Source organism: Mauremys reevesii, linkage group 5, assembly GCF_016161935.1.
Source record: "Mauremys reevesii isolate NIE-2019 linkage group 5, ASM1616193v1, whole genome shotgun sequence".
NCBI classification, from domain to species: domain Eukaryota; kingdom Metazoa; phylum Chordata; order Testudines; family Geoemydidae; genus Mauremys; species Mauremys reevesii.
Window position 1 is genome coordinate 1,091,747 of NC_052627.1, and position 141,268 is coordinate 1,233,014.

Genomic DNA, 141,268 nt, shown 5'->3' on the forward strand with positions numbered 1-141,268 from the left:
GAAATAATTGATTAGTCAGCTAGGCAATGCAGACAGGGGTGATGTGTGATTGTTGAAAGTGGAGACGGTGGCAGGTGACCACCCTACTCGTCACTGCTGGATCTAACAGAGGTTTTCAAACTGTGGGCCAAGGCCTGATCTGACAACAAGATGAGGGCCAGCTGTGCTGTGCGTAACCCTTGTCTGTCTGCTGCCCATGCTGCTTGGGGAAGAGACAGAGTGCAGAAGAAGAACAGCCTCTGGGTGCCTGGTTCTGCAGGCCTGGCTGTCCTCATTGAAATGGACCCAAGCTCTTCCATCAGTGCAAGTTAATCCACCTCTGGGAGTGGCAGTAGCTCGGTTGACAGAAGAATTCTTCCATTGACCTAGCTGTGTCTACATCAGGGGTTAGATGAGGGGTCTCAAACATGGCCCGTGAAGTTATTTCCTGTGGCCCACCACAGGAGGCAAGCTTCCCTCTGATCACATAAGAAATAGTTACAGGTGTTTATATTTTATTAAAACCCCTCTTCACATTACAGTTTTTAAAAAGTTAAAAGGGATAGCTCAGTGGTTTGAGCATTGGCCTACTAAACCCAGGGGTGTGAGTTCAATCCTTGAGGGGGCTGCTTAGGGATCTGGGGCAAAAATTGGTCCTGCTAGTGAAGGCAGGGGGCTGGACTCAATAACCTTTCAAAGTCCCTTCCTGTTCTAGGAGATTGGTATATCTCCAATTATTACCTAATAGCATACTATATTACTCTTCATTGTTGACTATACTTTTGTATTGTTGTACTAGTCCTCATGTGACCCTCATGGTGATTTGAGTTTGAGATTCCTGGGTTAGATCAACCTCACTAAATATTTCACAGCTCTGTGTGAGGTAGCTAAGTCAACCTAAGTTTTAGGTGTAGGCCTCAGGAAGAATAAGGGTATGCCTACATTACAGCCACTACAGAAGCACAGGTTCAACTCTGTCACTGAAGTGCTGTACTGTAGATGCTTCCTACATTGACGGAAGTGGTTTTTCCATCACTCTAGTTAATCCCCCTTTCTGGGAGGTCACTGGCAGAATTCCATTGTCTACACTGGGGGTTAGATTGATCTAGCTGTGGCACGAACAAGCTACCCTGATTTGAACTCTGGGGGAGGGAGAATCTGATTACGAATGTTGTTGCACTGCATCAGCAGTACCCAGTGCATTCTGCTCTGTGCCCTTGTGACTGGGGCCTGGGGAGGGGGAAAGAAAACAATCAGGTGCTCTGAGGACGCTCAGTTCAGCGCAGTTATGACATGTCTGTTTTCCACTTGTTTTACATAATGCTTTATGGCAGCTCAGCTGCCGGAGCAAAATACTTTAATTCTTTATTGAGTCCCATATCAGATATTCCATCATCTTGCCTGGGATGGATGTCAGGCTGACGGCTTATAATTACCCACATCACACACCCCACCGTGTTCCAAGAGTTATTGAAAATCACCCCTGACAGCACAGTGAGCTCCTAAGCCTGATCTTTTAATACTCTTGATGCAAGTTAGCTTGACTTGCTGATTTAAAAAAAAATCTCTCTTTAGTAGATGTTTAACATCCCGCAGAAATCCTGAAAGCATTTCAGCAGCAGCATCTGCTATGACCACAATATCCAGCCATTTCCCAAATACAAAACAGAAATATTTATTGAAGACTTCAGCTTTTTCTGCATTACTCTTTACCATTCTACCATTTCCATCTAATAATGGAGCATAATCATTTTTAGAATTCCTTTTGTTCTTAATAGTCTTTCAAAACCCCTTAATAACTCCTCTGTATCATCCGTAACTCTGCTGGCCATAGAGTTCCCCTGGAGTTTCTGTCCTTCCCTTTTCACTTGTTTATAGTTCTTAGCTGCTGGGTTGTTTGTATAACTATCCGTTTTCCCGTTTTGCATTTGACAGATGGATGGATGGATTTTATCTAGCTGCCATCCCCTAAGTGTGTTTAAACCCGTGCGCCTTCCTGTGCACAACCACAGGTTTGGACATTTACTGATCTGTTCTTAAACAATGTCCAACTCCCATTCACCTTTTTCTATTTCTACTCTTCTGCCCAGCTGATCTGGCTCAAATTATTTCCAGCTCCATGTAACTGGCCCCTGAGAACGCCCCGGATAAAAGCCTCCCGCTCCCCGGCCCGGGCTCTGCCGGCGCAGCGCGGACGGGCTCAGGGCTGGGCTCACGGCACCGCCGAGGCCCAGCTCGGTGCCCGGCTCGGTCTCTCCCGGGCGGGACGCGGCGACGGTTACAAACCGCCCCGGGAGCAGCTCGCGCAGCCGCCGCCCCAGCCCGTCTCCCGCCGCAGGAGGCACCCGCGCCCCGCAGCTTGCACCGGGGCCCGGCTGCTCCCCGAGCCGCGCCCCGCCCGGAGCCCCCGGCCCCGCCGGCCTCCCGCTTGGTCCGCCTCGGGCCTGGGCCCCGCCCATCCCCTCGCGCCGCCTTGCGGCTGCTGCGGGGAGCGGGAGGGGCTGGCAAGTGAGGGCAGCGCGGGGGAGGCAGCGGCTTCAGCAGCGGTTACTGCGCATGCCCCGCCCCTACTAGCCGTTCGCGGGGAGCTCCCAGCTGCCGGGCTCGCTCGGGCTCCGCGGAGCCGGGGCTGGACTTCCGGGGCCACAGGCTGCCGCCCCGCCCCATTGGGACGCGAGCCCGGCCCGGCCCGGCCGAGCCTGCAGGTGAGGGGGCGGGGCCGGGCTGTGACTCTGCCCCCACGGCCCCTCCCTCCCGCCCCAGCTCCGCTCCCGGGGCTGAGCCCCAGAGCCCGCCCCCCCGGGGCTCTGCCCCCAGCGCCTGCAGGAGCCGGGCCGGGGCCCGAGTCCCCGCCCGAGGGGCAGAGTAAGGGGGTCCCGGCTCCTGCCCCCGGGCAGTGCCTGGCCTGGGGAGAAGGGGGGGGGCAGGGAGAGGAACCGCCGGGTCCTGCCTGGTGCCCGCGCCGCTGGGGGACGCGCAGCCCTGGGGACAGGCCACGGGATCCCCCAAAGAGGCATCTTTGACCCTGCTCTTCGGCTGCACAATTTTACCCTTTTCAGTTGTTTACAAAGTGCTGAAATGACTAGAGGGAGCTTGGGTCTGAGCTAGTCGGGCTGCGCCTTTGTTCATCTTCAGGGTAGAAAGTCTCTCTCCAGAATGGAAAAGTGTGATCAACTTTTCAACTAATTCAGTAGCAGAAGGATTTAGGCTGGTAACTTTATACATGAGACAGAGAGAATTCCTAGGTCAGACATGCTTATCTCTCCGCTCTAGTTAAAAATGACATAAGAAAATAAGATTGGTCAGACCAAAGGTCCATCCAGCCCAGTATCTGTCTACCGACAGTGGCCAATGCCAGGTGCCCCAGAGGGAGTGAACCTAACAGGTAATGATCAAGTGATCTCTCTCCTGCCATCCATCTCCATCCTCTGACAAACAGAGGATAGGGACACCATTCTTACCCATCCTGGCTAATAGCCATTTATGGACTTAGCCACCATGAATGTATCCAGTCCCCTTTTAAACATTGTTATAGTCTTAGCCTTCACAACCTCCTCAGGCAAGGAGTTCCACAGGTTGACACTGCGCTGTGTGAAGAAGAACTTTTTATTTATTTTAAACCTGCTGCCCATTAAATTCATTTGGTGACCCCTAGTTCTTATATTATGGGAACAAGTAAATAACTTTTCCTTATTCACTTTCTCCACATCACTCATGATTTTATACACCTCTATCATGCCCCCCTAAGTCTCCTCTTTTCCCAGCTGAAAAGTCCTAGCCTCTTTTATCTCTCCTCAGATGGGACCCGTTCCAAACCCCTAATCATTTTAGTTGCCCTTCTGTGATGTGTGTGTTTTCTGAGGGTTGAATAACTCTCCATTCTGCGCACACACTGATTTCTTCTTCCATTTAGTAAGTTTTGTTTATTAACTTAGGATCTGATTTTGCCAACACTTCCACACATGCTTGTCTTTAGCCATCTGAGCGGTCTCATTGACTCTTAAATCACTGTTTCTGGTCAGGTTTGAAAATGTCTCACAGATTTATTCCTGGTGGCAGAGACAGAGTCTGTGCTATAATCAAATGACCAAGACCTGGAACTTTAATTACGGGACCCTAAAAGTACATTTCCAAGTCCATATTCAGGCAGTGGAATAAGTGGCCTGGTATCAATAGCTCTGGACACTCAGAACCAAACCCCACTGTTGCAGGCTCAGCGTTTTTGAAACTCAGGCCACTTATTGAGATAACTGACTGGGCCCTAACTTGATGTTGCTCGTTTGTTTTCTTGACCCCAAGTAGAAGTTCCAGTTTCCAGACCTGACGTGATCTCCTGGCTGGAGTGAAAGGAGGAGCTGTGGGGCCCCAGTCTCCAGGGAGAGGAGGAAAGAGAGATACTGAGATGTGCCCACAGAGGTAAGGAATTGGCAAAAGTGGCTCAGAAACTGTTTTTTACACCCTCATGGGAAATGCCACTCCTGAGTTTTCACCAGTCCCGTGTGCCCATGTAGAAACAAACACTCTCCTCCATATTCAGATGGGAATGAGGTAGCAGAATTGTTCCCTTCTTTCTCTCCTTGGGGAAAGGATTTGGGGGCAGTTGTTCGGTTTGTTTCTCCTTTCCCACTCCCCTTTGTGATGTCCCCTTTTTTCTGCATCTCAGGGGTGACTCCAAACCGGATTATCTCTCTGTCCCAGCAGGTGATGGGACGGTGAGTGAGACCGAGGAGGAGAACCCTCAGCTAGGAGTTCGGAGCAGGTGGAACCACATAGGACAGTTTGGGAAGATCCAAGGTGACTATTTCCCAGTGATCGGGGATGGGAAAAACTTGTAAGACCCAGCCCAGGCCACAGGGGCAACAGGGAAAAGAGCCAGGGCAGAGACAGGGTGAATCAGCTCACCGGAGCAGAGGGGTTGGAAAAATCAAAGAAACTGCTCAGCTCACAATCCCCACTGGAGAGATACCCAATATGTTTGGTGACTCTGGGAAAAGCTTACCTGGGAGTTCAGCCCATATTACTCAGCAGGCAATTCACATGGGGAAAAAACCCTATAGATGTGCTGAGTGTGGGAAAAGCTTCTCTCAGAGTACTACGCTCATTAACCATCAGAGAATCCACACAGGAGAAACACCCTATACATGTTTGATCTGTGGGAAAAGCTTCCGATACAGTTCAGTCCTTGCTACACATCAGAGAAAACACACTGGAGAGCAACCTTATAAATGTCCTGAGTGTCAAAAAACATTCAGTGGCAGTGGAAACTTTAACAGGCATCAGAAGATGCACACAGGAGAGAAGCCCTTCAAATGCACTGAGTGTGGGAAAAGCTTCAGGGAGGGCTACCACCTTGTTTCACATCAGAGAATGCACACGGGAGAGAGACCCTATGGATGCCCTGACTGTGGGAAACACTTCTCTGACACTGCTGGGCTCATTATCCATCAGAGAATCCACACAGGAGAGAAGCCCTATATGTGCCCCAAGTGTGGGATCAGCTTTGTTCAGCCCTCACAACTTGTTAGACACCAGAGAATCCACACAGGAGAAAAGCCCTATAAATGCCTCACCTGTGGGAAAAGCTTCAGTGATAAATCACTTTTAAATCAACACCAGAGGATCCACACAGGAGAAAAACCCTATACATGTACGACCTGTGGGAAAAGCTTCCGATACAGTTCAGCTTTTACCACACATCAGAGAAAACACACTGGAGAGAAACCTTATAAATGCCCTGAGTGTGGGAAAAGCTTCAGTAGCATCACAACCTTTAACGGTCATCGGAAGATACACACAGGAGAGAAGCCCTTCAAATGCTGTGATTGTGGGAAAAGCTTCAGGAGGCGCCCAGACCTTAATGTACATCAGAGAACACACACAGGAGAGAAACCCTATAAATGCCTGACCTGTGGGAAAACATACCGATGTAGCTCACACCTTTCTAAACATCAGAGAAGCCACACAGGCAAGAAATCTTTAAAGTGCCCTGACTAGGGAAGGGCCAAATGAATAACGTCTCTGCCAATTCCTGTGAATCTCAGAGCATCAGGCCAGGCTGGAGTGGCTGTGTAATGGGGATATGCAATGGTTCTAAAGCAGAGAATAAAACCACATTCTGGGGACAGAGTCGTGTAGAACAAGAGGCTGGGATGGGATTGGTTTATGATCTTTCAAGAAGCTCTGAAGAGCTTCTAATCAACACCTACATTTAAGTTAATTCCCCACATTTGTCAGTTCAGGCCATAGTCAAGGAGCATGTTGGATTCCTCGTTGACACTAAACTCTCACATAGCAGCATCTGCAAGTAATGTTCTCTATCATCTCCCCTTGGCTAGGAGATGCTGTTACCTGCAGGCAGACAAAAATCCGGCCTCAGTTACTTACAGCTTTGTCACCTCTCAGCAGGGCTGCAGCAATGTGATCTGCCTGGCCATGTAACCATCAGTGCCGAGGGACCTTCAGCTAGTACAGAACGCTGCAGTGCATCTTCTCTGCAACACAAGCTCCTGTGAGCATATGCCTGTCCTCCACTCCCTACATGGCCTGCCCCAGAATATCAAATTATGTTCAAGATCTTGGTCCTTATCTTCAAGGTGCTGCATGGCCTGGGCCCGGGTTATTTAAAACACTTCCTAAAGCTCTGTGAAGAAGACCATAGACAGCAACTTTGCAACTCTGGCACATTGAAACTGTCCACAATAAGGGTAAAGTTTATTTATGTGGAGACAAAACTGCCTTGGTGGCCAGACTCAGACAGTGGAATGAACCCCCCCAGGAGCTAAAGACCATCACCAACCTGACCACCTTCTGCTCCAGATGTAAGCCACATTTCTTAGACTTTGCCTTCTGTAGTATAAATACATATCGACACATGTACTTGTCGCCACAAACAAAAGCTACCATAATAGAACTCTTCCCTGCACACGCTTCTCCCCCAGGAAATGATGAGAGAACAGACATGTGACAGAAGGTTGCTTGCAGCACCACTAAAAGGTGCTCACATACTGTGGGGATGAGCCTGGTGTAAGCATCAACACAGAATAGAATTCGGCTGCCGTGCAGCTACAGTCCGATTTTCTTACTCTTTGCAATTTAGCGTCACAGACTCATTGAGGATTAGGGTTGAAAAGACCTCAGGAAGTGTCTAGTCCAAGTTCCAGTGTCCCTCTAATTTTTCCCACTCGTGTGCGGAATGAATCTTATGTGACACCAACATGGAGGTGATGTGTGACAGATCACCTCCATATTGGGGTATATGTCAAAATTAGTGGGGTGGGGCTGAGGGGTTTGTTCAATGTGTGGGAGGCTAGGGCAGGCTAGGGCAGAGGGTTGGGGTGTGGGGCTGAGGGCTCTGGGGTGCGGCTGGGGATGAGGGATTCAGGGGGCAGGAGGAGGCTCAGGGCTGGTGCAGAGGATTAAAAGGGGCAGGGGCGAATGAGGGTGTTGACTGACGATAAAAATATATAAATACACCAACCACATTAGATTTACCAGAAATTATAAACTGTTCAGCCCGTTTCAGAATGTGTGTTAAATTGGCTTGCTTTCAGATCCTGTCTGTATAGAAATTCCATTAAAGCACAGATGTATAATTTTCAATTCATGTATGTTTTATATAGGATCAAAGAGACTGTTGTATTGGGACCACATGGCCTTTACCTCTCACTTTTCCAACTCTTCTCTATCCCTTGCAGTCTGTCTTTCACCTACTCTTTCTGCTCCAGTTGCTTTCAACAAAAGGCAAGAGTAATTTTCTCTTCTTAATTTGGTTGTCTTGAGTGTTGTCACTTTCTCCTTTGCCTTGTGTTTTCAAGCAACAGGTCTTGATTTTGTTTTGGTGTTTCTCCTACCTGCCCATATTTTCATCAGCACCCTTTGGGGGCTCCTCTGCTTAGGGTGGCTAAAAATCACAACTAAAATGTTTATTTAAATTATGACATTTAAATATAGTTTTGTTTTGTTTAAATCAAATGTCTTATTTACATATTGCTAGTTCTTTTGTTCCATTTTATGGTCTTAAATTGTCAAAGTGATGTTTTCTATTTGTTTGGTTTTTTAGTTTCCTAAGTGTTAATCACATCCCAACCTCCTGCCCTGAGCCCCCTCCCACATTCCAAACCCCTCATCCCCAGCCCTACTCCAGAGCCTGCACCCTCAGTCGGCACCCTCACCACCTTCTGCACCCACTCCCTTGCCTCAACCTGCAGCCCCCCTGACCCCCCTGCACTCCGAACCCTGCATTTTTCGCCACACCCTGGAGCCTAGGGGGTCCACAAAAGCTAATAGCTCTGGACCCCCAGAAGAGCTACTCTGGCCCTGGGTGGAGACAGGCTGCGCCGGGACTCAGGCCAGAGGACTCCACCAAGCTGTCTCCCCACCAGCAGCACGGTGCTCCAGGGGAAGGGGCCTCTCTCTCCCTGCTAGGCACTGGCAACATGGAGCTCTGAGGGAAGGGGTCTCTCTCCCCCCGCTGACAGCAGCGAGCTCCGGGGCTGGGAGAGAGGCCTGCAGCAGCCCTTCATGCCGCAACTGACTCCCCTCCCACCTACCTCTCCGCTCTCCAGGCCCTTGCTACATGGGCCCTTTATAGCTGCTGTGCAACTGCGCAGCTGAGAGAGAACTTAACCTCCAATCCCCTGCTTGAAGCAGGACCAACCCCAATTAAATCATCCCAGCCAGGGCTTTGTCAAGCTGGGCCTTAAAAACCTCTAAGGGAGTTTCCACCACCTCCCTAGGGATCCCATTCCAGCGCTTCACCATCCACCTAGTGAAATAGTGTTTCCTAATATCCAACCTAAACCTTCCCCACTGCAACTTGAGACCATTGCTCCTCGTTCTGTCATCTGCTGCCACTAAAAACAGCTGAGCTCCATCCTCTTCAGGTAGTTGAAGGCTGCTATCAAATCCTCCCTCATTCTTCTCCTCTGAAGACTAAATAAGCCCAGATCCCTCAGCCTCTCCTCATAAATCATGTGCCCCAGCTCCTTAATCATTTTCATTGCCCTCCGTTGGACTCTCTCCATTTTGTCCACATCCCTTCTGTAGTGGGGGGACCAAAACTGGACGCAATATTCCAGATGTGGCCTCACCAGTGCCGAATAGAGGGAATAATCGCTTCCCTTGATCTGCTGGCAATGCTCCTACTAATGAAGCCCAATATGTTATTAGCCTTCTTGGCAACAAGGGCGCACTGCTGACTCATATCCAGCTTCTCGTCCACTGTAACCCCTAGGTCCTTTTCTGCAGAACTGCTGCCCAGCCATTCGGTCCCTAGTCTGTAGCAGTGCATGGGATTCTTCCATCCTAAGTGCAGGACTCTTCACTTGTCCTTGTGGAACCTCATCCGATTTCTTTTGACTCAATCCTCCAATTTGTCTAGGTTGCTCTGGACCCTGTCCCTATCTTCCAGTACAGCGATAGGGTTCAACTTTTCTTTTCTACTTGATAGAACGTTATTTAATAAAATGGATACATTCAGGAGCAATAATGGTCTCCATGAGGTTGGAAATGCAATGTCTTGACCTTGGCCTTAGGATGACGATTTATTTGTGACTTTCCTGCTGTGCAGGAGGAGAAAAAACATGGGTCTGAGTTTCTCAGATTCATTCATCTGCAAAGGAGAAGAATGTGAGAATGGGCCTTCATGGGGTGAGATGTTCAGGAAAGTCTCTTGATGTGTTTCATTTAAATTACAGAGTCTAGCAGGGCTCTGCTGTTTATTCCCCAAAGTTACCATGAATTCATAGATCTAGAAGGTTTAGCTCATTGGTTCTGAACCCACGGCCCGTGGGCCACTTGCAGCCCAATCAGCATGAAGCTGTGGCTCATGTGACATCCCCAGGGGCATTCAGGTGGTACATATGTTGGGTGGATGCAGCCCACATAACACAGAGAGAGCTGCATTGTGGCCCACAACGGTAAATAGCTTGAGAACCACTGGTTTAGCTAGATGACTGAGTTGCTGAAGCAATGTTCCCTCTAGTTTTTTATATCCATATGCAGTATTGGGGCCCCTTTGCAGGCTTGAAGCCAGAGGTGCAGCAGGGCATGACAAATATTGGGGAAAGGAAGATTCCCAAGCATTTTAGATGTGTTGAAAAGGTTTCCAGATAGAGAAGGCCAATAGTGCTGACTAGAGACTGAGACTAAAAACTATTGACCAGGGCTGTCGATTAATTGCAGGTAAATCACATGACTGATTTTTTAAAAAAATCACTGTTAAATAGAATACCAATTGAAATGTTTTGAATGTTTGTTTTATACATTTTCACATATATTGTATTCTGTATTGTAACTGAAATCAAACTTTTTGGTTATAAATATTTGCACTGTTAAAATGATAAACAAAACAAATTGTATTTTTCAGTTCACCTCCTACAAGTACTGTAGTGCAATCATAGAAGATCAGGGTTGGAAGGGACCTCAGGAGGTCATTTAGTCCAACCCCCTGCTCAAAGCAGGACCAACACCAACTAAATCATCCCAGCCAGGGCTTTGTCAAGCCGGGCCTTAAAAACTCCTAAGGAAGGAGATTCCACCACCTCCCTAGGTAACCCATTCCAGTGCTTCACCGTTAATGAAGATGTTGAACAAAACTGGCCCCAGGACTGACCCCTGGGGCACTCAGCTTGATACCAGCTGCCAATTAGACATTGAGCCGTTGATCTCTACCCATTGAGCTCAACAATGTAGCCAGCTTTCTATCCACCTTATAGTCCATTCATCCAGCCCATACTACTTTTACTTGCTGATAAGAATACTGTGGGAGACCATATCAAAAGCTTTGCTAAAGTCAAGGTATATCATGTCCACTGCTTTCCCCATATTCACAGAGCCAGTTATTTCATCATAGAAGGCAATTAGGTTGGTCAGGCATAACTTGCCTTGGTGAATCCATGTTGACTGTTCTTGATCACCTTCCTCTCCTCCAACTGCCTCAAAATTGATTCCTTGAGGACCTGCTCCATGACTTTTCCAGGGACTGAGGTAAGACTGACTGGCCTGTAGTTCCCTGGATTCTCCTTCTTCCCTTTTTAAAGATGGGCACTATATTTGCCTTTTTCCAATTGTCCAGGACCTCCCCCGATCACCACAAACTTTCAGATAATGGCCAGTGGCTCTGCAATCACATCCGCTAACTCCTTTAGCACCCTCCAGCTTTTCTAAATAGTCCGTAACCTGTTCTTTCACTACTGAGGGCTGCTCACCTCCTCATACTGTGCTGTTCCGTGCAGCAGTCTGGGAGCTGACCTGGTCTGTGAAGACTAAGTTAAGAAAAGGATTGAGTACTTCAGCTTTTTCTACATCCTCTGTCACTAGTTGCCTCCCCCATTTAGTAAGGGTCCCACACTTTCCCTGACCACCTTAAGTTAGCAACAATACCTGTAGAAGCCCTTCTTGTTAATCTTCTCATCCCTTGCTAGCTGCAACTGCAACTGTGCTTTGGCCTTCCTGATTATGCCTCTGCATGGTCTAGCAGTATTGTTATATTCCTTCCTAGTCATCTGCCCAAGTTTCCACTTCTTGTAAGCTTCCTTTTTGTGTTTAAGCTCACCAAAGATTTCTCTGTTAAGCCAAGCTGGTCTCCTGCCATATTTGCTATTCATTCTGCACATCAGGATGGTTTGTTCCTGTGCCCTCAATAAGGCTTCTTTAAAATACAGCCAGCTCTCCTGGACTCCTTTCCCCCTCATGTTAGCCTCCCAGGGGATCCTGCCCATCAGTTCCCTGAGGGAGTCAAAGTCTGCTTTCCTGAAGTCCAGAGTCTGTATTCTGCTGCTCTCCTTTCTTCCTTGTGTCAGGATCCTGAACTCGACCATCTCATGGTCACTGCTGACCACATTGCCACCCACTTCTACTTCTCCTACCAATTTTTCCCTGTTTGTGAGCAGCAGGTCAAAAGAATGACCCCTGGTTGGTTCCTGCAGTAGTTGCACCAGGAAGTTGTTCCCAACGCTCTCCAAAAACTTCCTGGATTGTCAGTGAACTGCTGTATTGCTCTCCCAGGAGATGTCAGGGTGATTGGAGTCCCCCATGAGAATGGGGGCCTGTGATCTGGAAACTTCTGTTAGTTGCTGGAAGAAAGACTCATCCCCCTGGTCTGGTGGTCTATAGCAGACTCCCACCCTTGTTGAATCAACATCACCCTTGTTGCTCTCACTTCTCAGCTTAACCCATAGACTCTCAACAGATTTTTCTCCATTTGCATACCGGAGCTCTGAGCAGTCATACTGCTCCCTTACATACAATGCAACTGCGCCACCTTTCCTCCCCCACCTGTCCTTCCTGGACAGTTTATACCCATCCATGACAGTGCTCCAGTAATGTGAGTTACCCCACCAAGTCTCTGTTGTTCCAATCACATCATAGTTCCTTGATTGTGCCAGGACTTCCAATTCTTCCTGCTTGTTGCCCAGGCTTCTTGCGTTCAGCACCCAAGATAACTAGCCAATTGCCCTACTTTCTCAGTACGAATCAGGAGACCTCACCTGTTGCAATCTGTTTGTAGTGAAAGTGCATCTTCCAAATGTAACAAAAAAAATCTACATTACTGCACTCTAAAACAAAACAATGTAAAACTTCACAACCTACAAGTCCACTCAGTCCTACTTCTTGTTGAGCCAATCGCTAATACAAACAAGTTTGTTTACATTTACAGGAGATTATGCTGCCCTCTTCTTGTTTACCATGTCACCAGTAAATGAGAACAGGAATTTGCATGGCATTTTTGTAGCCAGCATTGCGGTATTTACGTGAAGATATGCTAAACATTCATTTGCCTCTTCATGCTTCGGCCACTCTTCCACAGGACATGCTTCCATGCTGATGACGCTCGTTAAATTAAATGTGTTAATTAAATTTGTGACTGAACTTCTTGGGGGAGAATTGCTCTGTTTTATCTGCATTTTGTCATATTTCATGCTATAGCAGTCTCGGATGATGAGCCAGCACATGTTCATTTTAAGAACACTTTCACTGCAGTTTTTGACAAAACGCAAAGAAGGTACCAATGTGAGATATCTAAAGATAGCTACAGTATTTGACCCAAGGCTTAAGAATCTGAAGTGCCTTCCAAAATCTGAGAGGGATGAGGTGTGGAGCAACACTCCAATGTGGAAACTACAGAACCCAACCCACCAAAAAAGAAAAGCAACCTTCTGCTGGTGGCATCTGACTCAGATGATGAAAATGAACATGCCTCGGTCTGCACTGCTTTGGATAGTTATCAAGCAGAACCCGTTGTCCGCATTGACGCATGTCCCTTGGAATGGTGATTGAAGCATGAAGGGACGTATGAATCTTTAGCACATCTGGCAAGTAAATATCCTGCTATGTCAGCTACAACAGTGCCATGAGAACGTCTGTCACTTTCAGGTGACATAAACAAGAAGCAGGCAGCATTGTCTCCTGCAAATGTAAACAGACTTCTTTGTCTGAGCAATTTGGCTGAACAAGAAGTAGGACTGTGTGGACTTGCAGGCTCTAACATTTTACATTGTATTAAAAATAAAAACAATCTTTTGTACATAATTTTAAATTAAAGTTTCACTATAGAGATTGCACTACAGTAGTTGTATTAGGTGAGTTGAAAAATACTATTTATTTACAGTGCAAATACTTTTAATAAAAAAATAAATATAAAGTGAGCACTTTACACTTTGTATTCTGTGCTCTAATTGAAATCAATATATTTGAAAATGTAGAAAACATCCAAAAATATTTGAACAAATGATTTTCTGTGGTTTAACAGTGCAATTTTTTTAATCACTTGGCAGCCCAACTATAGATGTTTTTTAAATTTTGTAGCATGGCTAGAACCCTATCGAGAAGCTCTGTGTCCAGCTCTATGGCTTTTAGAGCCATTGCTATCAAATCTGGTTTAATTTCTGTAGAGTCCTTTTGTGCATTTCCAGAAGGTTGGGTTCAAATGTCCATAGAAGGAAATGGCAAAATCAGAACCTTCCTCCAGATTTCCCCCTCCTACTGTCAGTAATGCTTCCTTTTCCACCCCCATAAAAAATTTTCTGAAGAGGTCCTATCATACCAAGATCATGAATCATTCTCTTCAGCTGTGCTTGTACATATACCATCCTAAATAGCCAGACAGATTGGATCCGGGATGTTGAGATTCAACTATATACAAACTGCTCTCACTCCCAGGTCCCTCAGCTCCCATTATTTATTCACCCAGTGCTGATTCATAGAATCCTAGATTATCAGGGTTGGAAGAGACCTCAGGAGGTATCTAGTCCAACCCCCTGCTCAAAGCAGGACCAATTCCCAACTAAATCATCTCATCCAGGGCTTTGTCAAGCCTGACCTTAAAAACCTCTAAGGGAGATTCCACCACCTCCCTAGGTAACCCATTCCACTGCTTCACCACCCTCCTAGTGAAAGTTTCTCTCCATCTACACCACAGGCAGATATTCACTCCCGCAGTCCTTATCTGTCAGCTGAAATTCATTTAGTGGTTAGTCAGTCACCCTAGTACCTCAGTAACAAAACTGGGATTTTTCAAGGTATCCTAAAGGAGTTAGGTGTCCAAATCTCATTGGAAGGAAGCCAATTGGAGTCAGGCAGCCAATGTGCAACTCCTTGGAAAATTCCAAGGGGATAATAGTAACCAGCTCTCTGTCAAGGTGCTGCAGTTGCCAGGAACGAACTGGGACTCATTGTCCCCTGACAGTGAAATGCCACACATCGCCCAACGCTCCTGAGGTGGGGCAAGTCTCTGACAGCCGCGTGCTCGGCCATTTGCCATTTCCAGAGTGCTCTGAACCACAGCTTTACCAGCTCGGTCTTTAATGTGCAGAGATGATTCTTGGGAGCACCCTTCAAGTGTTGTGTTCAGGACATCCTCGGATTGAGAAGCCCCTCGGAAGCTCTGCCAGTCACCACTGTTAGGTTACAAGTCAGCCAGAACCCTGATCAGTCAGAAATGTAGCTTAAGGAAGAGATGGGAAACTGAAGAGAGTGCAATACATTTGTAGCTATCTTCATGGCTGCCCAACTTACTGGGCCTTCAGTTCTGCGCTGATTACTAGCATCTGGCTTTCTCAGGTGCAAGCAGCCCATTGGCTTTTGGAAAACGACTCCTGGGTTCCATCAGTGCACAGCGACTGCAGTCAACGTCAGCGCAAAGCAGTTCTGATGTTCACAAGCCAGTGGGTTAGTTAATTTCCATCTCAAATGTCTGGCAACTGGAATTGTCAACTAGTTCTAGTCTTGTAGGACAAAAATAAGTGGTGTGATATTTATGCCTCCACACAATGCCATTGTATTGATACACAACAGTGCTGAGTTCTCACAGGTTGTCAGAATGTCATCCATCCATGGTGTTTATAGGGCTCTAATCACCTCACCAGCTATTAGCGCAGTCTCCCAATATCATGATGCATTGCACACCTGCTCTGCTTCATTTAATTGTCCTGGGACAGAGCCATGGAGATAGGCACTATGCTGTGAATGGCAGATTGGATTGTAACTCTCTGACCCCTCCATGCCTCATTTTCTGCTGTTTGCTTCCTGCCCCTGGCAATGCAAACACGATTGTTCAGTTTGGCTACATCTACACTACAGCCGGCTTGACGCTCTGGCAATTGATGCACTGGGTGGTCAATTTAGCAGGTCTAGTGAAGACCCACCAAATCAACCACAGATCGCTCTCCAGTCAACCGCAGTACTCCACCCTGAACGAGAACAGTAAGGTAAGTCAACGGGGGTGTCTCCTATCGACCCAGCGCAGTGTAGACACCGCAGTAAGTCCACGTAAGCTATGTTGACTCCAGCTCTGTTTGTATAGCTGGAGTCGTGTAACTTAGATTGACTTACTGTGGCAGTGTAGCCTTAGCTTTGAGGAGCTGCTCCTTAGAACTGAACTGAATTTCTTCCTATGGGCTAGCTAGATTGTGCCATAGAGACACACACTCCAAGCAGTCCCACTGCAGAAAACACGACTCCTTATAGCGTAAGATGCTGCTAAGTGGGAGTAAGTGGGGCAGAATCAGACTCTGTGTTTGCTACAAATACTGTTAAACCTGGAACAGTCTTACATACATGCCAAGGTGTTAGATGCCTTAGAAATATCTTTCAACATGGAAGAAGTTTGGAAAATCCAACCACTGGACCCATCATAGAACATTTGACTTACCCCACCCAAAACTAGCCATCTTTTGACCATCATAGGTGATGACTGGTGAACCCTAACAAAGGCCCCGAATTACAGGAAAAGAATTGATCCTGGCGGCATGGTCACCCAAAGGTATTTTCAGATGTCAAAGGGAAGAAAGAATCCTGCTGCGAGAATCCAGCATAGAACCTGTGGTAATAACACAAGCATTTAGACTAAGGGTAAAATGTTCACAGGCATCTGGGAGCCTAAGACCCACTGTTAAATGGGAACAAGCTTTGATAGCCCAACTACATCTAATTTAATTCCCCACTGTATTATCACAGACAGGCAGACTGGGGTGTGCTGGCAGGCTATACAATGATGGATGATTTAGTTGGGGATTGGTCCTGCTTAGAGCAGGGGGTTGGACTAGATACCTCCTGAGGTCCCTTCCAACCCTGATATTCTATGATTCTATGACAAGCACAGAAGCCTCATGCTGCACAGCACAAGCTAGGTGGGGCCATTTTTATACAAAACCCCACACCCTGTTCTGTCCTAACACTTAACAAGATGCCTATGGAAGTGGTGTGACATCATCCCACAGAGACTTGGGGCTCTTGCACAATAGCCACCTGTGCAGGTCATTCTTTGCTTGGATGTACCAAGGGGATTCTCTTGTGGCAGATCCAGAAAAGGGTTCTCTGTGTGTGGGGCATGTTGAAAGATGGCACAGCCCAGCTTAGCGATTGGCTCTGCAAATGACTGAAGGTGAAAGAAAGGTCAGTTCTTGCTATTGCTGAAGGGTCTTTGGAAATAGCTGGATGCTCCATGGCTAGTTTTATGGAAGGGCAGCAAAGAGTTCTGTGGCACCTTATAGACTAACAGACGTATTGGAGCATGAGCTTTCGTGGGTGAATACCCACTTCGTCAGATGCATGTAATGGAAATTTCCAGGGGCAGGTAGGTGAGGGGATGGGTGTGTGTGTGTGTGTGTATGCGTGTGTGTGTGTATATATATCAGGGGTCAGCAACCTTTCAGAAGTGGTGTGCCGTGTCTTCATTTATTTAAGGTTTCGCGTGCCGGTAATACATTTTAATGTTTTTAGAAGATCTCTTTCTATAAGTCTATAATATAGAACTAAACTATTGTTGTATGTAAAGTAAATAAGGTTTTTAAAATGTTTAAGCAGCTTCATTTAAAATTAAATTTAAAATGCAGAGCCCCCCCGGACTGATGGCCAGGACCCGGGCAGTGTGAGTACCACTGAAAATCAGCTCACGTGCCGCCTTCGGCACCCGTGCCATAGATTGCCTACCCCGGGGTGGGTGGCTGGGGGTGTGTGTGTGTGTGTCTGTGTGTATGCATGCACAAGCAAGAAGCAGGCTGGAGATAACGAGGTTAGTTCAATCAGGGAGGATGAGGCCCTCTTCTAGCAGTTGAGGTGTGAAAACCAAGGGAGGAGAAACTGCTTTTGTAGTTGGCCATTCACAGTCTTCGTTTAATCCTGAGCTGATGATGTCAAATTTGCAGATGAACTGAAGCTCAGCAGTTTCTCTTTGAAGTCTGGTTTTTTTGCTGCAGGATGGCTACATTTAAATCTGCTATTGTGTGTCCAGGGAGGTTGAAGTGTTCTCCTACAGGTTTTTGTATATTGCCATTCCTAATATTTGATTTGTGTCCATTTTCGTAGGGACTGTCCAGTTTGGCCGATGTACATAGCAGAGGGGCATTGCTGGCATATGGTGGCGTATATTACATTGGTGGACGTGCAGGTGAATGAACCGGTGGTGGTGTGGTTGATCTGGTTAGATCCTGTGATGGTGTCGCTGGTGTAGATATGTGGGCAGAGTTGGCATCGAGGTTTGTTGCATGGATTGGTTCCTGTGTTAGTTACTATGGTGCGGTGTGTAGTTACTGGTGAGAATATGCTTCAGGTTGGCAGGTTGTCTGTGGGCGAGGACTGGCCTGCCACCCAAGACCTGTGAAAGTGGGGGATCATTGTCCAGGATGGGTTGTAGATCCCTGATGATGCATGGGAGGGGTTTTAGCTGGGGACTGTATGTGATGGCCAGTGGAGTTCTGTTGGTTTCTTTCTTGGGTTTGTCTTGCAGTAGGAGGCTTCAGGGTACACGTCTGGCTCTGTTGATCTGTTTCCTTATTTTCTTGTGTGGGTATTGTAGTTTTGAGAATGCTTAGTGAAGATTTTGTAGGTGTTGGTCTCTGTCTGAGGGGTTGGAGCAGATGCAGTTGTACCTCAGTGCTTGGCTGTAGACAATGGATAGTGTGGTGTGCCCGGGATGGAAGCTGGAGGCATGAAGGTAGGCATAGCAGTTGGTAGGTTTTCGGTGAAGGGTGGCGTTAATGTGACCATCACTTATTTGCACCGTGGTGTCTAGGAAGTGGACCTCCCGTGTAGATAGGTCCAGGCTGAGGTTGATGGAGGGGTGGAAGCTGTTGAAATTGTGATGGAATTTTTCCAGAGTCTCCTTCCCATGGGTCCAGATGATGATGATGTCATCAATGTAGCGTAGGTAGAGAAGAGGCGTGAGTGGACGAGCGCTGAGGAAGCGTTGTTCCAGGTCAGCCATAAAAATGTTGGCATATTGTGGGGCCATGCAGGTGCCCATAGCGGTGCCACTGATCTGGAGATATATATTGTCATCAAATTTGAAATAGTTGTGTGTGAGGATAAAGGCACAGAGCTCAGCAACCAGTTGTGCTGTGGCATCATCAGGGATACTGTTCCTGACAGCTTGTATTCCATCTGTGTGGGGGATGTTTGTGTAGAGAGCCCCCACACCCATGATGGCTAGGATGGTGTTTTCTGGAAGGTCACCGACACATTGGTGGTTTTCTCAGGAAATCAGTGGTGTCACGGAGACAGCTGGTGGCAAAGGGTCTGAGTAGAGTCCACATATTCGGATAGTCTTTCAGTGAGAATGCCAATGCCCGAGATGATGGAGCATCCAGGATTTCTGAGTTTGTGGCTCTTGAATAGTAGATAGAGCCCCGACCAGGGTTATTCTAAGGGTATGTTGATTTGTTCCAGTGTTAGTGTAGGGAGTGTCCTGAGTAGATGGTGCAGTTTCTTAGTGTATTCCTCAGTAGGAATACTTTTATGGAAGGGTGGTCACTCAGGGCAATGGCGCTCGTGTGCACTCAAGACAAGGGGAAAGACTAGTCCATTCTATGCCAGCACTCTGGATACCGTGTGTCCCAGCCAGATCCCATGCCTTGTGATTTCCTTCAAGTGGAGCTTGTGTTGGGCTCACAGGTAGAGACATGATGCCCAGAGAAGGTGACTGTGAATGAATCAGTTCATGGCTCCTGGTGGTCATTGCTCCAGCAGAGGTACAGTAGCCAGGGAGAAGCTAGCCTGGCAAAGGGAGGGAGACCAGGTCACTCAGGCGGTTCAGTTCAGTGAGGATGGAGTGCATGCCCTCTCTGCATCCTGTTTATCATAGAATCCTAGAATATCAGGGTTGGAAGGGACCTCAGGAGGTCATCTAGTCCAACCCCCTGCTCAAAGCAGGACCAAACCCAACTAAATCATCCCAGCCAAGGCTTTGTCAAGCCTGACCTTAAAAACCTCTAAGGAAGGAGATTCCACCACCTCCTTAGGTAACCCATTCCAGTGCTTCACCACTCTACTAGTGAAAAAGTTTTTCCTAATATCCAACTTAAACCTCCCCCACTGCAACTTGAGACCATTACTCCTTGTTCTGTCATCAGGTACCACTGAGAACAGTCTAGATCCATCCTCTTTGGAACCCCCTTTCAGGTAGTTGAAAGCAGCTATCAAATCCCCCCTCATTCTTCTCTTCTGCAGACTAAACAATCCCAGTTCCCTCAGCCTCTCTTCATAAGTCATGTGCTCCAGCCCCCTAATCATTTTTGTTGCCCTCCGCTGGACTCTCTTCAATTTTTCCACATCCTTCTTGTAGTGTGAGGCCCAAAACTGGACACATACTCCAGATGAGGCCTCACCAATGTTGAATAGAGGGGAATGATCACCATTTGCTTGCAATGTCCCTACTTATACAGCCCAAAATGCTGTTAGCCTTCTTGGCAACAAGGGCACACTGTTGACTCATATCCAGCTTCTCGTCCACTGTAACCCCTAGGTCCTTTTCTGCAGTACTGCTGCCTAGCCACTCAGTCCCTAGTCTGTAACAGTGAATGGGATTCTTCTGTCCTAAGTGCAGGACTCTGCACTTGTCCTTGTTGACATGGTACCTCTGGTGTTAGCATATTCTATAGCCAGAATGTTCGGGCTGTTCAGAGCACCCGTTTGAGAGCTCTCTGATCACATGAACTAACATGTCAGTATCATAAAAAGAACCCAGAGTCTTTGAGTTTCTTGGAGGTGAGAGCAGTGATAGAATCATAGAATATCATGGTTGGAAGGGACCTCAGGAGGTATCTAGTCCAACTCCCTGCTCAAAGCAGGACCAATTCCCAACTAAATCATCCATCATTGTATAGCCTGCCAGCACACCCCAGTCTGCCCTTTGTTAGGGTTCACCAGTCATCACCTATGATGGTCAAAAGATGGCTAGTTTTACACCTTGGCATGTATGTAAGACTGTTCCAGGTTTAACAGTATTTGTAGCAAACACAGAGCCTGATTCTGCCCCACTTACTCCCAGGCTTGGGTCAGCTTCAGAGACTCCAGGTGGCTTCGGATAAGCACCCACAAATTTGCTTGTGTATTCAAACTTTTGGAGGGTATCCATCTGCCTGGAGTTTTATACAAGGTGATGGACACAGAATAGAACCCAACAAGTCTTGGTTCCATTACGAGGGCCAAAATAGGGAGGCTATTTGTTTACTAGAGAGAGTTAATGAAGCTAATGGACGGGATCCCCTTTAAACAACACAGTATTGTCAAGCGGCTGCATAGAGAAGTCTGGCTGTTCAGTCCTTTGGTCAGGGCATGTTCTTGCCCCTGATCTAAAGATAGGGCCAGGAGCTGCTGACAGTACATACAGTGACTGACCCAGGCCGCCTGCTTGGACAGACAAAGCGCATTCAGTAGGCGCAAGTGCTCTCCATGGCTCTTCCTCTTGCAGCACCATGAGTCATGTTGGCCACATGAGCAGAACTCAGTTACAACTGCGACGGCATCTTATTCACGCCACAGAGACCTCTTGCTGTCATTGGCACTTCCTTCATCTTCATTAGGAAGCCAAGGAATCCTTGGGGCTGGCACGTGACCGCATTGTAATCAGTCAACCAGCCTCTCGCTCAAGTCACCCATTCCAGTTCAGGCTCTCAGCGCACTGCCTTTCATGAGACATCTTTTTAAAGTGTGGGAAGAACCCCATTCAGTGTGTAATTCAATTGGTTTAGTGCTGTGGCTCTCAAACTTTTTTCCTGGTGAGCCCTTTCACACAGCAAGTCTCTGAATGTGACACCCCCCCCCTTTACACATTAAAAACACTTTTTTTATATATTTAACACCATTATAAATGCTGGAGGCAAAGCGGGGTTTGGAGTGGAGGTTGACCGCTCGCAACCTTCCATGTAATAACCTTGTGACCCCATGAGGGGTTCTGACTCCCAGTTTGAGAACCCCTGGTTTAATGCATTAACAACAAAGTAACATGGTCCTTCCCGAGCGAGGGCTACAGCAAGGGCTAAATGTGATCTGTACCCTGCCTACAGCAAATGGGCCCTGATCACAATGCTACTATGATACACCTCAAAAGGCGTCAGAGAGGAAAAGGCAAATCACAGCTGCAAGAAGGGATGGCCTGTTTTGGATCCAGAGTCAGTCCCCTTGCAGTTGTGAAAGTAGAATGAATTATATTACAAAAATAGATAGGATTAAAGAAATGCTGTCTGTACCTTTAAGGAAAATCGCTGGAATGCTGAAGTCCAGGTGTCAGGAAAACAGACATTAACATAAAACAATTGCACCGTTTAAGGGCAATTGGTGAAGCATTAGCCTTAGATCGATAGGAGTTAGTAAGGAAGTAGGATATGCATGCTATGCCCCAGGTGAATTTTGCTGTTTTACTCTTTTTTCCCTTTGTTTGATTTCCGCTCTTTTATCTGTATAAATAAGACTGTTTGGGCCTTGCATGGCCACTCACATTATCTGAGTGTTATTGGCGGAGCGCTGCGCTAATAAAAACACAGTGGTCTGACAAATTGTGAGTCTTGATTCTAACTTTGACAATTTGGAGGTTCCACCGAGATGGCAACCGTCTTCACTGGGGCTGTGTGATCCCTGACCGTTTTGTGGGACGACCGTGGCAGCCGACACCTGGGCATTTGGCCCAAGCGGTCCTCCTTCTGAATGGAAGGGTGCACAACCACAGTGAAGTCTACGCCATCGAACCTGTTGGTTCCCACTCTGTTCTGGTAGGGATCCCAGGATCTGGCATCAGGAATCTGGTCAGGTAATTATATCTGTGTTTTGTCCGGACTGAGGACTGTCCTGTCTCTGTGTCTATCCATCCTCTCTGTGGAGTGTTTGAGTCTGGGTGCCGTCTCCGTCCGGGGATTGGCCGACCAAGGGGTTCCTGTCCCCGCGGTCTGAGTGAGTGAAATCTGCACAATCGCAGCCGCACCGCACCTTGGGTAAAGCCCCTGGTGTGAAAGCAAGGGCGATTGAGGCAGTAGCCTGTGGGCTCCTTTTGTGTGTGGCACTGGGCATCGCTCTGACGAACCCGAATTTCCTTCTTGTGTGATTGGTGTGTAAAGTCCTCCTGTATGGGTAACCAGACGTCTAAGTCGGGGCAGTTCCCTAAAGGAACCCCGGCTCATTTTATGCATTTTAGGAAGGGTCCGGACTCCTGTAAATTTCTGGAAAAATGGTCTAGGCTAACTCAGGGAGATCCCAAAACTCAGTGGCCACTGTTAGGATCTTGGGACAAGGACCGAGTAGACGTCTTAAAAGACAAACTCGGCCAATCTAAAACTAAATTGGCAAAAGGAGATGTTGACTGTTTCATGCAATGGTGGGAAGAGGCAAATCGTAGATGGACAGAATCGAAACTCGCCTCTCTCAAAGATTCAAATGATAAGTTAAAAGCTTTATTGGAAACCTCCTCTCCCACCACTAGACCGAGCGCTCCCCTTTATCCTGTTCTCCGAGCAGACCCCCCTTCATACTCCTGTCTCCGGGTGGGAAAAGACGAAGAAAACCCCTTGCTAGATTCCGGGGACGATGATGAGGAAGACGCACTAATTGGCCTGGCAGCCTTGCGTCGGATCAATAGACAGCCACCCACGGCCCCAGCTCAGGAACAACCGTCACCAGATTTCTCAGCTCCTGAACAATTCCCAGAGATCTCCAGTTCAGACCTGTCTGGATCATCCAGTATGGCTGAGGCCCATTCCTCTGAACCCACTCTGCCCCGTAAAAGCTCGCGCTTGGGCCTTAAAAATGTCCAGGCTCCTCCGAATCCTGCATACTGGGGGCCGAGAAGGGGTCCCACTTGGAGCTATAAACCCTGGACTCGCACAGAGCTCCTTTCAATTGTAAAAGGCTTTCCAAAGCCCCGGGAAAATCCTACCAAATTTGCAGAGGAATTTTTGTTAGTATGTGACACCTATGAACCCTCTGAGGCAGACCTCCTGCAGCTGTGCAATCTACTTGTAGCAGCCCCAAGTGAGCATGATTGGCTCACTGCTGACCGCCACTCTACTTTACCAGACACTGGTCCTGATACTGATTACCGGAAAAAGTGTAAAGAGCGAGCTAAAAATCTATTTGAAGCCATCCCTCAGGTATGGACTCCTAAAACCAACTGGATGGTCATAAATGGCTGTAAGCAACGACAGGGAGAAAACCCGGGCGACTATCGCACTCGGCTAACTGACATTTTTCTGCAACATTCTGGTATACAACAGCCAGACAGAAATGGACAGGGCGCCTGGCTAGTGCGTTTGTTAATGGCCTCCTACCTGCTATTGGCAATATGCTAAGACGAATAAGTGTTGGGTGGGAGACTGAAACCATGGACAAATTGCAAACAGTGGCAGAGCATTGCCAACGTACTTTAAAGGGAAAGGAGGAACAATCAGCTCAACAGTTAATGGCCCTGCAAATACAGCATTATTCAGGGCAGGGCAAACAGTTCCGGGGAAGGGGAAAATACCAGGGACGGGGACGTGGTCGAGGGAGGGGCAAAGGAACTGGTTTTTCGGGTTATGGGGATGTTTGTAATTACTGTAAACAGCCCGGACATTGGAAGAACGAATGTCCCAGCCGGCCTGGTAATTCTGTAAATAACCAGCTAGACCCCCTGCCAGCACAGCCAGTCAGTCCCCAGCCTTACTTTGTCTCACAGCAATGATGGGATGCCGGGGAACCTCAGGAAATTTTAACTCCTTTACTACCACTCACTCCTACGGGTGAGTGTGTGTTAACTATCACTGATCTTTCTCTCCCTTTCCTTGTTGATACGGGAGCTTCACTCTCTGCAGTTCGTACTACTGATCTGCCTGCGGTTCCCCGCTCCGGAAAAACTGTGTCCGCTGTGGGCATTACGGAGTCCCAACCTCTTATCCCCTTTCAAAACCTCTACCAGTCCAGGTTGGTCCCCTTTCTGCGGATCATGCCTTCCTTCTCTCTGATTCCACTCCGTAAACCTTTGAGTCGGGATCTGTTATGTAAGCTTGGCTGCACCATATACTGTTCCTCGGATGGGGTCTATTTACAAATTCCCCAGTCCTCTCTGAGTGATTCTGTAGCCTCCTGCTGTCTGAAACTTCCCTTTCCACTCCAGTCCCTTGTTGCCCACTGGTCCCATCCCTTGAACACCTAATTTCGCAGGTCCCATCCTCTCTGTGGCCAACCCATCCCTCTGAGGTGGGCCGCTTAAACACTGACCCCGTCTGCATTACTGTGGACTCCTCCAAACCCCTGCCTCGCCTTTCTCAATACCCTTTAAACCCTGAGGCAGAGGCTGGCATTGCTCCAGTCATAACTGCCCTGCGGGAGCAAGGCATTATTGTTCCCTGCTCCAGTCCCTGTAACACCCCTATCCTCCCAGTCCGAAAAGCTGATGGCAAATCATGGCGATTTGTTCAGGACCTCCGAGCCATTAATCGTATTGTCATACCCGCCTTTCCTGTTGTCCCAAACCCAGCAACGATTCTGGCTTCTATCCCACCAGCTGCAACTCATTTTACTGTTGTTGATTTGTGCTCTGCTTTCTTTTCTGTTCCGGTTCACCCTGACTCCCAGTACCTCTTTGCCTTTTCTTACAAGGGACAGCAATATACATGGACCACGCTTCCCCAGGGGTATACGGAAAGCCCATCTTACTTTTCCCAGGCATTAGCCCGAGACCTCGCTGACCTTGTTTTCCCATCCGGGTCCACTCTAGTCCAATATGTGGATGATCTACTCCTCTGTTCCCCCTCGTTATCTGCCTCAAAAACTGATTCTTTAGTGCTCCTCACTGCCTTAGCAAACAAAGGTCACAAGGCTTCTCGCTCTAAACTACAGCTCTGTCAAGCCTCTGTCACATACCTTGGTTTTCTCCTCTCCCAGGGTTCCCGTATGCTCTCTCCCACCCGTGTCCAGGCTATCCTTAGCTTTCCCCGACCCTGCTCCCCACGCCAGGTCCGAAAATTTTTGGGCATGGCTGGATTTTGCAGGCAATGGATTCCCCAATATGCCTCCCTTGCAAAACCTCTCCAGGAACTCACTCGACTCTCTGTGCCTAATCCCATGCCATGGCCCCCTGAAGCAGACTCTGCCTTTGTTTCCCTCAAACAAGGTTTAGCTTCTGCCCCCGCTTTAGGGCTGCCAGACTATTCTAAGCCTTTTACCCTTTTCTGCCATGAACAATCTGGATGTGCACTTGGAGTTCTTACTCAGGTGCACGGAGAAAAGAACCGCCCAGTAGCTTATTTCTCTGCCACTTTGGACCCTGTGGCCCAAGGCCTACCCCCCTGCCTGCGTGCTGTGGCTGCCGCAGCGCGCCTAGTCGAAATGTCTGAATCCCTCGTCCTTCGCTCTCCCCTTACTCTCATGGTCCCTCACTCTGTGGAAACTCTGCTGTTACAGCATAACACAAGCCACCTCTCCTCCGCTCGCCTTACCAGGTACGAACTTCTACTGCTGTCGGCTTCGTATATCACCATAAAGCGTTGTTCTCAGTTAAATCCTGCCACTCTCCTTCCCTTGTCTAATGATGGTGATCCCCATGACTGTCTTGCAACTGTGTCTGCTGTCACTGTCCCGCGCCCTGACCTTTCCGATGTCCCTCTCCCTAACTCTGACCTTGTTTTGTTTACTGATGGTTCCTGTTTTCGAGACAGCCAAGGTCGTCTCCTTGCAGGATACGCTGTTGTGTCACTCTCTGAAACCCTTGAAGCTGCACCTTTACCTTCTGTGACCTCAGCACAAGTTGCTGAATTAGTCGCCTCACCCGTGCCTGCTTTTTGGCGGAGGGACGCTCTGCCACCATTTACACTGACTCCTGCTATGCTTTTGGGGTTGTACATGACTTTGGCACCCTGTGGCAAGCTCGGGGTTTCCTCACCTCCGCTGGTACCCCCATTAAAAACGGCCCCTACATTGCTGCTCTCCTGTATGCAGTTTTACTTCCTCTGCCCTAGCTATTGTTAAGTGCCCTGGCCACTGACGGCAGATACTGATGTTGCTAAGGGTAACGATTTGCTGATGCCTCTGCTAAACACGCTGCTGCCATAGAACCTTCCCCAGATGCATTTCTAGGTTCCCTTTCTGTTTCTATAGCACCGCCGTCCCTCACTGACCTCACCCTACTCCAGGATTCTGCCCCAGAAGCCGAAAAAGACTCCTGGGTTGCCCAGGGTTGCTCTTTGCATCCTGATTCCCTTTGGCGTCGCCTACTGGTGCCTTTGTGGCTCCTTTTCACTCTACCGTCTCTGGCCGCCCTGCTTCACGGTGTTTCGCATGTCGGAAAGGAGGGGATGGTCTCTGCTGTAACTAAGGTGGGATGGTGGGCCCCCCATTTCAGCTCTTTTGCAGCCCGCCACTGTGCCGCCTGTACCACTTGTCAACGCCACAATATTGGTAAACCTGTAAAAGTGGCTCAGGGATTCCGGGCCTGCCCAAGCACCCTTCTTGCATTGGCAACTTGATTTTGTACAAATGCCCAAGTGCCAACGATATGAATTCATTTTGGTTATGGTATGTTTATTTTCTGGTTGGATTGAAGCCTTTCCTTGTCACAAGGCTGATTCACTGTCTATTGCTAAATGTTTGTTAAATCATATTATGCCTGCCAAGGGAATTCCTGCCACTCTGTCCAGTGACCGGGGTACACATTTTACTGGACAAATTGTTCAACACTTGGATCGTATATTACATATCACACACCTGCTGCACTGTCCCTACCACCCACAAAGTGCAGGTGCTGTGGAAAGGCGAAATGGTGTACTTAAGAATAAGCTTGCTAAGATTTGTGACTCCACAGGGTTAAGCTGGCCAGCAGCTTTACCACTAGCCCTTATGGAAATGCGATCCACTCCATCCCAAAGGCATAAACTGAGTCCCTTTGAAATTGTTATGGGACGCCCTATGCGAGCTGTGGCTACCATTACTCCAGTCCCAGACTTGAACTTGACTCACAGCACGCTCCTTCAATACTGCAAGAGATTAATGCGAGCTGTAAGTCACTTCCATTCACAGGTTCAAGCTGCCTGGCCGACGGAACCCACCTCCGACGCTTGCCACAACCTCGAGCCAGGTGACTGGGTCTACGTATGGCACCATCATCGAAAACACGCCTTGGAACCCCGGTGGAAGGGTCCTCATCAGGTACTGCTTACTATCTGGCATCGCAGCGTGGATACATGCTTCGCAGTGTAAGAAGACACCCTCTCCGGCGAACCAATCATCACCTCAGGACTGCGCAGAGTCAATTTTGACTCCAGAAGAAGATGCAGAGGAACAGCCTGCAATACCTTACAATCTACGCTCTCGTAAGGGTTGCCAGAAGCAGACGACAACCTAAAGCAAGGCCCACCAAAAGAAGCAGTAGTGAGCCTAGCGCCTGCTGCCTGGTGGATGTAAAACCGTGACTGCGGTTCCCTCAGTTGAGGTTGTCAGAACCAGAAGGGCCTTGCCTCCAACATGCACCTCTGGTGGCGCCTGTTCCTCGGCTGCTGGTGTCTAAAGGTCTGGGGAGCCCACAATGACAATTCTTTTATCCAGCAGCAAGTGTGGATAGCTCAGACCCTTAATATTTCTAAATGCTGGGTCTGCAGCCACATCCCAGCCCATTCTCAAGCTGGTATTCCTGTCCTGGCTATCCCACTCAATTCCCCAGATCTCACTGGAGGACCTCGTCCGTTTAACAAAACATGGAACAGCAATGACACTTGGGAAGCAGTGGGAATAAATGTAACTAACTGGATAAGTGTGGTGGAGGGAAAGGGTCACTGGTGTTGGGTGTGTAATGGGACAGGGCTGGATCTGGGAAAAAGCCGTTGCCTTCAGCATATCGTGGCCAATGGTGTATGGGATTATTCAAACAAAACTAAAGAGTGGCGGGCCGGGTATGGGGATATGAATTTTTTCTCAACCTGGGATCAAACAGAAAAATCAATCTCATGTTTCCTTACAGTAATCTTAGTAAAATAATACAATCTTTCAATGCCATACAAACACTACCACTCCTCGTAAGGAGGATTACCCTGTTCCTTTGGAGGATATTACTCCTCATTTACAGACACCTATGTAATAAATGGATGCAATCGACCCTTCCCGGCCTTAATAGGCCATCATTGGGTTTGTGGAACCAAAGCTTATACTACATTACCAGCTAACTGGTCAGGTATCTGTTATCCCGCCCAACTCTTCCCACAATTCCGAGTGCTAGGTTCCTTCCCACGAGAACGCCTCCGTAATTTCAGGCGAAAAAGAAGGGACTTACCAGATGCCCAATGGTATATAAATAACATAAGCCCCTTAACCTGGGAAGATGCCATTGGCGGTTCCCTTATCCCACTTGGGGGAGTAATACACCATGCAAAAAGGCTCCTGAGGTTACAAGCAGTAGTTGAAATAATGGCAAATGAAATCGGAGAGAGTTTAAAAACTCTGGCCAAAGAAACAGAGGCGATCCGACAGGTGGCCCTTCAAAACCGTCAGGCATTGGACATAGTGCTGGCGGCCAAAGGAGGGACCTGTGCACTCATTGGAAAAGAATGTTGTGTGTATATACCTGACAATACCAATGAGGTAATAGATCGCGCTAGCCACTTAGAACAAATCGCATATCTTCCCCATGAAGAGCCGAGTTCTTTATGGAAGTGGCTAAGCAACCTGTTCAATTTCTCTGGCCTAGGAAACTGGTTGTTTCAGGGAGCCCTGACTATCCTGTTTGGAATCTTAGTGATTTTTGTATGTTTTCAGTTAATCTCCTGTTGTATCCAAAATTGTATAAAATATGACACCCAGGTGACTGCCCCAAAACAGAGTGCTAATATGATGATTTTAAATATTGCTGATGAACAAAAAGATAAAGAACGGTTAATATGTGGAACCCAGTCCATCGTTGGTCATGGCGAAGCGTGACCAAAAGGAGGGATTGTGAAAGTAGAATGAATTATATTACAAAAATAGATAGGATTAAAGAAATGCTGTCTGTACCTTTAAGGAAAATCGCTGGAATGCTGAAGTCCAGGTGTCAGGAAAACAGACATTAACATAAAACAATTGCACCGTTTAAGGGCAATTGGTGAAGCATTAGCCTTAGATCGATAGGAGTTAGTAAGGAAGTAGGATATGCATGCTATGCCCCAGGTGAATTTTGCTGTTTTACTCTTTTTTCCCTTTGTTTGATTTCCGACTGTTTGGGCCTTGCATGGCCACTCACATTATCTGAGTGTTATTGGCGGAGCGCTTTGCTAATAAAAACAGAGTGGTCTGACAAATTGTGAGTCTTGATTCTAACTTTGACACAGTTCAGAGCCCAGCTTGGGGTTTGCCCATTAGAAATTTCAGATTTGGGTCTGTGGTCAGCTTTTGGGATGCCTCCTCACTTGGGGCTCTTTGGATCTCTGGATCGGCTTGGCTCTTTGAATCTGGTTCATTGCTACCTGCAGACATGAGCCATCTGAAAAGGTGGGACGTCTGCAGGCTGTGGGGCCATTTGAGCCCTCACTGGTTACAGCCATACAGCCTCACTGTAGTCTAGCCATTGGAAGCTGAATGCTGCTACACGTTCCCGAATGCACACGCATTGTCTGCATTGACATCCCATAATGTTCTCTTCAGTGATTGCTTGGGGATTCTTCCCGAGTCATAGTGGCAGCTCTCTGCACTTGCCCTGCCCTATAAGGGTGCCGCCATCCCACCCACCAAGTTCTGCTGCATCGTTCTGAGCGTGGGCAGTCCTGTTCCCTTCATCCACAGAAGGGGGGCACCAAACGAGCAGAGCGGACAGGGAGCTGCAGACAGGGGAGTTTGAGAGGAAGAGCAAGAGATCCCGCTGCTGAACAGGCTACCAGGGGAGAGTACTAGCTGTTGGTGTGAGTGTGTGTGCTCGACTGTTTGAATTTTTAAAATTTTTTTAATTGTAATTGTAACTACTGTGGTGTGAGTGAAGGATCAGAACAACTCCCAGCTGAGCATTCCCAAAGGGGGTTGGGTTTGGCCTTGCACGTGGAGGGCACTCCTCTGAGGACCTGCTGTAATGCCAACAGACCCCAGTCATCGGTGAGCAGGATCAAACCGGGGACCTCTGGAGCTTAGTGCAGGAGCCAAAAGCCATCCGGCTGTTAGCTAAGGCTGTAGAACAGACTCATTTTACTCTCTGTAAGTGGTCTTGGGGCCACTTGATGGAATGTCTCATGTTCAGTTTGCAATGCCTGCACCAGGGTCAGTGTTCAGGCTTATAAGCATGGCACCTGCCTTGGTGCCAGCCAGAGAGCAGGGCACTACTGATTTTCATTATGAAAGGAAGAGCAACCCCACTCTCAGAAGCCACTGTGGAGCTGTTCCACCTCTGCCTCCTACTGCCAAGGGCTCGGGGGCCCCTGTGCTGCATGGAGGGCCCCGGGTGTCTCTCACTTCTGGCTCATGCCAGCCTCAGCCTGGAGAAGCAGCTGCTGGATTTGGACTCCCATCAGAAACATAACATCAATCAAGAGAGGCGAACCGGCGCGTCAGTAGGAGGATGCAAGTCAGCCCCTCTCCGCCATCCTCCTACCCTCCCTTCATGTACATGACACAGACGCTGGTAGTGTGGTAGGCAGCAGAGCCATGTGGCCGGGAGCCTCCATGCCCCCTTCTTTCAAAGCCCCCTCTTTAGATTTAAGAAAGTTTTTTCCTTGTTTGTGTTTGGTTTCCTGGTGATGCCTTTAATGACATGGAGGCATCGTCTCTGACCTCAGCCCTGCTGCATAACTGCTTGGGAGATAAAAAACCCACCATGTATGGCCAGCAACAGACGTTTGCTTTGTCGCTGCTGGACTGGCCAGCATTATTTCTCATGTCTGAGACATGGCATTTCTTCCCACTGGGCTCTTGTTTCTCTTGGGCCATGGCTACACTTGCAAATTTGCAGCGCTGCAGCAAGGGTGTGAAAACACACCCTCTCCAGCGCTGCAAATTGCGGCGCTGCAAAGCGCCAGTGTGGTCAAAGCCCCAGCGCTGGGAGCGCGGCTCCCAGCGCTGTACGTTATTCCCCACAGGGAGGTGGAGTACGGACAGCGCTGGGAGAGCTCTCTCCCAGCGCTGGCGCTTTGACTACACTTAGTGCTTCAAAGCGCTGCCGTGGCAGCGCTTTGAAATGCAAGTGTAGCCATAGCCTTGGTGTGGTGCAGTAAATAGCGTAAGCGCTTCTGAGATCTGACCTGCTTCACACTGTCTGTGAAGGATGCTGAATCCCCCACCGAGTTAACAAGGCTCCTGGCTTGATGAAAGGAAGAGCTGTAGCAGCCAGCAGCATTTCAGAGCTATGCACTTGAGAGTAGACCTTGCAGCAGGCAAGGAAGCAATGAGAAGAGACAAAAGGGTCTGGCCCAGGGGAGCTGGCAGTGATTATGTTCTCAGAGCTTCATTTTGGTTAGCTAAGGCACCTTGAGCCCTTACCCGGATCACACACTGACGGTGTGGGGGTTTCATCACTGAAGAAGAGTTTGATTTTTCTTTTCATGCTTTTCTATCTTTTTGTGCTTTCACAATATGTTAGGCAATTTTCCTCAGACAGTGAATCTCACCAGTCTTGAAAGCACAATGGAAAATGTTATCTTGAGAGCTGCTTGAAGTTTTTCATTTTCAATGGAAAAAAGGGCTTGTTCATAGAAACAAAAGTTTTTTCATGGAAAATCTCCATTTTTCTTTATCTTCTGGCTTTTTGTTCCTTATAGACTAACAGAAGTTTTTTGGAGCATGAGCTTTCGTGGGTGAATACCCACTTTGTCGGATACATGCATCCGACAAAGTGGGTATTCACCCACGAAAGCTCATGCTCCAATACGTCTGTTAGTCTACAAGGTGCCACAGGATTCTTTGCTGCTTTTACAGATCCAGACTAACACGGCTCCCCCTCTGATACTTGGCTTTTTGTTGAAAACTAAAAGCCCAAAAATGTTCAAGGGCAGTTTTTTGTGAGAAAATAATAGTCTTACAACCAGCGTTAGTTATTTTGTGTTAAACCAGTAAAGATGATCTGAACTTCAAAACAACCTGGAATTCAGCACATGGTCATGACTCACCATGTCCATTAATCACATTGAAAATGCCCTCAGTTACCTGAATTGTCAGCCAGATAGATAGTACAGTGCCCCCAAACAATGTCAGCATAGACAAATCAAGGAGTAAATAGATTTAATATAGAGATCGGGCCAGTCCTAATCTTTGGAGCCAAACACCTCTGAAGTTTGGGAAACTCTTTGTCTGGGTTTCTTAGCTCATGCCTTCTCTGAGTGGAAGAAAAGCCATGTACCATCTTTTTCTTATGTCCTGCTACTTCACAATGTTCATGTATGTGCTGCTAGCTGAAATGTCTTGTTACTCTAGTGGTCTGTCTATGCAAAGAAAGTATTCCCTCTTCCTGGGCTTTGATGTTTGACCCACTAAATATTGAAAAGTTTCTTGTCATTTTTAGAAGGAACGTGGGCCTTGGTATTGGGTGAATGCTGACCAAATATAATGATCAGATCCAAGGCTGACCAGGTCCAATTATAATGTAGGTTTGGAAATCTACATGCCCAGATGTGTTACATCAGATCCAGATGCCAGGATTCAGATTTAGAGCGGTTTCCCTGCTGGTTTAAAGAAACATCCAGAGGTTATAGGACATTTGGTGACTTGCAAATCTCCCCAACAACAATGTTGCTTTAAGGAACACACTGTTGTACACTTATTGTGCAGGTCTCCTTGTTCCACAGAAATGAATTGTAATTTGAATGTCAGGCTGTGGTTTCACCATTACACCATGAGGGGGCAGTGTTGCTTCTTGCATGCTCCTTCTTGATTGGGTATTTAGTATCCAAACCATTTCTGATGCTCAAGAGATTATCAGAGCATATGTGCAGCCTCCCCAACACTATTGCGTTGTAATACCGTACGCTCATCTTCCCATGAATGGGAATGCACAGCATGGTTTTTACTGGAGACTTTTCTTCTGTAATTCAGAAAGAAATGGTCTGTTGTTCCAAGGCATTGCCGCACCAAGCTGCAGTCGGATATAGGGACAGCAAACCAGAGCGGCGGGTCCCTGCCTTCCATACCTCAGAGAGCGAGACAGATTGCCGACTTCGCCCCTTCTTCAGCCCACCGGTAACAGCCCTGCAGGCTCTGTTCTCAGGCGGGCCTAGAAACACTTGCAGACCCCTGCCAGGGCTACAGGCCTCTTCAACCACCTGCCCTGTCTACCCAGAGTCTCACCTGGTACTTTACCCCGAGGGTGGAGGAAACTCAGAGGCCCAGCTGATCTCCTGGTCCCTCTAAGGCAGTGGTTCTCAAACTGTTTGTATTGGTGACCCCTTTTGAACACCAAGCCTCTGAGTGTGACCCCCGCCCCCTTAGAAATTAAAAACACATTTTTGATATTTAACACTGTTAAATACTAAATTTAAACTCTGTTGCCTAAAATGAATTTACCTTTTCTTGCTGCTTTTAAATTAAGACGAAAACACATTTTTATCAAATTACATATAAGTGGAAAAGTTATTTTTAAATAGAATTTTATTTTAATACTTGACAGCAATTAATGACCTGAAGCAAGTAATAACCCCCCACATGGTTGGGTTCTGCCTGACACTCCGAGTACAGGGGTCGGGGCTCACAGCATCCTGGATGCCCCAACTCAGGGCTCAGCCCCTCTCCTGGTTGGGGTCAGGACTCACAACCCCACGTGGCAGTCAGACTTGGGGATCACAGCCCCACTCCTGTACCGGAAAGAGGAGCAGCAGAACGGGGGGCTGCTGGGTGGCCCCACACTGGCAGCTCCTCTAGTGCAGCTGTACCACCCCCAGCCCTTCCACGCAGGGTCTCCTCCAGCTGGACAGTAGCCGTGCCAGAGGACAGGGCTGGGGGCAGTACAGCCATGCCAGAGGAGCTATGCCTGATGGCCCCACGTTCTGCTCCTTGCGCCGCTGTGGTTCTGAAGGCACAGTGGGAGGAGGACAGTCCTCCCCAGGTAAGGGAGGTGGATCATGGGGAAGGGATGGGAAGAGCGTGGGGGCCCCAGGCTGGGGGTGGGGTGTGGAGGGTCATGTGAGGAGGTCACATGCCGGTAAGAAGTGGATTCCACATGCACCACTGGGGCACGCTCAGGAGTGAGTCACCAAACACTAACAACAATACGTGTGAATATGAGCCCAAACAATGAGCCTCGTTCTCCTGTGCCTTAGGAGAACCAGAAATGACAGTTTCCCCACAGGGTGCAAAGAATGCAGATCCTCTCTCAAATCCCAGTGAATATTTGTTCTTTGGCATCTTATCCCCGATTATGTCATCAAGCAGACATGTAGGTCTTGTTGAGACAATAAAGTTGTGCCAATTGTACGTGTAGGGTGACACAGGGCAGAGTTCTATCAGAAAAACCCTTCATGTGGGCATTCTTAGTTTAGCACAAGGGCTTTGGGGTTTTTTGGTTTAGCTCTAACTTCGTCCATAAGCTGAAAAAATAGCGGGAGGGGGAAGGGGGGGAACCAGACTAAGCCTGTCGATACGGGGAGTTACACGGGTATAACTACAGTGCTAGACATTTATAAGACTCATTGATATAAGAAACAACTGCATCTATTGATCAAAACCACTGGGACAAAATTGTTGGTGTCACTAGGCATAAATCTAGGTAACTTGGGAGAATGGCTCTGGGCCTATGTGAACCAAAGTACCTCTATGTGAAGCGCTTTTGTTAGCCTTACTAAACTTTTGTAACCTCTTGAGCTATGTGCTGACTACTGGCAGCTGCAAGGCGGGTTGGTACTAGATACAGCCAATACTAGATAAGATAGGCAGAAAGCAGATGCTGTAATTAAAGTTATATGCATGAGAACGTAGCCCCCATACAGTGGGAAAAGCACAGATGAAAAACAAGGGGGGGTATAAATACTGGGACCCCGCCTGCGTGCGGTGTGCAGGATTTGAGATTGCTTTTTCTCCCTTGCACCTTATTTGGGCTCAAATAAACTTGGTTTGCTTCTCCACCCTGGTGTGTTAATTAGTGCGACGCACACCGGGCAACGAACCCTGCTGTTGCCCCTCCTCGGGCCCTTTGGGCCGGCAACAAAATCATTCCTATGCTAATCTATATTCCACTTGTAAGAACCAACTGCTTATAAGAATAAAAGGAGAGCACTGTATATTAATTTAAATTCAAACCCTGGGTTATCCCAAAAAAACATAGACAAAGCTTTGTGGTGTATTACAACTTGTAACGAGGCTGCAAAGAATGCTCACGATAAGCCAATAGCCTGCAATATTGGTTATCACTTAACTCTCACAAATATGGCTTTTCATTTTTAGGGCTAGACATACCTATAGAAAGAGCAGGGGTCCCAAACTGGTACAGTAGAAACTCCAAAAAAAATTGTTCAGTTTCAAGGGAACAGTGGGCACGTGCACTGTGTCACACTAGCAAACTCCCCTCTCCTGGCCACTTTCAGCCACAATGGCAGCTAATGCTCACCTACCATGCTGCCTTCGTAGCTGTATTGAGCACCTCCCCACCTCCCTGGAAGCTGCGGCAGAGCTGGAGCTCCCTCTGTCTCCCTGCCCTGCAGAGGCTGGGGGCATGGACCAGTGGGGAATTGCCTCCCATCTCTGCAGGGGAGGTGGGGTTGGGGGAGTCAGGTAGATCTGGTAGGTAAGAGCCTGGCTTGCCTACAGAACTAAGGAGAGCCGGCTGGCGGCAAGCCAAGCCTCTTCCCTGCAGGAGAGCTCCTGAGCAGACTGCCCAGCATTGCAGGTGTCTAGGGGTTCCTTTCCATCGATACAACACAGAACCAGCTCAAGCCCCCACCCAGTGACCTGGGAAAATTACACCCCACCCCTGGGCGCCTCTGAGAGGCGATACGTCCCCACTCGCAAGCAGAGAGTCTGATTCATAATCATAAAACTGTGAGCAGGACGCCCACTCCAGAGTGCATGGGGCAGAGCCTTCTGCCTCGTGTCCTTGAGTTCTACAACCACAGTTCCTTTTCTGTGCCCCTCTCTGCTCCCTCACCGTACCCCACCCTCAGTGGTTGTCCTTGGTCAAGTAGGACCCAGGGTTCAGAGGTGCATCTGTGTGAGTTCACCTCTCACCTGGGGAAGAAGGCACCTGGCTTGCTCTGCCATCTGAGCACTTGCTTTGGCGAGCTGCCCCACCAGCCGCTGTGCCTGGCCGCCCTGCCGGCCCCTGCTCTTCGCCACTGGCTGCCGCGCCGGCCCCTGCGCCTCACTGCCCGGCCGGCCCCTGCACTTTGCCACCCTGCCGGCACCTCCTCCTCGCCGGCCCCTGCGCCTCACTGCCCCGCCAGCCCATCGGCCCCTGCGCCTTGCCGCCCCGCTGGCCCCTTCGCCTTGCCACCCTGCCAGCCCCTCCCCTTTGCCGCTTCGCTGCCCAGCCGGCCCCTCTCCCTCACCACCTCTCTGCCCCACCGGCCCCTCCTACTCACCGCCCCACTGCCCTGCTGGCCCCTGCGCCTCGCCACCTGGCCACCCCACTGGCCCCTGAGCCTCACCGGGCCCCGCGCCTCGCCATCCCCTGCACCGGCAGCAGTTCCTCACTGCCTGCCAGCTGCTTGTTCTGTTCATTGCCTCACCAGCCACCAGCTGACTGTCCATCACCTTCTGCTGCCATCTGCCTCGCTGCTGTGACCTCTGCACATCCTCTCTTGGCAACACCTATCGCTTTGCAGGCTGGGCAGAGACACTGCCCCACCACACTGATTTCAGCACCGATTGAGCATTTAACATAACAAGGGGCTCCTAATGAAACCACTTTAGCTCCTTCTTTGAACAGTGAGGAGGAGGAACAGGTTAAACCAGACCAAGGAGGATCCTTGGGGAGAGCCCACATCTCCTGGCTAGGACACCTGTTCCCACCTCTCTCACTTTCACAGGGCTCTGGCATTGGAGCCACTGGCTTAACAAGGTCCTTACAGCTGAGGGTGACCCCCTCATTTGGGACAGGTTAAGCACAGTCCTGCTTCCCTGTATTCCTACAACAATGAGAACATTGGTAACAGCATTTCACTCCCCCTGCATTCAGTACTAAAGGGATTTGTAACCCAACACCAGCCAACTTTCATTACTTTGAGCAAGGCAGCTGTCTGCTGGATATCTGAGCAGAGCGGGCGCAAACTGTATTTACATGAACCCACCTAAAGTCTCTCCCCCTCCCAGCTAGCTGTCAGGGAAGGATTCATTCAGACCCTGCTTACACCTAGTTAAACCCTGACTGACAGCCAAGGTTTCCCCGCCCCTGTGAGCCCCTGGCCTTCACCCACACCTCCCTCTGCCACCAGAGTGCCCTGACCTTGCACACACCCAACAATGCCCTTTTACACACATCCCACTAGTACCCCCTTGTCTTACCACAATCAACTCGCACGTACCCCTGCCACCAGAGTCCTCATCCTCTTCCACACACGCACCCCATGTAAACACCCCATCCCCTTATACACACACACACACCACCTGAACCCCCTGCCCTCTTATACCCCCCACCTGAACCCCCCTCTTGTCTTATACACACCCTGCACCTGAATCCCCCTGTCCTCTTATACACACCCACCTGAACCCCCATCCTTTTATACACACACACCACCTGAACCCCTGTCCTATTATAAATCCCCCCACCTGAACTACCCCTGTCCTCTAATACACCCCCCCCCCACACCTGAACCCTAGTCCGCTTATACAGACCCATCCTGTCCTTTTATACACACACACACACCCAGTGATGAGCTGCCAAAATCTTAACAACCGGTTCCCTACCGGGTCTTTGGCGGCAGGTCCTTCATTCGCTCCGGGTCTTCAGCAGCACTTCGGCGGCGGGTCCTTCAGTGCCTTCGGCTGCACTTTGGCGGCGGGTCATTCACTCAGAGCGAGTGAATGACCCGCCGCCAAAGTGCAGCCGAAGACTTGAGTGAGTAAGCCCCATGTGTTTTTTTACGTGTTTTTTTTTTAAGTTCATCCCTGCCGGCTCCCTGTCAAAACTGTTCAAATCGGGCCCCACACTTCCTAAAGCTGGTCCCGCACATTGGGGTTGCAAAATTGTATCAGGGGCCAGGTAGGGAAGGCTGTGCCTCCCGAAACAGCCTGTCCCCCCATCCAACACCCCCCCACATCCTGCCCCTGACTGCCCCCCCCCAGAACCTGCAATCCATCAACCCCACCCCTGCTCCTTGTCCCCTGGCCACTGACTCCCAAGCCCCCACCCTAACTACCCCCCCAGGTCCCCACCCGCTACCCAACTCACCCGCTCCCTGTCCCCTGACTGCCCCGACCCCCTCCACACTCCTGCCCCCTGACAGCCGCCCCCCGAAACTCACAGTTGAATAATAGCTCACTGCATCTCCAAATATAATACGTATGTAGCCAATAAATCAGATTTAATAGTCTTTATTGGATTCTGATATTTATTGCAAAGTTGAACTAACTGCTTTGATGAAGCTGTTTTTACAAGCACTAGTATGAATTGAAGCTAGCAGTTACATTCATTTAATCTCTGTTCTGTGGATATGATGAAAAGCTTGGCAAGAATTTAGACAGTAGTCATGGCAAATGTTACAGAACACCATCGTGGGGTAAGGGATTATATAGCTACTGCCAGTGGCTGTAAACAAAAGAAATTATGTTTTAACAGTTAGCCAGTGAGAAACTATAGTATTTCCATTATTATACAAACAGGTCTTAAAGTCATTGCCTTTCTTCCTGATGTGTTAACAGCAATTACATTGGTTAATAAAATGCAAAGACAAGTTTTGTTTTTCCTAGTCACAAAGTGTAAAGGACACAGCCTCTTTAGAATGCTGGGTGATATAGTCTTACCATTATCTCTCTAGCTATTTTTCTATGTAAAACAAGTTACAGATTTAACCCTGTCTGAAACAAAGAGATTAACATGAATAGATAATATAGGCTTTAAAACAGAACTGTGGACTGGAAAAAATGAGGCAAAAATAGAAAGGAAATGTAGAGGAGAGGATTTTGCTAGGGGAACAGCTGCTATTATTTAGAACATACAGACAGGGAACTCACTGCCACCCTGGGATCCCATCCCTCTCCCCCGCCCAGCCTCGTCACCCCACAATTCCTCCCCCCACGAGCCTCGTCATCCCCCTCCCAGCCCCGCCACTCTCTGATTCCTCCCCTCTCCTTCTTACCTTGGGCTCTGCAGGCTGCCAGCGGCAGCTGCTGCTGGGAGACAAGACACCTCGGCTCTGTGCAGCTGAAGAGCCGAGAGTCCTTTGCTCGCTACCTTCTCCCAGTTTGCCCCGCAGCCCCCCGATTCCTCCCCCCGAGCCTCGTCACCCTCAATTCCTCTCCCCACCCGCGAGCCTCGTCACCCCCGGATTCCTCCCCTCCAAGTCTCTTCTTACCTTGGGCTCCCGCAGGCTGATTGAATCAGCTCAGGCAGGAGAGCTGCAGTTTGATTCAATCAGCCGGCCAGAGCCCAAGGTAAGAGGAGACTCGGAGGGCAGGAATCCAGGGGTGACGAGGTTCGGGGGGGTGCGGAGCAAACGGGGGAAGGTAGCGCTTGGGCAAAGGATGCTCTAGCTGCACAGAGCGAGGTGTCTTGTCTCCCAGCCGCAGCGGTGGCTGCTGGCTGTATGGTAACCCTAACAACCAGGGCCGGCTCCAGACCCCAGCGTGGCAAGCACGCGCGTGGGGCGGCCCTTTCCCGGTGGGGCGGCAGGCTGGGCAGGCGGACCTGCCGCAGTCATGCCTGCGGACGGTTCGCTGGTCCCGCGGCTCGGCTGGACCTCCCGCATTCATGCCTGCGGCAGCTCAAGCGGAGCCGCCGGACCTGCGAACCGTCCGCAGCTGCGGGAGGTCCAGCCGAGCCGTGCGACCGGAGGACCCTCTGCAGTCATGCCCGCGGGAGGTCCGCTGCTCCCGCGGCTCCGGGGCGCCTCCCGCGCATGACTGCTTGGGGCGGCCAAAAACGTAGAGCCGCCCCTGCTAACAACCAGTTCTAACCGGCTTCTAAATTTAGCAACCGGTTCCTGCAGACCGGTGCGAACCATCTCCAGCTCACCACTGCACACACCCCTGGAACCTCCAATCCTCTTTTACATCCGCCCACCTTAACCCCCTGTCCTCTTATACACCCCCCCACCTGAACCCCCCTCTCACCTTATACACACACCCCACCTGAACCCCCTGTCTTTTGTACACCCCCCACCTGAACCCCCCCAGTCCTCTTATACACACACTGCAACTGAGCCTCCCTGTCCTTTTATACTGCCCCCACCTGAACCCCCTGTCCTCTTATACACACACCCCCACCTGAACCCCCCTGTCCCCTTATACATCCCCCACCTGAACCCCCCTGTCCCCTTATACATCCCCCACCTGAACCCCCCAGTCCTTTTATACATGGGCACCCCACATGAACCCCTCTTCTCTTATACACCCCCACCTGAATCCCCCCGTTCTATTATACTCACACCCCACCTGAACCCCGCCATCCTGTTATACACCCCCCCTCCCCCTGAACCCCCCTGTCCCCTTATACATCCCCACCTGAACCCCCAGTCCTTTTATACATGGGCACCCCACATGAACCCCTCTTCTCTTATACACCCCCACCTGAATCCCCCCGTTCTATTATACTCACACCACACCTGAACCCCGCCATCCTGTTATACACCCCCTCCACCTGAACCCCCCTGTCCTTTTCCCCGCATGCCATCTTCTCTGTAATGGTCCCTTTTTTCATTTCTCCCAGAGCTACTCAAATGTTCTGTGTTTTTCTAAATTTCAGTTTTGGACAAAGGAGAGAAAGTGACTTGGACTCCCATTCAACATTCATTCAGATTCAAATTGGGAGGAACTCTGAACTTAAATTAGACACGTTAAACAGTCAAGCCATTGGCTGTAGATCAGCAGCACATATCAAAATATATCAAGATGTAATTTATGACATATTAAATTGCTTCTTGTAATTTGAGTAACTTGGAAGCCTGTAATAATGACAGATTCTTCACTGGGCTTCGTCTGATGCACTGTTTAAAGACATGCCAGGGTTAGACAGAACATTATAATCAACATTTTAGGCTTCCTTAGCCATTTCTTTTACTATATTGTTTGGAAATACTTAAGCCTATTAAGGCCTAAAATAAACATGCCCAAAAGGAGAAATTTGTATGTGATATTTCAAACACCATTTTTGAAAGAAGCTGGTATCTGAACCAATACATTTGGGAACCACTGATTATAGTACAAACATTTTAAATATGTACTAGACTGTGCTGTAGAAACACAAAACTGGTATTGACAGCTTTCTGCAATAATGCACACTCTAGATTCAATCTAAAATATAAATCCATCACTACCTGCGTTCTGGGTATTTTTTGTGTCCCACTATGATGTTAGGTGCAATGTGGCCAAGCTACAGTTGCTATGAGAACCACCATCCTGACTTCTCTGCATTTAAACATCTTACCCTTTGTGTGTTCTTATACCCTGGTAAGGAACATGGAATAACCTCCTAGATCGAGATGCTGGCGAGAATAGCTCAAATGTTGCTTTAACTGCATTTGTGTTTGTTTTGCACTGAAAGGCCTTTGAGAGCCGAGACTGATTTGGAGGGACTTGTTCTCAGCTTAGAGCAGAGAGCTGGCCTTTGGGAGCTGTGCCACTTGTACAGGTTGGTTATGGAGAAGAGCTTAAACTGGAGGGCTCAGGAGATACATCATGAGTTTGCTATAAGAACGGTGCCTGGTATAACAGCTATTGAGAAAGGTTATAGGCTAGAGGACAGGGACAAGATGTAAATGATGAGAGCTGGAAAGAATTACAGGAGCTACTAGCAGCTTTTTATTGCATCAGGGACACAGAATCAGTGTCTGGTTATTGTTTATTTGGTATTTTTTTAGTCTGGGGCTTTCCCAGAGGGGTAGAGAGGTTGGCTGGAAGTAGGTGAGGGATAGCTTGGTGGTTTGAGCATTGGCCTATGACCACCAGTGTTGCAAGCTCAATCCTTGAGGGGGCCATTTAGGGATCAGGGGCAAATATCTGTCAGGGACAGTACTTGGTCCTGCTGTGAAGCAGTAGAGTGAACTCACTGACCTTTCAAGGTCTCTTCCACTCCTATGAGATAGGTATATCTCCATATTACTGGCACTATTCCAGGGCTTCTCAGGACAAATTTTTTGGTGGTTTCAGAGTGCAGCCACCAACTCTTGCTGGTGGCTGCTCTCACACTTTTAAGAACATAAGAACATAAGAATGGCCATACTGGGTCAGACCAAAGGTCCATCTAGCCCAGTATCCTGTCTGCCAGCAGTGCCAATTGCCAGGTGCCCCAGAGGTAGTGAACCCAACAGGCTATGACCAAGTGATCTCTCTCCTGCCATCCATCTCCACCCTCTGACAAACAGAGGCTAGGGACACCATTCCTTACCCATTCTGGCTAATAGCCATTAATGTGCTTAACCTCCATGAATTTATCCAGTTCTCTTTTAAACACTGTTATAGTCCTAGCCTTCACAACATCCTCAGGCAAGAAGTTCCACAAGTTGACTGTGTGCTGTGTGAAGAACTTCCTTTTATTTGTTTTAAACCTGCTGCCCATTAATTTCATTTGGTGGCTCCTAGTTCTTGTATTATGGGAACAAGTAAATAACTTTTCCTTATTCACTTTCACCACATCACTCATGATTTCATATACCTCTATCATATCCCCCCTTAGCCTCCTCTTTTCCAAGCTGAAATGTCCTAGCTTCTTTAATCTCTCCTCATATGGGACCTGTTCCAAACCCCTAATCATTTTAGTTTCCCTTCTCTGAACCTTTTCCAGTGCCAGTATATCTTTTTTGAGATGAGGAGACCACATCTGTACACAGTATTCAAGATGTGGGCATACCAAGGATGTATACAAGGGCATAAAGATACTCTCCATCTTATTCTCTATCCCCTTTTTAATGATTCCTGACATCCTGTTTGCTTTTTTCACCGCCACTTCACACTGTGTGGACGTCTTCAGAGAACTGTCCATGATGACTCCAAGATCTTTTTCCTGATTCATTGTAGCTAAATTAATCCCAATCATATTGTATGTATAGTTGGGGTTATTTTTTCCAACGTGCATTACTTTACATTTATCCACATTAAATTTCATTTGCCATTTTGTTGCCCAATCACTTAGTTTTGTGAGATCTTTTTGAAGTTCTTCACAGTCTGTTTTGGTCTTAACTACCTTGAGCAGTTTAGTATCATCTGCAAACTTTGCCACCTCACTTTTTGCCCCTTTCTCCAGATCATTTATGAATAGATTGAATAGGATTGGTCCTAGGACTGATCCTTGGAAGACACCAATAGTTACCCCTCTCCATTCTGAGAATTTACCATTAATTCCTACCTTTTGTTCCCTGTCTTTTAACCAGTTCTCAATCCATGAAAGGACCTTCCCTCTTATCCCATGACAACTTAATTTACGTAAGAGCCTTTGGTGAGGGACCTTGTCAAAGGCTTTCTGGAAATCTAAGTACACTATGTCCACCGGATCCCCCTTGTCCACATGTTTGATGACCCCTTCAAAGAACTCTAATAGATTAGTAAGACACGATTTCCCTTTACAGAAACCATGTTGACTATTGCTCAACAATTCATGTTCTTCTATGTGTCTGGCAATTTTATTCTTTACTATTGTTTCAACTAATTTGCCCGGTACCGACATTAGACTTACCGGTCTGTAATTGCCGGGATCACCCCTAGAGCCCTTTTTAAATATTGGCGTTACATTAGCTAACTTCCAGTCATCGGGTACCAAAGCCGATTTAAAGGACAGGTTACAAACCTTAGTTAATAGTTCTGCAACTTCACATTTGAGTTCTTTCAGAACTCTTGGGTGAATGCCATCTGGTCCCGGTGACTTGTTAATGTTGAGTTTATCAATTAATTCCAAAACCTCCTCTAGTGACACTTCAATCTGTGACAGTTCCTCAGATTTGTCACCTACAAAAGCCAGCTCAGGTTTGGGAATCTCCCTAACATCCTCAGCCGTGAAGACTGAAGCAAAGAATCCATTTAGTTTCTCCGCAATGACTTTATCGTCATTAAGCGCTCCTTTTGTATTTTCATCGTCAAGGGGCCCCACTGGTTGTTTAGCAGGCTTCCTGCGTACTGGCTCTTGCCGTACGGTACCGGACCATGTGACGTTCACCTCTTGCTTTTTCTGATATAGGCTCTTATTACCCCCCCCCCCCCCTTGTCCTGATGTTTCACACTTGCTGTCTGATCACCCTCCCCCCTGCTCAGACTTTGGCTTCCCCTTCGCCAGCCTTGGCGGCCGGTTCTGCCCAGCGACCGGTGACGCGAGCGGGTCCGTGCGTCGCTATTGGTGGGCTGTTCCTCTCTCAGCCAATCCCCGCAGCGCAGAGGTTCCACGGCCGGTAGCGGGGACTCGGGCGCTGGCAGCGCGCAGCGAGGTTCCCGGGGCCGGGCCGGGACCTGCCGAGAGCGGGTCCATGGGCCGAGTCCTGCCGCGCTGCGGGGCGGCGCTGGGCCTGGCGCTGCTGCTGGGGGCTGTAGCCCTGCGGGGGGGCCACTCCCGTGAGTATCGGGGGGAGACCCCGGGCCGGGGGCGGGAGGAGCTGGGGCAGCCGGGGAGGGAGCTGGGTGTCAGGGGATCAGCCGGGCCGGGGTGCGGGGAGGGGAGCTGGGTGTCACGGGGGCAGCCGGGCCGGGGTGCAGGAGGGGAGCTGGGTGTCGGGGTGCGGGAGGGGGGCAGTTCTGGGTTCTGTGTTCAGAGGTGTCGGGATAACCGCACCGCGCCCCCCCCCCCCAGCAGTGGGCTGTCACTGACATCGAACAGCGACGTTGCTATAGTGGCTGGTGGGGGAAGGTCCTGGCCCCCTTGTGCCAGGTGCTTCCAGGGGTGCTGCTGGGACTGTGTGTGGGGGGGGGGGGGCTGAGAGCCACCGAACTGAACTGTAACCCGTTAATCTAATGCCAACTGCCCCCAGCCAGGGGGTGCGGCACCGTTAGGACCAGCACCCATGGGTGCTGCACACGCTGACAAGCCCCTCGCAGCCCCGTGAGGCTCCCAGGCTGCAGGGAAATCCCCGGTTCCAGGAACTGCCCAGGCTGTTTCATTCCCAGCGCCTCAGGGCAAGGTGGGGATTTCAGACACGATTCCTGTGTGCAGAGCTCAGGCTGATGGTTACTGAGAGGGAGTAAATTACGCCACACACACACCCCCTCCAGCCCCATAGACCAGGGTTAAATGAAAGGAAAAGGGTTCTTGGATCTCTGACCTTTAATGGCTCCCAGAAGGTTCTTCACGCTGGGTTTCAGCCCAGTGCCTGGAACTCCTGAGTGTGGCTTGTCTTTGGCTACGTACAGCTAAATTGTGTCAACACCAGTCTAGTTGCACCCACAGTCAGCAGTGGGTCACATCTGTAGTGGAAGCACATCTTTAGAGGTGTCATCCTAGGGAGGCGATGTGAACCCCCTCTCTGTCTCTGCGGTGTGTTGGTGCCCCAGGGGAAGGGGAGAGTGTGGAGCCCCCGGTTCTGTGCATTAATCAGGTCTTAGTTTGTGTGTGAGCTGCTGTTGCAGAGCCGCGTTTGTGCTGTGAGAATCTCCTGTACCTGCCGGATAAAGAGCTTTTGGATCCCAGTAGGGGGTGAGAAGAGGGGAAGGCACATCCTGCTTTTTCGGGCGTGGACTCGAATTTTCCTTGTTCTCGATGAGGCAGCAGCTCAGACCCTGGGCAGCTCAGCAGCCCATATTGAGCTGGGTGAGGCTCCGGGGTGGATCTGGAGTTTGTTTGAAGTGGTTTAAGGCACATTGGTCCACTTATGTCACTTCAATAACAGGCTTGGTTTGACGTAAACTGGGTTAGTCCTCAGTGCAGCCTGGATCTACAGGATCATAGAAGATTAGGATTGGCAGAGACCTCAGGAGATCATAGAATCTCAGGGTTGGAAGGGACCTCAGGAGGTCATCTAGTCCAACCCCCTGCTCAAAGCAGGACCAACCCCAACTAAATCATCCCAGCCAGGGCTTTGTCAAGCCTGACCTTAAAAACCTCTAAGGAAGGAGATTCTACCACCTCCCTAGGTAACCCATTCCAGGGTTTCACCACTCTCCGAGTGAAAAAGTTTTTCCTAATATCCAACCTAAACCTCCCCCACTGCAACTTGAGACCATTACTCCTTGTTCTGTCATCAGGTACCACAGAGAACAGTCTAGATCCATCCTCTTTGGAACCCCTTTTCAGGTAATTGAAAGCAGCTATCAAATCCCCCCTCATTCTTCTCTTCTGCAGACTAAACAATCCCAGTTCCCTCAGCCTCTCCTCATAAGTCATGTGCTCCAGCCCCTAATCATTTTTGTTGCCCTCCGCTGGACTCTTTCCAATTTTTCCACATCCTTCTTGTAGTGTGGGGCCCAAAACTGGACACAGTACTCCAGATGAGGCCTTTACCAATGTCGAATAGAGAGGAATGATCACATCCTTCAATCTGCTGGCAATGCCCCTACTTATACAGCCCAAAATGCCATTAGCCTTCTTGGCAACAAGGGCACACTGTTGACTCGGATCCAGCTTCTCGTCCACTGTAATCCCTAGGTCCTTTTCTGCAGAACTGCTGCCCAGCCACTCGGTCCCTAGTCTGTAGCAGTGAATGGGATTCTTCTGTCCTAAGTGCAGGACTCTGCACTTGTCCTTGTTGAGCCTCATCAGGTTTCTTTTGGCCCAGTCCTCTAATTTGTCTAGGTCCCTCTGTATCCTATCCCTACCCTCCAACGTATCTACCACTCCTCCCAGTTTAGTGTCATCTGCAAACTTGCTAAGGGTGCAGTCCACGCCATCCTCCAGATCATTAATGAAGATGTTGAACAAAACCGGCCCCAGGACGGACCCTTGGAGTACTCCACTTGAAACCGGCTGCCAACTAGACATGGAGCCATTGATCACTACCCGCTGAGCCCGACAATCTAGCCAGCTTTCTATTCATCTTATAGTCCAATCATCCAGCCCATACTTCTTTAACTTGCTAGCAAGAATACTGTGGGAGCCCGTATCAAAAGCTTTGCTGAAGTCAAGGAATAATACATCCACTGCTTTCCCCTCATCCTCAGACCCAGTTATCTCCTCATAGAAGGCAATTAGGTTAGTCAGGCGTGACTTGCCCTTGATGAATCCATGCTGACTGTTCCTGATCACTTTCTTCTCCTCTAAGTGCTTCAGAATTGATTCCTTGAGGACCTGCTCCATTATTTTTCCAGGGACTGAGGTGAGGCTGACTGGCCTGTAGTTCCCCAGATCCTCCTTCTTCCCTTTTTTAAAGATGTCCACTACAGTAGCCTTTTTACAGTCATCCGGGACCTCCCCTGATTGCCATGACTTTTCAAAGATAATGGCCAATGGATCTGCAATCACATCCGCCAGCTCCTTTAGCACCCTCGGATGCAGCGCATCTGGCCCCATGGACTTGTGCTCGTCCAGTTTTTCTAAATAGTCCCGAACCACTTCTTTCTCTTCAGAGGGCTGGTCACCTCCTCCCCATGCTGTGCTGCCCAGTGCAGCAGTCTGGGAGCTGACCTTGTCTGTGAAGACAGAGGCAAAAAAATCATTGAGTACACTAGCTTTTTCCACATCCTCTGTCACTAGATTGCCTCCCTCATTCAGCAAGGGGCCCACACTTTCCTTAACTTTCTTCTTGTTGCTAACATACGTGAAGAAACCCTTCTTCTTACTCTTAACATCTCTTGTTAGCTGCAACTCCAAGTGGGATTTGGCCTTCCTGATTTCACTCCTGCATGCCTGAGCAATATTTTTATACTCCTCCTTGGTCATTTGTCCAATCTTCCACTTGTAAGCTTCTTTTTTGCCTTTAAGGTCAGCAAGGATTTCACTGTTACACCAAGCTGGTCACCTGCCATATTTACTGTTCTTCCTACACATCGGGATGTTTTTTTCCTGCAACCTCAATAAGGATTATTTAAAATACAGCCAGCTCTCCTGGACTCCTTTCTCCCTCATGTTATTTTCCCTGGGGATCCTGCCCATCAGTTCCCTGAGGGAGTCAAAGTCTGCTTTTTTGTAGTTCATGGTCCATATTCTGCTGCTCTCCTTTTTTCCCTGTGTCAGGATCCTGAACTCGACCATCTCATGGTCACTGCCTCCCAGGTTCCCATCCACTTTTGCTTCCCCTACTAACTCTTCTCTGTTTGTGAGCAGCAGGTCAAGAAGAGCTCTGCCCCTAGTTGGTTCCTCCAGCACTTGCACCAGGAAATTGTCCTCTACTCTTTCCAAAAACTTCCTGGATTGTCTGTGCACTGCTGTATTGCTCTCCCAGCAGATATCAGGGTGATTAAAGTCACCCATGAGAACCAGGGCCTGCGATCTAGCAACTTCTGTTAGTTGCTGGAAGAAAGCCTCGTTCACCTCATCCCCCTGGTCTGGTGGTCCATAGCAGACTCCCACCACGACATCACCCTTGTTGCTCACACTTCTAAACTTAATCCAGGAGACTCTCAGGTTTTTGTGCAGTTTCATACCGGAGCTCTGAGCAGTCATACTGCTCTCTTACATACAATGCAACTCTCCCACCTTTTCTGCCCTGCCTGTCCTTCCTGAACAGTTTATATTCATCCATGACAGTACTCAGTCATGTGAGTTATCCCACCAAGTCTCTGTTATTCCAATCACATCATAGTTCCTTGACTGTGAACCTTCCAGTTCTCCCTGCTTGTTTCTCATGCTTCTTGCATTTGTGTACAGGCACTTAAGATAACTTAGTGATTGTCCTGCTTTCTCGGTCTGAGACAGGAGTCCTCCCCTCTTGCACTTTCCTTCTCGTGCTTCCTCCCGGTATCCCATTTCCGCACTTACCTCAGGGCTTTGGTCTCCTTCCCCCCAGTGAACTAGTCCAACTAGTCTAATCATCTAGTCCAACCCCCTGCTCAAAGCAGGACCAACCCCAACCATCCCAGCCTGGGTTTTGTCAAGCCCGACCTTAAAAACCTCTAAGGAAGGAGATTCCACCACCTCCCTAGGTAACCCATTCCAGTGCATCACCACCCTCTGAGTGACATCGTTATTCCTAATATCCAACGGGGGCCTCCCCCGATGCAACTTGAGACCATTGCTCCTTGTTTTGTCATCTGCCACAACTGAGAACAGTCTAGATCCATCCTCTTTGGAACCCCCTTTCAGGTAGTTGAAGGCCACTATCAAAACTGGCCACAGTACTCCAGATGTGGCCTCACCAGTGCTGAATAGAGGGGAATAATCTCTTCTCTTAATCTGCTAGCAATGCTCCTACTAATGCAATCCAATATGTCATTAGCCTTGTTGACAACAAGGGCACACTGTTGACTCATATCCAGCTTCTCATCCAATGTAACCCCTAGGTTCTTTTCTGCAGAACTGCTGCTTCGCCAGTCTGTCCCCAGCCTGTAACAGTGAATGGGATTCTTCCTTCCTAAGTGCAGGACTCTACACTTGTCCTTGTTGAACCTCATCAGATTTCTTTTGGCCCAATCCTCCAATTTTTCTAGGTCACTTTGGACCCTGTCCCCACCCTCCAGCATATCTACCTCTCCCCCTAGCTTAGTGTCATCCGCGAACTTTCTGAGGATGCAATCCATCCCATCATCCAGATCATTAATGAAGATGTTGAAGAAAACCAGCCCCAAGACCGATCCCTGGGACACTCTGCTTGATACCAGCTGCCAACTAGACATGGAAGCCATTGATGGCTACCCATTGAGCCTGACAATCTAGCCAGCTTTCTATCCACCTTGTAGTCCATTCATCCAATCCATATGTCTTTTACTTGCTGGCAAGAATACTTTGGAAGACTTTGCTAAAGTCAAGATATATCATGTCCACTGTTTCCCCCATATCCAGAGAGCCATCACAGAAGGTAATCTGGTTAGTCAGGCATAACTTGCCCTTGATGAATCCACGTTGACTGTCCCTGATCACTTTCCTCTCCTCCAAGTGCTTCAAAATGGATTCCTTGAGGATCTGGTCCATGATTTTTCCAGGGACCGAGGTGAGTCTGACTGGTCCGTAGTTCCCCGTATTCTCCTTCTACCCGTTTTTTAAAGATGGACACTATATTTACCTTTTATCAATCGTCCGGCACCACTCCCGATGGCCACAAGTTTTCAAAGATAATGGCCGATGACTCTAGAATCACATCAGCCAACTCTCTCAGCACCCTCAGATGCATTATGCACAATCCATGGAGCCGGATCTGTCAGTTTTTCTAAATAGTCCTTAACCTGTTCTTTCACCACTGAGAGCTGCTCATCTTCTCCTCATAGTGTGCTGCACAGTGCAGCCGTCTGGGAGCTGACCTTGTCTGTGAAGACTGAGGCAGAAAAAGCATTGAGTACTTCAGCTTTTTCCTCATCATCTATCACTAGGTTGTCTTCCCCATTCGGTAAGGATCCCACACTTTCCCTGACCACCTTCTTTCTTTTTGCTAACATACTTGTAGAAGCCCTTCTTGTTACCCTTCACATCTCTTGCTAGCTGCAACTAATTGTGCTTTGGCCTTCCTGATTACACCCCTGTATGCTTAAGCAGTATTGTTATACTCTTCCCTAGTCATCTCTCCAAGTTTCCACTTCTTGTAAGCTTCTTTTTTGTATTTAAGCTCATCAAAGATTTTCACTGTTAAGCCAAGCTGGTCACCTACCATATTTACTGTTCTTTCTACACATCGGAATGTTTTGTTCCTGTGCCCTCAATAAGTCGTCTTCAAAATACAGCCAGCTCTCCTGGACCCCTTTCCCCCTCATATTAGCCTCTCAGGGGATCCTGCCCATCAGTCAAAGTCTGCCCAGAGTCAAAGTCTGCTTTTCTGAAATCCTGTTTCCGTATTCTGCTGCTCTCCTTTCTTCCTTTTGTCAGGATCCTGAACTCGACCATCTCATGGTCACTGCTGCCCAGGTTGCCACCCACTTCTACTTCCCCTACCAATTCTTCCTTGTGAGCAGGTCAAGAGGGGCACGGCCCCAGTTGGTTCCTCCAGCACTTGTACCAGGAAGTTGTCCTCAACCCTCTCCAAAACTTGCTGGATTGTCTGTATTGCTCTCCCAGCACATGTTAGGGTGATTGAAGTCCCCCTGAGAACCAGAACCTGTGATCTGGAAACTTGTTAGTTGTCTGAAGAAAGCCTCATCCTCCTGGTCTGATGATCTATAGCAAACGCCCACCACGACATCACCCTTGTTGCTCTCTCCTCTAAACTTAGTCTAAAGACTCTCCACAGGCTTTCCATTAGAGAATGGAAAGTTACAGCAAAGTCTGTTTTGGTCTGTCCAGAACCCAGAACTTTCTCTTTTGTCCCAGTCCAGAAGCTGCTTCTCCTCCAACAGCCCACACTTAGCCCCAAGGGGCCCCTCTTTAGTCTTTTGTTCTTGTTCCTGCCAAACATTGTCACCTGGCCTCATCCTCAGCTCTTTGTTTTCCAGCTGGTCACCACTGGCTGGCTTCCTGCAGAGGATGGGTCGTTCATGGTCATTAGTTGCTAGGTGCCAAATGTCCGGGCAGTTGTCTTCTGGGACTCCCCATCAGCATGGGGGGGAGAGATAGCTCAGTGGCTTGAGCATTGGCCTGCTAAACCCAGGGTTGTGAGTTCAATCCTTGAGGGGGCCACTTAGGGATCTGGGGCAAAAATTGGTCCTGCTAGTGAAGGCAGGGGGCTGGACTCAATGACCTTTCAAGGTTCCTTCCAGTTCTAGGAGATTGGTATATCTCCAATTATTACCTTTTTTTTTTTTTTTTATTACCCTAGATAGTGAGGTGTCAGTCACACCTGGCCTTCTGCAGCGCAATTAATCTTTTTCCCCCACCTTGATAACCATACAGCATATAGGGGAAACTGAGGCACACGCACATTACAAATCGTGGGGAGAGGTGATGCTGAGAAAGACCAGGTGATGGTCGGAGAAGGGGAATCCGCACGGTAGAGCTCAGAGAGCAGGGCTTGGCTCTTTTGGAGAGTGAGGGAGCTGACCCAGGGTGGCCAGGTGAATGCAGAGGGGAGGGTGAGGAGATGGGAAGCGGAGGGTCAGTTAAGCCATCCCTTGGAAGCTGAAGTTACTGAGGGCGAGTGTGAGAAGCTCAGGAAAGGAAGGGAGAGCCAAGGTGGGGATCAGTGAGGGTGACTGAAGAGAGGAGCGGGGTCGATGGTAGATGACAGCAGCGTGGAGAGAAGAAAGGAGAGAAGTTAGGTGTAGGGCCCTGCAAAAGAAGAGATGGAGTGAGGAGAGGAGAATGGGGAGCTGAGGCTGCTGCAGGGCAGTGTCAGAGGGAGGGAGCCAGGTCTCTGAGAGACAGGAGCAGGATCAGACTGTGATCTATGGTGTCCTTTTTGCTTCCGTCACTGCAGTGTCTAAGGGCTAGAGCCATAAAGGGGAAAAGGTGCCTAAATCCCAGAATTAGGCCCCCCAGGGCTCACAGAGCCCCCCCCCCCCCTCGGCTGCTGCTGAGCCCTGTAGGTGCCTGAACTCACTTGGCACCTTTGTTTGTGCAGTAACAGGTCCCTCCGGATCTGTGTTCCTGCCTCTGGGCCTGCGCCCTGCAGTTTCCAGCCAGGTGCCCAGACACCTGAGCCCCAGAGCGATGCATGGACCGAGGGATGACAGGTGTCCTCCACCTAACTAGTCTGGGGACCCGATGTGGTGGGTGTGCTCAGGCCGCTTGCTGGATCAGACCCGCACACGAGCTCACACAACAGTGTGGGAGGAGCCGGGTGGTTTGGGCATCGCCGGGATGTGGAAGACTCCTGGATCCAGGCCCCCTCTGCCTGCGAGGGAGACTGGAATTGAGCAGGGCTCTGCCACCTCCCAGGGTGTCCTAGTCCCTGAGCTGTGGGGCACTCTGCTGTGGGGACCCCTGCATCACTCCTGTGGGAGCTGTTCCACTGGGGAGAACTAGAACTGGGCCAGAGAGCAGGGGCGCGAGAACGGCTCTGTAGCTGGGTGGTTGGAGCCTTCACCCGGGAGGCGGAGACCCCGGGTCCAGTCCCTCTGCTCCACTGACTCTTTAATTAGTTAGCTAGGGCTGAGCAGCATGAGCAGCGCTGCTCGCTGATCCGGCTGTCTGATTGTGACTGAAGGGGAGTGAAATGGACAGTGGCTGGTGCTGGCAGGAGGGACGCAGAGCGTTTGGCAGCCAGAGGAGCTGAGGGGAAGAAAAGGGGAGAGCTCTGCCCCCATGACATCTGTCTGTTCTTCAGCTCATACATAAGCCAGGGCAGCTCTGTGCCTGTCGTGTGTGTCCGGCACGGCGGGGAGCCTCTGGTCTGTAACTGGCCGTTAGGAACTATGGAACAAGGCCCCAATCCTGCAAACGCTGCATGTCACGTTACTGAGATAAGGGAAGGCTCCGGGGGCTGTGTGAGTGAGTAAGGGTCCACACTGCGAGTCTGCAGCGTCTGAGACTAAATAGTTCCTCAGTGTCTCGGGGGTTAACAGGACCAAATAAGCCACCAGTCTGCATCAGCCTGACTCTCCTTCCCCCCCCGGATGTGTATAACTCGCCTGAGCCGTGTCTGACGTTAGTGAGATGCTCACATGGGTGAAGGGATCAGGGGTTCAGTCTCTGCATCATCAGGCCCTTTGGGAGCTGTCGTCCTTCCCCATCCCCTTTGGCCCTGATCCTGCCTGTGGATCTGTGGGGACGGGGAATCAGCCTGTGAACTCTATGAGGTAGGGCCTGTGCAGTGACTGGCACAATGGGGCCTGATTCCTACAGGGGACCTGGGGTTGCAGCCACAGCATGAATAAGTTAAGTCCAGATCAGACTGTGAAGAGTTACAAAGGAGATTACAGTGGACAAGAAGCTGGATATGAGTCAGCAGTGTGCCCTTGTTGCCAAGAAGGCTAACGGCATATTGGGCTGTATTAGTAGGAGCATTGCCAGCAGATCGAGGGAAGTGATTATTCCCAGCTATTCGGGACAGTTGAGGCCACATCTGGAGTATTGTGTCCAGTTTTGGGCCCCTCACTACAGAAAGGATGTGGACAAATTGGAAAGACTCTGGTGGAGGGCAACGAAAATTATTAGGGGGCTGGAGCACATGACTTACGAGGAGAGGCTGAGGGAACTGCGCTTATTTAATGTGCAGAAGAGACAAGTGTGGGGATTTGATAGGCACCCCCAACTACCAGAAGGGAGATTCTACAGAGGATGGATCTCGGCTGTTCTGAGTGGTGGCAGATGACAGAACAAGGAGCAATGGTCTCAAGTTGCAGTGGGGGAGATCTAGGTTTGCTATTAGGAAACACTGTTTCATTAGGAGAGTGGTGGAGCACTGGAATGGGTTACCTGGGGGGCTGGTGGAATCTCCTTCCTTAGAGGTTTTTAAGGTCAGGCTTGACAAAGCCCTGGCTGGGATGATTGAGTTGGGGTTGATCCTTCTTTGAGCAGGGGGTTGGACTAGATACCTCCTGAGGTCTCTCCCAACCCTAATCTTCTATGATTCTATGATCTTACAAAACCGAGTGACTGGGCAACAAAATGGTAGGTGAAATTCAATGTTGATAAATGCAAAGTAGTGCACATGGGAAAACATCATCCCAACTATATATATAAAATGATGAGGTCTAAATTAGCTGTTACCACTCCAGAGAGATCTTGGAGTCATTGTGGATAGTTCTCTGAAAACATGCACTCAGTGTGCAGTTTCAGAGAGGTAGCCGTGTTAGTTTGTTTCAGCAAAAAGAACAAGGAGCCCTGTGGCACCTTAAAGACTAAGACATTTATTTGGGCATAAGCTTTCGTGGGCTGGAACCCACTTCGTCAGATGCATACACGAAAGCTTATGCTCAAATAAATGTGTTAGTCTTTAAGGAGCCACAGGACTCCTTGTTTTTTTCAATGCTCAGTAGCCATCAAACAAGCTAACAATGTTGGCAATCATTAGGAAAGGGATTGATAATAAGACAGAAAATACCATATTGTCTCTATATAAATCCATGGTACGCTCAAATCTTGATAACTGCGTGCAGCTGTAGTCATCCCGTCTGAAAAAAGATATATTGGAATTGGAATAGATACAGTAAAGGGCAACAAAAATGATATGGGGTATGGAATGGCTGCTACACGAGGAGAGGTTAATAAGATTGGAACTTTTCAGCTTGGAAAAGAGACGACTTAGGGGCATATGATGAAAGTCTATAAAATCAAGACTAAGGCTATGGTTTTTTTTTTCACAGAGGTCACAGACGTCACGGAATCTGTGACTTCCAGCAAACTCCCTGACTTCAGCCCGCGGTGGCTGGAAGCTGTGGGGTCCCCCTGCCACCTGCAGCAGCCAGGAGTGGTGGCGGGGCCTCTGGGCTGTGGGGGGGATCAACTGCTCCCAGTTGCCGTGGGCGGCAGGGGGACTGTGAAGCTCTGAGTGGCCCGCAGTTGCCTCGCTCCTGAAGGTGGTGTGTGGGTAACGCAGCTGAGTTCCCCATTTTGCCATGGATATTTTTAGTAAAAGTCACAGATAGGTCACAGGCTTCCATGAGCTTTTCTTTGTTGCCTGTGACCTGTCCAGGATTTTTACTAAAACTATCCATGATAAAATCATAGTCTTCATCATGACTGGTATGGAGAAAGTGAATACCAAAGTGTTATTTACCCTTTCACGTAACACAAGAACTAGGGGTCACCCAAGGAAATGAATAGGCAGCAGATCTAAAACAAACAAAAGGAAGTATTTCTTCACACACTGCACCGTCAACCAGTAGGACTCTTTGCCAGAGGATGTTGTGAAGGTCAAGACTATAACATGATTCAAAAAAGAACTAGCCAAGTTCATGGAGGATAGGTCCCTCAGTGGCTATTAGTCACAATGGGGCAGGGGTGGTGTATCTAGCCTCTGTTTGCCAGAAGCTGGGAATGGGCGACAGGGGATGGATCACTTGATTCCCTGTTCTGTTCATTCCCTTTGGGGCACCTGGCATTGGCCACTGTCGAAAGACCAGATACTGGGCTAGACGGACCCTTGGTCTGACCCAGTCTGGCCGTTCTTATGTACTGAAGAAATTATAGTAAATTGTGTGCACTGCCGGTGTCCTGGCTCCCACCTGTAGCTTGGACACATCCCTCTGCCCACCTTGCCTTCCCCAGATTCAGCTCCTGCATCTCCTATCCCCAGTCCTCCTGCCCCACCCTCTCCCAAAACACCCCCTTCCTTTTCCCCACACTGCACCTCCAGCCCTGCCCCTCCTCCTGGGCCCCCATTTCCTTCCTGACATACCCCTGTACCTCCAATATACTCTCCCCAGTATGCTTTCCTACTCCTCACACATGCTCCAGACCAACTGTATCTCCCCACCCTGTCCTCTTCTCACTCCCCCTCCAGCCCTGCCTCCCTTCCTCCTTCTACCCCACCATCTTTCTCCCCGGTCAGGCTGTTCTGTGAGCCCTTTCCCAGGTCTCGCTCCCACAGGAGCGCTCCTGAGGGCTGACACCATCTCTCGTGTATTGCCAGGGGCTCCCTGGCAGGGTCTGGTTGGATCTGACTCCCACCTCCCCCAATCTCTCACCTTCAGGCCTGCACTCCAGGCGCATATTGGACACGGTGGTGTCGGAGCCCGGCCCGGGGCTGCCCTGGTACAGACGTGTTGTGTATGTGGATGATCAGGTCACCTACTTCTACACCAGCGGGATGCAGATGGTGGAGCCCGGCCCAGTGTGGATGGCGCAGAACGAGGGCCCAGAGTTCTGGGACAAGATGACCTGGTACGCACGGCGCTGGCAAGCATGGTTCAGAGCAAGTCTGAACACCCTGGGTCAGCTCTACAACCAGAGCGAGGGTGAGTGAAGGACACGACCCGACCTAGGGACATTTTGGGGGGGGGGAGCGAGGGGGGAAGCGTGCTTTTGATGTAAACAGGGTGAAGGGGTGAAGGGACACGGATGCATGTTGGGGATGGAGGGGAAGGGACAGATCCGGCAGGGGCATTTTCTCGCTGGAGTCGGTGTGAATGTGGGGGACAGAGGGGCAGGGGGAGGGGCTGCAGGATGGAGGGTCCATGTGAAAGATATTTTTGACACCTCCAAAGTGGGACTCTCATACTCTCCCTTCCCCAAACACCCCAGATTTCTGTCACCAGTCTCACTTGCAACTGCCTCTGTTGCCCTTCGGAGACCCCCTGCCCCTTATGTTTGGTTATTTTCCAGGCAGAGTGATAGGGGTGCGAAAGCCAGAAGTTCCCATCAGACCCGGCTAGTCCAGCCTTCTGGTCACCCAGGCAAGAGAATTGCGCCCAGTGATTCCTGCACGGAGGGATTTGTTCTTGCTGGCTACGACAGTGATGTTCAGACCCTATAGCTAGAATAGGACTCTGAGAAGTCTTGTCTCAATTCCCAGACACCGAGTGATGGGGAGTCCCAATGTCGACAGCCCCAACTGTTCAGATATCACGAGTCAGGCCCCAAAAATCCTGAGTTTGGCTTAAATGTTGTGAGTATTTTGGGGATAATATTGAAGCTTATTTTATTTGCCCTTTAGTTTGAGCTTTTAGGGGACACATTTGTGGAGTTTTCCCTACTACTAGAAAGAGTAGATGTTAGTGCTGTAAGAGAGCTGAGACTCTCCCCTAATCCCATGAGTCCAGGAACTGGGGATTTAATAAAATCACCCGCTATCATGAGACACACAGTGAAGTCCCAAGAGCAGGCAGTGCTGCATTCACCCCAGCCCTGGGGAGAAGCTGCGCACCGGTGAGCCTCGTTCATTGTTCACTTTGTCTTATTTCCCAAGTGAGTTTATCTAAGGTCAGATTCCTCTTCACTCCGCAGAGCGAACATCTGACATTTGACTTGGGCTGGAGAGTTAGTGAGAGAATCAGCCCCTGTAATGTGCAGAGACTCCTGGGATTCCTTACTCCTAGCAGCAGAAACCCCAGTACGTGTCCCCCGGTTGGAACCCCTGGGGTCAGGCAGGTTCCCCTGCACACTATCGATAGATGTGTAAAAGCTGTTCTTCCTGCTCAGTCCCTGATGTGCGGAGCTGTAGTCACCTGGCCAGGCTTCTGATTGTTCTGTGTCCCCAGTCCTTTGTGGTACTCTTCTCCCCCATCTCCCCTTGAATCCCAGCAATGAGAACTAATTCCTGTCCTGCCCTGGACACCTGGGTTCCTGGTGGTGCTGCCCCAGGACTAAGCAACAGGGCCGAGGGTTGCCAGGTGTCTGCCCCCACAGCCTGCCCCCTCTGTGGCTAGTTTAACCCTCTCCTGACTAGTCTCACCCATTGGTCCCCTGCTGCTGAGCCTGTCCAGCCTGACCTGCTCACACGGACACCGGCCTCCCCAGTGCTGAGAGAGGGGCTCTGCTCACCCGCCCCTAAGCCTGCGCTGGGGAGCTGCTGTTCTGTCCCTGCTGCCCCCTCCCCAACCACTGTCCCGACTGCCCCCTCTCCCTCATTTACTCCATCCTTCTCGCAGTCCTGGGGCTGCCAGCTCACCAGAGACTGTCCTGAGTCCTGCATCTTGGCCACCAACAGTGTTCCCCTCGCTAGCTGCGTCTGTCCCCAACATGCACATGGAGGAATTCGGGGTCTGGTCCCTCTGAAACCCCATCGGTGCCCCCACCCTGCTCATCCCCATGGAGTGCAGCACAGAGGAGAAGAGGGATGGGTGAGGCTCCCTGACCCATCCCACTCCTCTCGGGCACCTGGCTGGGGATCTCTGCATGTTCTGTGACCAGCCGCCCTGCACCTCTCCAGATTCTCAGTGATTATCTCATTGTTACTCATCCCTTTTCCCCCTCACTTGTGTTCTCACTTTTTGACTTTAGTTGATTGGAATAAATAGTTAGTTCGACTCTCGTAGCAGAGTTTCCTCCACTCCTGGAACTGGGCATGCCTCGGTCTCCGGGATTCAAACCCGGTGCCTCCTGCGGCAAGCCCATGCCTTTGAGCGACCTGCACGCTAGCTGTCTGGAGTGCTTGGGTGAGACTCCTATTGTGGATTGCTGTCAGCTCTGCCACCAGTTCAGTCCACATATGTAAACGGGCAGGGTGGCCAGGCTGAAGTCCCTCCTGATGGAAGTGGCGCTCAGACCTTCTTCGGAGCCAAGCCAGTCAAACTTGGCACCGTGTACCTCAGTGTTGGTACAAAGAGCTGCTGCAGAGGGAGTCCATACGGGACTCCCAGCACTGTTCCCCATCACCAGTACCAGGAAAGAAACATAAGAAGCAGCTGTCTGAGAGGTTCCCCATCTCTAAGAATGGACAATCATGGGGAGCACAGGGGAGTGCGACCTGTGTCTGGCCACTCCTCTGCCCCTGCTCTGCAGGTGAAACCGACTCCGCCCTGTTCACAGGCTCTGAGTCTAGTGCATGACCAGCCACAGGCACCAGAGAGGCAGTGAGTCACCAGCAGGGTCATGGTACCATCCATCCCAGAGGCGTTTGTTGTGGCCAGGAACTTGTCGGCACTTCCAGTGGCACCATTGCCGGCAGTACAACACTCGGTGCCAGCAGTGTAGGCAATCAGAAGGGAGCTTGTTGCCCTGAGCTCCCATTTGGTACCAGGCCCTTTGCACTGTCTAGAGGGAAACCATCTCTGCTTATGTCGAAGCAGGCTTTCCTATCTTGTCACCGATCTCTGGATCCTCGGCACCATCTCTTGGAGCCAAGGGTACCAGACCACCATGGTCCCCACAAGATGACTCATCATCCAAGTTGGACGTTGAATCTTGTATCCAGCCAAGGGACTGGTACCAGTTCCCTCACCAGTCTGTCCTATGCGATGGTGGAGCCCAGAGTGGGGGTTCCTCCGAGTGCCTGCCCAGTGGGCAATGGCCCATGCAGATACAATGGCTTTTTTGGAACTCCTGGGGTTTTCCTCCGCTGCCTGGCCCCCCATCTACACACTCCTACTCAGTGGTGTCTGAGAGAAGGATTCCTCTGTCACACCCAACCTGGGCTACGATACTGAGCCAAGTATCGACTCTCAGAACCTGGAGCTACAGGATCTGGTTGGTGCAGAAGGAGAGGAGGAAGGTCCCATGCTGGTGCAGGCTACCTCCTCCCCCCCAGAAGAGGCCGGGGTTAGGTGTTTCCCCTCCCCAGGACACTTCAGGGCTCTCCTGGAGTTATGGAAGAAGGTGGCCTCAAACTGCAGGCTGGAAGTGAAGGTAGTTAAAAAATCCTCCAACAGCCTGGTCAACATCTGGGCTGCAGTGGCCCCATTGAAGGTAGCTCTGCCTCTCAATGAGGCCGTCATGGGTCCAGTTAAAACCCTGTGGCAGACCTCTTCCTCACTGCCCCCCACATCAAAGAAGGCAGATAGGAAGTACTACGTCTCCACCAAAGGGTAGGAGTACGTATGTTTCCATCCCTCCCGGATCCTTGGTGGACTTGGCAGCCAATGAGAGGGAAAGGCCAGGGTTGTGAGGCCCAAGTCAAAAGACTCAAAAAAGCAAGACCATTTTTGTAGGAAAATGTATTCTACCAGTGGTCTATGGCTCTACATCTGCAACCAACAGGCACTGCTGGGCAAGTATGACTTTCACTCCATGTTGAAGTGTAAGGACTCTCTTCCCCAAGAGTCCAGGCCGGAGATTGTTGCTCTGGTGGAAGGGGCGGTGGTGGCCAGGGCTTCCCTGCAAGCTGCGGATGTGGCAGCTGGAGCTATGGCGTCAGCAGTGGCCATGCAAAGGGGCTCCTGGCTTCAGTCCTCTGGCCTACAGACATAGGTCCAGCAGTCTCTTCAAGACCTTCTGTTTGAAGGGACTTCGCTCTTTTCAGAGCAGACAGACGCCAAATTGCACAGCCTAAAGGACTCCAGAGCCACCCTCAACTCCTTGAATCTCCGTGGCCTGGTGCCTTTGAGGAAACATTTCAAGCCACAACAGCCTGTCTGCTTCCCAGGCCTGCCACCTTGTCAGGACCTGTTCAAAAAGCAGAACAGAAGTTAGAGGCACAATCAGCTGCCCCCATCTGCCTCAGCCTCACGGATACACAGGGGGCTCCAAGCAGAACTTTTAATGGGGCACCTAAGAGCATTACACCAGTTCCCATACTGGATCCTGCCCTCCTTTTGTTTTTGAACCATCTCTCCTGCTTCAGCTGGGCAGGTCCCTTATCACCACAGACCATTGGGTGCTGAGTACGGTGGAGAAGGATTATACACTTCAGTTTGTTTCCACTCCTCCCTCCTATCCTCCATCTCCGTCCCTCTTCAGGGACCCTTCTCATGAGCAACTTTTAGCCCAGGAGGTACAAGCCCTTCTCCGGGTAGGAGCCGTGGAGGAAGTGCTTCGGCACTTAAGAGGGAAAGGGTTTCGCTCTTGTTATTTCCTAATCCTGAGTGCCTCAGGGGCAAGCTGCAGTCTGTATAGGGCCACGCTCCTCCATGGCCAGGTGCAGTGCAAGGGAGGAGGGGTGACCCAGGCCCACCCACTACTGTGGATCCCAACCCAGGGACCCTCTGGCGGCAGCCATATCCTGCCCTCCTTCTCTCCCCTCTACTGCTCACACTCCCTGGGCCATTTCCCCATGACTCGTGCACTCGGCCTGTATCTCAAAGCCTGCAGTCTGGCAGTGGTTAGCCGAGCTCTCCCTGCCCTGCTACCCTGCCCAGCACTGCTTTGTCTCGGGTGCGGCCCTCCTCTGAGAGCCTGTCCTCCTCCCTTCCTGGCCAGAGCGAGAGTGAGCTCACCTCAGCCCTGTAGCCTTTTATAGAGCCCAGCCTGGCCCTGATGGGATGACTTCTCCTTTCCTCTGATTGGCCAGGTTAGAGCAGGCTCCCTCCAGCCTGCTTTTAACCCTTTCCCTGCTGGAGTGGGGCCCCACTACCTGCTCCCTCTCTTTCTGTACCCGATCTCACAAGATCACGGCCAAATGCTCTGTCTGCCTGACTGCGTGGAAGCTCCATGGTTAAATCCTGCAGAACTGGCCTGTTCGGAGCAGGTCTGCTAGATCTTGCTAGGCAGTAGGAAACCTTCTAGCACAGCTCCTTACCTTGCCAAATGGAAGTGATTCTCCCTTTGGTCATCACAGCTAGGGGCACTGGAACTTCCCTACAAGTGGTGGAGCGCGCTGGTGCTTAAACTGTGGCTCTGCTTCTTCCCTCGAGGCACCACCCCCGCTCCACCTCTTTCCCTGAGGCTTCCCCTCCCCCCCCCACCCTTGCCTGCTGCTGAAGTGGCAGGGCCATGGATCCTTGGCCCCCCCTAGAATCACAGAATCTCAGGGTTGGAAGGGACCTCAGGAGGTATCTAGTCCAACCCCCTGCTCAAAGCAGGACCAACCCCAACTAAATCATCTCAGCCAGGGCTTTGTCAAGCCTGACCTTAAAAACCTCTAATGAAGGAGATTCCACCACCTCCCTAGGTAACCCATTCCAGAGCTTCACCACCCTACTAGTGAATAAGTTTTTTTCCAATATCCAACCTAAACCTCCCCCACTGCAACTTGAGACCACTGCTCCTTGTTCTGTCATCTGCTACCACTGAGAACAGTCTAGATCCATCCTCTTTGGAACCCCCATTCAGGTAGTTGAAAGCAACTATCAAATCCCCCCTCATTCTTCTCTTCTGCAGACTAAACAATCCCAGTTCCCTCAGCCTCTCCTCGTAAGTCATGTGCTCCAGCCCCCTAATCATTTTTGTTGCCCTCCGTTGGACTCTTTCGAATTTTTCCACATCCTTCTTGTAGTGTGGGGCCAAAAATTGGACAGAATACTCTAGATGAGGCCTCACCAATGTTGAATAGAGGGGAATGATCACATCCCTCGATCTGCTGGTAATGCCCCTACTTATACAGCCCAAAATGCCATTAGCCTTCTTGGTGACAAGGGCACACTGTCGACTCATATCCAGCTTCTTGTCCACTGTAACCCCTAGGTCCCCACCTGCACGCCTCGTGCCAAATGGGAGATGCCTCAGGTAAGCGCTCCACACCCCAACTTCCTTCCCCAACCCTGAGCCCTCTCCCTCACCCTAACTCCCTCCCAGACCCTGCACCCCCAGCCCTGAGCCCCCGCCTGGACCCTAAGTGGATCAATGGTTCCATGTCTAGTTGGTAGCCGGTATCAAGTGGAGTGCCCCAAGGGTCGGTGCTGGGGCCGGTTTTGTTCAATATCTTCATTAACGATCTGGAGGATGGTGTGGACTGCACCCTTAGCAAGTTTGCAGATGACACTAAACTGGGAGGAGTGGTTGATATGCTGGAGGGTAGGGATAGGATACAGAGGGACCTAGACAAATTAGAGGATTGGGCCAAAAGAAATATGATGAGGTTCAACAAGGACAAGTGCAGAGTCCTGCACTTAGGACGGAAGAATCCCATGCACTGCTACAGACTAGGGACCAAATGGCTGGGCAGCAGTTCTGCAGAAAAGGACCTAGGGGTTACGGTGGATGAAAAGCTGAATATGAGTCAACAGTGTGCCCTTGTTGCCAAGAAGGCTAATGGCATTTTGGGTTGTATAAGTAGGGGCATTTCCAGCAGATCGAGGGATGTGATCATTCCCCTCTATTCAGCACTGGTGAGGCCTCATTTGGAGTACTGTGTCCAGTTTTGGGCCCCACACTACAAGGAGGTATTTTGTATGGTCCATTCCACAGTCCCACAACACCTAGTGACAGATGCTGCTGCCAGGCACGGTGGGATACATGCCCACAGTGCATTGCTCCCATTGATGCATCGACAGACGGAGCAAGTGGAGACACGCTTTGGCGACTTTTCTTTTAGGTTTGGGTTCCCTTCTGAAAGGAGCTGGGTGGGTATAGTGCCCAATAGCATAAGTGGGGACCCTGTTTCTCAGTGGAGAGAAGGCCCAGTAACAAGGCGGTGACGCACTGGCCTCCCTGCAGTGGGGTCTTGGTGAGATTTTCCAGAGAGGCTGCTGCTGACCCTCATGTGCTGTGATCTTGACCCAGCCCCTGGGGTCCTGCCTGTGTGTTTCAGGGTTTCACATTATCCAGACGATATTTGGCTGTGATCTCCGGGAAGACAACGCCACTCAGGGGTTTTATCAGGATTCATATGACGGACGAGACTTTCTTACCTTCGATAAGGAGACCATGACTTGGGTAGCAGCAGATATTGGGGCTCAGATCACCAAGAGGAGATGGGATGCTGAAGTAGATGACAACCAGGGATGGAATCACTACTTCAAGGAGGATTGTATTTCCTGGCTAAGGAGCGCTCTAGAGTACGGGAAGGAGACTCTGCACAGGAAAGGTAAGGCAGAGGGACAAGCCCTACCCAGGGGACACTACTATTTACATCTTCCATTCCCCAGCTCGTTCCAAAATGGAGCCCTACTTGCAAAATGAACTGGGGGGGGGGGTGCTATTCATCTAACCTTGCACCAGGGATGGGTGGGGAAACAACCCCTTTTCCCCACCAGCTCTGCTGGAAAAAAGATAAGAAATTGAAAAATGTTAAAAGCAGCTCACTGTAGCGAAGCTGCATCTCCAGAGCCACTTGACCAAATGAGCCCAAATTCACACCACAAATTCTACCTCTTCCGCTGGTGTGACACAGTGTTATCAATGCAATCTGCCTGTGTGTGTGCGCATGTTAGAGCACTCTGAAAAATAGACTCTGTAGAGAAAGTGCCACTGAACTTTGGTCATGGAAGTGCCACCAGTTCTATGGACACCAGCTTCATTCACCATGTAATTCTTCCTCATTCACTGTCTGCACCATCGTATTTATAAGTGTTACCCACAGCACCTGTGTTCCCCCAATAATGGTAATTTTGTCCTTGTTGCTTCTTTGTCCAAACTTCTCCCACAGTCACCTATGTGCTTCCTTCCATGCCATCCCCTACATGTGGAATTGCCCTCCCCATGTAAATCTGGAAGAAGACTCCCCTTGTCATTAAAGTTTTCCCCCTCAAGGCCTACCTTTTCTGCAATGCTTTCTTACTTATTACTTGATTCTTTTATCAATAAGACATCAGAATCACAGTCACATTTATTAATCAAAGCTTATTAAGGATTAATCAGCAGAAATATGGACGGGAAGAGGTTAAATACTTTACCTCTCTGACTCAAGAGAGTTGCAGCATAGTTGGCTTCAAAATGTTAACTCACTATTACCTATGTATGTAACTTATATGTTACCATGGACACAAATTCCCCAAATTAGTTAGTACCATTACAAACCATAATCTTTCCCTTCCCAAACAGTTTACTCTCGCTGTTCAAGGTTACTTGAAATTTGTACATGGGTTTTTTTGCAACAATTATAGTAATTGCTTATTTCTCTCACAAACCTCAGCAGAACATTGTCTTGTCTGTGGCCCTCTTTACAAATGCCAAGAAGAAAAAGCCCTACACAGAAATGTAATGAGTATTTCAGTACCAAGAGGCTGAGAAACTGATTTTTCAACATAAGGGTAAATCCTTTTGAAATCCATAATATTGGGGTAAATAGATCTGGTAACAACCAATAAGAAATTAGCCAATTAATATTAGCTAGTTTGAGGGGCAATTTAGCTCTGTGTGTGTCACTTCGTTAAATGGCCCTTTCCATCTCTAATTGGTCAGTTTTTGTAGTTCATTTTTTTGCTCCCTGGCTAGGGCAAGATTTTCCCCTTTTTCCAATCCAGAGACGGATAGGAGATGAGCATAAACGTAGCATGTGATTAAGGAGTGACATTTGTGACACCTGAATCTGGAGTTTAGTGAAGCCTTTCAAGGTACTTGTCACTGTGGCTGGGAGCAGAGGCTTCTGGTTTCCACACTCATAGAATCTGGTCAGGGACCTGGATTCAGGATTCACTGTTGCTAAGAATTCGGCACAGGAATCCTCTAACATGGTGGTTCTCTCTCTCATCAGAGGGAGTCTGTCTCATGGACTCTCATCCTGTCCCATTGCCAGGATCTCAGAATTTCATGCTGCAAAGCTCCAGCAAAGGCTGCCTGGATTAGAGCTTGAAAACAGCTAACTTCAATTTCTTCTTTTTCCCAGTGCGCCCAACAGCTAGAGTGAGTGACAGGTCATCTCATGACGGCCTCACCACCCTCTCCTGTAAGGTCAGTGGGTTCTATCCCCGGGACATCACCGTGACCTGGCTGAGAGATGGGGAGAGCAGACAGCAGGAGACCTACTCTGAAGGCATCCTACCCAGTGGGGACGGGACCTACCAGACCTGGGTGACAATGGAGATTGATCCCAAGATCAAAGCCCATTATTCATGTCACGTGGAGCATGAAAGCCTGTTAGAGCCACTCTCCATCTCCTGGGGTAAGGAGTTTGTGTGTGTGTCTGTTTTCCAGTGGGAGAGGGTGAATCCATTAAACTCAACCCCTAAAAAATTCTCATTCGGATTTAGAGGCTGAATCTGGAATTTCCTCAGGGTCTGTGAGGCCCTGTCCCCTTTGGCTCTGTCCCTCTGCAGTCAAGTTCTCATGCTAGAGTTGGGGCCTGCAGTGCCTGGGGCTCATGCCTTGCTCTCCAGTTTGTTGCCTCTGGGGCTGTTGGATACATCTCAGCAATACAGTGTCTCTGAAGGGAGAAGATTAACAATGAGAGATTAAGGCCTGAAGAGACCATTCTGATCATCTGATCTGAGCTCAGGATGACATCTCAGTGGCTCCTGAGCCTGACTCTCTGCTCCTTCATGCGCAGCGCTCTCTGTTTGACCAGCAGCTGTCCCAACCTGACCTAGCCACTTTCACTGACAGCGAGCCTGGCATACAACAGCAGGCAGAGTTCTCCCCACCTGTCTCTCCTCCACCACCAGAACCATTTATACCTCCGAACATGGCTCACAAGCACCAGCCTCAGTTTCCCTACTTTGTTCCCCCGTGGGCAGGACCTCACTTCTTATCCCATGCCTTGGCCTCAGTGGTACCCTTGGCTGGCTCCTGCTGCCATTGTCCTCGTGACTCTTCCACCAGACCACAAGCTTGTTCTGCGTCTCTATCTCCAGCTCCGTCTACATCTAGAGCACCTGAACTCCCCTCTGAAGAGGTGGGCTATGAACCATACCCTGATTCACTGACTCCTAACTCTCCATTAGCTCCAGACGGAGCCCTCATGCCTCCACCTCCACAAAACATGGATGACTTTAAGCAATTCCAGGAACTTTTCAAGAGAGTGGCATTCAGCCAGGACATCCCTTTAGAGGAGGTCCAAGAGACGCAACATAGACTCCTCAAAATCCTCCAACCCTCTGCACCTTCAAAGATCACACTTCCCATAAATGAAGCCCTCCTGGAACTAGCTGACACCCTCTGGCAGACCCCAGCCTCTATCCCACCAACATGCAAAAAGGCTGAACGTAAATATTATGTTCCTGCTAAGGACGTAGATTTCTTATTTTCTCATCCACAACCGAATTCTCTTGTAGTGGATGCAGTGACACACAGCACGAAACAGCCACGCTACCAACCCACCCCGCAGGACAATGACCTCAAACTCTTTGCCCTTCTGGGCTGCAAGGTTTATACTTCCTCCACTTTGCAATTCAGAATTGCAAACTATTCCACCCTACTTGCTAACCACGACTTCGACAACTACAACAAGCTCTTTGATTTTTACCTCCCATATCCCGGAGGACAGGAGAACAGACTTTAAATCAGTCCTTGTTGAGGGCCAATGGGTGTCCAGGATGGCCCTACAAGCATCTCTGGACATGGCGGACACAGCAACCTGCTCTACGGCGACTACGGTGGTTATGTGCGGATCTTCTTGGCTGTCTGCATCTGGTATCCCCAAAGACCTGCAGACCTCCCCTTTGATTAAGCTTTTTTTTAAAAAAAAAAAATTTGACAGTCCTTCACACTATGAAAGGCTCTAGAGCCACCCTGCACACGCTTGGCATATACCCATCCCTCCCCAGGAGACAATGGTATCAACCTTATCAGAGGCCCTGCGCACAACAATATCACCGGCCCCAGCCCAGACTGCATGATATAGCCAGTAATCGTGCTAGACCTCCTAGGTGCAGACAAAACCAGGCGCAACCAGCTACATCCTACACATCAGGAAACAAACAACAATTTTGAAGCGTTGGTCGAGGAGCTGCACGATCACCCCTTGACTCCGCCACCTATTTGCCCATTTGGCCACCGCCTCCAGGTTTTCCACCATGCCTGGCAGCAGGTCACACAGAACCATTGGGTCCTGGAAATAGTTCAGTCTGATTATGCCATCCCTTTTATATCCTACCCTGCTACCCTTCCCCCTCCCCTGTTCCTCTTCAGGAACCTCTCACAAGCACCTACTTCATATAGAAGTGGCTTATCAGCTAGGTGCAGTGGAACTTGTACCAACGCAAAATCAACGGAAAAGGGTTCTACTCCCACTACCTGACCCAAAAGAGGAGTGGGGGATGGAGGCCTATACTAGACCTACGCTGACTGAACAAATTCGTATGGGTACAGAAATTCAAGATGGTCACATTGGGCACAATAATACCTGAGCTGGAACAAAGGGACAGGTTCAGAGCCCTCGACCTACAGGATGCTTATTTTCACATATCCATTCATCCAGCCCACAGATGCTTCCTGCTATTCACACTCGGACACGACCACTTTCAGTACAAGGCATTCCCTTTTCGGACTCTTCACAGCACCGAGAGGATTCTCCAAGACGCTAGCCGTAGTCGTGGCCCACCTCTGCAGACACAAGATAATACTTTTCCCCTACCTAGATGGTTGCCTTTTCAAAGGCAGTTCATACGACGAGGCATTACGAGCTACCCGTTTCACCATCTCCCTCTTCCAGCGTAGGTCTGCAAATAAACTTCCGAAAATTCACTCTGACACCCACACAGTGGATTGAGTTCATCTGAGATCACCTGGCCTCAATTCAAACCAGAGCCTTGCTCCCACACAACAGATTCCTCACTATTACACATCTTATACGCACGCTCTCCATTCGCCCAAGGATACAAGCAAGAACTTGCCTACAGCTTCTTGGCCATGTGGCAGCCACCACCTTCGTATGCCAGGTTGCACATGAGATGTCTTCAGGGTTGGCTCAACTCCAACTACAAACCTAGCAGACACAGCTTCTGCATGACGCTACTCCTCCAGTGAACGTATTAGCCTCCCTATAATGGTGGACAAAACCAGAGACCCTCTGCATGGGCGTTCCCTTCCAGCAACGCTCCCCAGCACTCATGCTTACCACGGGCACTTCCATGATTCATTGGGGAGCGCCTGGGAGGACACACAGCACAGGGCCGCTGGTCCCCGTCCGAGACGTGTCTGCACATAAATCTCCTAGAGCTCAGAGCAGTGAGACAAGCCTGCCTTCACTTTCTCTCCCTCATAAAGAACAAATCCATTCAGGTCCTGACGGACAATATAGTATGTATGTTTTACATCAGACTACGGGGAGCACGATCGCACTCCCTCTGCATGGAGGCCATCGGCTTATGGAATTGGTGCGTACAACGCCACATAGAAATTACCATTTCATACCTACCTGGATGTCACAACACTACCGCCGACACACTCAGCAGACACTTCTCTGAGGAACACAAATGGGAGTTACATTCCTCGATACTACGACAGCTCTTCTCCCACTGGGGCACCACGTCGATAGACCTCTTTGCCACAACCCAGAACCACAAATGCCATCTATTTTGCTCCAGAGCAGGACTGACGCGTTCCTCATCCTGTGGAACAACTCCCCGTCTACACTTTTCCACTGATCCCTCTGATACACAGGGTTCTACAAAAGATCAGAGGCGACGAGGTGTCGCGGAGTGTGGGGGAGTCAGGGCGCTGCAAACCCCTCTTCCTGTGATTCACTGTGACTCTCAGCCAGGAGAACAGAAGGTTTATAAGACAACAGGAACACAGTCCTAAGCAGGGCTTGTAGGTACAACCAGGACCCCTTAGCCAAGTCTCTCTGGGGGGCAAGGATCTTAGACACCAGACTTGGGGTTCCCTGCCGCTTCCCAGCCAGCCCAAAACTGAAAAAAACCCTCTCCAGCAGGCTCTCCTCCTTTGTCCAGCTTCTTGGGCAAAGCTGTCGACTTCCCCCACTCCCCGTCTTGGCTCAGGTTACTGGCTCAGGTCCTGTCCCTCACCTAAAGTCATCCCCTGCTCTCCCATCCCCCAGACAACAGTCTGTACTGCATCACACAAGGCCTGGGTCATACTTATTGCCCCGGCTTGGCCCAGACAGACATGGTATCCCTACCTGCTACACATGTCCATCCAAGGACTCTCCCCAACAGACCAGATCTGCTTTCTCAGGACGGCTTCTTCATCCGCAGCTCCAGAAACTCCATCTGATGGTGTGGTTCCTTCATGGTTCCAAACCCATGAACTAGCCTGTTCTGAGCAGATCCAGTATGTCCTCCTGCACAGTAGAAGAGACTCCACTCGTAAGACTTACCTGCAAAAGTAGAAACGCTTCTCCCTATGGTTCTCCCATAAATGCTTGACACCCCATACCGTGACCCTCCCTAACATCCTAGACTACCTTCTCAAACTAAAACAGGACGGGCTCTCGCTCAGCTCCATCAGAGTACATCTCACAGCCCTCACCACCTTCCATGATTTGCTGGACGGATATTCACTCTTTGCCCATCCCACAATAAAACGCTTCCTCATGAGCCTGCAAAATCTCTACCCTGAGATTCATCCACCAGCAGCCACCTGGAATCTCAGCCTAGTTCTCTGCGGTCTTATGAAACCTCCCTTCAAGCTTTTAGCTACCTCATCCCTTCTCCACATGTCTATGAAGGTAGCTTTCTTGGTTGCCATAATGTCAGCGAGAAGAGTAGGCGAAATAAACGCCCTGATGGCCTTTCCTCCCTACACAACCTTCTCTAAAGACAAGGTTACCTTGCAACCCCACCCTAAATTTCTCCCTAAGGTGGTGTCTACCTTCCATCTTAACCAGCCAATATACTTACCTGCATTCTATCCCAAACCTCATAAGACTTTGCAAGAAGTGGCACTACATACCCTCAACATCTGACGAGCAATCCCCTTTATCTAAACAGGACTAAACCATTTAGTAAATCCCCTCGGCTATTTGTTTCCACTACCAAGAGATCGAAGGGTCTGACTATCTCTAAGCAACAACTTTCCAAGTGGATCTCTGACTGCATCAGATCCTGTACCGAACCCAGAATGATCAACCACCTGAGGACATCAGAACCCATTCTACTCGAGCGATGTCAACATCTGTTGCCTTCCTCCATACTGTACCTATTACTGACATCTGCAAGGCGGCCACGTGGACATCTGACCACACATTTGCCAAATATTGTTATCACACAGGACACCACAGCAGACACCATAGGTCACACAGTACTGTCTACAGTTGTCACTTCCGCAACTCCAAAGTCCCACCAACCATAGTGGGTACTGCTTCACGTTCACCTGTAGTGGAGCACCCACAGGGACAGCACTCAAAGAAGAAGAGGTTGTTCACCTTGCAGTAACTGAGGTTCTTTGAGATGTGTGTCCCTGTGGGTGCTCTACTGCCTGCCCTCCTCCCCTCTACTTTGGAGTACTATTCTGACATCTCTACAGTAGAGAAGGAACTGATGGGAGATGTGGGATGCACACGCTCAGACAGACCCTAACGATGCTGCGAGACAGCAGCTGAGCATGTGTCCCCTGACCAGGCACTGCTACTGAAGATCTCAGATCAACAGCGCCAGGATGCACCGTTACCTGAAGTGAAGTACCCACAGGGGGACACATCTCAAAGAACCTCAGTAATTGCAAGGTGAGTAACCTTCTCTTTCTATCCTTGGTGCTAGAAGAGGAGTGGGGTCTCATAGGTTAGAGCAGGAAGTCTGGGAGCCAGGACTCCTGGGTTCTGTCTCTGGAAGGGGCGTGGGGGCTGGTGGGTTAGAGCAGGAGGGGCTGGAAGTCAAGATTCCTGGGGTCTGTTCCTGGCTCTTGCACTGACTCACTGTGTGATCTTCAGCAAGTCTCCCCCCTTTCCCCGTTAGGGACAATACTGACACCCCTGCTCTCCCATAATTAGGTTTATGAAGATTTATAACATTAGTCAAAGGCCTCTGTTTTAAGTGCTAAATATTTATTATGAATTGAAGTGGTAGAGGCTGGGTCTAGTGTCCAGGACTTTGCATGGTGGCTGCATTGGAAGGGGTGGAGGGTTGCAGGACTCAGCCCTTATCTGGGGAGCTGACTGATTAATGCCTGCATTGGGATGAAAGGGGGGGTTAGTGGGGAATTTTCCTCATTGATCATTCTGTTCATTCCATTTCAGAACCAAATAACAGTCTGATTCCCATTGTGGCTGGAGTTATCACTGCAGTTGTCCTGATTGGTGGTATAATTGGAGTAGTCATCTGGAAAAAGAAACTCAGGTAAAGAGCCTGGGATGGGGGGATTCCCTGGACTTCGTGGGCCCTGCAAATACCCCTAAGGACAACAGCAGGACAGGACCAGTGTCAGTACAGTGTAACTGCCCCAGTGCGAGAGTGAGCTAGTGACACCCAATGGGAGCTGCTGGAGGGCCAGACCCAGAAACTGGGTGTGGGTTACAGGTTATATGAGGCTAGGTTTTTCAAAGAGCTCAGTACCCAGTGCACTGAAGTCTGGGGAAACTGTCTCATTGTGTCTCTCTCTCCTGCCAATTGTGAACGCCCGGGACCTTGAGTCCATTACTGAGCGCCACGGGGCTGTGCTGGGCCAGGGGCCCTGTTTCTGAGCTGTGGACACAGATTGCAGTTGCTTCCTGCCTTGGGAGCTGCGTTCACTGAAATTTGCCTTTTCTCTGCAGGGAGGAAACGGGACGGCTACGCTGTAGCCCAGGGTAAGTGACAAGAGACCCATCACCTCTTTTCAAGTAGCTATGGCTTAACAGCCATCATTGCTTGTGGATTTTAGCCTGGAGCCACTGACAGGAGATCCTTGCTCCCACTCATAGGCCTTGTCTGCACTGAGGATTTTAGGGAAATCTCGAACTATTGCTCTAGTACCACAGAATCGTAGGACCAGAAGGGACCTTGAGAGGACACCCAGTCCAGTTCCCTGCACTCAGGGCAGGACTAGGTATTATCTAGACCATCCCTGACTCATTTCATTCATTCATGCCCGTCACCCCAACCGGGGTATGGGCCGCCAACCACAGATCTCCAGAGTCTTCTATCCTGGGCCATTCGCTCTAGCTGGTTCCAGGTATAGCCCATTTTTTTGCTATCAACCTGAGCCTTGGGGTTCCACCGCAGTGCCTGTCTGGTGATGTTGGTTGGCTGCTTATCCAGCCCCACCTTCTCCTTCTAATTTCTTCCTCTGCTGGGAGTTGACGGGTCCTCTCCAAGAGGTGGATGTTACTGATGGTGTCTGGCCAGCGGATCTGGAGAATCCTTCTGAGGCAGCTATTAATGAAGGTCTGGATCTTCCTGGTGGTTGTTTTGGTTGTCCTCCAGGTTTCAGCTCCATACAGTAGGACTGATTTCACGTTGGAGTTGAACAGTCGAATCTTTATTGCCAAAGACAGCTCTCTGGAGCTCCAGATGTTCTTGAGCTGTAGAAGGCTGCTCTTGCCTTACCAATCCTTACTTTGATGTCTATGATGCTACCTAGGTAGGTGAAGGACTGTACTTCTTCCAGGGGCATCCATTCAGTGTGACTGTGATGGAATTGATCCTAAGGATCTTGGTCTTGTCCTTGTGGATGTTGAGGCCAACCGGTCTTCTCTTGCATCTGCTGTTTACTGTGTGAAAGGAGTGCAAGGTAGGTCATCAAGCTGGGTGGATGTCTTCATAATCAGAAAGAGAAGTGGTGACAACAAGCATCCTTGTCTGACTCCGGTTCGCACCTGGAAGCTGTTTGTGAGCTGCCCTCCATGGATCACTCTACAGTGTATGCCATCGTATGAGTTCTTGATCAGGTTGACCACCTTTGCTGGGATGCCATAGTGCCGAAATCCCTGACTAACCTGCTCTTAAAAACCTCCAGTGATGGAGAGTCCACAACCTCCTTAGGCAATTTATTCCAGTGCCTAACCACCCTGACAGTTAGGAAGTTTTTCCTAATGTCCAACCTAAACCTCCCTTGCTGCAATTTAAGCCCATTGCTTCTTCTATCCTCAGAGGTTGATGAAAATAATTTTTCCCTCCTTCTTGTAACAACCTTTTATGTACTTGAAAACTGTTACCACATCTCCCCCTCAGTCTTCTCTTCTGTGACTAAACAAACCCAATTCTTTCATTCTTTCCTCACAGGTCATCTTTTCTAGATCTTTAATCATTCTTGTTGCTCTCCCGTGGACTTTCTCCAATTTGTCCACATCCTTCCTGGACACAATACTCCAGTTGAGGCCTAATCAGCACGGAATAGAGTGGAAGAATTACGTCTCATGTCTTGTTTATGACACTCCAGCTAATACATCCCAGAATTATGTTTGCTTTATTTGCAACAGTGTTACACTGCTGGCTTATATTTAGCTTGTGGTCCACTATGATCCCCAGATCCCTGTCCGGAGTACTCCTTCCTAGGCCATCATTTCCCAATTCTTTGTGTGCAACTGATTGATTGTTTCTTTCTAAGTGGGGTAATTTACATTTGTCTTTATTGAATTTAATCCTATTTACTTCAGACCATTTCTCCAGATCATTTTGAATTTTCATCCTATCCTCCAAATCACTTGTAACCCCTCCCACCTTAATATTGTCCACAAACTTTATGTGTACTCTCTCTGCCATTATCTAAACCATTGATGAAGATATTGAACAGAACTGATCCCTGATAGACCCCACTCATTATGCGCTTCCAACATGACTGTGAACTATTGATAACTGGTTGGAAAACCGTTCCCAGAGAGTAGTTATGCGCCCACCTTATAGTAGCACTATCTAGGCTGTATTTCACTAGTTTGTTAGTGAGAAGATCCTGTGAGACAGTATGAAAAACCTTACTAAAGTCAAGATATACCACGTCTACCACTTCCCCCCCCCCCACACACACACAAGGTTTGTTACCCTGTCAAAAAAAGCTATTAGGTTGAGTTGACACCATTTTGTTCTTGACAAATCCATGCTGACTGTTACTTATCACCTTATTATCTTCTAGGTGTTTGCAAATTGATTGCTTAATTATTTGCCCCATTATCTTTCTGGGTACTGAAGTTAAACGGGCTGGTCTGTAATTCCTCGGGTTGTCCCTAATCCTCTTTTTATAGATTGGCACTATATTTCCCCTCTTCCAGTCCTCTTTCCCATCTTCCATGACTTTTCAGAGATATTGGCTCAGATATCTCCTCTGTCATTTCCTTGAGTATTCTAGGATGCTTTTCATCAGGCCTTGGTGACCTGAAGACATCTGACTTATCTAAATAATTTTTAACTTGTTCTTTCCCTATTTTAGCCTCAGCTTCTACCTCAATTTCACTGGTGTTCACTATGTTAGACGTCCAAGCGTTATGAAACGTTTGGGTGAAAACTGAAATAAAAAAGTCATTTGGCCCTTTTCATTTTCACATGTTCTGTTATTGTCTTTCCTTCCTCATTGACTAATGGACCTTCCTTGTCCTTGGTCTTCCTCTTGCTTCTAATGTATTTGTAGAATGTTTTCTTGTTACCCTTGATGTCTCTAGCTAGTTTGATCTTGTTCCGCACCTTGGCCTTTCTAATTTTGCCCCTACATACTTGTTACTTGTTTACAGTTATCCTTTGTAATTTGACCTAGTTTCCACTTTGTGTAGGACTCTCTTTTGATTTTTAGATCATTGAAGGTCTCCTGGTTAAGCCAGCATCGCCTCTTGCCAGCCTTCATTTCTTTCCTGTGCAGTGGTTTAGTTTGCACTTGGGCTCTTGATGATATCTCTGAGAACTTTCTAACTCTCCTGAACTGTGTTTTCCTCTTAGACTTGCTTCCCATGGGATCTTTCTTACCAACTCCCTGAGTTTGCTAAAGTCTGCCTTCTTGAAATCCATTATTTTATTGTTTTCCCTCCTACCATTCTTTAGAATCATAAACTCTATCACTTTCACCCAAGCTGTCTTCCATTTTCAAATTCTCAACCAGTTCCTCCCTATTTGTCAAAGTCAAATCTAGAACAGCCTTTCCCCTAGCAGAACCATCAGAGTCCTGTGGCACCTTATAGACTAACAGACGTATTGGAGCATGAGCTTTCGTGGGTGAATACCCACGTCGTCAGATACTTGCATCCGATAAAGTGGGTATTCACCCATGAAAGCTCATGCTCCAATACGTCAGTTAATCTACAAGGTGCCACAGGACTTTGCTGCTTTTACAGATCCAGACTAACATGGCTACCCCTCTGATACTTGTCCCCTAGTAGCTTTCTCCACCTTCTGAAAGAAAAATTGTCTCCAATACATTCCAAGAATTTGTTGGATAATCTGTGCAGTGCTGTGCTATTTTCTCAACAGATGTCTTCTTCGGTAGTGTAGAGTGGCTGTAGACACATGTTCTATAACCTTGCTCAGAAGAAGTCTAGATGATAGTGGTTAAAAACACCTGAACCCCATCTCCTCAGTTGCTCCACCTTTGCTATCACTGGTGGAATTGCATTGCTTGCGGGTATGGGTCCCAATTTTGCTCATGTAGACAAGGCAATAGGAATGTATACGGTGGCTTGGGGCTGAATTATTATCCCCCTAGAGCTGTGCTGTGTATGTCTGAGTGTGACCCTGAAGGTGTCTGACCTGCTTTTAATGTTACACTTCTTTTGACTTACCTGAAAGTTGGTTTGGTGCTTGTGAAATCTGGGCCTGATCGAAAGCCCGTTGAAGCCAGTAGGAGTCTTTCCACTGACTTCAGATCAGCTGCACTCTGTCCCTCGATGACAAGTAGTTCAGATCCCCTCCTCAATTGTCTCCTGTAATTAACTTTAGGAACAGGACCAAGACTGAAACTATGGGAAATATTTACATAAATTTTTGACTGCATCTGAGGCCACCTAATGCCTGGCAGCAAGAGTTGGTATAAATTGCACAGATCTGCTGGGCCCTGCTAGGGTGTAGGAGTCCAGCTCTCTCTTTACCCTCTCAGGGGTGCCTCCAGCGGGTAATGGACAGGGTTTAAGAAGTGCCAACAAAACCTCCTTAGAGCACCACCCTTCCTCCTACAGTTGGCCCTCAGTCGTGCCTCCTTCTTTCCTCATTCAAGAACAACAGAAATTCACATGCAAGAACTTTGTTAATGTGGAGGTAGGGTTGCAGGTGCTCAACCCTGCCCTGGGCTCCCTGTGTCCTTTCAGAATGGGAGTGTTTAATTCCCAGAAGTCAAAGGTTGGCAAACCAGGATATGCAGAGGTATCATGGCCAAATTCACAGGCATAAAAAACGCATCACGGACCATGAAATCTGTACAGATTTCACAGGGGAGACCATTTCTCAAACTGGGGGTCCTGACCCAAAAGAAGGTTGGGGGGCATTACAAGGTTGTTGTAGGGGATCACAGCATTGCCACCCTTATTTCTGTGCTGCCTTCAGAGCTGGGTAGCCAGAGAACGGTGGCTGCTGGCCGGGCACCCAGCCCTGAAGGCAGCACCCCACCAGCAGCAGCGCAGAAGTAAGGGTGGCAATACCATGACCCATCTACAATAATCTTGCTGCCCCCACAGCCCCTTTTTGGGTCAGGACCGCTACAGGTACAACACAGAGACATTTCAGATTTAAATAGCTGAAATAATGACAACTACAATTCTTAAAATCCTATGACTGTGAAATTGTCCAAAACGGAGCATGAATTTGGTAAGGTCTTAATTATGATGCCTCCAACACAACTTGAACTCTGCCCCAGTGGGTCTGGGAATAGGAACAGGAAGTAGAACAGCACCAGGCGAAACCAAACTTGCCCTTGTCTGTTTGCCCAGCACCACCCCAAATCAGCATTCCTCTTCATGGGGTAGGTACAGATGCTACAATAGGGAAAGAACAAGTTAAAAGTTACTTGGACAAGTTAGATGTCTTCACATCACCAGGGCCTGATGAAGTGTATCCTGGAATACTCAAGGAGCTGACTGAGGAGATATCTGAGCCATTAGCTATTATCTTTGAAATCATGGAAGACAGGGGAGATTCCAGAAGACTGGAAAAGGGCACATATAGTGCCTGTCTATACAAAGGGAAACATGGGCAATCCAGGCAATTACTGACCAGTCAGCTGAACTTCTGTACCAGGTAAGATAATGGAGCAAATAATTAAGGAATCAGTTTGCAAACATCTAGAAGATAATAAGGTGATAAGTGATAGTCAGCATGGATTTGTCAAGAATAAATCATGTCAACCCAACCTGATAGCTTTCTGTGACAGGGTAACAAGCCTTGTGGATAGGGGGGGAAGCAGTAGATGTGATATATCTAGACTTTAGTAAGGTTTTTGATACAGTCTCTCATGACCTTCTCATTAAGAAACTAGGGAAATACAACCTAGATGTAGCTACTATAAGGTGGGTGCATAACCGGTTGGAAAACTGTTCCCAGAGAATAGTTATCAGTGGCTCACAGTAAGGCTGGAAGGGCAGAACGAGTGGGGTTCTGCGGGGATCAGTTCTGGGTCTGATTCTTTTCGGTGTCTTCATCAGTGATTTAGATCATGGCATAGAAAGTAGATATAAAGTTTGCGGATGATACCAAGCTGGGAGGGGTTGCAAGTGCTTTGGAGGATAGAATAAAAATTCAGAATGATCTGGACAAACTGGAGAAATGCCCTGAGGTAAATAGGATGAAATTCAATAAGGACAAATACAATGTTCCTTCCTAAATGGAGTACTATCAGATGCACACATACAGAATGGGAAATGACTGTCTAGGAAGGAGTACGGCAGAAAGGGATCTAGAGGAGTCAACAGTGTAACACTGTTACAAAAAAGCAAACATCATTATGGGATCTATTAGTAGGAGTGTCGTAAGCAAGACATGAGAATCATAGAATATCACGGTTGGAAGGGATCTCGGGAGGTGATCTAGTCTAACCCCCTGCTCTCAAAGCAGGACCAACCCCCAACTAAATCATCCCAGCCAGGGCTTTGTCAAGCCTGCAAGTATTGGCCTGCTAAACCCAGGGTTGTGAGTTCAATCCTTGAAGGGGCCACTTAAGGATCTGGGGCAAAATCAGTTCTTGGTCCTGCTAGTGAAGGCAGGAGGCTGGACTCAATGACCTTTCAAGGTCCCTTCCAGCTCTAGGAGATAGGTGTAGCTCCAATTAATTATTATTATAATAAAAACCTCTAAGGAAGGAGATTCCACCACCTCCCTAAGTAACCCATTCCAGTGCTTCACGACCCTCCTAGTGAAAAAGTTTTTCCTAATATCCAACCTAAACCTCCCCCACTGCAACTTGAGACCATTACTCCTTGTTCTGTCATCAGGTACCACTGAGAACAGTCTAGATCCATCCTCTTTGGAACCCCCTTTCAGGTAGTTGAAAGCAGCTATCAAATCCTCCCTCATTCTTCTCTTCTACAGACTAAACAATCCCAGTTCCCTCAGCCTCTCCTCATAAGTCATGTGCCCCAGACCCCTAATCATTTTTGTTGCCCTCCGCTGGACTCTTTCCAGTTTTTCCACATCCTTCTTATAGCGTGGAGCCCAAAACTGGACACAGTACTCCAGATGAGGCCTCACCAATGTCGAATAGAGGGGAATGATCACATTCCTTGATCTGCTGGCAGTGCTCCTACTTATACAGCCCAAAATGCCATTAGCCTGCTTGGTAACAAGGGCACACTGACTCATATCCAGCTTCTCATCCACTGTAACCCCCAGGTCCTTTTCTGCAGAACTGCTGCCTAGACACTCAGTCCCTAGTCAGTAGCAGTGAATGGGATTCTTCCGTCCTAAGTGCAGGACTCTGCACTTGTCCTTGTTGAGCCTCATCAGGCTTCTTTTGGCCCAGTCCTCTACTTTGTCTAGGTCCCTCTGTATCCTAGCCCTACCCTCCAGCATATCAACCACTCCTCCCAGTTTAGTGTCATCGGCAAACTTGCTGAGGGTGCAGTCCATGCCATCCTCCAGATCATTAATGAAGATATTGAACAAAACTGGCCCCAGGACCGACCCTTGGGGCACTTCGCTTGATACCAGCTGCCAACTAGACATGGAGCTGTTGATCACTACCTGTTAAGCCTGACGATCTAGCCAGCTTTCTATCCTCCTTACCGTCCATTCATCCAGCCCAGACTTCTTTAACTTGCTGGCAAGAATACTGTGGGAGACCATATCAAAAGCTTTGCTAAAGTCAAGGAATAATACGTCCACTGCTTTCCCCTCATCCACAGAGCCAGTTATCTTGTCATAGAAGGCAATTAGGTTAGTAAGGAATGACTTCATGCTGACTGTTCCTGATCACTTTCCTCTAAGTGCTTCAAAATTGATGCCTTGAGGACCTGCTCCATGATTTTTCCAGGGACTGAGGTGAGGCTGACTGGCCTGTAGTTCCCCGGATCCTCCTCCTTCTCTTTTTTAAAGATGGGCACTACATTAGCTTTTTTCCAGTCATCTGGGACCTCCCCCGATCGCCATGAGTTTTCAAAGATAATGGCCAATGGCTCTGCAATCTCATCGGCCAACTCCTTTAGCACCCTTGGATGCAGTGCATCCAGCCCCATGGACTTGTGCTCATCCAGCTTTTCTAAATAGTCTGGGTCTTTGTTACAAATAGTGTGAGCTGCTGGGCCCAGGGATGCATGACTGAGTCCATATTTGGGTGTAGGGGACTCTTCACAAGTGTGAATGACAGGACTTGCCATCTCGTCTTTCTCAACCAGAGAAGACAGAGGCAAAAAAAGCATTGAGTACACTAGCTTTCTCCACATCCTCTGTCACTAGGTTCCCTCCCTCATTCAGCAAGGGGCCCACACTTTCCTTGACTTTCTTCCTGTTGCTAACATACCTAAAGAAACCCTTCTTGTTACTCCTAACATCTCTGGCTAGCTGCAACTCCAAGTGTGATTTGGCCTTCCTGATTTCACTCCTGCATGCCTGAGCAATATTTTTATACTCCTCCCTGGTCATTTGTCCAATCTTCCACTTTTTGTAAAGAAGAGAAGTAGAAAAGTAAAAGTAATTCTTCCATTCTACTCCACGCTCATTAGGCCATCACTGGAGTATTGTGTCCAGTTCTGGGCACCACATTTCAGGAAAGATATGGACAAATTGGGGGGAGTCCAGAGAAGAGCAACAAGGGTGATTATGGGTCTAGAAAATATGACCTATGAGGGAAGATTGAAAGAACTGGGTTTGCTTACGCTGGAAAAGAGAAGGTGGAGAGGGGACATAACAGTTTTCAAGTACTTAAAAGGTTATTACAAGGAGAAAAATTGTTTTCCTTAACCTCTGATGATAGGACAAGAAGCAATGGACTTAAATTGCAGCAAGGGAGGTTTAGGTTGGACATTAGGAAAAAATTCCTAACTGTCAGGGTGGTTAAGCACTGGAATAAATTGCCTGAGGAGGTTGTGTAATCTCAGTTATTGGAGATTTTTAAGAGCAGGTTGGACAGACACCTGTCAGGGATGTTATAGATGGTTCTGGTCCTGCCATGAGTGCAGGGGACTGGACTTGTTGTCATCTCGAGGTCCCTTCCAGTTCTGTGATTCTAAACCGTCCACACTGTTCTGTGCAGCGCTATTGATTTAAGGCGGGAATTGCTGTTGATAGGCAGGGGGTGAAATCTGTGGTCTGCTTGAGGGACCCATCTGGGCACTGATGGAAGGGGACAGAGTTGAGGTTGTTTGGCAGGAGTATCCTTAACCCAGCATCTCCTACTTCGCTAGCCATTGAATGTTGAGTATTCAGTGCTCCCATTCTGAAGAGGTATGAAGAGCACAGAGCAGTGCTGACCCCCTACAATGATAAAAAAAATTTTTGCATGTGATTAATGGAAATCCATGGAAGAGTCAGGTGATGACTGTTCCCTTGGGATAGGAGTCCCCGTATCTACTAACTACGCTGAAACCTGCCTTGTGAGAGATGCTAATATACTCTCTCTTCTCCTCCTCCTCTGCACAGCAAATGACCAAGGATCTAGTGACTCTGATGTATCTGCCAGGGGTAAGTGACAGGGGCTCTAGCCTAGGGGTTCACTGTTCTGACTGAGTTCTCTGGAGAGGGACACCTCGTCCAAGTCATTGGACCCTGAGTCTCACTGGCCCGTCCCCTCTAGCAAACCAGCCTCTAAGAAGCAGAATAGGGAAGTTCTGGATCTCTTATTTCCCTTTTATTCACATGGGAGGGGCAGGAACAGGTTTGCAGCCAAATCCCCCTTGTTTTCTCTGAGATTAATTTAGGTGTGAAAGACTCTAGTGAGAGGGATTTCGCTGTGGCTGCTGAGACAGCCTGGGCTGAGATCAGCTTTTGTAATGATAAATCCAGCTGCTTCAGAGAACAGTCGGCAGTTTCACTGCAGGGAGGAAGCAGGAGGGACAGAGCCCAGCACCTGAGGCTCCAGGAACACAGGGTCTCTGACGCCTGAGCTAAGAGCTTTGTCAGCAGTGTTAGAGATTCTGTCCGATGAACATTGCAGCTGCTAAGGTGACTGTCCCATAGCAGTGTGAACTATCATTCCCTTTAATAGACATTGCCTGTGTTTAATTTCTGCAGCTTAACAGAGCCTGTTGGAGTCTGTGCCACAACCTGAGGGGATCCCAGAGAGGAAGATTGATGAGCTCTGCTCTGTCTCTGTAGAAGAACCAATCAACCTCTCCCTAGCTTTTCTCTGGCACTTGGAGCATCCCGTGTGGGATTTCTGGCCTCATCTGTCTGCTCACTGGACCACTTTTTGCTTTTCAGATGCAATAGTAATGTTTTATTTGCAGAAAATAATTTTTAAAATTTTAATGGATAAAAACTTTTAGTAAGATTTTAGTATTTTCTCCATCTACTCAGTGCTCTGTGCAGTGCTCTTTGCACACCCTGTACGGTACGCTAGATATGTGAGCAGTAACTGCTTGTGTGTATATGGTGGGGGATGGTTTTTTTTCTGTAGAATTTCATGTTTATAACATGGTAAATGGCCTGATCTACTCGCAGCTGGTAGCGTTGTTGCCATCATCAGCTGAGGACGTCTGTTGGACAGGAAGAAGTGTCTGCATTTAGTTTATAAGTGCCTCTAATGTCCTTTTCACCATTCATAGAGCCATAGACATGCTGGGCTAGAAGGGACCTCAAGAAGTCATCAAGTCCAGACCCTGATTTCAGGCAGCACCAAGTAAACCTAGGCCAGTCCTGACAGGTGTTTGTCCAACCTGTTCTTAAAAACCACCAATGATGGGGATTCTACATTCTCTCTAAGCAACCTGTGTGACGAAGTGGGGAATTTTCCTAACGTTGCATATGTATCCTGTGTGTGCCTCAGTTTCCCCCATGTGCTGCATGTCTAACCAAGGTGGGAGGGGACCAGTGTACCAATGTTGCAGAGGACCAGGTGTGACCCAGTCTAGCAGCCTGGACCCCAGACCATGGCCTGGACACTTCGTAACTTAGCGACTAATGAGCTGAAGGCCCATCCCAACTTGGAGCCAGCCAGTTATGGGCAGCAGAGAGACCAAAGAGCTGAAGAGAGGGTCACCTGGAGATTGGTTTGCCCGGGAAAGAAGACAAAGGATGGAGGAGGGGCCTTGGAGGTGACACAGGGTGGGGGCCGCAGAAAGGAAGAGTCACTTCTGGGCTGGGAACAAAGAGGGGCCTGAGGTCACCTGGACGGGGACAGACCCAGATGGACGCCCCAGAGAACGTCTTGTGCTCCAGACGTACGATAAACACTTCTGTGTTGCGCTGGCTGAGAATCACTGCAGGCTAGAGAGAGGCCCGCGTGCTGGAGGCTCAGAGGTGTGGTACTGGGAGGCGGAGGAGAAGCCTACAGCTTAAACCCCCAGCAAAGAGTGTGACCTTACGTAGGGTCAGTACTCTGAAGGGTGGTTCCTCCTAGGGGCCATACGGAGCCAAGAGAGCACTGGCCTGTCAGTCTGTGACAACCTGTTCCACGGTGAACTGTCCTTATAGCTAGCAAGTTTTTCCTAATGTCTAACCAAAATTCTCCCTTCTCCTACTATCAGTGCACCTGGAGACCAATTGATCACCGTCCTCTTCATAGCAGCCCTTAATTCAGGGGTAGTTTATTATTTTTTTTTCAAGGTCCAAATTTCTTGGTCAAGCTATAGTCTCAGTCCAGACTCAAGAGAAACATTTTTCACACCACAAGTGCCCCTGTTCAGTGAACACATACATCGCTGTGAAATATACCCAGGGCCTATATTGTTTATATTCTTAGTGCATTAAATGAAAAATAAGATCAAACCACTGTATAGCCTAAAATAACCTCCAAGAAAGATGTAGTTTATCTGAAACTTTGAGAAAGTATAGAAAAAGTCAAATAAATGCAAATATTAGCATTAAAAATACTTTCAGGCAACAGTTTTAAGTTTTGTATGAGTTTTGTCAAATACGGTTATTGTAGGCATATCTGCATATAGTAGATAAACTTATTCAAAACTTTTTCAGCCTTTTGAGGTTTATTTACCATAAGTATCAGAGTTTGAAAGAAACACTTAGTACATATGAATGCTGTATCTTTTATGATTCAAGACTTTCCAATAACAAACGCACACACCCCACAGCTCCCAGATCCTTCTCAGCAGTGCTGCTGCCAAGCCAGTTTTCCTCATTCTGTATTTGTGCATTTGGTCTTCCTTCCCTACCTGCATAGGCACCGACTTCCCTTCTGCCTAGTGGGTGCTCGACCCCCTCCCTCCCTCCCCTGGCCCTACCTCTTCCTGCCCCTGCACTGGCCTTGCCCCACCCCCTTTCCACTCCTTCCTCAAAGTCCCCACCCCACCCTGCCTTTTCCCACCCAGCCCTGTCCCCTTCCCCCAAGTCCCCGCCCCTGCCCTGCCTCTTCTCTGCCTCCTCCCCTGAGCACACCACATCCCCGCTCCTCCCCTTCCCTCCTGGAAAATCCTAGGCGCGGCCAAACAGCTGTTAAGAGGCAGGGGGGCAGGAAGCACTGAGAGGGAGCGGGAGGAGTGGGGACGTGGTGCACTTGGGAGGGGAAGAGGAGGGGGGAGCTTGGCTGCCGGTGGGTGCTCAGTACCCACTAATTTTTTTCCCATGGGTGCTCCAGCCCCAAAGCACCCACGGAGTCGGCGCCTATGCCTATGTAACGCACCTCACGTTTATCTTTGTTGAATTTCATTTTGTTGTCTATTGCCCAGTTCTCCAGTTTATCAAGACCCCTCTGAATTTTAGCTCTATCCTCCGAAGTGTTGGCAATGTTAGGTAAAAAGCAAGTCCTACTCACCTCTCCAGCACCTGAGTTTGTGCGGAGTTGGTATGGGACTCAGAAATCTGTCAGAGACCAGACAACAATTCGTTGATCAACGGGCTCACACCATCCTTAGCTTAAAAGAAGAGCTTCGGAGTAAGTGTGGCAAGTTTATTAGGGGTGAGCATCAATGTTTATACACAGAAGTAAACAAAGTGATTAACAGATCATAATGGTCATGCATAATCAATCAAGATTCTACAGGATAAAACAGGTTAAAATGTAAATTGGAGAAGACAAAGGAGGAGATGGCTACTTATTGGGAGGGGAGGGGTCATGAGTAGTTCGCAGGTCAAAGCTTTTTGATTAAAAGTTTCAGACAGAGACATGAAGTCTGAGTTAAGTTTCAGTTCATAAAAAGTTCAGACTCAACATTCCTCCATTTGTAGCTTTGGGATAACTATTTACCAAAAGCTACACCCCATTTTAAGGAGCCAAGGGCCGCTTGGCAATTTCAGCCTGGGCCAACTCGAAGAGAGTAAGGCCTTTGGCTGAAGTAGAAAAAAAATAAACTGACCCACATGAGTTTATGAGGGAGGGGACACACTGAATACAGCAACACAGTATTATAAGGATTACTATGGCCCCAACAACACCCACCAAGAGTTTTTTAACCCACCCAAATCCAGGCAACCAATTCCATAAGGCTCTCCACCAATCATAAGGTGGCTGGCCAGAGGAGTAGTTCTTAGCCATTTCCCTTAGATGTTTGGTACGTTGAAAAGTGTCAGGGTAGGTGTCATTTACAAAAACACAGCATTCTTCATTTATGAGGGCGCAAGTTCCTCCTTGGGCTGCTAACATTATGTCTAAAGCCATTCGGTTTTGCAAAGCTAACTGGCGCAGCTGGGACATTTCGGCCTGATTCTCAAATAGGGTCGCAGTCTCATTGGTTAAAGATTCTAGTAGTCCCTGTAGACGGATGACACCACCCCTCAAGCTAATAAGACCAGCCCACTGCTGCCATGACAAACCATCATGGATATTAATATCTCTGAAGGTTTCACGGATGTTACGAACATGGGGAAAATGGGGGGGGGTGGGGTGAGGGAGATGCGAGAAGGCGGTGTGAGCCACGCTAAATAACATGACCCTGCCCAATCAGGGGAGAGAAAGTAATAAGCTTTGGGCCCGCACACCCAGTATGTTCCATACATTGCGTTTCGGGTATTCCATTTCTCAAAGTAGGAGGTAACCCACCACCCGTTGGACCACTGTTCCCCTGGTAATGCAGAGGGTCACAGCGAACTGCAGAGGCACAATTTGGTAGTGGTGTTTTCAAAGTGCAGTGTAGTACTGCTTGAGCAGTTGTAGAAGGCAATCTTATATCCCTTAGCAATTAGTTGGACACCCTCGTGATCTGAGCAGGGTTTCTTAAAAGTGGACTCTGAAGGCTTGTGAGGGATCCACATATGGGATAAGTGGGATGCGCAAGGCTTGAAGCCAAGGTTTTTACTAAAGGCGGTGCCATTAAAATACATGTTGCATTTACTGATTCCCACAAAAGTTGACCCTTTTTCTTTAACAAAACACAGTGATCCTGTCTGATTTGTTACCCTGAGATATCTGTTAATTGGCACTCCTGTTTTGTCCCATGTAAGATTGTGTTGGACTGGATCTTTTATTCTAGCCGGTGGCATCCAAGTCATATTAGCAGTGGTCAGGGGAATGGGTGTGAAGGGGAGTCCCTGTTCTGCATTTACTGGAAATTGAGTACATACCCAGCAATTACTTCTATTTCCTAAAATACGAGTTTTAACCTCGTGGGAATATCTAATAAAAGCATTATCTTCATAAGCAGAAAATAAACTAAAAAGGCATAATAAAAAACATACAGTTGTCAGAATAAAAGGTCCTCTCATTTTTTTCGAGTCAATTTAAGTCTGATGTCTGAAAGAGGTAAGCTGGTCCACTGGTCAGAGGCAGTGTCCTCAGTGGTGGCAAGAGCTGCTGGTCCGTCACTGTGGTCCACTACGGCTGGCTTGACGTGGGAGTGGTGGATCCAGGATTTGCGTCCTTCCAGGAACACTGCAGTCTGGGTTGTTAAAAGAACCTGGTGGGGTCCAGTAAACCTCGGCTGGAGGGCGTCGCCACGAACGAACTTTTTGGCCCAGACGAAGTCCCCTGGTTGGAACGGGTGGATCTGTTCTTCTAGTGGCACGGTCTGGGAAAACTGCGAGGCTTTCCAAAGGGTACGGAGGCGAGCCTGTAGGGAGAGAAACTGGCACGCGGTCATATGATCCCCTCCCAATAGTGAAACATCAGCACGTGGTAGCGCCCCGCCTTTGAAAGGGGGGTGTCCATAGAGCAGTTCAAAGGGGGATAATCCCAATACACGGGTTGGGCGAGTACGAAGGTGAAACAGGACCAAGGGAAGTACCTGAGGCCACTTTAACCCTGTTTCCTGACAGTATTTAGCCAATGTAAGCTTAAGCTCCCTATTCATACGCTCAACTTTCCCGCTAGACTGGGGGTGGTAGGGTGTATGAAAGGAGTGTGAAATGCCCAGTCCTTGTTCTAAACGGCCAAGGACATTACCAGTAAAGTGGGGTCCGCGATCTGAATCAAGTATGAGAGGGATGCCAAAACGGGGTACAATGTCTCTAAGGAGGATCTTCGCCACTGTGGCAGCAGTACAATTAGCAGTAGGAAAAGCTTCGACCCATGAAGTCAGAGGGCAAACCAAAACAAGGAGGTGCTTTTTCCCAAAAGCCTTTGGCATATCTGCAAAGTCAATTTGAAGATGTTGAAATGGGGCAGCAGGCGGAGGTCTTCCACCCTTAATTTTGTTAAGAGGCGGAGCAGGTCCATTTCGCTGACATGTGCTGCATGCTTTCACTATTGACAGGCAGTAGGGTTGAATACCTGGAGCATACCAAAAGCGAGCGATGGTGTCCACAAGGGCGTGCGTGCCGTAGTGACCCCCCTTATCATGGTGCCAGCGAACTGCCACGGGGTATGTGGAGCGAGGGAGGCAGGCTCGGCCATCCGGCATAAGCCAGGTCCCTTTGACCAGAGTGGCTCCGAGGCTCTCCCACGACTGTAGTTCGGCAGCGGGTACCGGTGCGGTGGAGTAAAGGAGGAGGTCACAATAGCCAACGTGGGCATGGCTAAGGGTAAGACGGCAGCCGCCTTGGTGGAGGCGTCAGCCAGGGCATTCCCACGGGTGACGGGGCTATCATCTTTAGTATGGGCCCGGCAGTGAACTACAGCCAGGACCGAGGGTTCTTGGAGGGCATCCAAAAGCTTGTGGATGAGGGGGAGGTGCTGAATGGGTTTACCGGCAGCTGTCTGGAAACCTCAAAACTTCCAGAGGTGGATGTGACAATGCACAACTCCAAAAGCATACTTGCTATCAGTAAAAATGGTAACGGTCTTACCAGCGGCCAACTGGCAGGCTCGGGCCAGGGCATAGAGTTCGCGGCTTGGGCTCCCAGTTGCCTGGCAGTGAGGCGGCCTCTTGAATGTCCCATTCAGAGGTGACTGCATAACCGGTGAAACGCTTGCCATCAACATAGAAGGAGCTTCCGTCCGAGAAGAGGATGCAATCAGGGTTGTCCAGTGGCACGTCAAACAGGTTGTTCCTTATCTGTAAGATGCTATGAACTACTTCCACACAGTCGTGCTGATCCTGGAGGACTGGCAGATCAGGAAGCAAGGTAGCTGGATTAAGGGGCCCACACCTTTCAAAAATTAGGTTAGTGTCTTCTAGGAGTTCGGCCTCTAGCTGCTGCTGACGATGGGCCGAAAAGACTTGGGTCGTGCCCCTCACGCAGAAGGGCTGACAAGGCATGAGAGGTCCAGACCGTGGTAAATGACCCAGGGTCAGGCTCTTTGCCTTTGTGATCAGCAGGGCAGCTGCTGCCAGAGTCCGGGTGCAGGATGGGGTTCCCTGAGCGACAGGGTCGATCTGCTGGGAGTAAAAAGCAAGCGGGAAATGGTGGGGCCCGCTCAGCTGGGTAAGGACGCCACTAGCAATTCCGCCCCTCTCGTGGACAAAAAGGTGAAAGGGTTTGCTGTAATTGGGGGGGCGGAGAGACATGGAGGAGGCCACACTGTCCTTGAGTAACTGAAAGGCTTGGATCGTGTCTGGGGACCACTGCAAAGGGTCAGGAGCAAGGTTAGCAGTGAGTCGGTGGAGCGGTTTGCTCAACTCCCCGCAGGACGGCAACCAAGGTCAACAGAAGCCAATTAATCCTAAGAAACCTCGAAGTTGTTTCTTGGTGTTTGGCAGAGGGCAGTTTTGGATAGTCTTTATGCGGACTGGGTCCATTTGTCTCCCCTCTGGGGTTAACAGGAAGCCCAGATATCGAACCTTCTGTGAGACCCACTGAATCTTGTTAGGGTCTACCTTGTGGCCTCTGGTGTGTAGGTATAATAAAAGTGCCTTACCATCGATGCGGAGGGCGGCTTCTTTTACCTAGTAGGATGTCATCTACGATAGGACTAACGTGGATCCCTGCGGACTGGTGAAGCCTTCCAAGTCGTGGCGGAGGCATTGGCTGAAAATCATGGGGCTGTCTCTGTAGCCTTGAGGAAGTTGTTGCCAGACATAACTTTGTCCCTCCCAGGTGAAACCAAAGAGATATTGAGAGTCTGGGTGTACAGGAATGCTGAAAAAGGCTGATTTTAAGTCAATAACAGTGAACCACTCAGCATCCCAGGGGATTTGGCTGATGATAGTAGCTGGATCAGGAACTACTGCATGAAGAGGGACCACATACTGATTAATAACCGTAGATCCTGTACAAAGCGCCAACGAATAGGGTCTCCGTCCTTTTAGGAGGCTTTTGACAGGCAGTATAGGGGTATTACAGGGAGTGCGCTGAGGGCGGACTAGCTTTGTGCAATGAATCCCTCGACAATGGGGCAGATGCCCTCCCGGGCTTCCAGCGACAGGGGTATTGGGGACTGACGGGGGCTAAGGAGGGCTTTACTTGAATCCTTACTGGCTCTGCCGAAAGGAGCAGGCCAACATCAGTGTCAGAAATTCCCCAGAGGGTTGAAGGCAAGTCAGTGAGGTCAGGGGAGAGAGGGGGGGGGGTCCCAATTACCCTGAGTTGGGGCCGAATCTCCTAACACTGTCATCAATAATCCTACCCCTTCAGGAGTGCAGGTTAAAGTAGCCTCAAGCTTACAGAGTAAATCCCGGCCCATCAAAGGGATCGGACAAGCTGGGGAAAAAAGAAAACAGTGAGAAAAACATTTATCAGCATAAATAACATTTAGAGGTAAAGTGAGTCCCAGAGACTGTGGGTTGCCTTCCACCCCAGTTGCAGTTTTAACCTCAGAAGATAGCCAGGGAGAGGGGGCATGATTTAAAAGAGAGAAAGTAGCTCCAGTATCAATGAGGAAACAGACAGGCAGTCCCTGGACTGAAAGGGTTAGATGAGGCTCTTTGCTGGGAGGGGAGAAAGTGAGGAAAGAGCCGGCTAAAGACATTAAGGAAATAAGACCATCACATTGTTTGCCTTCGCCCCCGGGGTACCGTCATTGAGAAGGCTGAGTTTGCTGCAGCTGCTGCTGTTGCCCGTAGTTGATCCAGGCCTGAGGAACGGGCTGGGCTGGTGGTGCAGGAGTGTATTCGTCCCTGGTGTAAGTATCTGCAGATGCGACCGGACCCTCTGGGCGTCCTCAGGGGCATTCACGTTTAAAGTGACCGGGCTGTCCGCACTGTAAACAATTTCCAGATGGCTTGGGTTGCCAGGACCCTCTTCCCCGAGCACCCTGAAATCCCCTGCCATGGCCACGGCTTCTGCCTCGAATACCACCGCAAAAAGCTAAAGCCATCAACTTATATTCTTCCTTTTTCTCTTTCTTTTTACTACTTTCCCTTTCTTTCTCCCATGCAAAATCAGCTACGTCCAACACTGAAGTGACTGACTCACCTCCCCAACCAGGGCGAAACTGTAAGAAATAATCCCTTACAGGGGGTACTGACTGATTCACAAAAAATGAAATAAGAGTAGGGTGGTCTGCTTCTCTCTCAGGATCCATCTGAGTGAACATTCGGGCCCCCTCCAATAGCCTCGACCAGAACTTTCTGGGTGGCTCATCAGATTCCTGCCGAATCTGCATGAACTTAGCCTGATTAGGCGAGCGGCGAGCCATTTCTTTGAGTCTCTCTAACAATCGCTCTCGATCTACCCGCAGCTGAGTCAGCCTTGGCTGACTCCAGTTTAGGGGATTCCAGCCAGCGGCTTGATCCCGCCTATCCATCCAAGTGGTATTATCTGCATTGCTATCCTCCCATGTCCTTTCTGACATCCACAATCTACTACGTTCCGCTCCGGTCAAAACTCTACTTAACAACTGATCTACATCCGTATAAGTAGGATTATGACTTGAAAACAATCTTTCTAAAAGTTCAATGATCTTTCGGGGATTTTCCCCAAAGGACCCTGACAACCGTCCCCACTCTTTCAAGTCCCATTCTAGCCATCCTTTATATTCCACAATATTGGTATGTTGTATCTGGCCATTATTGTTCACAAAAGGTTGGTCGTGCACCTGTAAAGGCATTTCTCTACTCACAAAAGGTTTGGCAGAGGCAGCCTCTGGGCTATCCTCAGGAGAGGGGTATGCACCCTGCTGCATCTGCTTGATCTTTTGCCTAGTAATTACTCCTCCCGAGGTGTGCCCCTCCATTTCCTCCTTATCACTCTGCAGAGATTCCAATTTGGAGTCCTGCAGATTGCCCTCTGCGCCCTGGAGAGAGTCCCCTTGCGGAGGAATAGGGGCAGGTGCAGTGGGGACCAACTGACGAGTTAAAACACGCCGTGGTTTACACCCTTCATCGAAATAACATGGAGGGGGTTCACTCTCGGAAGAATACCTGACTGCCATAATTTTTAAAGATTTCCACAGCTCTGCTGCTGTGTCCCAACAAAACCAGTAACATAACTGTCCCGGATGGTCTTTTTCGATCTGGCTCCTTACTCCTCTTAAGGCAGCCTGTTCGAAAGAGCCATACGAAGGCCACCTCATCTCCGGGTCGGCCAATACCGCGGTATACCCAGTCCAATTCCTTACACACAGTGTGTACAACTTCCTCCTAGACATTCCTGTCTGTACTGGGAGTTTCCCTTCATTCCATAACTTATTTACAATCCCCAGCGGACTCTCAAGAGGCACGCTAGTCCCTTGACCCATGGTGTCTGACAGGAGCCCTCCAACTGGCGTTTATCCTGCTGTCCAGTACACGACCCCTCAATATTGAATTGGCTGGGAGAAATCTCCCGTGGCGCCTGCCAATTCGTATGTGAGTGGTCTGACCACTGGACAGAGGCACCGCACCAGAAGGTATCCCAGACGAGCCCCCAAATTGTTAGGTAAAAAGCAAGTCCTACTCACCTCTCCAGCACCCGAGTTTGTGCGGAGTTGGTATGGGACTCAGAAATGTGTCAGAGACCAGACAACAATTCGTTGATCAACGGGCTCACACCATCCTTAGCTTAAAAGAAGAGCTTCGGAGTAAGTGTGGCAAGTTTATTAGGGGTGAGCATCAATGTTTATACACAGAAGTAAACAAAGTGATTAACAGATCATAATGGTCATGCATAATCAATCAAGATTCTACAGGATAAAACAGGTTAAAATGTAAATTGGAGAAGACAAAGGAGGAGATGGCTACTTATGGCTACTTATTGGGAGGGGAGGGGTCATGAGTAGTTCGCAGGTCAAAGCTTTTTGATTAATAGTTTCAGACAGAGACATGTAGTCTGAGTTAAGTTTCAGTTCATAAAAAGTTCAGACTCAACAGCAACTTCCTTTCCGCTGCCCCGCACCACAGCTTTGTGTCATCTGCAGCATTGATCAGTCTGTTCTCTATACCTACATCCAGGTCATTAATAAAGATGTTAAACACTGGACCCAGAACAGATCCCTGTGGAACCCCACTTAAGACCTCCTCTTTTGCCCTCACAATTTACAGCTCTCTCCTCCCCATCCGGGTGCAATGACCCTCTAGAGGTTACCAGGACCTTTTTCCAGTGAAAGAGCCTTTATCACACAGTGAATATTCTAAACATGTACATGTATTTGTGGTGGGCTATCACTGAGAACAACCCTCCTGCCAGAACGGGCGCCCCTCCACTCGTGTCGTGCTGAGCCAGACACTCCACTCAGCTCCAGCACAGATCTAGTGGTTGGGCCACACACCCCTGCAGTTCACAGAAACTGAGATTCACTCAGCCCCAGGGCTTCTCAGTTAACAGGGACCTTCCCAGCACCCAGCGTTCAGCCTTTCTGGGAGCCTGAACCCCAACTACATCCGTTTTACTCTGTACAAAGAAGCTTATACAGGGTAAATTCATAAAATGTCTGCCCTCTATGTCACCAATAGAGAGAGATGCACAGCTGTTTACCTCCCCCAGGTACCAGTTACTTACTCTGGGCTTATTAATAAAAATAATTTTATTAAGTATAAAAAGTAGGATTTAAGTGGTTTCAAGTAATAACAGACAGAACAAAGTAAGTCACAAAGCAAAATAAAACAGAACACAAGGCTAAGCTGATTATACTAAGAAATCAGTTACAAATGTTAACTTCTCACCCAAGTTGTTACTTCAGATAAAATCCTCAGGTCAGATCCCTTTTGTGACCTGGGTCCAGCCTGTTCTCACCCACCTCTGTGGTTACAGTCCTTTTGTTTCCAGGTGCTTTATGGGGTGGGGAGGCCATCTCTTAAGCCAGCTGAAGACTCCTGTTGTTTGCTTCCCCCACTTTATATAGAACTTCCCTAAGGCTGGAAACCTTTGTTTGAAATCCCACCCCACCCCTGGAAAAGCACCAGCTTCGTGATGGATTTCCATATCAGGTAACAGGGTCACATGTCTCTGTAAGACCCCACCCTCCATTCTTCCTGGGTTAGCCCACAGGTACATAGGAAGGTTTGCAGGTAAACAGGGCCATTCACAGCTCATTGTTTCTGAAACACCCTTAATGGCTTCCACTTAATATGTTTACATCAGTGATACAAAATTATAGCTTATATTTCTAATTTTAGATATAAGAATGATACATGCATACAAATAGGAAAATCAAATTCAGCACATTATAACTTTTTCAATGATATGTTACAAGGGACCTTTTGCATAAAGCATATTCCAGTTATGTCATTCACATTCATAAGCATATGGAGTGCAATGTATTTATTAGCAAACAACTATTGATTAGCTGAATACACACACCAAGCATCTAATGCTCACCACTCCATTAGGAGATCTTTGTCTAAAGCAGACAGAGATCTCCTAAAGGCCAGTTAGGGTTGTGTCATGTGGGGCTCTGGCTTCTCCAGTCTGGTTGTGCAAGGATTAAAAATCCCAGCAGTTCTGGTCTTGAGCTCTATCCCTGAGTTAAATTCCAATAAATTTGTTTTCTCACCCTCATTATATAGTTAAAATGAGAGTTTTTCTTACAATACCTTCACCAATTGTTTTACTCAAAGCATGACTGTACCCTACATCTAACCAATCATAACCCCTAATGGGCTAAAACAATTTCTCTAGCAACAGCAAAACCTTATAATTGCTATTCATCAGCAAAAGCAACTTTGCTTACAGAAACTCAAGGTTAGCTTGTCCATAATCCTTTCCATTCCAGTGAATCTGTGATTTTACTGTATCTATCCCTGTTAGTGAGGCTGCAGCTACAGCTAATAGTTCTCTATCTGTCTAAGCCAAGGCCAAATTCTCCTGACGCTATAGTTTGTTTCCAATTTATGGTGATTGAGCCTACAAGGTATCTTCAGGGTATGCTAAATCTATACAGAAAATGGTGGAGAGTCATGTCAAGTCCAGGCCTCTCCTTACACCTCCAATCTGACATTATTCCATTAATAGTTACTCTTTGGTTGCGATTGTTCAACTAATTATGTGTCAATGTAATGGTTCTTCTACCAAGCTCGCATTTCTCCAGCTTACTTATCAGAATGTCATGTGGGACTGTTTCAAAAGCCTTGCTGAAGTCCAGCTATATTCTATCCAGATTATTCCCCTTGTCCACCAAACCAGTTACCCTTTCAAAGGAGGAAATCAAGCTGGTTTGGCATGATTTGTTCTTGGTAAATCCATGCTGGCTGCTAGCAATCACCACTTCATCCTCCAGGCATTCGCAAATTGAATGTTTTGTACATTGCTCTAGTAGCTTCCCAGGTATTGAAGTCAGGCTGACTGGCTCCTCCTTTCCCCCCTTTTTAAAGATGGGCACTACGTTAGCCCTTCTCCAGTCTTCTGGGACCTCTCTTGTCATCCATGAGTTTGCAAACTTTACTATTGGCTCTCAGATTTCTTCAGCTAATTTGTTCAGAACCTTTGGGTGAATAGCATCTGGCCCTGCTGATTTGAGTTAATTCAAATTAGTCAGTAGACGTGTCCTTTACTTATTCTGATCCACATCCGTTCCCCTTTATTGTCTATGGTAACTTCGCTAATTGTCCAGTGTGCTCAGGAGCATTGCAGGGGAGCTGCCTTGTTCCTTCCCCCATAATGGGGCTGCATGGACCCACCACAGGCTAGTGAGGGCTGCAGGTGAGAGATAGCGATGGCCTGGAGACCCTCTTCCCCTACCAGCTCCACAGACTGGGCCAGTCCCCTCTGCCTGTCCCATGGAGCCTGCAGCACTTGCTGGGTGGGACTCTAACCTGCATGGCTCTGTATCACTGTAACCACAGTGTAACGGGGACATGGTGGGGCCTATGGTGCTGGTGAATCCTGCCTTGGGAATTTGGGTGCTTGGTGCCCAGGATTCATCTCTCCCAGCAGCAGAGAGCACAGGAGCAGCCAGTGCAAACTTTATAGTCCACCCCTCTGCTCATGGGTGGCTGGGCTTAAAGATGCCTCTGAACCAGGCACCTTCACCCAGAAAGGAGCTGATTCCCTGACCCATCGCAGGGCGTGAGCTGGCATCAAACAGCTCCCTCTGGGCAGGGCCTTGTACCCTTACCTACCCTATTTCGCCAGCGTTCAAAGGTAAAAATCCCCCTCAAAGCCTCCTTTACATTAAGAGATGAATAGTGTCTCAGCTGCATGGACAGTGATTTGCACTAGTTGGTGTGGGGATGGGGGGGGCTCGGGGTTGGGGAGCTCCCTGTGCCTATCCCCCATCCCAGAGCCCACTCCAGGCTCATCTATACCCCCCTGTGGTCTCCTAGGAGCTGAGGCTGCCGCCTCTCTGTGTGATGAGTTCCCGTCTTGGTGGAGGGCTGTTGCAGCTGCTGTGATCTGGTGTAGTGTCACTCTGTTGTGGCTGTGATGACGACTGTGCCAGTTTGAGGCAGCCCAGTGGCTCTGTGTGAGGGAGCGGCTGACGGGATGTTTTGATCTAGAACAGGGGTTCTCCAGCTTCATTGCACCATGACCCCTTCTGACAACAAAAATTGCTACATGTCCCCAGGGGGACCAAAGTCCAAGCCCACCTGAGCCCCACTGCTCTGGGTTGGGGGGGGTCGAAGCCCAGGCAGGGGGGCCTGTAACCTGAGCCCCATCGCCTAGTGCTGACGCCCTCAGGCCAGTCTAAGCCAGCCAGGTGACCCCCATTAAAATGGGTTCGTGACCCACTTTGGGGTCCTGACCCAGAGTTTGAGAACCGCCGATCTAGAAAGTTAAAATGTTTCTACCAGTACTAAATAGCAGCTGCCCTTAGTGATTTTATAAAAGAGAATATTTTACATAGTCTATTGTGATATGTCAGTAGTAGCAGTGAAATACAAGAACTCATGTAAAAATAACATACTAAAAAAATCTAAAAGAAATTTCAAAATTGTTATATTTTCTAAAATGATTTTTTTTTCTTTTTTTCTAATTCTTTCATTGGCAGTTTCAAAAAAATATTTGTTCTCATTCTGAATTTTATCAAAAGCAAATTTCAATATGTTAAAATTTGCCATAAAATAGAAATTCCAGGTTTTGACCAACTCTCTCCATAATTCCTGCCTCCAAGCCCCCATCATAACACGGCTTTTGCCTTTATTATCACAGTCAGTGCTGGTCAACCTATAATGCAACTAAGACAGTTTAATAGAGCCTGAGGAAGAAACCAGGGATAGTCTGTTCTGTGTTCGTACAGCGCCTAGCGCAATGGGACCCTGGTTCATGCGCATGGTCACTATGGTAAATCTTACGATAAATGAAAATTTTCTTGGCAGAGGGATCTTGAATGCTGGGAGGGGGTGTGAAGAGTCCTGGAGCCAGCAGAGGGCAGCAACAACCCCCTGAGCAAATGGCGCTCTGGTTAGTGTCTCTGGGGTCATTAGTTGTGATTCTGTACTTGGCCTGTGTTGGAAAATGCACAAAAAGCAGGACTGACCTGCCTCTACCACAGTGTGAGCGTTACACAGAGACTCCAGCTCTGGCACAATACCACGTCACAGGACAGCTGAATTTCCTCGGGAAAAATTGGCTAAATATAGGGTTAAAAACCCCATCATTTCTTAAAATGTCCCCTCGTGTCTCATGCTCCTAATCTAGCCTTTCTCAAAGGCCAAGTGAGATGATCAGAATGGAGCCTTCTCTCCTTAACGTCTTTGAATTGGGGGAAAGGTGCAAGGTTGAAACGTTAGTAACCACTTGTTCATTCGAACCCTAATTTGGCCACATTGATTTGTATTTATTTATTTATTTTAATATGATGCTAAATAGTGCGAAGGGGGCAACCTGCCTTCATCACCTGCTCCATACTAAGTGGGCATCAAGGTCAGCAGTGAGAATATTTGGAGCTGACCCCAGCAATCACTTCCATCATCACTGGTTTGGTTTCGGCCGTTTTCTAGTACTCTTTCATGAGGCTAGAGGACCAATGACTGCCAAAGCGTGTTTACAAAGGAATGGCACTGCACAGAGTGGCCAGAGGTTTCAGTGGTCTGATAAGATCGCCAGTGAAGAACATAGACTGATCTTCCTGTGAAACCATCTGCGGGACTGAGCTGGAGATGGATATGGCTGGAGCTCAGTCAGCAAGGAGGCTACGGCCCTGAGGGATTTGCCTTGGGGAAGATTAGGATGATTTAGTGGGAAATTGATCCATGACAGGAATTCATTATTCTACACAAAGGGAAGCCAATAGCTATCGCATGGCTGGCTCCTGCCATTTTCTGGTGCTCTCAGCCTGACTCAGCACAGCCAGTCTGCTGGTGTAGGGTGTGTCCACACTAGACAACAGGTGTTTCTCACAGTGTGTCAGGGACCATGTGCTAAAATCCTGGTGAAGACAAGGCTGTGTGTAATCTACACCCACGTTAACAGGTCAAGGTACAGCCTAGCAGGGATCCTTGTCTTTAACTTGTCTTGCTAACACATGTTAAACTGACACTGACCTCATCTTCACTCAGACGTTAGCTCCTGTTGGTCACCGTGTTTTGTGTAACACATGGCAAGTCTTCTCCTGGTAAAGACAAGGCCCTAGGGAGGCAGGCTCAGCACCATGGCAGGGAGCACTGGGACACGGGGGTCCATGGGCTGCGAGATGGGGAGAAGGGGGAGCTGTCTGAGGCCAGCGAACTGGATGGTTCACTGGCAGGGAAGCTGTGGGAACATCTCAGCCGGCAGTTACCCGCCTCATGTAGGTCTCCATACACTCTCCCGCAGGGGCGGCTCCAGGCACCAGCACGCCCAGCGCATGCCTGGGGCGGCAAGCCACGGGGGGCGCTCTGCCGGTCGCCGCGAGGGCGGCAGGCAGGTTGCCTTCGGCAGCATGCCTGCGGAGGGTCCGCTGGTCCCGCAGCTTTGGCGGACCTCCTGCAGGCGTGCGGCCGAATCCGCGGGACTGAGGACCTCCCACAGGCAAGCCACCGAGGGCAGCCTGCCTGCCGTGGTTGGGGCGGCAAAATGCCTAGAGCCACCCCTGCTCCCCCGCCCCCACACCTGGGGGGAGGGGAAGTGATGCAGCGTGGGTGCAGCAGTGAATGGCTCTGAGCCCTCCCTTGCCCCCCCCCCCCCCAGACAGGGAACTAGCTCCAGCTCTCCAGGGGCTCCCCCAGCGCAGGGCACTTGAGGAGCTGAGGCTCTGATGACAGGCAGGGCAAAGGGGAACATGAACGGGGGCATGGATGGATGAGGGGGTTGACATGCTCGGCTGTCACAGATTGACAGGGTCTGTGCTCTGCTCTGCCTTTAACCAGGCTCCTGGGAGTGACCCGTCAGTGTGCCAGGCCCCAAGGGTTCACACTGACCCACAAGGGCAGCCGTGCAGCCTGAATTACTCGGGGACTGGGCCTTGGCCTCCAGCACCTCCTGTTTCCTCCCGTTTGCTCCGACAGCGAATCCAACTTTGTTTACCTTCCTGCACAGACTTTACCACCCAGATCCTCAGTGATGTTGGCATCACTCTTCCTCCCAGCTCGATACCGTCCACAAACGTTATAAGTAGGAAGTTATGCAAATCATGTAGGAATATATTGAATAGAACAGGACTCAGCGGGGCCCCATTCAATATGCCTTTTCAGCTTCACTGTGAACCACTGATAACTACTCTGAGTACGCTTTTCTAACCAGTTGTGCACCCACCTTAGAGTAGGTTTGTCTAGGCTATATCTCTCCAGTTTGCTTATGAGAAGGTCATGTGAGACAGTATCAAAAGCCTTACTAAAGTTGAGATATATCACATCTACTATTATCCCCTATCCTCAAGGCTTGTTACCCTGTCAAAGAAGGGTACTAGGTTGGTTTGACATGATTTGCTCTTGACAAATTCACGGTGACTGTTATAGATCATTTTACTATCTTCCAGATGCCTACAAATTGATTGTTTGATGACTGCGCCGTTATCTTTCCAGGCACCAAATTTAAGATGACTTGTCTATAATTCTCTAGGTTGTCCTTATTCCCTTTATTGTAGATAGGTACTATATTTGTCCTTTTCCAGTCTCTGGAATCTCTCCCGGCCTCCACGAGTTGTTAAAGATAATTGCTAATGGCTCAGACATCTCTTCAGCCAGTTCCTTAAGTATTCTAGGATGAATTTTGTCAGGCTCTACCAACTTGAAGACGTCTAACTTGTCTAAACAACTCACATCTAACTTGTCTAAACCACTCTTAACTTTTTCTTTTCCTATTTTAGCCTACCCCATTTACTATATTCACTATGTTAGTTGTCCGATCCCGGCTAACTCTTTTGCTGAAAACCAAAAAGACATTTAACACTTTGGCCACTGCTGCATTTCTTGTTACTGTCTTTATTTCCACATGGAGTAATGGTCTATCCTGTTCGTGGTCTTCCTCTTGCTTCTACTGTATTTGTAAAATGTTTTCTTGTTACCCTTTATGTCCCTAGCTAGTTTCTAGTTTTATGCCATGGCCTTTCTAATTTGTCCCTACATGCTTGTGTGGTTTTTATATAATCCTTTGTAATTTGATCTAGTTTCCACTTTTTATATGACTCTGCCCTGGCCCTTGTCCCTCTCTCTCTCCCCCAAGGCGGGAGCAGGGAGTACAGCTGGCTGCCTCCAGCCCCTACAGTGGCCACAGCATCCCCATCCCTATCTAGAAGCTGGGGAATCCCCGGTGCAGCAAGCCTCTTACCCCGGCACAGAGAGATGCAGCCGCAGCAGCAAAGTTCTGCACGTGCTGTAGCTCTGGGGGCGGCTTATGGTCTGGGCTGGTGCTACAGTTGCCAGGTGTCCGGTTTTCAACCCTGGCGGCTCCCTGCCCAGCTCCATGCAGCTCCCAGGAAGCAGCCGGCATGTCCCTCTGGTTGGTAGGTGGAGAGGCGGCCACAAGGCCTCCATGTCTGCCCCTGCCCCGAGCGCTGGCTCTGAAGCTCCCATTGGGCAATGGGAGCTGCAGGAGTGGTGCCTGCCGGTAGGGGCAGCACGCAAAGCCCCCTGGCTGCCTCTCCTCCTCCTAGGAACTGGAAGGACATGTCCTCACTTCCCAGGAGCTGCCTGAGGTCACCCAAGCACCCTGCCCTAGCTCAGAACTCTCTTCCAGACCCAAACTACCGCTCAGAACATGCACCCTGCACCCCCTCCTGCACCCCCCCACCCCAGCCCAGACCCCTCTCCTTCACCCCAAACCCCTCATCCCTGGGCCCACCCCAGAGCCAGCACCCCCAGCTGGAGCCCTCAGCCCTCCCATATCCCAACCCCCTGCCTCAGCCCAGTGAAAGTGAGCGAGTGTGCGAAGCTCCCAGGTTAAAAAAAGCTGCGCTGCCTTTTCACAGCAAGCACAAAGCGAGCCAGTCCCATTTCGGAGGCACCTTCCACTGCCAGCCACCAAGCCAGAAACAGCCAGACCCTTCAATGACAAAGCTACTTAAAGAAAAGCAACAGGCTACTTAATTTAAATGAAGGGGCAATTACATACACAAAGAAGCCAACGTAGACTTGCCTGAGCAGAAGCCCCCAAACAAGCAACCATCTCCTTAAAGAAATTAATAGGCAATTAAAGTAACAAAGAAACCAATATACACTGTGCTGGGAGATGCCTTGGCAAGTGGAGAGTGAGCGAGGAGTGAGTGGGGGTGGGGCCTAGGGAAAGGGGTGGGGCCTAGGGGAAGGGGCGGGGCTGGGGCAGGGCAAAGGTGTTCGGTTTTCTGCGATTAGAAAGTTGGCAATGGCAGCCCTGGCTGGTGCTCAGGGATCTGGGCTCGGAAACTGGGCTCAGCTCTGAGCCATCACAGCAGCCCAGAGCCGCTTTGATCCCTGCGGGAGCCCAGCTGGGAAATTCTCAGAGCAGCAGGAAGCGGAGGAGCTGGGCTCCGTGTGCCTTGGCGTTGCTCTGCTGCGGCTCTCTGTCCAAAGGGGATTGGCCCTGGAGCCAGGGCCGGCTTTAGGAAGTGCGGAGCCCAATTTGAACTGTTTCGGCGGGGCCCCGGCAGGGATGACTTTAAAAAAAACACGTGGGGCTTGTACTCACTGGGCGGTGCTCTGAGTCTTCGGCAGCAGGTCCTTCACTCGCTCCAGGTCTTTGGCAGCACTGAAGGACCCGCCACCGAAGTGCCACCGAAGACCTGGAGCGAGCGAAGGACCCGCTGCCAAAGTGCCACTGAAGACCCGGAGCGCTGCCAGGTGAGTAAAAATTAAAAAGGCGCCTCTAGCCAGGGAAGGGATTCTCACTGGGCATGGGGCCCCCTTAGGCGCAGGGCCCAATTCGGGGGAATTGTTGGAAAAGGCGTAAAGCTGGCCCTGCCTGTGAAATGGGGCTAATAAATCCACCCAGTGTCAATTTAGATTGTAACCTCGTCAAGGCAGGGGTTGTATCTGGCTATGTCCAGTGCTTAGCACAAGGGGCCCCTAATCGCAGATGTCATAAATAAACAGATTAGGGTTAAGGTCTCTTTTCCCTGGAAAGGGTTAACAAGCTCAGTAACCTGAGAAACACCTGACCAGAGGACCAATCAAGGGACAGGATAATTTCAAATCTCTGTGGAGGGAAGCCTTTGTCTGTGTTCCTTGTTGGCTCTGTGCTCTCTTTGGATCTAAGAGAGGCCAGTCATGTCTCCAGGTTCTCCTGGAGTAGTTCCTACTATCCAATAGTGAGTATTAATTAGAAAGGCGGATTAGTCTTATAATTTGATTTCTACATTTGCAATTGTGTGTTTGCTGAAGGAAATTCTTTATTTCTGTTTGCTGTTACTTTGCTTTTACTGAGAAAGAAAGGAGGGGGGATTCTCTCCAGAGATTGATAAGTTTAGACCCTGTGTATTGTCCCATCTTAGTATCACAGAGACAAGTTCCTTTCTTTTTATTCTTTAATAAATCTTTTCTGTAAAGGACTTGGTTGATCTTTCCTTGGGTGGATTCTCAGGGAAAGGGGAGGAGGGAAGCATCCCTCTGTAGTGGATCCCGGTATCTATCCTAAGAAAAGGGAGGGGGGAGGAAGCAGGGGGGAATGGTTTATTTCTCCTGGGTGTAAGAACTCCATGGATTTGGGGCTCTTGGGATCCCCAAGGGTTTTGGGGAAGGACTGTGTCCCAATACACGTACCTTATTGGGTGGTGGCAGCTTTTACCAAATCTAAACTAGGATTTTAGTTTAGGAAAGTCCATGCAGGTCCCCATATTGGAACCCAACAGCTCCAAGTGGGGGTGAGACCTATGACAGCAGGTAATACAAATAATTAGAACAGTCAAATCAGCTCCCAGCGAGTGAAGCGGCTTTGAGCTCAGTTAGATCCCTGCTTCCTTTGCCTTTATATTGATTTATAAAAGTCAGCATTGAGGAAGAGAGACTCCACCTCCCCTATAGCAGCTTGGGACAAAGGGCCACCAAGTCTGGGATCTTGACTCCCCCAGTGGCCAATGCCAATTGCTTCAGAGGAAGGTTGAAAAAGCCCATAATGAGACTGGTCAATTGTGCCAGGCTGACCACAGGGAGAGGTTCCCCCTGTTATTTTGTCTGCCTCTTCGTGGCATGGCTGCCTAGGTGGGTTGAGCAAATTCTTTGTTGTCCCTTGTGGCGATAGGTTAATGCCCTGGAGCATGAGACTAGATTAGCCTCGGGGCTTTAGCACTTCCTCTGGCTAAGAGAAATAGCTCTTATGCCGGCCTTTATCCCAAAGGCCATTCAAAGAAATTGCACCCTGACTGTAGAAGGGGAGCTCTTACCTGCTTTAATGATTTCCAAAATTTTCATGGTGTAGTAGTCAGAACTGCCCACTTCTTCACTGCTAACAAGCCTGGTCTTATACACTTAAATAAAAGAGGAAGACATACAAAACACCAGTTGAAGGTCTGCAGTATTTTTCTGTAGCGAATTCAGTGTGTAACTGACTCCTCAAACTGGCTGTGAGAAAGATGGTCCCATCGTGAAGGCAATAGCTGGAGACTGGGGTTCATTTCCCTGCTCCACCACAGACTTGCTGCGTGACCTTGGGCTCCATGCCTCAGTTTCCCCTTTTGTACCATGGGGATAATTGCACTGCCCTGCCTCATATGTAGTAGTAGGATTTTATGTTTGCATTTTGTATGATTTAGAATGAGGGATAAAGAATAATGAGCTAATAATGTAGCATGTATTAAATGTATTGCTGTATGATTTGATCATATGCTGCCAGCCACCCTTTTGGAATAGGAGAAAGGAATGGCCTAATGGGCCAGTTGGCAAAGATGCATCAGCCGGAATCTGTGTCTGTGCTGATTTCAAGGTAGTAAAAAATGTTTTAAGCTCACTACTTTGTTGTAGGTTTAGCATTTTAAAATAAGTAAAAGAGTGCCATGATTGTTTTCTTTTGCATTGTAACTTGATATTCTTGTTCAAATGTTCTGTGTAAATTGATTCCGTTTCATGTGTGAATGAGGAACGTGTGTGTTAAGAGATACTTTTTCACTAGTAGGGTGGTGAAGAACTGGAATGGGTTACCTAGGGAGGTAGTGGAATCTCCTTCCTTAGAGGTTTTTAAGGTCAGGCTTGACAAAGCCCTGGCTGGGATGATTTAGTTGGGATTGGTCCTGCTTTGAGCAGGGGGTTGGACTAGATGACCTCCTGAGGTCCCTTCCAACCCTGAGATTCTATGATACGTGTGAAGGCCATTGCTGAATGAGATGTACAGGGGAGGAACCAGAGACAGATGCAAGGGTGTCAGGAGGCTGAACACACCCCTATTGAAATGTCTGAGGAGGGCAGATTGACAATTCTGAAGATGAGACAGGCACCTATCCATGGGGACAAGATAGCTGTGATAAAGAATGAGAAGGACTATTTAAGAAAACAACCACTCAGACAATAATTGAATAAAACTCATTGGTTCCAGTGAAGGAAAGTCACTCTATAAACAGAGTGTCTTGGCATGAAACCCTGGGTTCATCCTGCCAAGACTTCCCCGGAGCATCATGTCGCGACCAATGGAACCCAGCTCCTCCATACCCATGATCCATCTGGCTGGCCACTAGATTGATCCGGACTCTGGACTGGTAACTATAACATCGACTGGCAGGACAGTGTGTGTGTGTGTGGTGTAATTGAATGCATGTGTTAATTGTTGTATCTTCAATAAACGCGGTGTATTGCCTTTTCCCCTGAAAAAGATCACAGCACGGGCGGTTGTGAGGATAAACATATTAAAAATTGTGAAGTGCTCAGATACTAGGGAAATAGGGGGCAGATAAATACTTAGGGTTAGATTGAATCTTAAACAGTCGTCTGATTTTGTTCATTTCTGGGAGCTTAAGGCCCCAAAATCTCATCAGGTTTCTGCCCCAGCAGATCCAGACCTTACCCCTGATTCAGCCTCAAAGGCAAACTTTACAATCCAAATCGAATTCCAAACCCTGTCTCTGTGCTCTCCTCATGGAAAAAGACGCAGCAGATCCAAATCACACATTTACCATAATCCACTCCAGGTTCACAGGCTTCCTTTATTCATTTGTACAGGGTGATGGGATCCTCTGTCTTCTGCTGCATGAAGCAGCTTTCTATGGGGAAGGAAGATGGGTAGAGAATCACCAAGGGAGACCATAGTTTCAGCTCTGTTATTAGTGACCTACAGGTGCCCACCTATTTGAATCCTGGGTGAGCTGCGCTAACCCACACAGTGACCAGTGACAGGCCCACCTCCTCCGACAAGGGAATGGCCATGGAAAAAAAATAGGGAGTGCTCAGCACCCACCAGCCACAGCCATTTGGCGGGGCTGCCGATCAGCTGTTTGGCGGGTGGCAGGAGGCACTTGGCAGAGAGCAGCTGGCGGGGGCCTCTGGGGAGGGGGCAGAGCGGGCACAGGAAGTGGCAGAGCGAGGGTGGGGTCTCAGGGGAAGGGGCGGCGTGGGGGTGGAGCACCCACTAGGAAAAATAAAAGTCAGTGCCTGGGTTATGGGGCACGGTAAAAGAAGAAACAAGGGATGGAGGGGTAGGTTGCAGGGTCTAAATGAGGCGATCCTGAGGAGACAGACTCAGACAGCTCTGCAAAGGAATCAGTAGATGTTGCCCAGAGGAACTCTGCCTGGGTGCATGAAATAACCGAGGACCATAAGTAGGCCTGGCAATCCCAGCTAGCTTCCCTCTCTGCACTGATGGATCTCTGCCTGGGTCAGCGCCAGGAGGAGCCTGGTCACAGGGCTTATGGAGCTGCAGATGGGGAATCAAAGGTGATGGAAGGACAGATCCGGAGACTGAGCGCCTCTCTGTATGCCCGGCAGACAGCAGGGCTACAGCAAGTTCCCCACTGAACAACGGCCCCACCAATGGGTCTCCACCCTCTTCTAGAGGATCCCTTCCTAAGAGTCAGCAGGGAGCGGGGCCTCCATGGATCATTCAAACTGACAGTGGGGGGCTGAGGGGTGCCAGCTGTGGGCATCCTGGAGTGAGATGACCCAGATATTTTAAAGAATACCTGACTTCATGTCACCACTCCCTACCCCCACACTGGATTCCAACCATTGAAACAGCTGGTAGGTTTCCACTGAAGTTTCAGAACCAGGGAGGAGCATCCCTGTTGGAATGGCTGGAAACCCAGCAACTCCTGCATCCCAGACTGCCCTGCTTCCATGGGGCAGCCCCACTTCATGGTGTGACGGGTTCAGTCACGGAGACCCCCTTGGGACTGTCACCTGATGTGCTGAAACTACCTTTGAGCCCGTTTTATTTGCCAGCTTGGGACTTTAGAACCCTGCCTTGTTGAGCCAGACACACTAGCCTGCTGCAACACAGACCCAGAGTCTGAACCACACCCCCAAAGCTGCAGTTTAAACTGAAAGGAGCTTAGCAAGTACTCCTGTCTCCAGCACCCAATGGGATCCAAACACCAAATAAATCCATTTTACTCTGTATAAAGCTTATACAGGATAAACTCATAAATTGTCCGCCCTCTATAACACTGATAGAGATATGCACAGCTGTTTGCTCCCCCAGGTATTAATTACTTACTCTTGGTTAATTAATAAGCAAAAGTGTTCTTATTAAGCATAAATAGTAGGATTGAAGTGGTTCCAAGTAATAACAGACAGAACAACGAGAGTTACCAAGCAAAATAAAACAAAACATGCAAGTTTAAGCCTAATACATTAAGAAACTGAATACAGGTAAATCTCACTACGCTTCTTTCACAGACTAGACTTCTTCCTAGTCTGGGCCCAATCCTTTCTCCTGGTACAGATCTTGTTAGTTCCAGCTCAGGTGGTAACTGGGGGATTTCTCATGACGGGCAGCCCCCTTTGTTCTGTTCCACCCCCTTTTATATCTTTGGCACAAGGCGGGAATCCTTTGCCTCTCTCTGGGTTCCCACCCTTCCTTCTCAATGGAGAAGCACCAGGTTTAAGATGGATTTCAGTATCATTTGACATGTTCACATGTCCTGTGAGACTTCATTACCCGCTGGCTGGCACACAGGTATACAGGAAGGCTTACACGTAAACAGAGCCATTTACAACCAATTGTCCTAGTCAATGGGAGCCATCAAGATTCTAAACTACCATTAATGGCCCACACTTTGCATAACTACAATAGGACCTCAGAGTTATATTTCATATTGCTCGTTTCAGATACAAGAATGATACATTCATACAAACAGGATGAACACACTCAGTAGATTATAAGCTTTGTAAGGATACCTTAGAAGAGACCTTTTGCATAAAAGCATATTCCAGTTACATTATATTCACATTCAAAGTATATTTTCATAAAACATATGGAGTGCAACGTCACACATGGATCAGCTGGCTTCACCCTGACCCCAAGGCCCTGATGGGCAGAGAGGAGGAACTGATGTCTGCAATACCCGGTCCCTCCTAGGTCACCCAGCTAGCTAGAGAAATTCTGCTTCTACGTCCTGCTGCCAGCTCTCCTGCAATTGGCAGGTGGGGTTGCCATTGCAGAAGAGAAGGAGAGACCACAGGTGAGGGTAGGTGGTCAGGGAGGGTGGAAACCGTCTGCAAATGTCGGGGAGAGGGGATAGGAGAGGGAGTGAAGGAAGATATTGAAATTCTGTGGGAGTGAGGGGCAGGATTCAGGTTGGGAAGGTGGGTCCTGGGAGTTCCTACAGCCTCCAAGGCCTGTTCTGCTCCCTGGCCCGATCCCAGGCCCTGCAGACCCTTCTGAGTCCTCTCTTGCCTCTGCTCCCCAGGCGTGCATCCCCCACATGTTTCTACTGAGGGTGCCCTCACCCCAACCCTGGTCCCACCATTCCTGTATGTGGCGGTGTGTAGCAGGGACACAGCCGGCCAAGAGTCAGAGCTCCAGGCTGGGGGACAGACCCAGGGACCATCCTGCCTGTGGCTGCCGTGAGCCTCTATCGCATGTGAGAATCACCCAGAGCCCACAGGGAAGGAGGGCCCTGATCGGCGAGGGAGGGGGCTGATGCTGGGGGGCCCTTGGACTTCATGTTTGCTGGTAAAGCTGACACGGGAGCCCCCACCAGAGATATAAACAGAGAGAGGACTCACCTCACCTTCTGCACAACGGCTGAAGAGCTCGCTCTGCTTAGACGGGTGGTAGAACTTGGTGCACTGGTCATCTAGAGAAAGATCAGAGACATGGATCATTCCCCCTCCCGTAGAACAACGGCCACAGTCTACAGCACCTAGGAGACAACCCTGAAGCCCTTACTCAAGCAGATGTCCCACTGGGTGACCCTGGGGAAGGGAGCAGCAGTCTGTGGGAACGACTTTCTTAGCTATAGGAAACCATCAGCTTGAAATGACGGGCTGGTGCTTGTTGGAGAAACCCTCTTAATCATACTAGCAGCAAATTCACCTCTGGAGGTAAAACGGGGGGAGAGGGCAAGTAGGATAAGTATTGCCTGTAGTCAGAGGTTCCCCTTATTATTTTGTCTACCTTTGCATGGGTGTGTTAAGGTGATGAGTGTGACCATATAATTCCAAAATGGGGTAATGTTGGAACAGGAGGAACTGGGAGGTGAGCAGTAAACCAGACTAGATGATCAGGATGGTCCCGTCTGGCCTTAAAGTCTGAGTCTAAACCCCCTGTGTTCTAATCCAGTAGTTCTCAACCAGGGGGACACATACCCCTAGGGGCACGCACAGGTCTTCCAGGGGTATGTTAACTTATCTAGATATTTGCCTAGTTTTACAACAGGATCTAGAGCCCTGCAACAGGACTGGGATCCCACAGGGCCTGCTACCATAATAGTGGAAGCAGGATAAAAATTCAACAGTGCATGAGTGGGAGTAGATCTTATGGGGCGGGATGAGAGCAGGATTGAAAAAATAGTCCTCATTCACCGCCAACAATACCAACTCCACGGCAAGCAGCTGCCGCTCTCTGGCCACACAGCTCTGAAGGCAGCGCTCCCAGCAGCAGCAGCTCAAGTCCCCTAATATCTGTGCGGCTACTGGCAGCAGCATTATTTTGAGAGCTGGGAACCTGGCCAGCAGCTGCCGCTCTCCAGCACCAAATGACAAGGTTCAAAGTGAAAACAGGCTCACGTCTCACACTGAAATGTAAGTATAATATTTATCTTCCGATTGATTTATTTTATAATTACATGGTTAAAAAATGAGGAAGTCAGCAATTTGTCAGTACTAGGGTGGCTGGGACACTTTTGTATTTCTATGTCTGATTTTGTAAGCAAGTCATTTTTAAATGAGGTAAACTTGGGGTACGCACGACAAGTAGAGCAGGAGTAGTGTAGAGCAGGACATGGGGATTCAGGACGCCTGGGTTCTATTTCCAATGGTGGGAGGGGACTGTGTACGTGGAAGCTGTACTTAGAGCTCTGAACTGGCAATCTGCTCCCAGCTGTGCTCCTAGCTGTCTAGGCCTTACCTGATGGCAAGTCTCTTACCATCTCAGTGCATCCCCTCTGTTACAGGGGGATAATGATGCCTAAGTACTGCAGCAAAAGACTGCAAGAGGTAATGATACCAATGTGACCCAGAGCAGAATTTGAAGCCATGGTGCCTTGAATGGTGAGAAGAGCTGCGATCTGTTACCTATGGTATAATAGTCGTAGACTGTGACGGATGCCGGCTGAATGAGCCCCACTTCGAAAAACTGGTGAGCTTTAAACTGCAGGCATTCCTCCTCTGTGTGAGAAACCTGGGTGGGGGTGGGGAAATAACAGGATAGTTTAGGCTGAAGGGTGGTTGGATGGAAGAGGGAGAATGAAAAAGAATAAAAGAAGGGGAGATGTTGGGGAAAGAAGAGGGGAAAGAGAAAGTGAGTGAGGTGGAGGAAAGAAGAGCTAGAGAAGTGAATGACAGAGAAGAAAATTCAGCCTTAATATCAGGTGCTGCGTTTCCCATTAAAGTCAATGGGCCTACATCCACATACATCAGCTGAGGGTCTGGCCAATTCAGTTATTCCCTGTGGAAAGCCTGAATCTGGACCAGTGAATCAAATTCGGCCGTGGGTTGCAGTTTGTCAACTTGCTGACGTCTGCAGGGATACCAGGGTGTATCTGAGAGTGCAGTTTGGCTCAGCAGGAGCCCATGAAATTAACACAGGATCAGAGAAGCCCCTTGTCGAGTCTTTACCTTATCCAGGTAGATCATGAGGTTGCTTCTGTCGGATGGGGCTTTGTCGATTTCATACTTGGAAATGTATCTGTTGACCCCTTGGGAAAGCTAAATGTGAATAAGGAAAAGCAAGAGGCATTGTGGGTAAGACAGCGTCTCTGTAAAAGTCCTGCAGCTGGGTGAAAAAAACCCACCATCTCACTATGTGGCTCAGTGGTGTTGTGCTTGTGATCACGTCTCCCACGATAGGATCTGCAGGGAAGATACTAGCCTGCTACTTACTCCCCACCTAGGGTTGCCAGGAGATTGGTTTTTGAGTGGAACATCTGGTTGAAAAGGGACCCTGGCAGCTCCAGTCAGCAGCACAGCGTGGCTAAGGCAGGCTCCCTGCCTGTCCTGGCTCCGCACAGCTCCCAGAAATGGCCAGCGTGTCCAGCTCCTAGGCGCAGGAGCGGCCATAGGGGCTCAGCGCTGACCCTGCCCCAAGCACCATCTCCGCAGCTCCCATTGTCCAGGAACTGCGGCTAATGGGAAGTGCAGGGGCGGTGCCTGCAGGTGCGGGCAGCACACAGAGTCCCCTGGCCCCTTTGCTTAGGAGCTGGAGGGACATGTCACTGCTTCCAGGAGCTGTCTGAGGTAAGTGCTGCCTGGCTGGAGCCCGCACCATGAACCCCCTTCCGCACCTCAACGCCTGCCCCAGGTCAGAACCCCCACCCTAGTGCCCTCCCATAGCCTGCACACACACACCCGCAAATCAACACCTTGCCCCAGCCTGGAGCCCCCTCCTGCACCCAACCCCCTCATCCCTGGCCTCACCCTACAGCCTGCATCCCCACCCAGAGCTCTAACCTGCTCCCTACACCTCAACCTCATGCCCCAGCCCAGAACCTCCTCCCGCACTCTGAACACCTCATTTGTTACCCCACTCTGGAGCTCACACCCCCCACCCCCACCCCTCCCTCACCACAACCACCTGTCCCAGCCCGGTGAAAGTGAGTGAGGGTTGGGGAGAGTGAGCAATGAGGGATGGGGGATGGAGTGAGCAGGGGGCCGGATGTTGGAGAAGGGGTGAGGCAGGGGTGGGGTCTCAGGGAAGAGGTGGGGCAAGGGTGTTCAGTTTTGTGTGATTAGAAAGTTGGCAACCTTATACACAGCTAATGGAGCTGGTACTCTCGCTGAAACAGTTCTGCTTTTCATGATAAAGGTCCCAGGTTCAGTGACCACAGTGTACGTATGCACAGTGCTTACGTGTGTAATGAAAGAGGTGCCAGGGCTTAAGCAATTTTTTTTTTACTTTCATAACTGAAGCTGCAAGCCCAGAGGTGCTGGGGCTATGAACTGCCAAGCTGGTTATGGAGATGTGAACACCCATCCCCAAGGAAACTGAGCTGAATCCCAAAAAGGCCCCCAAAAACTGCCCGATGGAGATGACATTTCATCACCAAGCTGGAGAGACCTGGTTGCCGTTTCCTAAAGCTGTTACCAATTCTTAGAACCTTCTGGTCTCCCTCCAGGTTTAACCCTGGAGCCTGACTGTTCACTTGCTGCATTGGATTTTCTCATCTGAAAGCCCCAGCCGAGCCATTGCATTGTTTATTATGTTCCCTGTTCTCAGATTACACTGACGTACTCTCTTAAGATCTTCCACGTCCGGTGAGAAGCCAGTGAGCATGGAGACATCGATGATGGACATTGTGGCATCAACCACACCAAGGAACCTAACAAGGAGAAGAGAAAATACCCTTTTGATCAGAATTCATCACTTGAACATTGATTTTGTGATCGCTCCACCAGCTCCTGTTGCTTTATCATAATTTTTTTGGCCATTCCATAGAAAAATTCATAGCCCAGGAGTCTCCATCTACCCGCTGCATCTGTCCATCTATTTATCATCTATCATTATAGGGGATTGTTCTCACCTGATGCAGATTTTAATATAGACTGAACGCATGGCTCCTTCCGGCTTCTTAACTGGAAACATTGCAGAAGAAAAAAATTAATTCATCTCAGTGTAAATTTCATGCCAGAAAACTCTTTTGTTTTTTAGGTGTATTAACATGGCTTAGTAATCAAACAGGTCTTACAGTAGGTGTGAAAAATCCCTCAATAAACCTTCCCTCCCCTCCAGCAATCCATAAATAACTCTTCCTGTCACTGGCACGCAAACTAAAAAGCCTCTCCCAGCTGAGTGGCACAAATGAAATATAGTCTAGGGTTAGCAGAAAGAGGAGACTGAAACAGAGAGAACCCGTGGGTGTGAACTCCTTGGACAGCTGAGAAAGTTAAGAACAATTTACAGGTGACTTCTGTTTCTGTAACAAGCGGTGCCAAAATCCTGGATCCCTCTATCATATGCAGACCTAATGTGTGGTCATGTCTCCCTCTAGTGTTACTCCTTTAGCCCAAGCAGCAGAGGTTTGTGTTTTGGGTGCTGAAGATCCTGACCTCTGTCCCATGCTGATTTCACACTCATGCTGTCTGGAAATGTGTGCACTGGAAGTTTGGGCCTGTAACCAGCCTTCCTGGCATGGGCTCATCTCTGCTCTAGAGGGAGACAATACCCAGAGTAGCTGGCCTGTGTTCCCATCCACATCCGATGCGCCAACTCTGCTGCTAACAAGTGCTACGATGAGAGAAGGCAGCATCTGCTCCCTCATCAGGAATGACCCTGCATTGGTTGCAACCTAGAACATGTAGTAGCTGGAAATACTATTTAGTGCCTGCCCTATGGGTATAATTTTGTAGGACTTGGGAACTGGGAGAGTTTGAAGAAGCTTCACAAAAATACTTTCCAAAGTTAAGACTGTGATTGCAGAGATGGTGGTTGGTTTACACATCGGTGTAAATCCGCTGCTGTCCATGGAGTTAAACTGGTGTAACTGAGCCAAATTTGTCCAGATCTGAGGATTGACAGCAAGCTTCAGAAAAGAAAAGACAAGTGGTTACTTACCGCCCCGGGCTTCTTCGACCGATACCCCCAGGTCAAAATTCTTACACTGAGATTCATCCTCCCGTAGCTTTGCATTATAAATAGTTATTACGGTTAAGGTCCCTTGTCCAGTTCCTTCTGCCTTCACAGTGAAATCTTCATTCCATTTGGTCTGTAAAGTTGATCCAAGGTTAATTTTCTTTTGTACTTCATTATTATTATTATTTAAAGACAGGGCAAATGAAGCTAATGAAGAAAATGAAGCTGGTGAGATTGCGAGTCACTCACCCGGAGGGGCTGGGGGGACTCTGCAGAGACAATAGCATGAAGGAGAAAAAAAGTTACTTCCCAGGCAGTAACTCTTTGATCTCCAGACGTATTGCTTCTCCGGAGCCAAGCCTAAACAGCAACCCATCCCCTCCTACTTCTGGATTCAGCTCAAAACCACACACTCCAGGCCACTAACCCTGGAACAATTTACCTCGGGATGTGTGAGGCAAACCCCAGCCAGCCCAGGGCTGCTCACTCAGCTGCGGCGACTCACCCCTCCAACGAAGCCTGCAGTGACTATCCCTGGTCAGGGCTCAGGCCAGATGACCCCCAGGCACAAGTATTTCACTGTCCCCATCAGAGCTGAGAATTACTCTGCACAACAGCACTAGTCAGCCAGGGACCTTCCTCCGGCCTTGCAGTGTTACAGACTGCCCAGGCTTCTGGCCTGCCCTTGATCCAGTTCCTGTTCCTGCCCCAGCCATGCCCGAGTCTTGTTCCAGCCCACTTCAGCTTCCTCTGTGCCCTGCTCTGACCTTGCTCCAGTCCCGCTCCAGCCTGCATCCGCCTCCTGGCCCCCCAGGCCCTCGGACTGATTCCAAGCTGGCTTTGACCATTGGCCTGCATCCAAACTCTGACTTCAATCCTGATTTGGCTTGTCTGTGGATTCTGACCCACGGCCTGTCCCCAGACCCTGATTTCAGCATTGCCCTTGGCCCAGTACAGAGTCTACAGCCAACTCCAACCACCAGGCCTGACTGCCTAGAACCTAGGGCCTGACAGGATGTGGTGGATTCTCCATCACATGAAGTCTTTAAGTCAAGGCTGGATATCTACCTAAGAGACATCTCACAACTCAGCTAGAAGTTACGGGCTTGATGTAGAAATTAGTAGGTGAGGTTCTCTGGCCTGTGTCATGCTGAAGGTCAGATGAGATGATCATAATGGTCCCTTCCGGTCTTAAAAATCTGAGTCAAAAGTGTGGATGCATTTGGATCTGGTGCCGGGAATATGAATTCCCCTCCCCCTCCCAAAAGGGTTTGGATAGGAGGTTCTAGTCAAATCCCCTTTATCTATAATTAGTGATCTGTACTAATCACACAGAGAAGCACGATACCTCTGCTGTTCGGGCCACCAGAGCGTTGTGATTTAAGATGTTGTACTTTATTGGACTAGCACGGCATGGCAGGAGAATAGTAACGTTCAAATTGAGGTCTTTGTGCTGCAGAATGTCTATCTGGTACTGCGCAAGAGCCTGGAACACCATGATGGTCGCCTAGAACACCAGAAGAAAGACAAGAGGGTTACACCTTATTGTCCTATTGCGCTGAACATCTGACAGCTTCTAAATAGGCTTTTTAATGAAGAACCAAAAGTACAATGAAAGAAAAAAAACAGTTACTCACCTTTTGTAACTGTTGTTCTTCGAGATGTGTTGTTCATGTCTATTCCAATAGTGTGCGCACGCATGTGCACATTGGCCGGAAGATTTTTCCCTTAGCAGCATCTGTTGGGTCTGCCTGGGTGCCCCTTGGAGTCGCACCCTCATAGCACCTAATATATAGTTGAGGTCCCAAGCAGGAACCGGTTGGCAGACGTGCAGGTACAACCTGTCGAGGCCCTTCAGGAAGCAGCTGACCAAAGGGTTAGCGAAAATTGAACGGCCCTGTACCCCCAGATGGAAAGCCGAGATGGCAGCCAGGTGCACTCTTATAGAAGACAAGGAGAGACCCTCCTGCTTCAAGTGGAGAAGATAATCCAAAATGTGGGGCACTGAGGCTAGTGCCGGAGGCAAGTTGCACTGTGCTGACCAGATTGAAAATCTCTTCCACTTGGCCCAGTATGTGGAGTGGAGGGTTTCCTACACCGAGAAAGACCTGTCTGACTTGGCTGAATCCATTCATAGGTATTTGTGTTCCATTTTTATCAATACTTAATAAAGAATCCCTTCAAGAATCCCCCTGGAGTGCTGCGCTCCTGTTCGATTGAAAACTCACATCACTTTTAGATCCGCTAATTCCAAAAGAATAGTACAATTCTACTCAGGGCCACTGCTCAACTGAACACGCAGAACTTAAAAAGAGAGAGTGTGTGTGAAAACAGGAATAAATTTATCATCAAAGAACAGCGATTCAAGCGAGAGAGAGAGAGAGAATTTTGCATATTACATATTAAACAAAATCATAACATGCTTTCTAGAGACTAAACATGACCAACAAGACGTTATCCTATCTCCACAAGATCGCTTACCACATATTCTTTCACCAGTATTTTCAACCCTTTGGCTGAGAATCAGGGGCGTAGCCACAGATGGGCCTGGGTGGGTTGCGGCCCACTTACTTAGCAGCCAGGCCCATCCAAATCTGAGCAAAGAGGCTGTGCTGCCACAACAGGCTGGGGCTTCACTCAGGCACCTGAAATCCAGGAAGGAGCTACAGGGCCACCCAGAGGATTCCAGGGGCCTGGGGTCTTCGGCAGCAGGGGGCCCCCGCTTCAGCAGTAATTCGGTGGCAGGGGGCCCTTCCGTTCCGGGACCCGCCGCTGAAGTGCCCCGAAGACCTGCAGCGGGGGCCCCCCGCTGGTGAATTATCGCCGAAGCGGGACCTGCCGTCGAAGTGCAGCTGGGTCTTTGGTGGTAATTCGGAGGCTGGCGGCCCCTGCCGCGGGTCTTCGGGGCACTTCGGCGGCGGGTCCCGAACGGCAGGGCCCCCCGCCCGAATTACCGCCGAAGCCCCAGCTGCACTTCGGCGGTGGGTCCCGCTTCGGCGATAATTCACCGGCGGGGGGTTCTTCCGCCCCGGAGCGGAAGGACCCCCCACCAGCGAAGACCAGGAGCGAAAGAGTTTTCCGGGCCCCCCGGAGTGAGTGAAGGATCCCGCTCCAGGGGCCCTGAAAAACACTCATGGGGGCCCCTGCGGGACCCAGGGCAAATTGCCCCTCTTGCCCCCCCCCCGGGCGGCCCTGCGGAGCTATGCACCTGTCCTTCAGAAGGCTACTCTCCAGCAGCTCTGCCTTGCCATTTTCTGAGCTGCGGGACAGAGGGTTCCTGCTGCCCTGAGCTCTCGGGGCAGACCGGCCGCAGGAGCACATGCCAGCACGCAGCAGTCACACACAATGAAGCGATGAAGGACAGCACCGCAAAGACACATTAGTGCCCTAGCTGTTCTGCCATCCCACCCCGCCTCCACCTGGCCATACCATCAGGTCACTAACGTGAGCGGAGGATTGAAATTGGAAAGGAGGTGACGGGAACCACCACCCCATGCACGGGGCTTGGGCCTTCCCCCACGCAGAATACAGCATGGGCTGTTTGTGCACCAGGAAATCACCCCCATGCGCAGTGAGGGGCGGATGCCGTGTCTCCCCCTCCACTGGAGGGGGAATGGTCGGGCCTCCACCCGTAGCTGTTCTGAGGGGAAGTGTGTGCACAAGGCTTGTGTTGTGCAAACCTTGCCCCGTGTAAATACACTCAGAGTCAGCCTATGATCCAGCTCTTGTAAAATGCAGCCAATTAACACCACAGTGACCATGGGTGTAAAGCTGTGGCCTCCTTTTAAGGGCCTACTATTGCCCAAGATCTAAGTCAAGCTGAGGCAGTGTTTGTGTGATGTGCTAATTTCTGAGCTCCCTGATGCCTGCACAGTGTTTGTCATGGCTTTGCCACACATAATGTTGTTCTGTTATTGATCTTAATTTGTTCTGTGGCATTTAATAGTTTATGGTGTTAATTGTCACATGCATGAACACTCTTCCTATCACTGGTCCATCTGTAGTGGACCTATATGTGGATGCCTTGCCCTGATGTTAACAGCTGCAATGAACAAGCATTATTACAATTACCTGTGCTCCTACACAATGCTGCATTCTTGAAAGGCCAAAGTTTATGGAGCCAGGTGCAGATAGTGAGGGGTGCATAACACCAGCACAGAGACAGGCAAATTCTCTGTGCTGACCATGCCCTTAGCTTCTTACAGAGTGGCCTCCTGTTTATGTACTAAAAATGGAGTAGGCCTCGATTGTGTGCCACTGTATACTTTCCATCTTGTACAAGTCCCCAGTTTACACAATGGTATGGAACAGGGGCTTAGTCACATCAGACCCTGAATCAGGGAGAAAGTTCCCTAAATATGTAGCATTCTATTAGTTACATGCTGGTACCTGGTTCAAAGGGGATTTTTTTGCTTGCTTTATTATCCTCTTGTCTGTTTATTGTGCTGTTAATATGTCTTAATTAATGACAGTTAAGGACTATTTTGTTCTATGTCTGTACAGGTCCTAGCGCAATGGGATCCTGGTCTGTGACTGGGACTATGAGGCAGTGCTGCAATACAAATAATCACATGCTGATCTACAGAAATACTTTTGTACGGTAGCCATTCCCACTGGCTTAAGAGATTAGTCACTGAAAATGGAAGTATGTGAACTTGACATCTGCAGTTTAACTCAGTCCCTTCATCTCCTGCAGTGAGTGTGCTTTCTGCTCAATACACACTCAATGGTCCACATAGTAGGGTTATGAAGATGGGTCTATGGGAGGGTTTGATTTCCTCTACCATGGGCTGCTATTGCAGGAAGGAGGTTTGCTTGGAAGAGATGGGGTCCATCTGACCAAGAAGGAGAAGAACATCTTCATGTGCTGACTCACCAACCTTATGAGGAGAGCTTAAAACTAAGTTCAGAGGGGGCGGGTGAAAAAAGCCACCAGGTAAAAAAAGGTGACCTTAATAGAGGACTAGATGTTTGGGGGAAAGCAGATGTGGACAATTGTAGTAGAATTATAGGAGTAACAAAGGGGAAATCCATGGGGGTATCTGCTTAACATCTTAGATGTCTATACACAAATGGAAGGAGTAATAATAAAGAGGACTAAACAGTAAAATCTGGGAGTTTTAGTACATAAGTCATAACTGAGCTTAACTGGCATCACAGATACTTGATAGGCTAAATCTCATGACTGGAATATTGGTATAGAGGGCTATAGCTTGGTCAGGAAGGACAGGCAGGAAAAAAAAGAGAGGATGTATTGCATTGTAGACTTGTTCTGAGGTCCAGAAGGAGGTGAGAAGCAGACCAGTTGAAAGTCTCGGAGTAAAGATAAAAGAAGGAAAAAACAGGGGTGATGTCCTGGTAGGGGTCTATTACAGACCACCCAATCAGGAAGAGGAGGGAGATGAGGCATTTCTAGAACAAAAACCAGAAATATTCAAAACACAAATCCTGATGATAATAATGGGGGATTTTACCTACCTAGACAGCTGTTAAAAAAGAAATATGGCAAAAAACAAAATTATCCAGTAAATTCCTGCAATGTACTGGGGACAATGCTTTGTTTCAGAAAATGGAGGTAGTAACCTGAAGGACAACCATTTTAGACTTTATTTTGACCAACAGGGAGGAGCTAGTTGTGAATGTGAAGATGGAAGGTGATTTGAGTGAAAGTGATTACAAATGATAGATTTCATGATTCTAAGGAAAGGAAGGAGTGAGAATGACAGAAGGAGGACTACAAAAAGCACACTTCAATATACTCAGAGAATTGGTAGGTAGCCACCCATAAGGAAAATATCTAAGGCATAAAGGAGTTCAGGAAAGCTGGCAGTTTCTCATGGAGACAATATTAAAGGCACAACTGCCAATACAAAGGAAAGATAGGAAGAATAGTAAGTTTTTTAATGACCTGAAAATCAAAAAGAAATCCTACAAAATGTGAAACGGACGAATTACTAAGGAGGAGTACAAAAGAATAGCATATATGTGTAAGGATAAAATCAGAAAGGGTAAGGCACAAAAACAGTTATACATAGCAAGGGACAAATGTAATTGGAATTATTTTTCCATATGGTTTACTGCAAAGAGTGTCATCACTCTGAATGCTTTAAAGGCAACATAACTTCCAAAATCAAGAGTTGGCCCTACATATGACACCACACTGTATCAAACACAAAAATTAATGTAGTTGATTTGTTTGGCAGGACATGGAAATTAAGTATAAATTTCAATTCATTGTAAAAGAATACAAAATCAATATTTGTAATACAGTTCAATAAGGTTTCATCAGGCTTTTTGATCAACCAAATTAAAAAGCAAAGGAAACCAACCAACCACACTCAAGGGTCACTGTGCATTCTCCAAGGCAGTTTCTTCTCTTTCTTTGTTTGGTGCTTTTATTTATATAAATTCAACCAGGAGCAGATTTTCAGGTAAAACCAATACTGGAAAGTGTGGTAAACTGAGAGAGGGACCAAACCAAAATTCAAAGTGATGTTGAGAGAATGAGAAATTCTACACTGGAGCAAATGTAGCCACCTATTGAACTGCTTACATGTATGGGCCCAGATATTGAAATGTATTTAGGTTCCTAAAAGCTACTGATTTCAGTGTGAGTTAGGAGCCTAAATACCTTTGAGGATCTTGTCCATGTAATTACAGCACATACCTAGTCAGCAGCAGATTGTGTGGTATGCTACAGTCACATCGATGTCATAATAGTGCTTGCATAATCTGAACTGGCTATCCTGGCCATGACAGACTGAGAGGCCAGCTGCCTACCAGGACAGGAGCTCTTTGGAGAAAGGACGGAGGAAGTGGTGAGAAAAGACTAAAACATGAATAATCTTGTGAGTGAACAGGAGGTAACTGAGAGAGGTAAGGGTCAGCATTGTATTTTCTAGATCCAGTCTATATTCACACACACATTCAGAAAGCCTAGGCATACAGATAGATTAGTTGTAATGTTCTCCATTTGTATGACCAGAACCTCAGCTGCTGTAAATCAGTGTTGCTCTGTTGTCTTCCTTGTAGCTGTGTTGATTTACACCAGTTGAGGACTTGGCCTACAGCCTCTGGACCTGGAAACTTTCCTGAGAATCTAAGTTTCTATTGAATGTTATGGGGGAGGTCTGACTAAGCAGAACTCTTAAAGCATGTGCTTAACTTTAGGTCTCTTTGTTGGCTGAGAGTTAAGCATGTGATTAGGATGCTGAATCAGGGTGTAAGTGCCTTAATATGGATTTAGGAGCTTAAGTTTAGGCACCCAGTTTTGAAAATTTGGGCCATAAATTATTATTCTGTATGCTATCAAACCTCATCAACTGATAGTAAAGAGGGAAAGGAAGATTATTTTACATGGGGATCTACTTGAAAGGAGCAAGTTTTCTTCATTATGATTTCCCCCCAAACACACTGGGTCCTTCAGCACACAAACCTGGTCATCAGGCGGAAGGAAGAGGATTTACATGATTCCCAGGTCGTCTTCTCACAGTGTTTGGGCACCTGCAGAATCTTTACTGGATAGTGAATTAAAGAGGCCAGCACCAATTCTACTATCAGTGGTAACCAGCCAAATCCTTTTATTTAATTTCAGGTGTTTATAATGAGGTTGTTTCGCTCCTGGCGCATATAGCTGACCAAGACAAGGACAGAATTGCCCTCAGAATTGCCTCTATAGCTAAGACCAAGCTGGCTAGTGTTGTGAGAGTTCTGCTGGAGAAACTGCAACAGGATAAGGTAGGGCAGTTTCATGAAATTAAATCTGCTTTCCATGTGTCCACACCAAATTCTGCCTGACTTCCTGGGGGAATGCATGGGGGTAATTCAGTATAGAACCAGCAGCATAATCAGTATTCACCCTTCTATCCTCATCATGCAAAATGCTGTTATTACAGATCAGGCTGATATAATGCTCTATAAAAAGAGCGGTTTCAGAGTAGCAGCCGTGTTAGTCTGTATCCGCAAAAAAAACAGGAGTACTTGTGGCACCTTAAAGACTAACAAATTTGTTAGTCTTTAAGGTGCCACAAGTACTCCTGTTTTTTTTATAAAAAGAGCATTGTCCGTTTACACACAGTGGAGTACATGGGTTGTATATAGTAAAAGTACACTATAGGACCTGCAGTAATCTCTTCAAATAATACTTTGCCCTTCTTTAGCATCTTCATCCAAAAATCTCAAAGCACTTACCTAATACTAATGAATTAAGACTCACAGCACCCTTGTGAGAATGGTAAGCATGATCCCCATTTACAGATGATTTGTGTCACAGGGAATTAAGTTACTTGCTCAACACCACTTAGCAAGTTAGTAAAAGAATGTGAATAAAACCCAAGTGAACTGACTCCCTGCTCTTATTCCTAACCAGCACTCATCTCATCATAAGAAAGATTATTGAGATTATAGCACTGAAGGGACCTTATCTATATATTTTCTAGTGGGGGGATTCTGCAACAAAAAATAAAAATGATGCGCACAGTATTTTAACATTTCTGCAAATATACAATATAATTGCACCAGTTCAAATTATTTATTTCAAAATCCCTGTCAGCAAGTATGTCTGTATCAATACAGACAACAAAAAGGATTGAGGAAATGTTTTTTGACAAATGGATTCCTTACTATGCATATTAATACAGAGCTCTGAGTAACAATTCATTTCAACTCACTACAGAGCCATATTTCTTGCACCCCTCAGGGCTTGGTGGAGTCAGGGATAATGGAGGAGCTGAGGGAGAGGGAGGTGAATTGCTGGGAAGGAGCCTGGTGTGAACTTGGAGGGTTGCTGGGTATGGATGGGAAAGGTATGGAACACGTTTTTTGGGAGGGGTGGGGAGGAATTGTTAGGGAGCTCTCCCCATGCAGACACTGGCTGACTCCTAACCTCTCCCATTCAGTAAGGCATCTGCCCCGCCTCCATGTGTTCCTGCACCCTCATGGGTCCTTGCACCCCTTGTCCACATGTGTTCCTCCACCCCCACTCAGACACCCACTCCCCCCATCCCCATGTGGCTCTGTGCCCCACTCAACCACCCCCTGTCCCTGTGTAGCTCTGCACATCCCTCCCCCCTGTAACCCTGGGTCTCCACTCCCATTCAGCCCCTGCCCCAGTCTGTCTGTCTTCCCCCACTAGCCCTTATGAGCAGAACCGAACTGCTTGTCTTGGCCTCCTAGTACTTTAATTATTTGAATTACTTGATTAATTATGAATCTCTTTTGGTTTTAAAGAATAAAATTGTTGCCTAATCCAGAGCTACTTGTATTACGTAGTGCTTATGTATTCATAAATTATCAGCGACAGTTTTCAATTAAACAAATCCTCCTGACATTTAAAAATGAATGGAAGGAGCTTCTCCCCAGTGGAGCTGTGTGTTCCGGTTGCAGTTTGCAGAAGCCTCCTTTTCAAGCAGCACCCCTGGAATGTTTAGCCAATCGAGAGATCTGATTGGCTCTGAACATTCCAAAGGGCTTTATGACCTTGGCATGCAGGTCACCTAGATTTAGAGACTCCCAGGAGACAGAGATGGAAAAGACCTATTGGATCATCCAGTCCATGTCCCTGCGAATGCAGAACCATTCCAAATGGCCATTTCCCACTGGTTTGGCTAAACTAATTTTAAAAGCCCCTAATGACTGAACTTCCACTATTTTCCTAGGAAGACTATGTCATAACCTTATAGATCTGTCTCACAGGTGAGGCATTTTTCCTGTTATTAAAGTCTAAACTGTATGTCTTTTTTTAGTTTAATCCCATTACTCCTACTTTTACCTAAATGTATTATACTAAAAAATTCCTCTCCCTCCTTGATGTTCACGCGCTACACATAGTTGTATGGTATTATCATGTCTCCCTCATAGCCATCCTTTGGCCGCATCTGCCGTAGACAGTTCTTTCAGTCTGTCTTCAGAAGTAGAGATCTGCTCAGGCCCAGTTTTGAAGCCCAACCTGAACTGGCCCCAAGCCCACTCACCTCACCTTGAGAGGGTTGAATAATTTTCCATCCTGGTCCCAACCCTTCCCCCCAAACCGGATATTGCCACCGCATCCTGCTCGTGGAGCCGGCACAGCGGCAACGATGTGCAGCGATGGCTTCATCCTCTGACACTGCCCCCTGTTGTGCCGATCCCATGGGCTAAAGGAGGAGATCCGACCTGACCTGAGCCTAAGAGAGTCAGTTGTTTTTTCATCCAACCTGACCCTGACGCCTGTAGTCAGGTCCCATAGGATTTGGGTCAGGTTGCAGGGCTCTATTCAGAAGTCAATTCTGCCACCCCCCTGCATTCTTTTTTGCTGTCCCATGAATTACTTCCAATTTGTTGCTCTCTCTGGGAATGTGGTGCTAGAAAATGCAATAATCCAGATGCAGTCACACCTTAGATGAACAGAGGAACTGTCGTCTTCTTGCTTTGTGCCATGATCCCTGTGTGGAAAAGACCCAACCCACATGGCTCTTTGTGGTAGCCGTCACCCCTTGCATAGACACGGTGACTTGCTTTTTCACTGTCACCCCCAGGGCGCTTGTTGCTTCCCACTTTTCTCCTCCCATTATGTCAGTTACCTCCTTTCCAGATGTGCTAGTTTGCAGGTTTCTGAAAGGAATCTTGTTCTCTGCTCAGGTTTTTAATTTCTCTGTGTCCCTCTTTATTTTTTTTCTGTCCCAGCTGATACTAAACTCCCCCATATTTAGTATCATCTGTGAATTTCTACACTGATGGGCCTCATAAAAGACACCTCTAACTGTGCGACTGTCAATGTAGATCTAACTGCTGAGCTAATTTCCCCTGGGAGCTGTTGAGGACTTACTGCGGGAGTTGGGTATTTTGTAATTACACATTTACCAATTCTGTCTGGAGTGGCTAGAGCAAGGGCAAGGGGCTCCTTTTTATTGTTTGTTTTCAATAAATGAAACTCGAGAAGGGGGCAGTGAAGGAGGCTTCTTCTGGCTTTTTTCTCTGCAGGAAGATTAAAATATGTCAATTGTTCGGCTGCTTCTGAAGTGCTGCTAATGCGGTGATTGTGGAGGGCATGGCATGTTTGACACTAATTAAGTCAATGGAGTAGTTGTGTGAGCATGCTGGCTGAGGGTCAGTGTGGCCTAGTGGATAGGACTCTGGATAATGACTCAGGAGACATGGATTCTCTTCCTGGCCACGGACCGGCTCTGTTCTGATAAGACTTGGGCTAATCATTTCATGTTTGGATTTGAAGCTCTTTAGGGCAGGGGCTTATTTGTCAAATTACCATGTGGTCATCAAGAAAAACTTTTCCCAATTGTTTGTTCTCTTTTCTGGTTTGTCCCCAGCAAAAGAGAGTAGCCATCTACTATATCCTGGAGGAGGTGTTACAGCAGGACACCGGAGGCCTAGAGATAAGGCTAGTGAAAAAAATTATAAGCCTAGCCTCAGACCAGATGAGAGACACTCAGGTAAGTTAGTTCTCCTGAGCTACTAATCAAAGGATCCAAAGCTTTAACTAATTAAAACTCTCTTTTTTGGGGGGGGGGGAAACTATATACTGAAACGAAAATGTATTCTTCTGTTAGAGGCCCACACCTTCCTCCAGACCAAAGCCCAGGTCCTAGACAGCACTTGTGCACATGCATAAGATGGGAAAACTGACATGTGAAAGTTACACATGTGAGGATGCAGGATGCACATCTTTGCAGGATCAGGACCTGAGACACATGATATCAGACAGAGACAGGCCTATGGTTTCTTAATGAGCACGTCTTTCCCAAAGTCTACTAGGGATTTCATTTTTGATACTGATGTTATGTGGGAGGCGCTCTGATACTATAGGGATAAGTGGCAGTATAAAGCCCTAAGACAGACAGAATCTGAGCTGTCTCCAAAAGCAGCAGCACTGGATTTAGAATCTAGTTTGGCAGCAGGAAAACCCATGGAAAAATCTCTCTCTTGTTCCAAAGGAAGTCAGCCCCCTTTTGGGGGACAGTTTATTCCAGGAAAGCTCTCTGGATATTTTGAAGCTGCCTAGTCTGTGTCTCACTGCCTCCTTAGGGAAGGGCGGGGCAAAATATCATGTGACTATGGTGACCAGTCATCCACCACAAGGTGCTAATAGTGAATAGTCTAACTAAGCAGCTTGCAAGCAACTCAAAGGCTGAAAATTGTTTAGCCAAACGACCCAATGAATATTTATGACTAATGACTGTATTCGCAGAAAGTTGGGTGAGTTCATTCGGAACTTATGCACAGAAATAAGAACTTGACTCATATAAACAACTCTGGCTGTTGTCAGAGTGGTACCGGTGTGGTGCTCTGCTTTCTCCTTGTTGATATCACTCGGCTGCGTGCTTGTGTTCCCTCTGTGTGCTGTCCCAGCTCTGCGCAGATAGCTGACACAGCAGACCCGACGAGACCCCCCAATAATCACAGAGTCCAGTAAGATGCAAAGTCACGTCAACTAGGTTTATTGCGACCTCGGACACCCTGGCAGGGTCCCCGTAGATTACTTAGTCTACTGGGCGTACTGTGACAGAATGCCTCTTGGCAATGGACTCAGCTCAGTCAGTGGCGGGACTTTCCACTGCCCCCTCGGCAGGACAAAGACACCGCCCCAGGGATGCACTCTTATACACAGGTACAAACACGTTACACATCACACCTGACGTATTGAGGTGCAGCCCTTCTACGTAGCAAGGTACAACCCCTCTACGTAGTAAGGTGCCGCCTCTCACCTTGTACATGTTGGTTCGAACAAAACAACTCTATCCATCATTTTACCCTTTTGCCCCTGTCATTGGGATGGGTCAGCCTGTCCTTTTATTATCTATGGAATGTTTCAGTATAGTGTGTTCTAATGCTGTGTTTATGCTAGGTGAATATATGTTTATGCAGCATCAGCCCTTTTCGTGCCAGCTTCTGTGAGCAGGGCCTACCTCTGGCTCACAGCTTAACTTTGCTTTATGTTAGCAAAGTCTTGACCATTACTTTAGTTCAGGCCTCATACTGGGCCTTTATCAGGGCCTCCACTTACTACACTGGCTAGTGCAACCGGCTTCAGTTACTTCAGTCTTTCTCTTTTTTTTTTTTTTTTTTTTAGGAAGCAACAAATGAAGTAAAAGTGGCAGCTAGCAACACGTTAGTGACTCTGGCAAGCTGCTATTTTGATCATGTCATGTATGAGCTGCAGTGTCATCTGAAACCACCAAAGCTGCCTGAAGAGTTTATTTTAGTTACGCTGGGCAACCTGTCATCAGCCCATGGTATGGCAACTTCCATCTTTTGTTTCAAAGTTATCGTCTTTCATTTAAGGACAGGGGATTACTCTCTCTACCTAAAAATGTTGCAGCTAAACAGAGCTCTGCTTGAGTGCGTGCGTGTGTGTGTGGAGAGACACAAGATTAACTGCTGTTGCTAGTTCTGACTTCCAGATCATGAGCTATCCAGACGGAGGTGCAAGCTCTAACTTCTTCCCCCAACTGAAGTTCCTTAAGGATGGGAATGAGTGGAAGATCAGGTTGAGTGGAGCTCTTCTCCACCCCACTTCCCATCCTGCCCCAGTGCTCTCTCCCCTTACGCTGGGAGTGAGTTGGGCATCGGGCAGAGCTGTGCACTGGTGCAGGATTCCTCTCTTCAGGGTGAATCCCCCACTGGCTTTCAATGGCTCCTTTAAAGCCATTCTGCTCTGCTTACACAGTGCAAACTGGCCTAGGAGCCCATAGCATCCTGCCCCACAATGTTTCTAAGTGTGTTCTAAGAAGGCGGAGAGCAGCCGATTATCTGTCTTCCTTCTCTTCTGCCTTTCTCTGCAGCACTTAAGTGTATCCCTTTTGTGAGAGTGACCCTGAACGCCATGTTCTCCATGCTGGAGTTAGTCAAGGACGGCAGGCTGAGACAAGCATTTTGCGGTGGTAAGTGCCAGCACTTCCTGCAGGTGCCCCAAATGGATACTTAGGGGGTTTTGGTACAATTGAAGTGACTGACCAAGTTTGCAAACATGCCCTGAACTGTGCTCCCTGCCCTGGATTGCACCAGGTGCTGCGTTCCTTGGCTCCCGCGGCACTCAGTGAAGTTGAGAGTGCTCCTCACTTTGCAGGAGGAGCTGAGCATTTGTAAGTTCAAGCCCTTTATGACTCATGGATATAATTTAAAATAAACAGACACAAAGGCTGAAGCTGCCCATCTGCCAGCAGTCTCCTGGGGGAGGAGGTGAAGGGAGCAGATTTCAATACTGCACATTTAAAAATCCCATTTCCCACTCCTTCACCCATTCTCTCCTCTTAGTTTCTTTATCATCATTTCCTTTCACTCTCTTTCTCTGTCTTCTCTTCCTCTCCACTTCTCTCTTCCTTTGCTTTTCAGGTGATGCTCAGTAAGGGGTTAATCCTGTGCCTTTGAGGTAAATGGGAATTTTGCCATCAAGTTCATAGACAACAGGATTGGGCCCTAATTCTTCTTAGCAAGGACACTAGATTCACCTACTTTTAGGGCAAAGTGCTCCCCACTACCTTCAAATCCCAGTAAAGCCAATGGCAGTTAGGGGCACTGAACATCTTTCAGACAAACTGTAACTCAAGATGAAATCATCCAGTGTTAGGATTAAATAAACAATAATTGCAGAGGACACGAGTCATTCAGAGGAAAGCTTGCTGAAATATTTTGATTTTTAATTATATTTTCCATAATTTTTTCCCCAAATTTGATGAAAAACAAACGTGAAAAATGTCAATGACAAGTCTGATCAGGAAGTGTGCATCCAGTGTTGAGTATCTAAAGAGGTGGCTGAACTTTTTCTAATTTTTGAAAAATAGAAATGATTTTTAAACTTTGCAATTTTGAAAGAAAAACACTATCAGTAAAAATTTGTAATTTAATTTAAACTGCTTTTTCAAGCAGCTCTAATTAAGAGGTAACAAGGAAGGGAGAAAAAATTGTCTTCAGATGCTGGTAATTGAAAAAAGATTGAGAGATCTGCAAATTAAAAAGCCTTTTGAGAAACAAGACACAGAATGGGGGGAAGAGAAATAGCTCAAAATTGATATTGGATTTCAGCGTCTAGTCCTGAACTGAGCAGTAGCTGCCATGGAATTGTAGTAAACTTTAGGCCTGGGTGTCTTCATGGATAAAGCAACTTCTCCTCGTTACTAATGTGTCCTTTTCACATTGCCTGTCTTCTCTCCATCCATGCAGTTCTGGAACAATGGTCAAGGGCAGTACGTCTCTTTTTGGCTAACTGGGACAAGTGCTCATTCCCCAGAGTGGGCAAATTGCGACTCTGCAATCATTTTCTTCCCGTCTACTCTCATGTGACCAGCAACTGGCTGACCTGTGAGGAGCTGGAGGTGAGAATTGCTGGTTCTCTAAACCTTTAGCAGAAATTGTAACATTAAATTCTGTGTGTCTGACACTCATTGTGATGATGGCATTTAATGGTAGGTCCTTTTGGATGGAACAGAGTGTCATGTAAAACATCTAAAACCCAAACATTTATAATGTCACCACATCACGGAAATTCTGTCTGTACGCAGTGTACATGGATTCTAGTTTTATGCACCTAATGTGCAGATAAACATGGGATAGTGGCCTAAATTAATTCCTCCATTCAGCCACAGTGGAGTTCCAGCAGGGATGAGTTGGCCTAGAATGCATACTAATCTGGGGAATATTTTACCTGGTATAGTTGTGAGGTGCATTAGGATATAATCCTGAAACCAGCCCTACGAGTCCCGGTTCTTTACCAGGAAATATTGAGATAGGCCCATTCCTACAGTGGAACAAGGGAAGTTGCAGGCATTAGAAGTAGAAAAGGTGTGCCCATTGAATGATACTGAATGAATTAGTAGGAACATAAATTCTATGTCTCATCTATGCAGCTCAAGCAGGCTATCATCAAAGCCCTTGGTCCCATGATGAGCCTCCTGCTACACAAAGAGGAATATCAAGATCAGATATTTGAACAGATCTCATGGCTCCTTGAGCAATATAAGGAGAATACCGATGTTTTTCACGTCACCAAGGTGAGGTACCAGTCTTTAAGGTAACTGTCTGTGTCTGCATGTATGAACTGCATGAGGAATTTGCTGCCAGTGGGGTTTCCTGGTTGAGACAGTGACTTTTTAGAAAATAAATATCCACACGAGTTCTGGGTTTATACACATGGTGACCCAGGCAACGAGATTTGTAGGTAAATGCCTCTTATGAAAAGCATCCTCTGTTTCCTGGGGAGGATGATAAGGAGATAAAAAAACAAAACACTTGCCCCCCTCCCCAACAAGATCCTCCCTCCTTGTGATTTCCCAGTACATCCTGTCAACTCTGTGTGTCTCTTTTAGTTCATAAGCTCCTCAGAGCAGGGGCTGCCATATGTTGTTTCTAGTCAGTACGAAGCCAATGGTCAATGGCTGAAAATTAATACTAAGGAGGCTTGAGGGTGATTGCTTTGGATTATGTAACTAGATGGATCTAAAAGCATTGCCTGTCTATTTCATCTCCCATTCTATGCAGTGCTGTTGTAGCCATGTTGGTCCCAAGATATTAGAGCGCCAAGGTGGGTGAGATAATCTAATTAAAGATATTGTCTCACTCCCTTTTCTCTCTATTTCATCTACCCTGAGTACCACATGAGCAAGAATTAAGGGGCCATATTCTGTCTTCAGTGGGGCTACACAGTTGTAAATGAACTCAGGAGACAGCTATGACTTCTTGGTAGTGATATTTACTCACCATCTCTGTTGGTTGAAGCTTTCTGGTACAGAGTATGTGATCACTTTTGGGGTTGAAATACCCATGATTTGGAGGGAACCAACACATCATGGACTTGTTTGATAGCATCAGGGCACTACAGAACTGCTTCAATATAGTAAAATCTGTAGATGGCATCAGAGACATTCTGGAAGCTTGAAGCAGCAAAGGAGAAAAGTGTTTAGATGCAGGAAGGAATTCAATTTTCACCTTTTTTTATCAATAACCTGGCAGAGGACATAAAAACATCTCTGATAAAGTTGGCAGATGAGATAAAAATTGGGAAGTGGTAAAAAATGGAGAGGACAGATTCAGAGAGATCTAGATCACTTGGTAAACTGGGTGCAAACAAAGGTGCATTTAAATATGGCTGAATGTAAATGTGAGCATCTAGGCGCAAAGAATTTAGGCCATACATACATGATGGGGGATGCTGTCCTGGGAAGCAGTGACTCTGAAAAAGATTGTGGGGATCATGATGAATAATCAGCTGAACACGAGCTCATGCTGTGGCCAAAAAATCTGAAAAGCATAAAAAGGGGAATCTCAAGGAGGAGTTCAGTGGTTATTTTACCTCTAAATCTGGCACTTGTGTGACTACTGTTGGAATACAGTGTCCAGTTCTAGTGCCCACAACTCAAAAAGGGTGTTGATAAATTGGAGAGGATATTGACAGAAGAGCCACAGTGATTAAAGGATTAGAAAACATGCCTTACAGTGGTAGAATCAAGGAACTCAAACTATTTAGTTTAACAAACAGAAAGTATAAGGGTGCATGATTGGGTTTACCTACCCTACATTGGTTCAACATGGGTTAATCATACTTTATGGGTCAAGGAGGCCATGGCCCCTCATCTCTGCTGGGCATGCTTCGGCTGGAACTAGGATATAAAAGAGAGCCACTCAGCTCAGTCTGGGCTGGCTGCCGAAGAGAGCAGAGGTGCATTCAGGAGCGGTGCCAGGGTTTTTGGTGCCTTAGGTGCAGGGCCGGCTCTACCCATTTCACCGCCGGTCCCGCGGCTTCGGTGGACCTCCCGCAGGCGTTCCTGCGGAGGGTCCGTCCCGCGGCTCCGGTGGACCTGCCGCAGGCACACCTACGGGAGGTCCACCAGAGCCGCCTGCCGCCCTCCCGGCGAAATGCCGCCCCCGCCCCCCCGCAAATCCTGGCACCTAGGCAACTGCCTAGCTCGCCTAAATGGAAGCGCCGGCCCTGGGTACATTGCAGGCTCCTGCAGAGAGACTGCCAGTGCTCCAGGATTTAGAGGCCAGCCAGACTGTGGCTGCAACCGACCCCCAACCGCCCAATGCCAGAGATGGAGGAGAGACCACAGAATCCCTGAGTGGAAAGTAGCCTAGGTAGACTAAGCACTGATCCAGTTGAGGCACTGGGCTTTGACTTGGCATGTTTTCGAAGGATCCCCGCTGATTTGGTGGCAGATACCTCTGCAGCAAGACTGGGCCTTGGGCTGGGACCTGTGGAATATGTAGGACCCAATGGAGAAGGGCTGGCCACTAGGCAACACTTCCCTGCTGCAAAAGGTGGTTCTAATGACTCTGGCCACTAGGCCGCATTGCTCTGCTGCCAAGGGTGGTTCCATTGACTTTGGCCACTAGGACGCACTGCCATACCTAGAAGGGGAGCCCTACAGACTCATGCTGTTTGGCCGTGGACCCTCACTGAAGGGCTGCTGCGCTGATCCCAACCATTAGGCTATGCTGCCTAGGAGTCAGGACTGCTGCGGTGGCTAGGGAGACTAGGCCAGCTGGGCCGCCCAAGATCTACTTAATTTCCTCCACAACCTGGTACCACCTGACGGGGTGGACCTATCCTGTGACAGGGTGACTCCATGACAGTCTATAATATCTTACATGAGGGAGTCATGTTTTATAACGGGCTCTTCAGTCTAGCAGAGAAAGGTGTAACTTGATCCAATGGCTAGAAACTGAAGCAAGACACATTCAGACTGGAAATGCGATGTCCATTTTTAATGGTGAGATAATTAACCATTAGAACCATTTACCAAGGGCCGAGGCAGATTCTCCCTCACTGACAGTTTTTAAATCGAGATTGGGATATTTTTCTAAAAGCTCTGCTCTGGGAATTATTCTGGGCAAGGTCTGTGGCCTGTATTATACCGGAGGACAGACAAGATGATGGCAATAATCCGTTCCGGCCTTGGAATCCACGAATCCCCTGAATCTGCTTCAGTCACTACATATTGCTCCTGTGTGTGCCACCATCTGACTTTCACCCTCTGTTGCAGAGTCTGAGCCAGCTCTTGGAGGTCTCTGGTGAATATAAGATCCCTCTCCCTAACGGGAAGTTTCAAGCCATCTGCAGTGCTCTGCACAACCAGGTGAGGGGTGGTTTTGCTTGGATCCCTTGAGCTTAGGCACAGCAGATCTGAAGCATATTAACAATCAAAATCTATGGAATGATAGTGCAGAGCCTGGGGACCGCCTCATGCCTTACTGATTTCTGCAGGCTCAAGAGTAAGCAGGTAGCGGTCTCATTTTCTTAGCTAATATCCAGCTCAGTTTGTAAAGCAATTTCACCATAAGCCGATTATCAGGGGGAGTCAGAGTTGTACAGTAAACACTGTGGCTGTGTCTTGATTCGATGAGCTCTGCTGTTCAAAACACTTCAGCTTCTCCCGTCTAATGTATTGGACATTGTGTTTGATTCTTGCTGTGCATTCAGTACCATCCACCTGGGGTTCAGACCTCTAGTTGGACAAGTAGGAAGTGGAAGCTTAGAAATTAATTGAACATTTTCTTTTCAATTGCTTCTGATTAGTTTTTCTTTGACCATTTCCCTTCTTCCCACAGCTCTGTTCTCAAGCTAGGCCGCTCAGCATGGAAAATCACACAGAGCTGGTCCATTGTATAGTTCAACTAGGTAAGGGGAAGAGACTCTGAGTTACACAGTAGTTTCCTTGTAACTTCCTTACCTTTGTAAGGTATGGTAACAATAAGAGTTCTGTCATCAGCGAGAACGTGATTTCTTCCCTTGCAGCCCGTTCTTCTCCAGAGGATCTGATAGCCTTTCTGTACTCACAGCTGAAGATTAAGAATGAGGCTGTTCGTGTGACCTCTTTGAAGCTGCTCAGAGCTATTGTTGATGCTGACTGTAAGTAAAACAGGAGCAACTGTGCCAGCTGCCCTCTTGGCCGACATGCTGAGGGTTGAGTTGGGGACATCCAGGGCAGGGCCAGCTTTAGGAAGTGCGGGGCCTGATTTGTGGGGCTTGTACTCACCGGGCGGTGCCCTGAGACTTCGGCGGCGGGTCCTTCACTCGTTCTGAGTCTTCTGTGGAACTTCAGCAGCGGGTCCTTCACGTGCTGCCGAAGACCCGGAGCGAGTGAAGGACCCGCCGCTGAAGTGCCGCCGAAGACCCATAGCGCTGCCGGGTGAGTAAAAATTTAAAAAGCCACTGAGCGCGGGGTCCTGTTATGGGTCCTGTCAGGCACGGGGCCTGATTCGGGAGAATCAGGGGAATCGGCCTAAAGCCAGCCCTGATCCAGAGCTAAAAGCATGAGCTACTATAGATTGAGCTAAAGAACCAAGGCTTTGTAGGCCCGGCAGGGCTGTAACAGACTCATCACCTCTGCAAATGGGGCACAGAATCTCTATAACACACAGTCACCAGTGGTCTGGATATCCGCTAAGGGGCAAAATGCTGCCCTAAGTTAGCCCCCTATGGCCACACAGAAATCAACAGGTTCAACTAAGTGCTGAATGTAGCCCAAGATATTTTTCAACTTCAGATACAGAAGTTGACTTGGGGCTAATGCACATTAACAATAATCAAAAATAAAATAATACCCCTGACTCGATAATCGTTAGTATTAGACACTATAGACTAGATTCTGAGTTCTGTTATACTGTGTAAACACAGATTGACTTCAGTCTATCTAATTCTTTTACACTATTTCCATCATGGCAGCATGATGGCACTATTTATAGAACTGGAATTACTTTAGATTTACACTAGTGTAGCTGAGACCAGAGTCTGGTCCTATGTTTTCCCCATTGATTCTGTGTATGAGAGAAGCTTGGGACTATTCTTAAATAGGGCCTTTTGAAATCCGGGATTCATTCCAATGTGGAAAGTGAGTGTGTGGAACAAAGAAGTACTGTACACCTCTCCTTATCTTTCAGTGCCCGAGACAAGACCGAAAAAGTTGCTGATTGTGAAGGCAGTGAAATCCACTTTCAGTGATCAGAATGCTACGGTAAGATTGTGTGTGGAGCAGTGAAATATTTCAATTTTTTTCAATGATATGGGATGAATGGACATCTGGGTGGTGCTTTCATTCAGATCCAGAGGAGAGACTGCAGACTAGAGAAGGCATGTCATTCTCCTGCCTGTGTTAAATAGATCCATGTTTATAAGCCAAGGAGATCAAATCAAAAGCATAAGGACTCTCATATCCTATCTCCTATTTCAGGCAGAAGGGATAACAATAACTCATGTGTGACATCTCTACCCTTGCAGGTGAGGAAGGCAGTTCTTCATTTCATCCGGAGGCTGCTCACCTCAGAAAGTGTGGAGAACTGTGCAGCATGGGATATGGTAGCACATGTTTTCAGGGAGTTCAGTGTGTCCACCAGCAAACTGGTAAGGAGAGTTCTTAACACTTAAGACTCGGTCCTACCATTCTTGTTTGCTGACTGCTCCCCTTGCCTTCAGTGGGAGTTTTGACTCAAGGACAACTGGACTGAAGGATTAGAGCCAGAATCTGATCAGTTATATTGGGGTAAAGTCAAGGTAACTCCACTGACTTTAGTGGCGTTACTCTGGATTTATACTAGTGTAACAGATCAGATTCTCACACTGGGTATTTACATCTAACAGAGTCATCTAGGTTCCTCAACCCTCTGATGAGTCACTGAAAATTCTGAACACACCATTTTTCAGTGAAATGTTCTTGTACAAGGAAGCACATCTCTTTGTTTTCAATAGACTCTCCAGAGAACATAATGACGCCCAATTCTGTGGCTGTTGAAGCAAACATAAACTATCAGCAAAACACCGAGGTTATGCAGGTTGCATCACAGACTGTCAGGAGCCTGGAAAAGCTTGCTGCATATTTCCCTCACTACACGCTCTAATCTACATGTACTGGTTTAAAAATATCTTCAATCCGAATTTCTATCCATGGACACAGCCAGAGGCTCCAGACACTTTGTGCTCCATGATCTGTATTAACAGAAACAGTTCAACTTTACAGTAAGTTGTTGAAGATCTTAGCTCTGCCTGGCCCCTTTTCTACAAAGTTGGAGCTTGTGGCAATACTCTCCAAGGGCCTTTTTCACACACACACACACACACACACACACACACACATGCGCGCGCACACACACACCCCCATCTTAAGGAAGGCTTCTTTTTCTCCTCGGGCCAGTTTTGCTCTCCTTTACACTGAAATCAGTAGAGTCAATCAATATTTAGTCCGGTGTAAGTAAGAGCAGAATTAGGCCCGTTGATAGAATCACACTCACTACACCCAGAATGACCAAGCTGGTAGGGGCATCAGAACAAACAGAGTGGATCCCCCTGGTTCTGCATATTGATTTCCACAGGGCAGAGTCTGAATGTTTTTCCTCAGAGATAAAAAGATGAAACAGTTTTTCAAATTTAAAGAAAATTAACCCTGTTGGGGAAACTCTTTTGTGTTCAGTGAATCATTCCCTTCACTTTAGGGTTTTCCTAAGCCTGGGATCTGACCCACCAGTTAGGAGTTTCCATTATTCTCTTCCCTTCAGATGTTTGTGCACTTCCAGTGCAATATAAAAGCAGGCATAGGTCAATGTTCATGATGGCTTTGTAAGAGAAGGACACTGATTCTCTAGCCAGTGTCTTGCTACTAGCTAATAAGTTCTATAGAGCTGTCTCACAGCAGGGTACCACACTTCTCACCCAGGCTATTCCAGAAGAAAACACTATCCAAACCCTGTGCACTGACATCCTGCAATGTCTGGACACCTCAGTCACTGGAATGACCCAAGTAAGTGACCTGTTGCTACTGCTTCTTGAAATAGGGACGTTCTTCCTTACCTTCCTTGTACCTCCCCACAAGGAAGCTTTTTGCACAGTCAGCATAATGGAGGAACAGCATGTCAGATTCATGTCAGGGATGTGACCCCTTCATCACGGAGTAAGTGGTTCACATTAGAGAAAAGATAGCAAGCAACTGAACTGGAAGGAATCATGTTGCAGAGATCTTCTCTTCATTCTTTCCACTGTCTGAGTGCAACTGCCCCTTAGGTCCCCCATGAATACTTCTGACATTTAGATTTGGTGATCCTGGATTTGAACAAATGCTGGGGCTGGGACTGTGCCTTATATAGGTCTGTAAAGTTCTGGGTGAGTTGATGGTGCCATCTAAATAGCTCCATAGTGCTCTAATGCAGGGAAAGAGGATTCATCTCTGGGTGAGAGCCAAATTGCTCACCAAACAAGGCAGAGTATTTAAAAGACAGAGAGAGGGGGCATCGGACAGGTGGAGTGAGATGATGGGGAGAGAGAGATGAGGTGATAGGTAAGGGACGGGTCAGTGATGAATAAAAGGAGAAGCTACATGAGAGGGAGGGATTCCGACAGCAGGATACTGGAGGTGGGGTGATGGAAATAGCTGCGTACTGAACAGTCGTCTCGCTCTTCTCTGCAGGTGTTATGGCCAAGGCTTCTCGAATATGTGGTGCCAGCTCAGTACACTGGTACTTTGAAGCCTCTCTGCAGATGCCTTAGGGAGCTGGCTGAGAAAAAGCAGCAGGAAGGAGAAGAAGCTGCTTCCCTCGACTACGGTGGACCAGGTTTATAACAGGAACTCTTTCATTTATTCTCTCCAGGCACACTATGCAATGAACAGGTTCAGTCTGCTCCAGTTCTCTCATCTGCAATGAGAAGGCTAAAATGAGGGATGGTCTTGTGATTACAACATGGCCATGGGAGGGAGCTAGGAAATGTGGGTTCTGTTCCCAGCTTGCCACCAAAATTCTGATGTGACCTTGGGGAAATCACCTGATCTTTCTCTCTCAGCTTCCCCACTTGTGAAATGAAGGAGTAATTAATGCCAACCTCATAGAGGTGCTGTGAGGCGGAATTCATTCATGGCTGCAAAGCATTTTGAGAAGCTCAGACTGAAAGCACTATGGAAATGCAAATTATGATCAGGTGCATTCAACATTGGTGGGCACGTTGAAAATGGCTAGGTGAATAACATCAGCAGGACTCTCTGAAAGTCTGGCAGAATTCATGATATTCTCTTTCTTTCCCTAGTGAGACTCCCTACAGCCCAGGGGCTGCTGGCACGACTCCTGGTGAGTAGACCATGAGAATAGGTTTTCTGTGGAATGTGAAGTGGGACAGTTAACTATAAAAATGGGTTTTCTAGCTAGATGCTTGTAGACAGGCTGAGGAATGTGTATGATTGGATCTCTCTGTCTCTGCCCTCTCCTGAGACACACTGTTCTGCATCCTCGTACTAGCTAGAATGCTTTCTTCTTCAGGAAGACACTGCAGTAACAATGACTCTATTGTATGGTCTCCACAATGAGAGAGTCTGAACTATTCCCTCCTTCAGGAACACACTGGTATTGTGCTGACCAAACTTAGCCTGTTCTTTCTCTCTCGCTGACAGGTAGTAGCCTCGTCCCCTTATGCAGGAGAAGGACACGGATGTGCTGCCTTGCAGTTACTACAGGCCCTGCACCAAAATATCCATGCAGCAGTGGGTGAGATGTGGGTAGTAAAGATCCCATCTCTGCTGCAGTACATTGAAGGTAAAGTGCTAGTTAGGAGGAGTGCGGTCCATGGAGCATAGAAGGGAAGCCAGAAAATGCAGCTTCGTATCGACACGTGTTGTGCCATTCCTGTTGCAGTATGTGGGAACAGTGGGGAATTGAAATTGGGCTTCTAGGCCCTCACTTTTCCTTCATCTGGATAACTGTGAACCACTGGGGTAAATCTAGAGTTAAACCCTGAAGCCAATTCAATCCGGGCAGAATCAGGCCAGGAAGGTTTCAGCTGAATGGAAATTTTACAGCAGTTCCCCCCACACCTTTGCTAGGTTAATGTTTGGGAAGGTGAATTACGCGTGAAGCTGGAGGTTAGTGCAATATTTTGGGGTCCCATATATAGTCTGATTTTGCAAGCTGAATGTTTCTGAAAATTAAACCCCATGTTTACTTTCAAGGGTGATTCAATTTAAAAACCCAGAGTTTTTCTTTCTGTAAGGAAACCTGAGCCATAAAAGCTAGGTTGGCCAAGTGGGTGCCCATGTAGACTCTAGGTATTGTGGGTCTAATAATGTCTTTCAGCAATTTTACAGTGGTATGAATCTATTGACCTCCTCAGTCAGTGTAGGCTGCGTCTACACTATGGGGTTATGCCAGCAGAGCTCCAATGACGTGGCTGTGCCATTGTAGTCTCTGTGGAGTATGACAGACCCTACATGGAGCACAAACCCGATATGTTTCTGATGAAGGTCGGACCCCACAATGTTCAAGTGGATTTGATAGTCAAAAAAAGATTTAAAAAATTAGCTGTATTTTCCCTAGTGGTTGTTGCTGTACAAAGTCCCCAGTACTGCCTCATGCCGACATTAAAGAAGGGTAGGTTAAAGCTGGGCATTCAGAAACCGGGCCAGATTCTCAGCTGATGTAAATCAGTATCATTCCATTGACTTCAGTGAAGCTACACCGATTTACATCAAGTTAGGATCAAGTCCAGAATCTCTTATTATGCAGGAAAAGTTTGTATTCCCATTAAACCCAGTCTTCTGATGTGCTGAACAGTTTTCTGAGATGCTAAGTACCCTCAGCTCCCATTAAAGTCAAAAGGAATTGGGAGTGCTCAGCATCTCACTGCTGGTGGGTTGACTGACCCTGAATAAAAATGCCAGCAGGGTACATAATATGATACTTTCTGTTGGTCCAACAAAGAACGTTGGCATAGGTCCCATTTAGCCTTGAAAGCCCAGGCATGTTACAGCTTGGCAGAGCAGGGGTTTTCGAAGGACTGATTGCAAAGGAGATTCCTGGGATGACTCTTCTTGCTAACCTAGCTGACATTATTGTTTTGCCTCCTGCTTCATAGGAAACACAGAGAATTCCCTGGACCACGTGCGGTGGGAGCACATGCTGCTTCAGGTACAAGATGGCTTTCAGCTGTATTGTCACAGCCCTCCCTCCCCCCTCCAAATGTATCAGCTGGGGAAAATATTAATGATAAACTATTCATGATAAGCAGAGCTGGTCAAACCATTTCATTTTGTTCAGTGAAAACTGGCCTTTTTTATTTTCATGGGACATTTTCAATTTTTTTTTTTTTTTTTTACACAAAACAACCCAACCCAACTGGAAAATGTCCAGTTTTTTTTTTAACTGAAGTTGATTTTTTGGGGGTTTTTTTCATTTGCTTTCCTGTTTGTCTCCTTCCCCCCGCCCCGGCTTTTTCAGTCACAAAGTGGAAGAGAGGAGGAAAGGCCTGGGGATGAGGGATAAAGGGAAGGAAAGGGGGAAAACAAAGAACTGAATAATGGTCATTTTTTATTTTGAAAAGCAAAATATTTTTGTTTCTTTCACTTTTCATGTGTGTGTTTTGAAAAATCAAGAAAACAAAAAATCCCACTTGTTTTGTGAAATGGACTTACCATTGTTCAACCTGCTCCAGTTATAAATAACTCTGTGTTACCACTGGGAACAACACAAAACTTAACCAGAAAACCAGCCTGCTCATGGTGCTAATGCACCACTGGGGGACATCGAAAGGATTCTTTTTTTCTCTTTGCCACTCAAAAGAAAATTTGCTGTGAGAAACCCCAAAAGGAAAAGAGACAAGACAGGGTTTGGTGACTGTATCTCAGGGAGAAGCCTTTCTGCTCAGAAAGAGCTCTTTGCAGCCTCGTGTAAATCCAGACAAGGAACATTTTGATGGCGAGTGCTGAAAATGAAAGGAAGGGACCCAGTAACAAATACGCCCCAGAAGGTTTGCAGTTCCATTTGGGGTTGGATTACACTCTAGAGTTCCCCATTCCAGATCCAGCCTCCTTTGAAATTCTTTGGGCTAAAAAATCAAATAAGATTAGGTTTTCTTGTGAGGTTTCTGAGATTTCCTGGCTGTTGTTCAAAATTCGGGCCTGAAACAGCAAAGTGCTGAGAGTTACTAACCTCTGACTGACTTCAATGGGAGTTGAGGGTGTGACCCTGGGTCCTTTGGGTGCCCACTGACTTAGGCTACAGGAGTGGGGAGGGATAGCTCAGTGGTTTGAGCATTGGCCTGCTAAACCCAGGGTTGTGAGTTCAATCTTTGAGGGGGCCACTTAGGGATCTGGGGCAAAAATTG

The 141,268-nt window shown here is 48.4% G+C and overlaps 3 protein-coding genes and 1 long non-coding RNA gene across 7 annotated transcripts; 3 read left to right on the forward strand and 1 right to left on the reverse strand.

Moving 5' to 3' along the window:
* The first annotated feature begins 2,653 nt into the window (after window positions 1-2,653).
* On the forward strand, window positions 2,654-7,276 carry LOC120405618 (zinc finger protein 239-like). Of its 4 annotated transcripts, none has more exons than XM_039539273.1 (3): window positions 2,654-2,684; window positions 4,282-4,395; window positions 4,678-7,276. In XM_039539273.1, the coding sequence occupies exon 3, from the start codon at window positions 4,798-4,800 to the stop codon at window positions 5,971-5,973; it is 1,176 nt and encodes a 391-aa protein (XP_039395207.1). In that variant the 5' UTR covers window positions 2,654-2,684; window positions 4,282-4,395; window positions 4,678-4,797; the 3' UTR covers window positions 5,974-7,276. The 4 variants fall into 4 exon arrangements, with proteins under 4 accessions (XP_039395207.1, XP_039395204.1, XP_039395205.1 ...); XM_039539270.1 differs by having other exon boundaries at window positions 4,681-7,276; XM_039539271.1 differs by having other exon boundaries at window positions 2,662-2,684; window positions 4,279-4,395; window positions 4,681-7,276.
* Window positions 7,277-45,126: 37,850 nt separating this feature from the next.
* LOC120406095 (major histocompatibility complex class I-related gene protein-like) lies at window positions 45,127-72,979 on the forward strand. The gene is made up of 6 exons (XM_039540386.1): window positions 45,127-45,276; window positions 57,244-57,507; window positions 63,548-63,589; window positions 64,614-64,889; window positions 66,630-66,905; window positions 72,876-72,979. The coding sequence occupies exons 1-6, from the start codon at window positions 45,192-45,194 to the stop codon at window positions 72,977-72,979; spliced, it is 1,047 nt and encodes a 348-aa protein (XP_039396320.1). The 5' UTR covers window positions 45,127-45,191.
* A 9,128-nt stretch (window positions 72,980-82,107) lies between these two features.
* Window positions 82,108-83,443, forward strand: LOC120405624. Its single transcript, XR_005598726.1, has 2 exons — window positions 82,108-82,635; window positions 83,185-83,443. It is a non-coding gene; the product is annotated as an uncharacterized LOC120405624 (long non-coding RNA).
* Window positions 83,444-110,496: 27,053 nt separating this feature from the next.
* LOC120406096 (A.superbus venom factor 2-like) lies at window positions 110,497-115,993 on the reverse strand. Its single transcript, XM_039540387.1, has 7 exons — window positions 115,988-115,993; window positions 115,562-115,720; window positions 114,196-114,346; window positions 113,165-113,216; window positions 112,876-112,963; window positions 111,264-111,353; window positions 110,497-110,826 (listed from the first exon to the last, which is right to left on the reverse strand). Exons 1-7 carry the CDS (start codon window positions 115,991-115,993, stop codon window positions 110,614-110,616), a joined length of 759 nt encoding a protein of 252 aa, XP_039396321.1. The 3' UTR covers window positions 110,497-110,613.
* Between the last annotated feature and the right edge of the window lie 25,275 nt (window positions 115,994-141,268).

Excerpts from the sequence above, each read along its gene's own strand:
- LOC120405618 (XM_039539273.1), top strand. The coding sequence starts at position 4,798 with ATGGGAAAAACTTGTAAGACCCAGCCCAGGCCACAGGGGCAACAGGGA.
- LOC120406095 (XM_039540386.1), top strand. The coding sequence starts at position 45,192 with ATGGGCCGAGTCCTGCCGCGCTGCGGGGCGGCGCTGGGCCTGGCGCTG. Across the intron at positions 63,590-64,613 it reads CCAAATGGGAGATGCCTCAG|GGTTTCACATTATCCAGACG; the intron begins GTAAGCGCTCCA and ends TGTGTGTTTCAG. Across the intron at positions 64,890-66,629 it reads GGAGACTCTGCACAGGAAAG|TGCGCCCAACAGCTAGAGTG; the intron begins GTAAGGCAGAGG and ends TCTTTTTCCCAG.
- LOC120406096 (XM_039540387.1), bottom strand. Across the intron at positions 114,347-115,561 it reads TGGTGGCCCGAACAGCAGAG|ACCAAATGGAATGAAGATTT; the intron begins GTATCGTGCTTC and ends TCAACTTTACAG. Across the intron at positions 111,354-112,875 it reads ACGTGGAAGATCTTAAGAGA|CTTTCCCAAGGGGTCAACAG; the intron begins GTACGTCAGTGT and ends ATTCACATTTAG.